Source organism: Rhinoderma darwinii, chromosome 2, assembly GCF_050947455.1.
Source record: "Rhinoderma darwinii isolate aRhiDar2 chromosome 2, aRhiDar2.hap1, whole genome shotgun sequence".
NCBI lineage: Eukaryota > Metazoa > Chordata > Amphibia > Anura > Rhinodermatidae > Rhinoderma > Rhinoderma darwinii.
The window spans coordinates 59,268,109-59,412,287 of record NC_134688.1 but is presented as its reverse complement, the minus strand read 5'-3'; the positions used below and the strand labels follow the sequence as shown (position 1 = coordinate 59,412,287).

Sequence of the window (144,179 nt, the reverse complement as noted above, 5' to 3'; positions counted from 1 at the left end):
GGCTGCCGTATTCCATGTCTGTGTGTGTCGTTAATCGACACACACAGAAATGGAACAAAAAATGGCAGCCCCCATAGGGAAGAAAAAGTGTAAAAATAAGAAACAGTAAAACACAAACACACAAATGAAAATAAACGTTTATATTAAGGCACTAACATCTTTAACATATAAAAAAATTATTTGTGATGACACTGTTCCTTTAAATGCCGAGGCCAATAGCGTCAGCGGCATTTAAATTGTTAGAAACAGGGGGCGCCCCCTCAAACACGCCATCGTGCTCCCCCTTCGACGCAATCAGCTGGTGAAAACGGTTGTCATGGCAGAATGGGGGCCTAATAAAGGCCCCCAGGTCTGCCATCTTTGTACTCCTTTGAAACCCTGACTCCGGCAGGGCTTCAAAGAAAACTGTCAGAATCACGATATACTGCAATACAGTAGTATTGCAGTATATCATGCAAGCGATCCATCGATCACTGGTTCAAGTCCCCTAGGGGGACGAATAAAAAAAGAGTAAAAAATAAACTATTAAATAAGGTGTTTTTTTATGTTCCAAAAAAAAGAAGTATTAAGTTAAAAAAAAAAACTTTTTCCATTTTTCCCCTAAAGCAATGTTAAAAAAAAATTAACATAACTAGTATCGCCGCATCCGTAAAAGTGCGAACTAGCACAATATAGCATTGTTTAACCTGGTCGGTGAACGCCATAAAAAAAATATTATATATATATATATATATATATATATATATATATATATATATATATAAAAATAACTGCAAATTGCCGTTTTTTTGGTCACCTTAGCTCTCCAAAAAAATTCAATAAAAAGTGATCAAAAAGTCACAAGTACCCCAAAATCGTATCTGTGAAAACTACAGCTCGTCCCGCAAAATTTAAGCCCTCACATCGCTAAATTGATGGAAAAAGAAAAAGTTATGGCTCTCAGAACATGGTGAAACAAAACATTTTTTTTTTTTAGCAAATATTTTTCTTTATTTTTTTTTAAAAAGTGGTAAAACATAAGACAAAACATATAAATTTGGTATCGCCGTAATTACATCAACCTGTAGAATAAGGTGAATATGTAGTTTTTACTGCCTGATGGACGCCATAAAAATGAAACCCCCCCAAAAATTGCATAATCGCTGTTTTTTGGCCATATCACCCCACAAATATATATTTTTCAGCTTCCCAGTACATTATGAAGTAAAATAAAGGATGCCATAAAAAAAACTGCAACTTCTCCTGCAAAAAACAAGCCCTCATATGGCTATGTCGACGAAGAAATAAAAAAGTTATGGCTTTTGGAACGCGGGAAGGAAAAAACAAAAATAAAAAAACTCAAATTGGCCATGTCCTTAAGGGGTAAAAGGAGACAAATTCTTCAATGCCTGGATGTAGTTCCCATCATTGTTATGAACTCCTGTTCCTATTCTTATTGTTCCTGAATCCTGACCATGTTCCTGGATTAGGCTCCTGTCTAACCCTTAGGATTTTTTGCCTGGTTCCTGTGGTATTTCTCCTGGTATCGAACCCTGGACTGACTCCTAACTATGGTTCTCTTTTATCCTTCGCTGGCTAGATCATGATCGCTAATCCATTGAAAACCCCAGCTTCATCCTGACTTTGCCATAAGTTCTTTGCTATAGTGCACCCACTGCCAATTGGGGATTATTCTGGGGACCGCGACTTGGGAATCCATCGGGAAAGTCTATAACTCGTTGTGGGGGGTCAAGGGTGATTCCTTAAACTCTGCAACCTAGTCAAGCCAGCGCCTCGGAATAGAGGATCCACTTCTCCAGTGAAAAACGTAACAAAACCCTGGTCTAGGTCTAAGCAAAATCTGATAAGAACTAGTAGACCTTAAAGGGGTTATCCGACTTCACAAAAAAAGAAATAAATACATGTATTGCATTAAGAAATACTCACAGGTTCCTCATCAGTAGTGTTCTGTAAAAATTTCTGCAAATCACTGTATTTTTCCTGGTGCCTTGTTGCACCATTGTTTTCATTCCCCGTTTCTTTGAATTGGGTGTTTCCTCCATACTCGGTTTCTTCTAAAATCTACATTTCCCATAATTGCTCATTTCTTTCCTTGTCCGTGTTTTCACCACCCCCTGCCTATTTGCAAACGTCCCTCCCCAGCTTCTGTGTGCTGGCTTTTCATCTGAGCACAAACTCGATTTTCTTGCATTCTAAAGGTCACTCTCTCTCTGTGTGACTCTTCATGGGAGATACAACATATGACCTATGACTTTACGATGCTTGCTGAAGGAGCCAGAGTAGTCACATGAGATGTGACATATCATTCTAGGTGTGGATAGGAGAAGAGGAAATGTCACGAGGTCAGTTTCATTTTCCCGGTGCTATGAATATCGGGAAAGTGTGACATGATGGGAATACAAAACGCCACTGATTTGGGCCCAAGAGAGCGGAAAAGTTGTCACGTGGCCGCATTACAGAGCAAGAAAACAGCACATCTTCCAGACAGGACATATATTAGTAAGTGGTCTATATTAGGGGGTTGAATGTATATACACAGTGGCGGATTAAGTGTACCATGGGCCCTGGGCTGTTGATACAACTTGGGCCCCCCTCACACAGAGTTCACAGCAGCACAGAATCTGCACGCTCCTCTCCTGAAATACTCTGTGCTGCTGTGAACTCTGCTCTTACCATTACGTGGTGACTTGCCAATCATTTGAAGGTGTTATTGAGGACAGGAGTGGAGGAGTGGTAACAGACTGAGCTACGTAATGGTAAGAGCAGAGTTTACAGCAGCACTGAATCTGCACGCTCATCTCCTGAAATACTCTGTGCTGCCTTAAACTCTGTGGACAGGTCAGGATCCTGTTTTTTTTAAATGCTGCACTGTAGCGCAGCCTTATATAATGGATCGAGCGGGTTCCCCAGCAGCATTTAAAAGAAACAGGATCCTGACCTGTCCACAGAGTTTAAGGCAGCACAGAGTATTTCAGGAGAGGAGCCTGTGATTGGCTGCAGAGGCCGCTGCAGCCTGTGATTGGTTGCAGAGGCCGCTGCAGCCTGTGATTGGCTGGAGGCCGGCCTTCTGACGTCATCCTGACGTGCGTGACCGCCACTACAGCCTGTGATTGGCTGCAGCGGCGACATGGATGACACGTCACCGCTGGAGGCCGGACAGGAGGAATGTAAGTATGAACGTATTTATTTATTTTTTTTATTACATTAAAATTGTATTTTCCGTGCGCCGAGCATGTACTGTCAAGGTTGTTGAAAGAGTTAGTGCAGCCCATTAACTCTATCAGCACCCTGGACAGTACCATGCTCGGCACACGGAAATTACAGGTTCGGTCCGAAACAAACTTTTTCGTGAAATTCAGCGAACTAGCCAAACCGAACTTTTCAGAAGTTCGCTCATCTCTAGTCATAATGATGGCGGCTGCGCGAAAATCTCGCAGCCGCGCATCATACACTGATGACACATGGAGCCGTTAAGTGCCTTTTCGCACGGAAAACGCCGCAGTTTTTGCGTGAGCAAAACGCACACGCTCGTGTAAATGAGGCCTAAAGGGTAAGTCAATTTTTAACAAACTTCTAACATGTCATAGTGACATGTCAGAACTTTTGATGGGTGGGGGTCCGGGTGCGGAGACTAAGCGGCAGAAGCGCTCATGTGAGCAAAGAGCCACTTCATTTCTGTTTGGCTTTTTCCGGAAAGCCAAAGCAGCGGTGAACGGGCTCATTGACTTTCTATGAGCCCGTACATAAGCTGCTCAGCTTTCCGGAAACAGAAACCAAGTGGCTCAGCGCTCACACGAGTGCTTCCGCCGCTTAGTTTTAGTGATCAGAGGGAGTCGGCGAGAGACACTGCTTCCGTAACCATCATTCAGTTTTATGGGACTTACGGATGGTGGATATGTCATACATTTTTCTTATGGGAAAACTGAGGGCTGTATGGGGGGATTATATTGCAAGGGGAGGTGAGTTTGTCTGACTTCTGGGGGCTCTATAGGGAGGTCTGAGTGTCTGATTCTGACATCTCTGTGGGGGGGGGTAGCCCCCCCCCATAGAGCCCGTCGCTCAGACCCCCCTATACAGCCCCCAGAAGTCAGACAATTTGACTTACCCTTGTAATATATTAGTAACTAGTGAGGGCTCTATGGGAAGGGGGGATTATACTGAATGGGGGAGGGGGGTTCTAACCATCTAAGTGACTCCAGAGGACTCCATGAAGGGGGAATAACCCCCCATCCCCCATAGAGCCCTCAGTATTTCAGTATTTATTATACAGCAGGGAGATTTGAGCGTGTAACTCACTGCTGAGTGTCTATGGAGGGAAATTATTGTCCCCCCATAGAGTCCTCTGCAGTGAGTTACACCGCTCAAACCCCCCCTGCTGTATAATAAATACTGAAATCCTGAGAGCTCTATGGGGGATGGGATGGGGGGTTATTCCCCCCTTCATGGAGTCCTCTGGAGTCACTTAAATGTAAATTAAGATGGAGACGAACATGAACACTAACCTCCTCGTTGCTCGACCACCGCCCTTCTCGTCTGTTCCTCACTGGCGGTACGTGAAGCGTCAGAGGGGCGTGTTCTACCACGGCTAGCAGACGCACGTCTGCTAGTCCTATCCAGCAATTGATATCCATCCCCCTCCTCCTCATCAGCACTGCGCTGCCCTCTGCTGCAGTCCGCCCGCCCCTCCCTCTCAACGGCCATTAGCGGCGCTTCTTGTGAACGGCCATTAGTGAGTCCGACCTTAAGCGATTTAAAATTATGTGCGTTTCGGGTTGCGATGGGCCCCCTAAAAGCTTGGGCCCTGGGCGGCCGCCCGAAACGCCTATATTATAATCCGCCACTGTATATACAGTGCAGTCGGAAAGTGTTCAGACTCTTACTTTTTTTTACAAGTTTATCAACCATTGTTCTGTACTCAATACCCCATAATGACAAAGTGAAAACAGAATTTTAGATTATTTTTTTTAATTTATTAAAAATTAAAAGCTCAAATTTCGCATGGACATACGTATTCAGACCCTTTGTTATGACATTTGAAATGTAGCTCTGGAGGCCTCCCATTTCTCTAGATCATCTTTGAAATGTTTATACACCTTGATTGGAGGCCACCTGTGGTAAATTCATTTGATTGGACATGTTTTGGAAAGACACACCCCGGTCTGTATAAGGTCTCACATCTGACAATGCATATCAGAGCAAAAACCAAGTCATGGGGAGGAAAGAACTACCTGTAGAGCTCAGAGACAGGATTGTGTGGAGGCACAGATCTGTACAAATACATTTATGATGCACTGAATGTTCCCAGGAGCACAGTGAACTCCATAATTCTTAAATGGAAGAAGTTTGTAACAACAAGGCCTCTTCCTAGGGCTGGCCATCCCACCAAACTAAGTAATCGGGGGAGAAGGGGCTTGGTAAGAGAGGTGACAAAGAACCTAATGGTCACTCTGGCTGATCTCCAAATATCCTGAGTGCAGATGGGAGATACTTCCAGAAGGTCAACCATAACTGCAACACTCCACCAATCTGGGCTTTGTGGCAGAGTGGCCAGTAAAAGACACATGAAAGCCCACCTGGAGTTTGCAAAACAAGAACTTAAAGGACTCTCAGACTGTGAGTAACAAGATTCTGTGGTCTGATGAAGCCAAGATTGAACTTTTTGGCCTCAATTCAAAAGTCATGTCAGGAGGAACCCAGGCACTGCTCATCACCTGCCCAGTACCATCCCTACAGTGAAGCGTGGTGGTGGCAGTATCATGCTGGTGGGGTATTTTTCAGTGGCTGGGACAGGGAGACTGGTCAGGGTTGAGGGAAAGATGAATGGAGCAAAGTACAGAGATATTCTTAATGAAAACCTGACCCAGAGTGCTCTGGACCTCAGACTTGGACGAAGGTTAACCTTCCAACAAGACAATGACCCTAAGCAAACAGCCAATACAGCACAGGAGTGGCTTAGGGACAACTCTGTGAATGTCCTTGAGTGGCCCAGCCAGAGCCCTGACTTGAACCCAATCGAACATCTCTGGAGACCTGAAAATGGCTGTCCACCGACGTCACGATCCAACCTGACAGAGCTTGAGAGGATCTGCACAGAGGATTGGCAGAAAATCCCCAAATCCAGGTGTGCAAACCTTGTGGTATCATACCCAAGAAGACTGGAGGCTGTTATCACTGCCAAAGGTGCTTCAACTAAGCCCTGAGTAAAGGGTCTGAATACTTTTGTCAATGCAATATTTTAGTTTTTCCTTTTCAATAAATTAGCAAAGATTACTAACATTCTGTTTTCACTTTGTCATTATGGGGTATTAAGTGCAGAATAATGGGGAAAACATAAAAAATGTGGAAAAAATTTAAAAGGTCTGAAGACTTTCTAAATGTGTTGTACACATACTTTTATAAAACTGGAGAACCCCTTTAAATCACTATATTCAAATGGTTTGATAAATTCCCTGAAATTATTTTAAACTGTGCTTAGAAAAATGATGGCATTTTGAGAGACACTTTGTAAAAGGTAGGTCCAACTTTGTAACATTTGTATTGCTCTAATGTATCTAAAATACAAAAGGAAACAGCTTTCAAAATAGTCTTGATTACAATATTCTACAGTTCTGTGCATAGCCTTTGTATGTAGTCTGTGTTTCCATGTGACAGACTACAAAAAAAACCCTGGGTTGTCTGATCCAGCAGTCATACTCCCTTATATGTGTGCCCTACGTCTCGCTAACCTACTAAAAATATATCATAGAACTTAACAATACACTGTTTTAGGTATTAAAAAAAGTAGAAGAGGATTGTAACCATTTTGCCAGCTTCCTGTCTGTTTCTTCACATAGTTTTCATTTTTCTGCCGGTTCACATAGTTTGACAGATGGTAATTGTTTAATACACCGTACATGTGGAGTTCATTGTTGCTGTTTAGCAAAAATGTGTTGCATGAAAAGAAAATAGCATGACTCCAATAAGTCGAGTCACTTCTCCCCTTATGTAATACTACCCTTCCCAAAGCAGACACTGAAACAGAGTTGGATTTTTATGGCTACAGCAGCCGTTAATTATTTAAATAACAATGACATTTTTTAAATACCATAACTTTTTAATCCCCAAAAAGGGATTCATCATAACATTAAATAACCCACTGTGACCCTATCAGGGTCACAACATTATTAACCAACCAGAATGACAGGGGCAAGTCCTTGAAGCCACCGATACTTAATTTTGGCCATCTGCCCACCAATACCTTACCCCCAGCCGTAACCCGGCCCGGGGGCACCAATTACCTTTTGCAGATGACCACCATATATATAACCCAGCTTTCAAAAAGGGGTAACACCCTAAGAAGCCGACAAATTGGGGGTGCATCCCGTGATGCATTCCCCCCCACCACTTTTTACGACCTACTTCAAGGACTCCCCCCCGCCAAAGCGAAACAGGCCTTGACCACCTCACGCCTGCGAGCTCCTCCACACTCCCACCGCTCGCTCAATTCCATCGGTCAAAGCCAGACTCCACATATCCATCCCCACCTCATTGAGGTGCACACCATCCTCTCTCCAATACCTGCCTGTCCCAGGCTCCAAATCCCAGTGGCGCACCGCAACCCCACCATTACGCGCCACGAAGCTCGATATGGCCCTGTTAGCCTTAATGCGAGCCTTGTTAATTTTTCCCACAGAACGGGCCATCCGCCAGCTCTTCCTAGGGACCATCTCGGACCACACCGTCACCAATTTAGGATAAGTTGCCCATAAGCAGAGCAAATCATGCTTGACGTCCCGTACCAACTCCCGGAAAGGGCGTATACCCAAATCGTTGCCCCCCACATGCAACACCAGCACCTCCGGCGCCCTGTCAAGCAGTACAAAATTGTGAAACTCGGGCAATACCCTGTTCCATGTCATTCCCCGTATACCCATCCACCTCACAACCGCCGCGTCCCGCGGAATCCTGAGCTGTCGACCGTCCGGCCGTACATCTGCGCGAAGGGCACCCCAGTACACAAAAGAATGTCCCATAATCCACACCATGCATGAGTCACGGCCTGCAAAACAAATGAAGAACATACACGCACCACCTCTTGCTGCCGCGCACCATTAATACTCAGGCGGAAACGCACGCACCCGGAACATGCTATACATCAACATATCACAACATGTTCAAGCGCACATAAGAACGGAAACGCGCCGACTCCCAACGCCCTATCCGCTGCACGCCTGCATCATCTAAACCCCATCTCACCGCCTCCATCGCTGCCCCTATACGGAAAGAATGAGACGAGTATTGCTCCGCCTGCACCCCGCTAGCCACAAGACACTTTTTGAAAACCGAAATAAACTGATACCGCGACAGAAACGAGCCATCCGCGTGCCGCAGCAACGGCCCGTCCGAGAGATCTAAACCCGCCAAGTACTCCTTGACACACAACACTGGACAAACCGGATTCTTTGGGACCGCCAACAAAACCACTCGACGTCCCGCCACTCCTTGATCCGTTTTCGACCGTCGCAACACTATCTCCACCCTGTCTTCATACAAATCGACATTATCCTGCAGCAAGCCCCCCGCTTTTACCGAACTGGGGGAAACCAATTCCCCTACCCGAAAAGCTCCAAAAAAGGCTAACGCAAAAGCCAACCGGAAAAGCTTGCTCTCATACTCTGAACGACACACCTGCCGCACCACCACCCCCAGGGAACACAACAATTGAAATGACACGGGACGCCTCTTATCCCTCACCACTACACCCCGTCTCAGCCCCTTCAATGCCTGGCCCACCAAGAAACGCTTAGTGATATCTACCAACCCCCGTAACTTACAACCGAAAGCAATGGCCGCCACGAAGCGATTAACCTTAGCGACCGTGCAACCCCGGGCAAACGCATCCCCCAACCAAAACAGCAAGGCCACCATCCTATCATCATCCGAGCACACATCACCCAAAGATCTCACCCACTCCTCCCATTGCCTCCATCCAGCAGCATACGACGACCACGTCGCACTGGCCAGTGAACGTTTAATCAATGCACCTGCCGCCCACAGATGACTGGGACAGTCCACCCCTGTTAACTCCGCGTCCGGGACCAGCTGCCGGAAACGATCCCACTGCGAGCGAGAAAGCGCGTCAGCAATACAATTCTCTACCCCGGGAACATGCACCGCCACCACCCACGCATTTAAACTCAAACAGGCAAGCACCAACTGACGCAACAAGCGAACTACTGGAGGGGACGACGCCGAAGTATTATTTATAGCCATCACCACCCCCAAATTGTCGCAATGAAAACGCACTTTTTTGTCCCGGAACCTGTCTCCCCAAATGGTGACCGCCACCACGATGGGAAACAGTTCGAGTAGGGCCAAGTTACGCGTCAGTCCCGCCTCCACCCATGCAACCGGCCATTTTCCCGCGCACCATTGACCTTTAAAGAACGCCCAGAACCCCACCGCCCCAGACGCGTCAGTGAACAATTCCAAATCGAAGCTATCCAACGCCCGGGACATCCAAAGAGAGCGCCCATTATACTGTGCCAGAAAATGAAGCCAGACCTGTAAATCTTCCCTGTGCTCTGCCGCCAGACGAATGAAATGATGGGGTTCCCGAACCCCCGCCGTCGCCGCTGCCAACCGCCGACAAAAAACCCTGCCCATCGGCATGATGCGGCAAGCAAAATTCAACTTCCCCAATAAGGACTGCAATTCACGTAGTGTAATTTTCCTAATCCGACACGCTCGCTCCACTACCGGCCGCAAATCCCCCAACTTATCCTCCGGCAATCTGCACTCCATTGCTACGGAGTCGATTGTAATTCCCAAAAAACAAATGGTCGTCACCGGACCCTCAGTTTTTTCCACAGCCAAGGGTACACCGAACTCCCTTGACACCCAATTGACCGTCTCCAACAAATTTGCGCAAACCCCCGAACACGACGGGCCAACGCACAAGAAATCGTCGAGATAGTGAATAACTGATTCCACCCCCGCGACCTCCCTGACTACCCATTCCAAAAAAGAACTAAACACCTCAAAGTACGCGCACGACAACGAACAACCCATGGGAAGGCATCGATCAATGTAATAATCCCCATCCCAATAACACCCCAACAACCTCTGGCTGTCCGGATGAATCGGCAACAAACGGAACGCCGCTTGAATATCAGTTTTAGCCATCAGAGCTCCTCTTCCGTAACCACGTACCAACGCTACAGCCGCATCAAACGATGTGTAGACCACAGAACAGAGATCCTGGTCAATGCCATCATTAACCGACGCCCCCTTCGGGAAGGACAAATGCTGAATGAGCCGGAATTTGTTACCTTCTCGTTTCGGAACCACCCCTAACGGTGACACCACCAAACCCGGAACTGGGATCGTGCTAAAAGGGCCCGCCATTCTGCCCAGATCAATCTCCTTCCGGATTTTTTCCGAGACTACCCCCGCATGCTGATATGCCGACTTAAGGTTGCGCTGCGTGAAAGGGACCTCATGCGAAGGGGGCGGAATAACTAAACCGGAACCAAAACCTAAACTAATCAACCGCGCCCCGTCCTTATTGGGGTACCTACTTAGAAAGGGGGCCATCTTTATGAGTTTCACCGGAGTCTCCCCCATAACCAGACGCACCGCTGGCTCCCCCTTGTCGTTTACCCTTTTTAAAACATTTAGACGCTCCATGTGACTGCCCGCTGCAATGTGAACACGCATGCTTGAATTTACACGCCGCTTCAAATTTGCACTGCCCCTCATTGAACTGCCAACAAGTCCCAAATTTGGAACCTGAGGCCTGACTACCTCCGCCGGAAGTTCCTGCTGCGTTCCCGCTCCCGGGAAAGGACTGCCCCTGCTTATAAAGTGCCGTCACTTTCAACCATAAGGCTATGTCCTTGTGGTCCCACCGTATATTCGGCCGCACCGCTTTCCGCTGCCGAAACTGCTCATCGTAACGAAGCCAGGCCTGGCCCCCATAAACCCGATGCGCCTCCCCCACCGCATCCAAATAACAAAACAAGCCGGAACAATTATCGGGCGCCTTTTCCCCAATAACACTCGCCAAAATTGCAAAAGCCTGCATCCAATTGACGAACGTTTTTGGAATCAACCTGTACCGTCTCTTTTCTTCCTCATCCTTTTTTGTTTCATCTCGCTTCACCTTATCTAAATTAAACTTCTCCAGCGGAAGCAAGGAAAAAATCTCCACATACTCGTCTTTCCAAATCCTTTCCTTTACCTCCTGCTTTAAATGCGCCCCTAACGGGCCCTCATAACAAACGTAAACCTCCCCGCGCGCACGATCATCAAGACGCACCCTATCAACCTCCTTTTGCGAGTCTGTTTTAACCGCCGCCGCCACTGCCACCGCTGCCCCCGCGGTTAACCCCCCACCGTTTTGAAGAACCGGAGCGCTTCCAACACTGCCCCCCCACACCGCGGCCGGCGCCACACCTGACGGTTCTTGGGAAGGGAAACCGCCTAGCCGCCCCACCAACACTTTTAAACATCCCACTAACTCCGCCAAACTATCCCCCGCACCCGCCTGTAACGCCGGGACCCCCGACTCCGCCGCGACACCCGCCGACGCCACACCCTCTACACCGATACCCGACATCAATAAAGCTGGAAATGGTAACGTAGGTGTCAACTCACCAGGCTGCCCAGGGGCTGTGAACCCGTCAGCCGGACCCCCATGTCCACGTGGAGAGGCCCGCCGCTCACCGTCCTCCAATGCTCCGGACTCCCTCTGGTGCTGTCCGCATTGGCAATGTGTGCACGGGGAATTCCGATTTCCGTCTGAGAAAAGGGGGGTTGACATCGCATCATCCAATTGGCCGAGCTCCAGTTCATGCCTCGTCCGTCCCGCTGAACCAGCTCCAAGCTGTTCCGTCCCTGGCACTCCAACCACCGACCTCATCCTGCGTCCTCTGCTCATTTCCACCTCCGCTGCCCGCTCGACGACACCATGAGCCGACCCTCTGGCTGGCACCTCGCCATGCAGGGTCGCCGTTGCCCTTCCGCCACGTACTGAAGAAGGAGGGGGTGTGACCGGAAGTGAAGGCCGCGTCCTCCTCGCCGCTGCCGCCGGGCGCTGCCGCGTTTTGGGATTCCTCCCAGGACCAGACGAAAGAGCAGCGGCAGGCCGCCCTGGGGTCTGGCCTGCAGGGTCCACTGAGGGGCTCCTCTTGCGCCGCCGCGCCCGCGGGATGTCTTCAGGACTCAGCCTTGCGGGCGGGCGCGAGCGCCTCGTGCTGCGCGTCACGCCGGGAGTGCCAGCCCTGGCCTGAGTCATGGGGGAAACGGGCTCTCCTCTTCTCCTGCCCGACCCCTTGGTACGCCGGTCCTGTACCTCGGCCTGCTCCAGCAGCCCAGAGACCACCGGCATGACAGTGCGCTCCCCGCTTGCTCCAGACAACTCTGCTCGCTCCTGGACCGGAGCGCCCGATTGTCCCTGCAGCAGCGTCGCCACTCGTGCTCCGAGCCATCCAGGACCCTGAGAGGCTGCCGCGGCCCGCAACAGCTCCATAGCCTCCTCGTCAGACGCAGCAGGGATAAAAGACATGCTCCTGCTTCTGTGTCCTGGCGAAGAGAGAGAAGAGCACAACAGGAAAACAGGTACCTCCCCTTCAATCCCCACCCCTACTTCCCTCAAGCCCTCCTACTATCCTTACCCGACTCTCATAGGCCAGCCAACTCTGATTCCCTCCCAACTATTCCAGTCATGGAGGCCTCCCCTTATTTTCTCTTTTGGTCTGCAGTACGGCCTCTTCTAGACAAGGGTGGAAAGATATAACTTTGTGTTCAATGATGCCATCTAGTGCAGTGAAAGGCCCTTTAACCACAAGTCCTTTGAAATTTAGCATGTAGTTTGCTAAAGGCATCAAATTAATTGGACTGAAGCTTGATAGAATTTTGTGAAATACAACTACTAACCATACTTTCTGGTCGTTAAAAAAAATACCCAGTGGGTATGCAAATGAGGATTGGACTGATCAATCTGGGTTTCTTAACCCACTAACAGTCAGATTAAAATTTGAAAACTCGCGCTAAAAGCATCCCTATTGTAAATGTTGAATTTTTTTAATGTAAATATAGTTGGCCCATAATTCGAATCCCTTTAGTGCACATTAACCCCTTCCCGACATCTGACGTGTATATATAAGGCGCACGCCTGGTGGGGGAATATGGAGCGGGCTCACGGGCTGAGACCGCTCCATAGAGCGAGTGTGTCGGCTGTGTGTTACAGCCGACACTTCCGGGTAACGAGCAGGATCCCGTTAAATGCCGCTTTCAATAGCGATCACGGCATTTAAATAACTAAAAACAGGGGGCGACCCCCTGTAACATCCCAACGGCACCCCCGCGGCAAGATCGGGGGGAGCCGTTGGTTGGCACGGCTGCCTGGAGGCTGACAAAGTCCCCCAGGTCCGCCATCTTTGTACTGCTATGAAGCTCTGCCTCCGGCGGGGCTTCATAGGAGACTGTCAGAAACGCGATGTACTGCAATACATTAGTATCGCAGTATATCGTACAAGCGATCTAACGATTGCTGGTTAAAGTCCCCTAGGGGGACAAGTAAAAAAAAAAGTAAGTAACAGTCAAAGTTTTTTTTAACAAATAAAAAAAAATAAGAAAAGATTAAAAGCTCAAAAAACCCCCCTTTTCCCATTTTCCCTCAAGCACAATGTAAAAAAATTAAAAAGCTAACATAACTGGTATCGATGCATCCATAAAAGTCAGAACTATTACAATATATCATTATTTAGTCCGCACGGTGAACGCCGTAAAAAAGAAAAAATTAAAAACATCAGAATTGCTGTTTTTTGGTGCCTTCTTCTCCCACAAAAAATGAAATAAAAAGTGATCAAAAAGTCTCACGTACCCCAAAATGGTACCAATATAAACTGCAGCTCGCCCCGCAAAACATAAGCCCTCACACGGCTAAATCGACAGAAAAATAAAAACTTTATGGCTCTCAGAATGTGGCGACAAAACTCACATTTTATTTTTAACAATCAGTTTTTTCCTTGTAAAAGAAGTAAAACATAAAGAAAACAATATAAATTTGGTATCGCTGTAAGGGTATGTTCACACACAGAGTCAAAAACGTCTCAAAGGAAAAACAGCCCCTGATTTTCATACGTTTTTTGAGCAACTCGCGTATTTCGCTGCGTTTTTCGCTGCGTTTTCTACGCCCGTTTTTGGAGCTGTTTTCAATAGAGTCTATAAGAAAACGGCTCCAAAAACGTCCCAAGAAGTGTCCTGCACTTCTTTTGACGAGCCGTCATTTTACGCGCCGTATTTTGACAGCGACGCATAAAATGACAGCTCGTCTGCACAGAACATCGTAAGACCCATTGCAAGCAATGGGCAGATGTTTGCCGACGTATTGGAGCCGTCTTTTCAGGTGTAAATCGAGGTGTAAAACGCCTCCATTACATCTGAAAAGAGGTCGTGTGCACATACCCTAATCGTATTGACCCGCAGAATAATGTTAAGATGCCGTTTTTACCGTACGGTATACGCCGTAAAAACAAAACCACCCAAAATGTTGAGGAATCGCTGCTTTTTTCCTATTCCACCCCACATTTTCTTTACTCGTTTCCCACTACATTATAGGGTACAAAAAATGGTGCTGTGAAAATCTACAACTCGTCCCACAAAAAAACAAGCCCTCATACGCCAATATTGATGAAAAATAAAAGAGTTATGCTTTTGGAAGGTGGGGAGGAAAAAACAAAAGTGAAAATCCGAAAAATGGCTGCGGCGGAAAAGGGTAAATAGCAGGGGAAGAGGAATCAAGCATAGACAGAAGACAAGGAGACATGGACCAGGGAGCTAAGGTGAAGGTAGGGACATTGCTCATGAAGAGTGAGCCGCGGCCCGTCGTTCTGACTTACCCTCTGGCGACCGCGGCCATGGACGTGTGAGTGCTCGGCGTCATCTCCCACCTGAGAGACTCAGAATAATTGCAGGAAGTCTGCTATCAGTCCAGAATGCTGCTGGACTATAAAAAGGGCTCTGCCCTCTTGATCTTCGCCTGAGAGTTGTTGTGTACCTAAAGTTTGTCTTGTATATGGTCTCCTAGTGTTTTCCAGTTCCCAGTGTTACACGTTCCTGCTGCCTGTACCCTGTATCCCGTGCTACCGTGCCATCTAGAGTTGAAGTTGAGTTGTGTCTTCTGCTGCCTCTACTGCGTCTTACCACATCGGGTGTCTGTCTACTGCCAGAGCCTTATCTTCAGCCTGAATCACCGCTACTGTCTACATTGCCTCAGGTACCCTTCCTAGACTATAGACTTTGTATTGTACCTGTTTGGCCAGCTGCTATTCCGCTACGCGGTATGGCCCAGGGGGTCCACACCCCGCACCGTGACAAAGAGATAGAGAGGAGAGGATAGGCTACATTGATGTAATGTTTTTACCACGGTTTTTACCGCTATTTTTGTCACCGTTTTTACTGCGATTTTTTTGCAAAAATTATCGAAAATTATTTGTCAAAAATATTTAACTGTACATTTACTGTATATGGAGAAGCTGCTGCTGATTACAAGAAGTTTTCCTGGTGCGGACACCACTGCCCGAGCTTAAGCAAAACTGCATTCTTCTTTATCCATTGATATTTATATGAAACGTTATAACATGAGCAAGACTATAGCCACAAGGAATTCAGTATTGTATATGTCAATCTCACGTCTTGTTATAGCCATCTTCAAGCAGGTGATATGTGCTGTGGTAGCAAACCAATGGGAAATTGTAACTTGCTTCAGTCACCTATGATATTGTAGATAGAATGAGAGAAAACAATAGCCAGGTTGCCCAGCTCATATTGCATGCTGCATATGCGACAGTAGTGTAGCGGCCAACATGTCTGCAGGTGACATGCTTCATCATGTGACTCTAACCTATAGGCTACTGGTCTAGTATGTGGAGTCCATGACTAGTATTGAGATATAATATAGGACTGAAATATTGTTCTGTACCTACTGCTGTAGACCTCACAGAAAGGAGCCCTTGGGTTCCAGGTTGTACATGTCTGGTCTAGACATAGATAGTTAACCTATAAAGTAATTTAATGTCACTATAATTCTTTCATTTTCTTCTTTCCACTTATTCTTCAAACGGGTCATAATTATTTTTCCAGCCAACCTTGAGATTCTTGGTTGAGGACTCATTTTGGTAAATGTCCTTATGACGTGTAAACACATGTTTAGTGTCTATGAATAGTAGTTGTCTGAGTAGTTGCATCGTCAGCAGAGGAAGCTTACAAGGCAAAATTCTTAATGAACTAATCAGTCAGCATGAAGAATAAGACGAGAATGTCTGGACATGAACTTAGACACTTTGATGATCCTCAAGACTGTCTCCCACTTCTCCTGTATAAATTGTCGGTAGTTTTTTTTACAGATGACAATAATTATTAGCATGTGGGGGAGAATTGTTGAAGTATTTTTATACAAATAAAATGCTTTCTTACTAAGTCATCTATCTCTTACTCTATTCTTTTTGTTCAGATTGCAACATTTTGCCATTGGCAAGAGAACTGTTATGAAATAGTTTTTGGAAAGAAATGAATAGTATGTAAATATTTACCGGTTTAATTAGAGACGTTGATGTAGAGATAAACAATTTTAAAAAGACATCCAAGATCTTTTGTCATCAGAAGCGGTCTTGGTGGCAGGCTCGAATTGGTGGCAGTAGCATGGTCAGAAATTGGGGGTAGTGGCGTGGTGAGAGCCGGGATTCGTCACCAAGAGAGCAGACAGGATGCGACAAGCCAAGAGATGAGGCAGGGGTATGGTCAAGAGACAGCCGGAGGTCAGGACCAAGAGAAGAATCACAAGGACCAGGCATAGTATCCAAAGAGGAACATAGTCAGGAACAAAGCCAAGGTCAGGCTCAATAGACAATAGCAACACAAATGCACAGGAACAGAGGCAGGACGGATGTACCTGAATTACCAGGCAAAGCTAGGCAGGATAGTTCCCATTAAATAGACCCCCAGGCCTGATGTCATCTTCACGCGACAGTTGCCCTTGCAACCCAGTGCCGCCACACAGCCAAGAGCAAGGAGCCATGCCGGAACAGAAGAGTCAGAGCAGGAAAAAAAAAAAAACATCCAGTTGCCAGTACGCAGTGCAGGAACTCAACACGCCCCACCGATCAGCTATTTGATGGGGCAGCGGCACTCCGCTAAACACTGCTTTCTTTTCATTGCTTACACAGCTTGTATTGCACATTGCCGTCACATTCGTAGCATCTGTATACAGTTTTACAGCTACCTCCCATTCACTTGTGCCGAGAGGCGGACCCCCCACCGATCAGATATTGATGGCCTATCCACTGGATAATCTATATAAGTTATGTCTCTGGTTTAATATTCATTCAAATGTGAGAAAATCTTTCTCACATCAGTAATGGCAGAGACAAAGAGGCTGCCAGAATAAATCAAGATATCTTATCCCTAAAGACATTTTTGGAAACATAGCACAAATGGCACATAAAGAGGAAGGCGCATAACATTGATGAAAGAATCTAAATTATGAGCTAAGGATAGCGATAAACTTCAATGATAATACTCAAACTTTTTTTATCCTTTCCTCCCTTCGATAACATGGAATTTTATCTCCATGTAGTATTTAAGCCATTAGTTGGGAACAACAGATTAAAGATTAAAAACCAGAGGGGCGTTCCCGGAAGCCGATGGAGTACGTCGCACAGCCAGGAGCTCCTCTGACCACCGGCCTTAACTAAGCGGTTTATAATCGTTGTAGCCTCCAATGACGTACCTATGATGGTGAGACGATCTGCCAAGAAGCCGGAGACTAAACTGGCAGCCTCTGGAAACCCGAGAGGTGGCACCCTGGATGCCTTCTTATCGGATTCGCTGACGGGACAGGCGCCATTACATGCGCCCTCACAAGATGAAGCATCACAGTCCTCCAGATGTCCGTCGGACATAGAAGAACAGGACCTGGCTAACTCGCTGCCGGTTGTAGGCGCACCCGACCCTGAGAGGGATCCTCGCGAGGGGAACGGAGATGGCTTGCCGCCATCTTCTATACCATCCTCGTCTCCACGTGTGGCTGAAGCGGAGTCAGAGTTACCACACTCTCTGGGAGCAACCTCCCCCCGCGACAGAATCTTCAGGTCAGTGACTCTAGGGAATTTCTTATATCCCCCAAACCTCTGATACCCCGCAGAAATGATATTTCTACATCTAAACGCCCTAGAGACCTGGGAAAATCGGGGAGAGACCCTGAGAGGGAGACGCTCTCCATCTTGGATCATTTGCCGCCATGTGCTCATGACGCAGACTCGCAACCATGGCTCTCACCGTCTGACTCTGAGGGTCCTACTCCCAAACGCCATGACTGGCAGTCTTTTTTAAGACAGCTTCCTACCCGAGATAATTTCAAATCGCTTATTGAGGAGGTGAAAGACACCTGTAACGCAGCTATTGCAACAGTCAGACAAGACATATAGAAAATCTCACACAGAGTGGAATCGTTAGAGGATGACCATGATTGTACTCGCCAGTATGTATCCCGGTTGCAAACCACAGTAGTAGCACAACATACTGCTCTTTCTGATTATCAAAAACATCTGGAAGATCTGGATAACAGAGGTAGAAGACATAATATTAGAGTTCGGGGCGTACCTGAAGCTACTCAAGATGAAAATCTGAAGGAAGTATTAGCGGCCATTTTTAATAATGTCCTGGACGCTCCAACTGACCATACTATCAAGTTAGATAGGGCTCACAGGGCTCTGAGACCTAAAGGAGCTTCGCCTCTACCTCGTGATATTATTTTCTGTGTGACTGATTATGAGCTGAAGGAAACCATTATGAATAAAGCTAGAGCTCACCGATCTATTCAATACAAGGGTTCCAATGTCCAATTGTTACCGGATCTGTCGTGGATCACGCTACACAGGCGTAGACAACTACGTCCTTTACTTTCTACACTTCGAGAAAATAATATTTTATACCGATGGGGATTCCCGTTTAGTCTCAAAGCCAGAAGAGATGGCCGTTCAGCGGTTCTCAGAACATCGTCGGATGTCCGGGCTTTTTGTGATATTCTGGACATTCCGGTCCCGAAACTGCCCGAATGGGAACTCTCTCTGCCTCCGCCCCCGCCATCACCTGTGTGGCAAAAGGTCTCCTCACAGAGGAAAGCTGCTAATTCACGAGGATCCATGTTTGATCGCGGACCCAAACCACCATTTCAACGATAACGTATTTGCTCAAGGAGGCTCATACTCTTTTCTGCATGTTTATGTGCTTAGACCGCACTGAAAGTTTACTTTATGTAAAAGAATGTTATTTTCTTTCTTAAAGGCCGTAGCGGAGTTTCATAAATGTAGATTGTACAGAATTTGTTCATCCCAGCTACTGGGATTGATGGCTGTGTTGCCGATAGATTTGGCTTCTAGGGGTTCTTCTCCCTTATGGAGATGCTATATCCTCCTAGTGCATTGGATGCACCTAGTGGTCACATTGTCACATACGTGTGAAAATTTCATTACTATGCTAGTCTTCATATGGAACCTAGATTCCATTCATTGTCATTTAACCGACTTCATCATGCAAGATTGTTATCTGTTATATTATCTGTTATATTTTTTGTCTGTGGTTGTATGTCTTTGTCTCCCCCATCCCTTCCCCTTTTTCCTTTACCTTTCTTTCTTAAATAGGAGATCTGGTTTGTGGACTGGGAATATAATAATGCTGTGGCGACTCCTCTTCCTGACACTCCACTCTACATACAGGTTGGTGGACCCTCTGCGTCCGTTGTTTATACTTACTTCACTACCTATGGAACTGTCATGCCGCTTATAGTATCCTTAAATGTTAAGGGCTTAAACTCTAATGTTAAGAGACGTCTCACGCTCCGAGAGTTGAAGCACTTGAGAGCAGATATCGCCTTCCTACAAGAAACGCATCATGACAGTTCTGGGTCTTTCAAATTTGCACTACCTCACTTTCCTATTGCATACACAGCTGTTCAAAATAAGAGAAAGGCCGGTGTCGCTATTTTAATATCAAAGGATTGTCCATTACAAGTTACAAGATCTATTGTTGACCCACAAGGGAGATATGTTATCCTCGCAGGGACCCTGAAAGGTGTTCCGATCACTTTATGCAATCTATACGCTCCAAACACGTTACACATCCCCTTCTTTGAGAGAGTCTTTGCTAAAATTTCTCGTTTACCACCTACCACTTTGTTTATAGGTGGTGACTTTAACCTTCCCTTCTCAGATATCATGGATAGACACTCGCTTAGTTCCCCATCCCCACCCTTGGAATTGCGTCAACGAACATCGGCATTTCGTCGTCTGATTCGTAAATATAACCTTTATGATTTATGGCGAATCTCAAATCCGTCGGCTAAACAATATACCTTTTACTCACACCCACATAGGACTCACACCCGGATTGATCTCTTTCTTGGCAATATACCAGGTCTTCGTTCAACCTCTTCGGCTGACGTCGGTTCTATTACTTGGTCGGACCACACTCCAATTATGTTGGATCTGCATCCTGACCTACGAACTACCCGGATATGTCACTGGAGGCTGAATGAACGTTTGATTAAAACCCCAGAACATAGGGAGACGCTTAAAACACACATTGATTCCTACTTTGCTCTTAACAAAGATTCGGTCCCCTCGTTAGCCACCATATGGGAGGCGCACAAGGCGGTTCTCAGAGGGCACTGTATTTCCCTCTCTTCTCACATTAAGTGAGATAAAACCCAACAGAGCTTGGATTTAACGACGATCCTCACAAAACTAGAGTGTAAAATGTCCCTTTCTCCTTCGACGTCCACTCTTCGACGAATCATTGCCACACGGGGAAAACTGAAAGATCTCTCTATCGCTAAAGTGGAAAAGATGCTCTTATATACTAAGCAACGATATTACGAGAGAGGAAATAAGGCACATTCTTTACTTGTGGCTCAATTAAGAGACAAAACAGCCCAATCGACCCCGTCTGCTTTGAGAGATGCACAGGGACGATTGATCTATGATCCTAACCAACAAGCAGAAATATTCCACCAATACTACTCAAAGTTATACTCTCTTAAATCCCAACTCCCTACAGACCCAAACACACGTGTCCAACGTTTAATGGAATATTTAAAGTCCTGCCCTCTTCCTACTATTGCCTCTGAAGATGCCCTTATGCTTAATGCCCCCATTACCAAAGAGGAATTACAGAACACCATACAAGACTTACCTAATGGGAAATCCCCAGGACCTGACGGTTTCTCATACCTTTACTATAAGGTCTTTCAAGATTCCTTAACTCCACACTTAGTAGACCTTTTCAACTCCTTCCTGTCGGGGGCTGGCATCCCTCCCTCCATGCTTCATTCCTTTATTACTGTTATTCCCAAACCGGGGAAGGACCAGTCTGATTGTTCCAACTATCGACCAATTTCTTTGTTGAATGCGGACCTCAAAATATTTACCAAGATTTTGGCCAATAGACTTGGCATGTTGCTCCCTGGCTTGATTCATAAGGACCAAGTGGGTTTTGTCATGCATAGACAAGCAGGTGACAACACTAGACGTACCATTGATGGATGTCCTTAATAAATCGGACTCTCCTGGCTTACTCCTCAGCTTGGACACTGAAAAAGCCTTTGACCGATTGGACTGGTCCTTCCTCTTTGCCACATTAAAAACAGTAGGCATCTCCGGTCCCTTTCTTACTGCCCTACACTCGCTATATACCTCTCCAAATGCAGTGGTTAAGTTACCACACGCGACTTCCCAACGATTTAATATTGCCAATGGAACACGTCAGGGTTGCCCTCTCTCCCCCCTTCTTTATGTCCTATGGATAGAACCTCTAGCCGCCCGTATCAGGAGTAATCCAGATATTCAGGGCTTTTTAGTGCGAGATCGGGAATTTAAGATTTCACTATTTGCTGATGATGTCCTCCTGACTCTGCGCAACCCACAAATTACTTTGCCGAACTTACACGCGGTCTTGGCTGACTATAGCCTCCACTCGGGTTACAAGCTTAATAACTCTAAGACGGAAGCACTACCACTTAATATTTCCCTGCAACTTACTTCGACCCTAAAAACGACATTTAAATACACATGGAAAGATGAGGCGATTAAATATTTAGGGGTCCAGATCACTCAATCATACGCCTCCTTGTATAAACGTAACTTCTCCCCCTTCTTCCAGGAAATGAATGCATTACTGTCTAGATGGTCTTCCCTCCCCCTGTCCTTAAAATGACTATCCTACCAAAATATCTGTATCTCTTGGAGACCCTCCCAGTGCCCATACCACGCAGCGACCTTCGTAGGTTTCAATCAGCTCTCTTGAAATATATTTGGGTGGGCAAACGCCACAGAATCCCAAAATCAGTCCTACTTTCTACCACTGCATTGGGCGGCCTAGCTGTTCCTGATGTATATCGATATTATTTGGCTGTACATCTCCGTAGAATTCCTGATTGGACTTCGATGCGTGCATATACTAAATGGGCTGAGATTGAGAAGCTGTGGATCGCTCCTACTCACCCGAATTCGCTGTTGTGGTCCGCAGCTGTGGACGCTTGGCCGAAGCCCCTACTGGGTCCCATGTTGTTCACTAAGAACATATGGAGAATGGCTAACAACTTATACCGCTTGTCGTCTCCCAAATCACCAATGACCTCATTCTTATTTAACCCGTCCTTACCTGACGGACTCACTGCGAGGATGACTAAACCATGGTCGCATGCTGGCTTATTTTATTTTGCAGACATCATAGACCCGTGCTCGAGAACGCTTTTACCATTCTCAGCATTGCAGTCTAAATATAACCTGCCACCCAACACATACTTCAGTTATTTACAGATAACCCACTACGCCAATTCCCTTCCTGGTCATAGTAGTTTCTCTAAACCTACACCCTTCGAGGTTCTCTGCAAAACTATTACCTCCACTAGAGGTCTAATCTCTGACATATATAGTATTCTCTCCTCTTCAGGAGGTAATAAGAATCCTAAACATAACTATATGATTAAGTGGGAGACCTATATGGATAGGGAGATCCCCTTGTCGCTGTGGCAAATTATATGGTTGCAAGCTGCGAAGTCCTCTCTTTGTGCTGCCTATAGAGAGAACCAATATAAAATTCTGATGTATTGGTACCACACTCCGGACTTTCCCCATCGCATCTACCCTCTCATTTCGGATATATGTTGGAGATGCCGCAGCGAGAGGGGGACACTTCCTCATATCTTCTGGGACTGCCAACTGCTCCGCCCCTTCTCGAGGGAGGTCACGGGTTTAATCCATAGGCTGTTGGGGGTCCATGTTCCCTTGACAGCTCTAACTTTTCTTCTTAATGTACCGCTGAAAGGCCTCCGAAAAGTATCCTCTAGACTACTATTACATGTGCTTACAGCCGCTAAGTGTCTCATAGCAGCTCAATGGAAGAGAACTAGTCCCCCTACAATGCAAGATTTGTACTCTAGAATAAGAGAGGTTAGAAGAATGGAATCCTTGACAGCCTCCTTGAACAATCACCTGGCACGCTTTCATGATGTTTGGTCACCATGGGATGTATATGATTCATCTAGACCGCCTTGAGCCACATATTACTAATTCTAACTTCTTATAGATGTACCCAGATCAAGCTAGGATATCTCTTTGCTTCCTTCCCTCCCCCCTTCTATTGTCTTGTCATATATGTTTTCTATGTTAATGTGGTTTTTTTTTTCTCTTTATTTTATTATTTATTTTCTTTTAACGCTTCTCTGAAAACAGAGTTTGCCTAGATGATGAGGAAATGTGAGATCCGCATATTACCATATTATTACATGGTCTCGGTTGGGAATCTTGTATAACATGGCTGATTTCTCCTATGATGCCCATTGTAGAAAGTTTGCTATTATTGGTACTCGTTATGTTATACCCTCATACCACCCCTGTAATGATTTATACTCTGTACTGTAAAGATACTGTATATGTTTTGTTCATTCTGAAAAATAAAAATATATAATTATAAAAAATAAAAAAAAAGATTAAAAACCACTTACTATATAATATTTAAGAATGCTATGTACAATATATGTTTGACCTTTTTCCATAATGACCATTCCATTTTATGTGGAGAAAAATAAATATGGTCTATATCCTATTACTAGAGATGAGAGAATTTCCCCGACTTCGTTTTGGGTCCGATTTTAGTTGAGCCAGCCATCAGAGTCGATCCGAATAAATTCATTGCGAATTGAAAGTGCCCCGATTGCCCTGAAGGACTGAGGACTTCTAGGACAGTATCCAATCCCTGTCAAGACAGCATTAGTAATGTCAAAGTGACAGCAACATATATGACAATAGGTAAATGGATAGGAGCTGGTGGTATCAAACCTGTTTAAAAATACACTGCACTGTCCGATTTTTATTTTTTTTTATGCTTTTAAAAATGGCTAAAAAATTGTCGCTTGGACACAGACTGATGTGTAACTGCTTGACGCAGAACAATATGCCGTTTTTTGGTGACACTATTAGATATATGCAAAACAATGAGTGATGTCTGTATCAGCAGGCAGTGGAACGATATTTACACCAGGGTTTAAATTTTAATTAAAATCTATTTATTTGAAATAAATTGTCACTTGGACACAAACTGAAGTGTAACGGAGCTGTATAAATGCTTGACGCAGAACAATACACCAGTTTTTTAGATGCAAAACAATGAGCGACGTCACGTTCAGGACATCTGTTTCAGGAGGCAGCGGGACGTCATCAGCAGCAGGACTAATATTATTGAAGAAGTTTTGTGAATGATGTGAAGATTGGTGATTCGCAAATTAATGTAAGAATTGTATAGCTGCAGCAGCACTCACAGCAATGGCGGCCTGTGCCTACCTAAATAACACACTTACACAGACATCTCTCTCTAAAATCTATGCTCTTCTCCTCACTATGAAACACACTCACTGACACTAATCCAATATCTATCTGTATTCTGTCTTTTATTATCTCTTACTCTCTGTCTGACATCCTCTCTCTCCTCTTTGTATCTCCACAAAGCAGCATCATTTCCTGGTTGGGCTGTTTATAGTGGTTATGACTCATATGACTGTCATCCACTGAGTCATCAGTCACTTATACCTATTGCTCTCGTGTTTGGCTGTGCAAGAAGGAGGCTATCTGCAGCGCATTGTGGGGAAGCCCATAGGGCCACCACTCCAGGTCATGTGATCCTTCCTTTTGGTCTTTTTAACATTTTCTGATCTGTAAAATGGCGGCCACAATTTTTAACATTTTGTGCAGGACAAATCCCAAAAGTTTTGGATTCGTAAAAAAATAAAACATTTTTAGTTTACAGGCTCCTGTAAAGCCCTGCCAAAGATAGGGCTTAACAGGAGCAGAAAGAAGGCAGACCTGAACTGCCATAACAACCATCGTCACCCTGCGATTGCGCGGCGGGGCCTGAATGACTGTCGGAGGGGGCCGTCCCCTCATTTTAATAGCTTAGACGCTTCGTTCGCTATTGACTGCGACTTGATCTAAGTGGTTAAATGTCCAGGATCAGAGTTCTCTCTGTTCTGGGGCGTTACCGCGAGGTGTTAGCTGTAATACACAGCTGATACCTGTACCATATGGAGCGGGCTCAGCGTGTGAGCCCGCTCCATACTTCAACCCCCACAACAGGACGTACGGGGATGTCCTGTGGAGTCAAGGGGTTAAGGTGCATGCTAATATTTAAGTTCATACCAAGCATGCATGCACATATTACAGCTGTGCATAAGCTTTATAATTAGAGCCAAGGATGGGATAGATTCAGTCCTATGATATCAGAAAAACCTTTCCCAAATGTTGCTTTCTTTTAAGTTCTAAGGTTTACCCCTTCCTTTGCTCTTCTCTTTCAGAGTTGTTGCTCCTCATCAGTATATTGTATCCAGCTAGTAGGAAGAGTTAAGCGCAATGCTCCCTTGGAAAAGTATGAAAAACAGCTCTCCAGCAGCCCTGTCTTTCTGAACCCTTGGGACACAGACAAGCCTGTCTGTGTCCTTATTGGTTGGGGGCTCCACATAACGGCATTGCGGGCTGCAAGTGACCAGCGGGCTGCAAGTGACCAGCGGGCTGCAGGTTGTGTGCCCTTGCTGTAAGTCAATATCTGACCTAATATAGAGACTTGAAACATCACTATTTTGCCTACTTTTACCAGGGAGAATTTCCCTTCAGAATCCCTCCCAGCTGGATCACTACAAGAAGAATCAGTACCTTCCAAGAACATATACATAACTATATATACTGGTCTATGCTGATGAAGACCAACAATGCATAACAGACCTGTTTACATATACGTGATTCTGGTTAGCAATTGTCCTATGTCTTGAAACTCCTTTAGAAGTGAGACATTGGCTTACAGAGTAGTCGCTCAAAAGTTTGCTGCAGAGAGAATTAATAAAAATAAACCTTGTTGTCCATAGCGGCTGTAAAGGATTTGCCAGACACAGGTTCTGTGTCGACGCCCGTGGGCAATCAGTCTGCACCTGCTCCTATGTCTGTGAGACTGACTCCATCTTCCACCACTCATGATGGCAGGCTTAGGAGTGGGAGAGCCTATCACAGCCTGGCCAGACGGAGGTAGTTCCCGCCTACTGTCTATTTATACCTGCCTTTCCTGTTCCTCCTTTGCCTGTGATTCTTCTATGCTTGTTTCCTGGCTTGCTGCTGCTGCTTGTACTACTGATCCTCTGCTTGTTATTGACCTTGGCTTTCTGACCACTCACCTCGCTCACTCCTGGTTTGACTCGGCTCGTTCACCACTCTTGTTGCTCACGGTGTCTCAGTGGGCAGCTGCCCTGTTTCCCTAGCTTCTGTGTACCCCTGTCTGTTTTGTCTGTCTTGCACTTACTGAGCGTAGGGACCGTTGCCCAGTTGTACCCCGTCGCTTAGGACGGGTCGTTGCAAGTAGGCAGGGACTGAGTGGCGGGTAGATTAGGGCTCACCTGTCTGTCTCCCTACCTTGTCATTACAGCGGCCAATCATAGTGCAGCTTTGATTTTTTTTTCCCAAAGCAGTTTAGGAAATGAAAGTGGAGTTTGATTAGTTGCTATGGGCAACAAGGACGGGTTTGATAAATGAGGCCGATTTCTTTCTTCTGAGAATTTTATTTGACCCCCTACAGCTACAGAGAGCATTTCTAATAACATTATGTTAAGGAATTGTCGATTATGATACAGACTGGAGTACACTTAAAGGAGTTGTCTCATTAAGATAAGCTCTTTCCATATTAGAGCACATTGATGTCATAGAGGGGGTTCCCACTCAGGACCCCATCTAATAACCAGTGTGGATGACCAACAAAGAGTGGCTCTTGCTCCGGAGGACCAGCCTATCCATGTTTATATGGACAGCCATTCATTTGTATGGTGGTCATGTAATATTACATTTTCCCTGTAATGGCCGCTGCAGAGGAAATGTATGGCCAGTCGCATCTTCCCCTGGCTGGGGTTTCTGAAGCAAGACCAGCAGTCATCAGCCAATTGTTTAGCCGGCATCACTCTTACAATCTAATAAGTATATATAAAGTTGTGAAAAACTGAACCTATAACTGAAGTCCATCCTTAGAAAAAAATTGATTATTGTTATTATTAAGTCACCAAAAACAATCCACCAAAAATGTTACTACTGGTAAAAAATGTAGTCAGTGTTTCTTAGTATGAGGTATAAACAATCAGCAGAATTTCCTGAACATTCCTGAAAAAATTAAAAAAATGTTATGAGTAGATCCAGGAATGAGGAAATTTGTGGGTAGGATTGAGGAAGTGCATTGTGATTGTGTGACTGTTTTATTATAGTGTATCCATCATGTCGAGGCAGCCGGGAACATCCTTTTATCTGAGAACAATGTGGCGAAGTTCTCTGCCTTTGGCTTCATTGCAGACAATTAAAACAAGCAGCACAGGGCAGGGAAATGGCAATTTATCACATTTCTTTGTGAATGTGTTTGTGAATTTTATAAACATAAAATGTGCGTTGGCTTTTATATTGTACATTTGTATTTTAAATATTTAGTAATATAAAAAAAGGTAAAAAGGTTATTAAAAGGATACCTGGCATTAACCAAAACGTTAGAAATTTTAATTGATGAGGATCCAGGTACTGAGAACCCTACTGATCGCTGGAATAAAGGAGCAAAAGTGCTCAGATGAGCGCTGTGCCCCTTCGGCTATACAGTTTGGGCTCGTGGAAATTCCATGGCCCATACAATGCTAACCCTAATTCCAGGAGAGCTTGTATTATCAGAATAACTCCATTTAGACATGGGAGTGTAACAATAAAACTTTGCAGGGAATTTTGAATGGCCCTAAAAACGAATTTGCAATCACAGGCAGAACAGCCTTCTGAAATTAGCAGCCTGTTATCTACTGAGAAGTTTGTATTGAAACTACATGGGAATTTGGGATTCCTCACAATGTTGCATGCTATCATGCATAAAGGTAGTGGTTGTATTACATCTGGCATTTGAATAATATTTATCCACTATGTTATTTTTGGAGCTGTTCAGAAAATAACAGTAAACTAAAAGTTTTTAGTAATTTGTCCCTAAAGCCGGTCATACACATTAGATAGCTGCCAGCTGAATGTGCATTTTTATTTCAATGGGCAGAGGGCAATAATCCACTGCTAAAAATCTCTGGTAGCGGTTTAAGGGCACACACAAAATTAAAAACGTCTGAAAATACGGAGCTGTTTTCAAGGGAAAACAGCTCCTGATTTTCAGACGGTTTTTAACCAACTTGCGTTTTTCACGGCCGTTTTTGGAGCTGTTTTTCCAAAGAGTCAATGAAAAAAGGCTCCAAAAACGGCTCGAGAAGTCACATGCACTTCTGTTTCACGGGCTTTTTCTATGTCGCCGTTTTGAAAAACGATCGAGTAAAAAATGCCCCATCGGAACAGAACGCTGTTTTTCCCATTGAAATCAATCAGATGTTTGTAGGCATTCGGCTTCCAATTTTTTAGCCGTTTTTCGGGCTGTTGAAAAATGTCTGAAAACACTACATGTGCACATACCCTTACTCCTAGGAGTACAAAGGATAGGGCATGTTTATGTCGGCAATCCCACCAAAAACAGTATTCCCCCATACAGTGTTGCCGCTGCAGCCATTTTTTGTTTTTCATTTTAATTTTTTCTCTCCGCATTCCAAAAGCCATAGCTTTTTTCTGTCGACATAACCGTATGAGGACTTGATTTTTGTGCGACAAGTTGTAGTTTTTAACAGCCCCATTTAATGTACCATATATAATGTACTAAAGAAACTTTTAAAAATAATTCCCCCATTGTTCTTTTGGATTTAGTTTTTATGGTGTTTATCCTGCGGTAAAAATAACTTTATTCTGTGGGTCAATACAGATACGTACTAAATGTGATAGTTTTTATTTTGCAAAAGTACTAAAACAAAAGAAAACAATTTATAAATGAAAGTTCTGTATCGCCATATTGTGAAACCCATTATTGTTACAATCAATGGAGCTGTGTAAGGGCTCGTTTTTTTGTGGGGCGAGCTGCAGTTTTTATTATTATTTTGGGGTACAAGCGACTTTTTGACCACGTTTTATTCCAATTTTTGGAAAGTAAGGAGACCAAAAAACAGGAATTCTTGTGGGGTTTTTTTTGTTTTTTTTTATGCCATTCACGCTGTGGGATACATATTTTTATATTGTAATAGTTCAGACTTTTACAGACGCAGAGATAAATTAATGTTTGTTTTTTACATTACTTTAGGGAGGAAATGGGAAAAGGTATTTTTTAACTTTTAATATATATTTTTTCTGCATTGCTAAAAACAAACATTATTTTACTTTTAGTCCCACTAGGGGAATTGAACATGTGATCGTTAGATCACTGGTACAATATGCTGCAATACTTATGTATTGCCATGTATTGTGCTGTTAGCCTCCTCCAGCAGGCTTAACAGGAGGACCAAGATGGCAGATCTGGGGGCCTTTATTAGACCCCTAGGCTGCCGTAACAACAATCGGCAACACACAATCGCGTTGCAAGGGGGCGATGGGTTGACAGAAGGTGCTGCCCCTCTTTGTCTTACGCCTTAGATGCTGTGGTCGCTATTGACCATGGTATCTAAGCAATTAAACGTCCAGGAACAGAGTTACCTCCGATCCCGGGCGTAAGGGCAGCTGTAATACCCCCCTACTGACTATATAGTACATTTACATCAAATGTTTGTAAGGGGTAAATTATGCCATAGAGTGTAAAAATTAAACCAGACAGCGTACAATTTACAGTTAATATCAAGAATACCAATCAGTTATAATGATTTCCACCTAAAATGTAAAAATGGCTACACAGTAATAAATCAGACCTTACAGCAATTTTCGATTTTGTTAGAGCGGCCGTAAAAATGACAACAGGAAGTGCGGTCATATTGGTTGCCACCTTTGAACTAGCTTCTCGGTAAATTGTGACTTTGTTATTCCTTCTTATGCTGACAAAATGATGGTTTCTCAGAGACTGATGACCAACTAATTCAAAAGTGACAACCGATCTGACTGCCCTTTCTGTTTTCAGTTTCGCAAAAAATATCCATTACAATAAAACCCAAACATTTTTTTGATTGATTTACTAATCTACTGTATGTCTATTTTTACATTTTGTGCAGTTATTGCCCCCATGCCCAAATAATGCCTCCATACTAATAATCTTTCATAATAACTTTCATTTATATAGTGCCAACATATTCCACAGCACTTTAAAATTCACAGAGAACATGTACAGACAATATCAAACATTACATAGTGACAAACTAACAATTCAAACAAGAGGATTGAGGACCCTGGTCACAAGAGTTTACAATCTATGGGGAAATAGGGGAAACACAAAGTGTAAAAAGTGCTTGTTCAGTACAATGGTCCAGCCATCATTTAAACACATGGGGTAGTACACATAAAGCTGCATGAGTCGGTCACCAGACAGTATCTGTATGACAGACATGAAGTGTATTAGGGTGCAAGGAGTGTGGGGGATACTGCTGAATGAGGGAGTCAGGTTCTGATGACTAATGTAATAGAGAGGCAAAGGAAACGAGTCGGATTACGGAATGTGATAAAAAGATGTGTTTTCAGGACACGCTTAAACCTGTGGATGTTGGGAATTAATCTGATTGTCTGGGGTAGTATATTCCAGAGGACGGGTGCCGCATGAGAGAAATCTTAGAGACGGGAGTGGGACTTTCGGATTATGGAGGATGTTAATCTAAGATCGTTGGCAGATCGTAGGGTGGTAGACAAAGATGAGGGAGGAGATGTAAGGAGGTGCAGCACTGTGGAGAGCTTTGTGGGAGAGAGTTATAGTATTCTAAAGTGAATGGGCAACCTGTGCAGTGACTGGCACAGGGTAGACAAGAACAAGAGACTGGCACAGGGTAGAGGTATTGGTGTAGTGGTTGGTCAGAAAGATGAGCCTGGCTGCTGCATTCAGGATACAATGGAGAGGGGAGAGTTTAGTGAGGGGAAGACCGATTAGTAATGAGTTACAGCAGTCAAGACATATTCACCAGTAGACACATACATACAGCATACACAAAAATATACATGCGCACAAAATTTACCCATACCTAGTGATACACAGACAAACTTAGACACACAAATATAGACACACACATATACCTTGAACGGACATCTCTGGCCTCCTCATGTCCTTTCTCACAGGGGTAAGATTTAAATTATTGACAACATGCTTCGTATCAAGCCGACAAAGGTATGCTTGTGCAGTAAATTATTCCCATTCCAACACTTTAAAGTGCAATTAAATGCATTACTTTAAATATACTTCAAATATACCACATATTAGGCTCTATTAACACGACAGGGTCTGAGTGTTGGCTGATAAAAACGGCCATTTTGGTCCATTTTTCTCTGCAGTTTTGGGCCATGTTTTCGTTTTTAAAGGCCGATTTTGGACCTGTAGATAATGCCACACACTGCCCTCTGTAGATAATGCCACACACTGCCCACTGTAGATAATGCCACAGTCCCCCTGCAGATAGTGGCACACAGCCCCCCTGCAGGTAGTGCCACACAGCCCTCCTGTAGGTAGTGCCACACAACCCCCTTGTACATAGCAACCCCGTAGATGGCACCCCCATCCTGTAGATAGCGCCACTGTAGGGGACCGCTCCAGGAGAAGTCCCTGACATCACTGTCCATATAGACGAGCGAGCAGCAGAAAGAACAGCCGTCACTCGGATCACATCCAAGTGGCAGCCGTGCTTTACACGGCCCCATAGACCTGTGGCCAGGAGAACGGCCCAAAAAAGGGCATGTTCCATTTTTTGACAGCCCGGTTTACCTACCCTAGTAACACCTCTTCTTTATATAGTGTTGCCATAGTGACCATTTGAAGTGCCATACATTGCACATATAGAAAAAAATGCTATAAATGTAGGTAAGTGAGATGGTGTCACAAAAACAGTCCCGGCCTGCATCAGAAGAGGGGCCTGTGTCGGGAATTAGAGCACTGTATAGGCTGTAGGCTGATACATGTTTTCAGCCTACAGCATGAAATGTAGGGCTTGGAGTCAGGGGCCCACTTGCACTTACCAGGTAAACGTTGGCAGGACTCCGATCCAGAACATCTCTAAAAATGTTACTAATTTATTGTCACATATGTCCTAAGCGGATATCATAATCTACTGTAATATTTTGAGTCCATTACTACTGCATTTCAGTCAGACGTCGAAGGACAAAATATACAGTGACAATACCAACCCGGCATTTACATAAATTATGGTTCTACTTAATTACTTAAATTCAATCTAAATAAGAAGATGAGTAACTTTGTAAATGCCTTTCATTACTTATCTTTTCCAGGTCCTGAATTCAGGCGAAAACAGCTTTGTAATTTCAGACGTATTTTGCTACTGCATGTGAACATACCCTAATAATTCAATCAGTAAGACACAGTGATAATCAGCTGCCTTGTCTTCATTAACACTTTCTCCTGAGCTAACGAGAAGATCATTGAAAAGATGTTAGCAGGTCATTTTGTGGCAGGGCTGAAATGCAGTGGAAATGGGGTTTTTGTGATTAACTTAATTTTGATTGCAGGGAATGACTTTGCAATTCATCTGCTCACTCTTCATAACGATCTAGAGTTAATGCAAATTGCCACTATAAAAACTGAAGCAACAAACTTTGTGAAAACCTAAAAATTGTGTCAGTCTCAAAACTTTTGGCCAAGACTATACTGTAAGGGTATGTTCACACGTTTAACAAAAAACGTCTGAAAAATATGGAGCTGATTTCATAGAAAACAGCCTATGATTTTCAGGCGTTTTTGAAGCTGAGAATGAAATTTGGAAATTCTTTTGAGGCTTCTTTTCAGACGTTTTTTGAGGCGTTATTTGAGGCGTTTTTCATAGTGTTCAATGGAAAATCAGCTCCAAAAAACACCTCAAGAAGTGACATGCTACTTCTTTTTACGGAGCGTCTTTTTACGCTCCGTTTTTTGACAGCGAAGCGTAAAACAAAGGCTCGTGGGAACAGAACATTCCCAATGGGTAATTCCCATTGAAAGCAATGGGCAGATGTTTGTAGGCGTATTAGGGGCGTTTTTTCAGGCGTAATTTGAGGTGTAAAACGCCTCCATTACGTCTGAAAAGAGGTCGTGTGCACATACCCTTAGACCCGTTTCACATTGCTTCTAGCATTGTGGTGCAGTTCACAGGCCTCTTACGGCCCGTGGCCTGAGCGATCTGCGGCCCGCCACAGGTGGGTGCGATGGCGTCATTGTGCCCCCCTGCATTGTAGACTTGCCCTTAAATAGTCTTGTAATTTGCAGTCACCACAAGGGGAGGCAAATAACTTTTCATCTGTAAACCTCAGAAGAATGCACTATAATTGGAGAATCTGTTTCCAGGGCAGAAGATTCGACCCAGTCAGAAAGTGGGTATGGAAAATATTTCCAAATATGACATGTTGACTTTATTCTGCGTATTAATTAGATTCCGGCGATACCAAACGTTTATAGCTTTTTTTATGATTTACAATTGTTTTAGGGTGCTAAGGTGACCAAAACAAAAGCAATTCTGGCTTTTTTTTTTAAATATTTTTTTACAGCATTCACCCTGTGGGACAAATAATGTTTTATTGTAATAGTTCTGACTTTTGCGGACGCGGCGATACCAATGTCTATTTTTTTTATTTTTTACATTAAAGAATAAAAAAAGTTGTTTTTTTTTTAATATCTTTTTTGTACATTACTAAACTTTAACAAGTTTTTTTCATAGGGATCTTGAACATGCCATCGTTAGATTGCTGGTACAATACACTGCAATACTTGTGGCTTGCAGTGTATTGGGATTTTTACCGGCTGCTATTACCTGCTCCTGGGCTTAATAGAGGCACCAAGATGGCAAACGTGGGGTCTTCATTAGGCCACCAGGCTGCCATGACATCCATTGGCACCCCGCGATCGTGTTGCGAGGGAGCCGTTGGAAAGGCAGGGTGCAGCATCTAAGTGGTTAAACGGCCGGGACCGGAGTTATATCTGATATCGACGGTGCGAGGTGTCAGCTGTAATATACAAATGACACCCAAGGCGTATGGAACGAGCTCGGCCAGTGAAGAAAAGGGGTGGTAGGATCCAGTGCTGAGTGGAGTAAAATGGAAGCAAATTCCAAGTTTAATGGTCAAAGTTCGGTAAAATCAAATGCTGTGAAGTCCTGGTGTGAAGAAAGCAAGAGGGGGATATCCTCAGAGCCAGTGAGCCTGCACCATAATCCCTCCCCCCCCCCCCCTACAGTCTATGAGCTACATTTACGTCAAATGCTGGTAAGGGGTTATACCCCTGACAGTCAAACGGGTGTAATAGAGGCACATGTTTGCATAGGGATCTATGATGCTGTAAGTTGTGGTCATTAGACCTTTTGTCGGGCCGGCATTTGAGGCCATATTACGCTTGTCTGAAACTGGCCCATTGGAGTTAAACAGTGCTGGATTCCTTATACATAAATCTGCCACATATAACAATATCTTCATATTGTTTTTTTATACAATTTAACAAGAAATGTTGAGCACAAGTCTATCACTTACACATCACATAATTACTTGTATTGTGGATCAGTAGAGAGCACAGACGATACAATGTTCTCCTCCTAGTGGTCAAATATAAGTCTTCATGGAAATTGTAAAGCGTGATCTGAATACCTCAAATACTACTGAGGAGAACATGCACATAAGCAAAAACTAATGAAACGATCCTGCGATTGATTTACATCTTAAGCCTTTGTAAATTTTTCATTAGGTGTAGAAAAAAACAATTACAAAGTATCAGCCATAATAACATGTCAGGCATCTTAGGCTCATTCCATCAGTATTGCCATATGTACTGTAGTAATATCTATCCATACAGTGTAATATAGAGCACAAAGTTAACCTGAAATAAATGTAATTCATTTTAATCTGTTATCTTATACTCATGGATACAGTGCTCATGTAACATAGTGTCCAAACGATAGTTCAATACACTGCTCACATCATGATTTAAAGTTTTGCTTGGTAATTCAAATGATGTAACCAAACTGTATCCGATTAATACCACTGTATATTGCATAAATAATAGAATGAATCATATCTGTGGTCATACAGCAGTACCAGCCACATACGTTACACCATTTATCTCCTCCAGAAGAGCCACACTGTCCATAAGGTGAGATGAGCATGTCGCCTCAGGCGGTAGCATGCTGCCTCTCAGAGGGGGTGGCGGCACCAATGAAACCTGCCACCACCACCCCCTCCTGCACTATAATTTTACCTGTGTTTATAGGACGCAGATACAATTACATGCCATTCTGTGCCTTTCACTTACGCAAGCGGCACGATGACGTCATCACAACACTTTTGTCGTTGAATGGCAAGGCACCCTGCCAATTAGTGCCTTTCAATGACGCAAGTGGCGTGATGACGTCATCGCCCTGCTTGCATCGTTGAAAGGCGCTGATTGGCAGGGCAGAATGCCTTGCCCTGCTATTCAAGGATTTAATGATGCAAGTGACACAATTACGTCATCGTGCTGCCTGTGTCGTTAAGCCCCAGCCGGCCTGCATTGCAAGAGGACGGTGCCGAAAAGGGATCATGTGAGTATGTAAAGTTGTTTTTTCTGTTAAAAGTGTGATTGGCTATGTGTGGGGCACCATCTACAGGGGGGCTATACGTGGGGCACTATCTACAGGGGTCTAGTTGTAGGGCACCATCTACAGGGGGGGCTATATCTGAGGCTTTAGCTACAGGGGGCTGTATGTGGGTCATGATCTACATGGGCTACTATCTACAGTGAGGATCTATGGGGGCCACTATCTACAGGGGGATCTATGTAGGGCACTATCTACATGGGGCCACTAACTACAGGGGGCTACTGTCTACAAGGGGCACTGTCTACAGGGGGCACTATCTACAGGGGGCAGTATCTACAGGAGGTTCTAAAGGGGACACTATGTATGTGAGCCACTGTCTACAGGGGGCTCTATGAGGGGCACTGTCTACAGGGGGCTCTATGGGGGCACTATCTACAGGGGGCTCAATTGAGTGGCACGATCTACAGGGGGCACTGTGTGTGTGGGACACAGTGTATGGTGCTATTATAATCAGGGGCACTATTATCATTTGAAGTGCAGTGTATGGTGCTATTATATTTAGGGCCTTAGTGTGTCGCACCATGAGAATTTTATCTTCGTTTATAGGTGCAGCAATGTTTGAAAAGTGAGAAGCTGAAGACATCTGAGCGGCAAACTGCAGAAATGGGCCATGGCCGGGAAAAGTCGTCATGAGGTCTGGACCAGATGGATAAGAAAAGAGAAAGAAACTAGAATCTGAGAAGACATCACCTGTGAGTCACTTAATGTAAATGTTTATTCTGCCTCTAATCAGTACTGTGGTCACTTTATGATCTGCAGCGAGATGATGGGTGGTATGTATTATTATTTTGTTGTTGTTGGTGCAACAGCAACTCAGAGCATATCCTTACCATTGTTCGGGTCATGCTGGGAGCTGTAGTTTTACGCCATACAAACCCATATGGCAGGGGTTGCACTAAATTGAGCTGTATTTGTGTTGGTGCTCTATTTATGTACTGAGCTTGGTTCTAGTACTATATGTATGTACTGTGCTTTGTTCTGGTGCTGTTTATATGTACTGAGGTTTCGTTCTGGTGTTGTATATATGTACTGAGCTCGGTTATGGTACTGTACATATTCAGAGCTTGGTTCTGAAGCTGTAATTATATAGGATATATTTATAATAACAAAATTGCAGGGCAATTGTTTTCAATTCATTGTATATTTAATGGGAACCCGTCAGGTAGTTTTAATCCCCCGATATGCCACCATGCAGTAATACATGACCTGACAATATTTCCAAACATTTCCCTGTATGTTTTTTGCACATGGAGCAAAATCTATAAAATCAACTTATAATATGGCGCACTTTATATGCTAATTAATTATTAAAGGCTCATGGGTCGGTGCCGCTATCCTGAAGAGTCACATAGTCCTGCCTCCAAACCCACCTTTCCTTTCTTGATTGACATCTCCCTGGCTGTTATACATCACTACCAGTCTCCTCCAACTTTCTCGGATGCGCCATTGCCTTGGGCACGCACCGTGCAGCGAGGTGTACTCTGCCTGTCTTCATCGCTGCACCACGCATGCCAGGGGAGTACAAGGCAACGGCGCATCCGCAAGAGTTGGAGGAGGCTGCTAGTGAAGTAAAACAGCCAGGGGGATGTCAATCAAGATCTGGGGGGTGCCATTTCAATTTTCATCTCAGGCAGCAGAAAAGCTAGAATCGACCCTGCCTCCACACTCCCATGCTCTACTTGTTGTGAGATTTCCATTTCCACTTTAATGGGCAAAAACAACAGCTGAAAAATTCACGATCAAGCCAAAACTGTATGGACTTACACCGTGTTCCAAATTATTATGCACATTGGATTTAAGTGTCATAAACATTTAATTATTAGTTTTTCAATTAAACTCATGGATGGTATTGTGTCTTAGGGCTCTTTGGATCATTGTAATCAATCTCAGACACCTGTGATAATTAGTTTTCCAGGTGTGCCCAATCAAAGGAAAACTACTTAAGAAGGACGTCCCACATTATTAAGCAGGCCATAGGTTTCAAGCAATATCGGAAAGAAAAAGGATCTCTCTGCTGCCGAAAAACGTGAAATAGTGCAATACCTTGGACAAGGTATGAAAACATTGGATATTTCAAGAAAACTTAGGCGTGATCATCGTACTGTGCAAAGATTTGTGGCTGATTCAGAGCACAGATGGGTTCGTTCAGATAAAGACATAATGAGGAAGGTTTCTGCCAGATAAATTAATAGGATTAGGAGAGCAGCTGCTAAAATGCCATTGCAAAGCAGCAAACAGGTATTTGAAGCCGCTGGTGCCTCTGGAGTCCCGCAAACCTCAAGGTGTAGGATCCTCCAGAGATTTGCAAGTGTGCATAAAGCTATTATTCGGCCACCCCTAAACAATGCTCACAAGCAGAAACGGTTGCAGTGGGCTCAGAAATACATGAAGACTCATTTTCAAACCGTGTTGTTTACTGATGAGTGCCGTGCAAACCTGGATGGTCCAGATGGATGGAGTAGTGGATGGTTGATGAATGGCCACCATGTCCCAACAAGGCTGCAACGTCAGCAAGGAGGTGGCGCAGTCATGTTTTGGGCTGCAATCATGGGGAGAGAGCTGGTAGGCCTCTTTAGGGTCCCTGACGGTGTGAAAATGACCTTTGCAAAGTACGTAGAGTTTATGACTGACCACTTTCTTCCGTGGTACAAAAAGAAGAACCGTGCCTTCCGAAGAAAAATTATCTTCATGCATGACAATGCACCATCTCATGCTGCAAAGAATACCTCTGTGTCATTGGCTGCTATGGGCATAAAAGGAGAGAAACTCATGGTGTGGCCCCCATGTTCCCCTGACCTCAACCCTATTGAGAACCTTTGGAGCATCCTCAAGCAAAATATCTATGAGGGTGGGAGGCAGTTCACATCAAAACAGAAGCTCTGGGAGGCTATTCTGACATCCTGCAAAGATATTCAAGCAGAAACTGTCCAAATACTCACAAATTCGATGGATGCAAGAATTGTGAAGGTGATATCAAAGATGGGGTCCTATGTTAACATGTAACTTGGCCTGGTAAGTTTTTTTTTATTGAAAGAACTTTTGATTTCTGTAAATATGACCTCCTGATGCTGCAAATTCAACAAATTACCATTTTAGTTCTCTTTACAACCTTTAAAATGTTTTGATCTGTGTTGTGCATAATAATTTGAAACCGTGGATTTTGAGTTTTTTACTTCTAAAAAAAAATCTGTTATCATTACGAGATTTGTTCAATAAAATTTGCATTATACTCCAATGGTTGATGGCTTTAAGATTATACTGACTCTCATTTGCATCGACTATTTAGGAAAATCAGCGAAAAATAACATTTGCATAATAATTTGGAACGCGGTGTATATGCTGTATTTCAAAATGTCTCTGCCAGTCTGCAGTTGTGATGGCGCTATAAGGTAGGGCCTGGAAAGTGTACTACGGCCTGTGCAGGATTGTCACAGGAAAGATTTTATGAAGACAAGAGATTTTTGTGTCTACTGAACTTTAATAAGCGAGTGTTAATGGTACACTCGGTCGCAGCAGAACACAAATCGCTACTCAATATGAGAGGCACAGTCTCAAATTATGGCTGGCTGGCTCACACTTGTCACGGAGAGAGCCAAGGGTACTCCTGTCTGATACAAGGGTGGTCTGGCACTTTCAGGTCTACTACTGTAGGCTGCACTGTACTTCAGGACTTGCTGACACATGTGTAAGGCTTCTGCACATAACCCACTAATGGTCACACAAGGAGGATCCTGCCCGTCACTCACAACACACTCTAGGACTCATGGTGGTGCCCAGTGGCGGATTATCATTAGGGCGGTTCGGGCGGCCGCCCGGGGCCCAAGGCTCCCAGGGGGCCCATAGCCACACGAACCCCCTCATGCCCAGTGGCGTCGCTAGCACCGGAGGGAGCCTCGGTGCCAGGACCTCACCTGTCATGAGACGAGGGGAGCTTCACTCCTACTTAGCAGCCGTGGTCTGTGCTGCTTTAGAAGCTCCCCTCCAGCCCCCCTTCCCTGATCTAAACATCTCTCCTCCTGCTGCTAGCTGTTGGGACATGGGGGAGGGGAGACTGTCGGCGGGCTCTGTGTCGGACTGTGAGCAGGAGAAGAGCTGCAGTGAAGACTCACAAATATCCTACATAAAAGGTAAGTGCATGTGTGTTTACAATGTGTACTTTATATGTGTATAATGTGCATATTCATGTGTGTTTACAATGTGTACTTTATATGTGTATAATGTGCATACTCGTGTACTTTATATGTGTATAATGTGCATACTCATGTGTACTTTAGATGTATATAATGTGCATACTCATGTGTACTTTATGTGTATAATCTGCATACTCATGTGTACTTTATATGTGTATAATGTGCATTCTCATGTGTACTTTATATGTGTATAATGTGCCTTCTCATGTGTACTTTATATGTGTATAATGTGCATACTCATGTGTACTTTATATGTGTTTAATGTGCATACTCATGTGTGTGTGATGTGTATAATGTGCATACTCGCGCGTGTGTGTGTGTGTGTGTGTGTGTGTGTGTGTGTGTGTGTGTATGTGTGTGTGTGTGTGTGTGTTTCTCTGCAGCAATTCCGCAGAAACTAGCAGAAATTTTGCTGTAGAAAAAAAGCACCATTTCCTGAATTTTTGCTGCAGAAAATGGTGCGTATTTTGCTGCGTTTTTCTCAATGTTGTGGGATGGTGACGTCTCCTCTGAAAAAACGCATTAATTCTGTCCACTTTCCGCAGCAGGAATTGACATGCTGCAGTACGAGAAATACGCACCGCAGGACAAAATGTCTGGTCGGAAATTTTACGCAGCGTCTGGATGAGATTTGGTAAATCTCACTCACTTTGCTGCTACCGTATTCCGGGCGGAAAATACGCAGCAATTTCGTTAAGTGTGGACAAGCCCTAATACAGTAGCAGCAGAGTAGATTAGATGTGAACAATTCTCATCACACGCTGCGTAAATGATAAGTGGGGAAAAAAAAAGCTCAGAAATTGACCTGCGGTGCGGTTTTTTATTCCGCAGCATGTCAATTGTATTTGCATAAACGCTGCTCATTTGTTTTCGGGTTTTCCCCATTTAATTCAATGCGGAGGTAAAACCTGCAACAGATAGCAGATGTTATGTAAAAACACAATTTAGAAAAAATAAAAATCTTATACTTCCCAGAATTCTGTTTCTTCGTCCGGGCCGGCTTCCTGGGATGACGTTTCGCCCCATGTGGCCGCTGCAGCCAATCACAGACTGCAGCAGTCATATAGGATAAAATGTCATCCCAGGGCTGCAGTGTAGCGACGCAGTATAGCACTATACACAAGGGGGGGGCGGGGAGCGCTGTGTGGCACTATATATAAGGGGGAGTGCTGTGTGATGCTATCTATAGGAGGCAGTGTGACGCTCTCTACAGGGGGTTTTGTGTGCGTGTGGCGCTATCTACAGGGGGTGTGTGTGGCTCTATCTACAGTGGTGTGTGTGTGTGTGTGTGTGTGTGTGTGTGTGTGTGTGTGTGTGTGTGTGGCTCTATCTACAGGGGGGTGTGTGTGTGGCTCTAGCTACAGGGGGTGCGTGTGTGGCGCTGTCTACATGGGGTGTTGCCGCTGTGGCCCTGTACAGTGTGATACTGTCAGTATATAGGGACACAGCCCTGTGAAAGGGGAATTGTAACACCCATTTGTTAATGCTTGTACAAAAAGGTAGTGTTAGCAATAGCTACGGCGCGGCAGGGTGGCGGTGGAGAAGGGGGGCCCAAGTTTGGGTAACATCCCAGGGCCCATGGTCTTCTTAATCCGCCATTGGTGGTGCCGCTATCCAGGTGTCACATAGTCCTAACTCCAAACCCGCCTTTTCAGGCATGTGAGACAGAACTCCAGGATAGCGGCACTGCCCCCATGACTTTTATTCGGTAATTAACCCCTTAGTGACCAGCCTATTTTAGGCCCTAATGACCAAGCTATTTTATTCATTTTTCTATAGTCGCATTCAAAGAGCTATAACTTTTTTTATTTTTCGGTCAACATAGCTGTATGGGGGCTTGTTTTTTGCAGGATTAGTTGTACTTTTTAATGGCACCATTTCAGGGTACATATAATTTTCTGATTAACTTTTATTAACTTTTTTATGGGGGGATTAGAAAAAAACCTGAAATTCCACCATTGTTCTATGCGTTTTAAATTGACGCCATTCACTGTGTGGCGTAAATAACACAGTACCTTTATTCTATGGGTCGGTACGATTACGACGATACCACATATATAGAGCTTTTTTATGTTTTACGACTTTTGCGCAATAAAAAACACTTTTGAACTAAAACTATTTGTTTTTGCATCGTCTCTTTCCAAGAAATGTAATTTTTGTATTTTTCCGTCAATGTAGTGATTTTTTGGGCTTGTTTTTTGCGGGACAAGACGTAGTTTTGATTGGTATTGTTTTGGGGTACATGGGACTTATTGATTAATTTTTATTATGACTTTTTTGGGGGGCAATGGAAAAAAAATAGCATTTTTACCATTGTTTTTTGCGTTTTTTTTTCTAACAGTGTTCACCTTGCGGTTTAAATTACATATTAACTTTATTAATGGAGTCATTACGGTCGCGGCCATATGTCCTAATAGGCATATGCCTAGGGCAGATCTGGGGGCTTTTATCAGGCCCTGGGCTGCCATGACACCCCATTGGAGACCCGCGTTTGCATTTGCGGGCCGCTGATGGGTGACAGAGGGAGCTCACTCCCTCTGTAAACAAGTTAAATGCCACGGTCGCTATTGACGGTGGCATTTAACAGGTTAAACGGCCGCGATCTAAAGTTGGAGCAGGAGCCCAGGTGTCATCAGACAGCTGAGGCCCGACTCCGGCCTGCACGGGACACCCGTGCAGGGCTTAGACTGGGCCACCGTGAAAAGGCGGCGGCCTAGCCTATGACCGCCGTGAAAAGGCGTATTGGTGGTCACTAAGGGGTTAACATGCTGTGTGCACTATTTTAAGGCTACATTCACACGTTGCAGAATTTGGTGCGAAAAAGCCAAATCAAAATCGCAGGTAAATGCAGGTAATTCCACAGGTAAAATCCACACCTAATGGTGGGGTTTTTACATTTTGATGCGGAAATAGTGTCAGGGATCATTACCATGTATATTGTTTGCAAAAATATTATCCTTACATATATATATATATATATATATATATATAGAAAAAAAGAGAAAAAGCAGCACCGTTCCTTCCGTGGGGGGTGTAAAAATTCTCGTTAGAACACTCGATCCGTGTCCCAATAACCAATATGCTCCAAAATATGAGACAGCACTCAGATAAGTCGAAGATTAATAAAATCAAGCTTCTCTGCTTGAGAAAGGCCCCATGGAGTAGGGCTGAAACGTCGCATTAAAGTGATCCTATTTTTTCACAAACATCGGAGTGCTGTCTCGTATTTTGGAGCATATATATATATATATATATATGTATATCAGTATATTACACAAGGAACTGGAATGTAACAAAATGGACCATGTATCAGGAACACGCCTATGGAGACACCGCCCCTGGAATGTAAGAGGAGTGTACAGAAGAACTTAGAGCTGAGGAGCCAATGGGGCTTAAGCACGTCCCACATCTCTAGGGAGGGAACTTGTGATTCTTTCTTTGTTCAATAAAAAAGTTCAGTACGGACATCCTATTTGACTGAGAGAGGATATGTACCAACTTGTCTGCCTGGTATATTTTCTCCATGCATGCTCTCAGATTCCAACTTACAGAGGTGGTTATTCGGTGTGATATAACAGGGAGAAGGAAGCTACCCTGACAATTGGCGCCCAATGTGGGGCCATACTTGAGGGGATCTCGGAATCCGGACAACCGACAATCACAGGGTGAAACAGACGACCTAGGACTGCCCACTGAAGGAGCCGGATCACCTCCACAATAACACGGTAAGACAGTTGATTTTATTAATCTTCGACTTATCTGTGTTAGTGGACGGTCTTGTGGGAATATGTATAACCCTTGTCGGTTGCCTGGATTAGCTCTCAGGCGACAGGGGCGACATCCCCGCTGTGTGGTCACGAACCCGTAAGAAATTAGTCGCGCCCGACTAACCATCCTCTGGGTAATTAGGGACCAGATAGAAAATATAACTTGTCTTATACAGGGATACGCGGGCACAATGTGCGATAAGTCGTGGATAGTATTATAACCTGTCTTATACACAGGCATGCGGGCACAATACATGTGCGATAAGTCGTGTGATAAGTCGTGGGACAGGTGCACGCGGGGTGTGTATGAAACACTGATAAGTCGTGGGTAATATGTTGGCCAGACCTCGGTGAAACCGGTCACCAGAGAGTTGCAGACCAACAGGTGTTATATAAATTACGTGTATAATATAGACGGTTAGAATGGATGGTTTACGGTCCATATTCAAATCATCAGGATCACCCGTACCCGGACGATGCTATTCGTATGATTTGGTGAAGCGAAGGGAAGTTGGAAATAAGAAAGGCATTGTATGTTATATGTATTAGAAACCACAGGACCAGCCGCCGCCCTGTAATGGCGGCCGTCCCTCATGTTGAGTGTGTCCTCATTGTGGGCAGCAAAACCCCCCTCACAGCTGAGCAATGTGCTTCCTGTGGGAGAGGCTGCCCCCCACCCCTGATGAGGTCACGCCCGGCCCAATCAAATCAGTATGAAATGATAGCCTTGTTAATTTTGTAATTTCCCTCAGTAACGAGTTGCCGATAACACATGCTGCAGAGGTTTCTTCTATTCTAGATTCCGTCCCAGGAGTGCAGGACGCTGTGCACTGGTGAAAAGACACGTCATCATAATATAGAGATGGTGGCCGACAGATTGGACACAGTTACAGATTATGTGTTTGATGTTTTGAACGTAGATAATTCCTATACAATAGTGTGATGAATGATTGCAGATACATACGTTGTTTTGCTGCCATTGAAATTGTTAAGATTGTGAGAATAGAAGCTGTGAGGAGTGAGTGTGTGACCCCCTCCTGTAGAATGCGATTGTGTGGGGGAAGTGGGCTGTGTGCAGTCTGAAAAAGCAGACTGATATACAGGGCATGGACTGAGACAAGTGATTACAATATTGCACTGATTTTAGATCTACAGTGAAGGAAATAAGTTTTTGATCCCTTGCTGATTTTGTAAGTTTGCCCACTGTCAAAGACATGAACAGTCTAGAATTTTTAGGCTAGGTTAATTTTACCAGTGAGAGATAGATTATATTAAAAAAAAAATAAGAAAATCACATTGTCAAAATTATATATATTTATTTGCATTGTGCACAGAGAAATAAGTATTTGATCCCCTACCAACCATTAAGAGTTCAGCCTCCTCCAGACCAGTTACACACTCCAAATCAACTTGGTGCCTGCATTAAAGACAGCTGTCTTAAATGGTCACCTGTATAAAAGACTCCTGTCCACAGACTCAATTAATCAGTCTGACTCTAACCTCTACAACATGGGCAAGACCAAAGAGCTTTCTAAGGATGTCAGGGACAAGATCATAGACCTGCACAAGGCTGGAATGGGCTGCAAAACCATAAGTAAGATGCTGGGTGAGAAGGAGACAACTGTTGGTGCAATAGTAAGAGAATGGAAGACATACAAAATGACTGTCAATCGACATCGATCTGGGGCTCCATGCAAAATCTCACCTCGTGGGGTATCCTTGATCCTGAGGAAGGTGAGAGCTCAGCCGAAAACTACACGGGGGGAACTTGTTAATGATCTCAAGGCACCTGGGACCACAGTCACCAAGAAAACCATTGGTAACACATTACGCCATAATGGATTAAAATCCTGCAGTGCCCGCAAGGTCCCCCTGCTCAAGAAGGCACATGTACAGGCCCGTCTGAAGTTTGCAAATGAACATCTGGATGATTCTGAGAGTGATTGGGAGAAGGTGCTGTGGTCAGATGAGACTAAAATTGAGCTCTTTGGCATTAACTGAACTCGCCGTGTTTGGAGGAAGAGAAATGCTGCCTATGACCAAAAGAACACCGTCCCCACTGTCAACCATGGAGGTGGAAACATTATGTTTTGGGGGTGTTTCTCTGCTAAGGGCACAGGACTACTTCACCGCATCAATGGGAGAATGGATGGAGCCATGTACCGTCAAATCCTGAGTGACAACCTCCTTCCCTCCACCAAGACATTAAAAATGGCTCGTGGCTGGGACTTCCAGCACGACAATGACCCGAAACATACAGCCAAGACAACAAAGGAGTGGCTCAAAAATAAGCACATTAAGGTCATGGAGTGGCCTAGCCAGTCTCCAGACCTTAATCCCATCGAAAATTTATGGAGGGAGCTGAAGATCCGAGTTGCCAAGCGACAGCCTCAAAATCTTAATGATTTACAGATGATCTGCAAAGAGGAGTGGGCCAAAATTCCATCTAACATGTGTTCAAACCTCATCATCAACTACAAAAAACGTCTGACTGTTGTGCTTGCCAACAAGGGTTTTGCCACCAAGTATTAAGTCTTGTTTGCCAAAGGGATCAAATACTTATTTCTCTGTGCACAATGCAAATAAATATATATAATTTTGACAATGTGATTTTCTTTTTTTTTTTTATATATAATCTATCTCTCACTGGTAAAATTAACCTAGCCTAAAAATTCTAGACTGTTTATGTCTTTGACAGTGGGCAAACTTACAAAATCAGCAAGGGATCAAATACTTATTTCCTTCACTGTATATTGTATGCTCTTATTTTTAACAGCAGTAATGTCTACAAAAAATTCTTAGTGTTTTGGGTATGGGGTTAAAATCAGTTTTTTTCTGTGTAAAGGAAAGTTTCTTATCTTTGCGCATGCGCTGTTGTTGATAAAAGTTACGCTGCATATTTATGTGCTATAATGTGATAATATTCAATGTGTTTTGATGTTAATTCAAATGTATTAAACTACAGATATTGTGAGACACGGGGTCTTGATAATGTATGTGCCGCCCACTGTTCCCTATTTTTATATACAGTTTATTGGTTTGCAGTAATTAATATTACCAGATATAATATTTTCTATGTTATTGAATAACTAATTACAATTGTTTTGTTTTTGTTTTTACACATGAGGCACGTGCTATAGTTCTGTCTAAATGTTATTTTCGAAAATTTGAGATATTTTACAGGTAAATGGTTGCAAGTTATTTTAAAGATAAAATTTATTTTTGTCAGGAGAAAGTCATTTTTGTTTCAGGCTGTTGTGTATTTCAGAGGCTTAAACTAGTGCCCACCAGATAGAGTGCCCGACTTTATTATGTTGAGATGTAGTTTTGAACCCTGCTACATTACTTTCGCAGAGTCCACAAAGGGGGGAATGGTGAAGGGACTGATCAGGTACAATTTTGGTTTGTTTTGAATTAATGAATTTGGTTCCAGGAGATCTACAAAATGTGTATGAGACCCCAATGAGTAATCCACATTAAATGTGTATGACAGTTACCTAAATGTTGAGGTTTTTCTGTCTAGATCCTTCCAGAACAGTAAATATGGCACTGGGTATGCTGTGCTGTAGTCTCCACCCAATATGAGGTAATGTGTAAGAGACCATCCCCCTCCAGCCAAGAGGCCGAGGTCACTCACAGATGAGTCTTTACAGATTTACTTGGGAAGGAGGTGAAAATTATCTGAATATTGTTAATTTTATGTAAAGATTTTAGTCATTTTTATTTGTTTTTGTATTAATCAAGTATTTACAGAACCTGATAAAAGTGAGATTCTGAAAGTGTTCTGGATTATCAGATGAGTGTGGAGAAGTGTATAACATTTGGTTTTATTTTAGAGGATGAAGACGCCACCCCTATGAAATGTTCTATCTATATGTGACATGGGTTTTTAATGTCAATTTGTAATGTAGAAATACTTCATTATATACAGTATGTACAAGACAGGATACGAGGCACCAGGTACATCATCCAGAAACCACTCTCACCTTCTCATTCATCTCAAGGAGCGGAGCTGGAGGTGCTCGCTGAGGCTTGTAACCTGGCAGAAGGTAAGACGGCCAACATTTACACTGACTCTAGGTACGCTTTTGGCATCGCCCACAATTATGGGCCCATTGGTAGTAGGAACTTTATTGGATCATCGGGTGAGCCAATTGAGAGAGCAAGAGAAGACATACCTGACAACAAGGGTATGTGCAGCCAGGTGTCAGTAAATTGGCTTGTCCCTGGATTCAATAATGTCACTGCTTGGTTTGTAGCAGCCTGCATGATGTGCGCACGGCATGACATAGGTAAAACAGGAAAGGTACCTGTGAAAAGTGCAGCCCGGCCAGATTACCCGTCCCAGCGACTGCAGAACATACAACTACCCGAGGTAGAAGTGTATGACAATGTGCTCGTGTGTGTAGACCTGTTCTCAGGGGGGCCTGAAGCCCGGCCGGTATCTTCCCCACTGCAGGCGTTGTGTGTAGTGACAGGGGAACAATGTTATCCCAAGTATTGACCTGGTGTTTGTACAATAAGATGTCAGCAGTTCTCCAGATGTTGTTCCAAAGTTAGTTTAATAACGATATTCAAGAAGTGTGGTGGGAATATTTAATACTGAGGTTAAGTTTTATGTAACGTTCTCTGCTCCCAGCACTCATTAAGATTCCTCACTTTCTTTCCCTTGCTCTTCTTTTGTCCGTCTTCTCTTCCCTTTCTTTTTGTCTTCTTTTGGTTTGTCTTAATCTTTCCTCTTCTCAATTTTCATAATATGTGTCAAGTCAGGGAATATGTGCCTTGCAAATATAGAAAGGCATTCTCTACCTCATGTGCCATGTGCCCGACTGTATATTTTTCTAAATGCAGGTGACAACTGCCCCGGAGTAACAAGGATATTGATGTACATAAGCGTTTGCTTCTATCTATATGATAGGATTTGTTTTGATTTGATATGTTCGGTTCTGATCGATTACGAAAGTATTCACGCACTTTATTCTTGTTCTCGTGTGTTTGTAAACTTTACAATAAAAATCTAAATTATGGAAAAAAAAAAGTTTTATGTAACGTTCTGGATAAGCGTGCCTTAGCATTGGACTATTGGAGGCGTGCCTCAGTATTATGTTTGTGTAAATGAGAACTTCTCAGTGCAAGTAGATTCCCATTTGAAAATATTTTTGTTGTGAAAGGAAAATTTTAGAGCAGAGAATTCTGTGCAGTGTATATGTGTATGTATAGATATATATAAAGAGAAGAAGTTTGTAGGTATCAGTTTTAGTTACTGCCCAGTGTGAACGTTTAACATAAATCTGTCATTGTTAATGTTTTTCTTCAAATTAATTATCTGATTAAGATCAATTACTGATTATGCGATGAAAAGCTTGTTCTCCACAGGAAGAGTCCAACTGGGAGCGGAAGGCGTGAGAACCAGATTCTGACAGAATGTGGACGGATAAAGGAAGGTAAACCGGTAGCACCCAAGGCACTCTTGATGGCACTTGTATTGATGGTGTATGACCTCACATATGCCCCAAGACTGCAAGGATCGATGTGGTAAGATCTAATTGGTATGTCCCAGGCTTTACAGCTGTTGCTGGTAAATTCTGTTAGAGCTGTTTGATTTGCCTACAGAACAGTCCTGGCAGACCGGTGCCAACCTTATCATACCCGCCTCCCACGAAGAGAAGAGACCTTGAGAGTCCTTCCCAGGTAGAACGAACCAGGGTAGGGGGGGGGGGCAGGGGGGGCAATTGGTTTGAGACACTTGTCAGATAAACATGTGGAATCTGTGTATATTTCTGTGAGTAGGAGCTGTTCCAGGTAATCACAGGAGATCAAGGTATAAATGCTGCTGGAAAGTGTGACACCAAGTTCAAATACAATGTACCCAGTAATTACATGTCTTCTAGGTGCCCTGTCCAGTGGAACAGAGAAGTTTTTCTTACATAAAGGTGTTTGTTTGATGTCGTTTAACCCCTATCCGCACCAGGACGTAACTGTCCATCGTTGCGGGAGGTTACTTCCCGCACGAGGACGTACAGTTACTGAGTTTTTCCCGGTGCACACTGTCGGCGACAGTGTGCACTGGGAACCGGGAGGTCAGCTGTCGCCGACAGCTGACACTCCACCCTTGCCGTCCAGCGGTCCTTTGCCGCTGGTTTCGGCGAATTAACCCCTTAAATTCGGCGATCGGGTGCAATCGCCGAATTTTGGGGGTTTCTAACATATCGGCAGACCCCGGTCCGAAATCGCGGGGTTTGCCGATAGTTACTATCAGGCTGGTCCTGATAGGCTTCCTGTCAGAGTGACAGGAAGTCACTGTGTCGTTCCCAATGGCACACTGTCGGCGACAGTGTGCATCGGGAACTTGGAGATCAGCTGTCCCCGACAGCTGACACTCCAGTGTTGCCGATCAGCGGCTCATCGCCGCTGATTTCGGCAATTAACCCGTTACATGCGGGGCTCGATTGCGATCTCCGCATGTAGCGGGTTTGTAGCGCATCAGCAGCCCCCATGCAATCGTGGGGGCTTCTGATGCTTGTGATGGCACCCGGATGCCAGACAATGGCCCCCAAGTCTGCCATGTATGTCAGCCTATGAGGATCAGCCTCTGCTGTCAGAGTGACTGTGATGTCACGCTGACAGTTGGATTACGTTACACTACCTAGGTAGTGTAATGTATTCTAGCAGCAATCAGAGCTGCAGGTCAAAAAAATAAAGTGTAAAAAGTAAAAGAAAAGTTAATAAACAAAAAAAATAAAGTGTCAAAAGTAAAAAAAGTTAATAAAATTGTTTTATAAAAGTGTAAAAATAAGTTTTTGTTCTCCTATAATAAGTCATTTATTATAGGGAAAAAATGAAAACGTCAAAAAAAAAAGTACACATATTTGGTATCACCGTGTTCGTAACGACCCAAACTATGAAACTATAATGTTAATTCTTCCGTACGGTGAACGCCGCAAACAAAATAAACGGAAAACTATGTCAGCATTGCTATTTCTTGGTCACCACCCCTCCCAAGATATAGAATAAAAAGTGATCAAAAAGTTGCATTTACCCCAAAATAGTACCAATAAAAACTACAACCCGTCCCGCAAAAAACAAGACCTCCCACAGCTTTTTTGACGAAAAAACAAAAAAGTTACGGCTCAGAATAGCGTGTCTCAGAAAATAAATTATTTTATAGAAACGTAATTTTATTGTGCAAACGCTGCAAAACTTTAAAAAAAACTATACACATATGGTATCGGCATAATCGTACCGACCGGCAGAATAAATTAAAATGTAATTTATTGCGCACGGTGAACGCTGTAATAAATAAAGAATTTAAAGCGCCAAAATCACTGTTTTTTGGTCACCTTAGCTCTAAAAAAGATCCTGAGGGGCCAAAATGCACACTATACCCCTAGAAAAATTCCTTGAGGGGTGTAGATTCCACATATGGGGTATTGGCGTAATCGGGAGAAATTGCTTTACAAATGTTGGGGTGCTTTTTATCCTTTTATTCCTTGTAAAAATGAAAAAATTCTATGTTTCCACAGAAAAATAGGTGATTTTCATCTTCACAGACTAATTCCACTAAATTCTGCAAAAAAACTGTGCAGTCAAAATGCTAACTATACCCCTAGAAAAATTCCTTGAGGGGTGTAGATTCCAAAATAGGGTCACTTTTGGGGGGTTTCCACTGTTTTGGTCCCTTCGTGGCGTTGCAAACCCAACATGGCACTGAAAACCAATCCAGCAAAATCTGCGCTCCAAAATCCAAAAGGCACTCCTTCCCTCCTGAGCCCTGCTGTGGGTCCAAACATCAGTTTACGACCACATATGGGGTATTGTCGTAATCGGGAGAAATTGCTTTACAAATGTTGCGGTGCTTTTTATCCTTTTATTCCTTGTAAAAATGAAAAAATTGTATGTTTCCACAGAAAAATAGGTGATTTTCATCTTCACAGACTAATGCCACTAAATTCTGCAAAAAAACTGTGGAGTCAAAATGCTAACTATACCGCTAGAAAAATGCCTTGAGGGGTGTAGTTTCCAAAATGGGGTCACTTTTTGGGGGTTTCGACTGTTTAGGTACCACAAGACCTCCTCAAACCTGACATGGTGCCTAAAATATATTCCTAAAAAAAGGAGGCCCCAAAATCCACTAGGTGCTCCTTTGCTTCTGCGACCTGTGTTTCATTCCATTAGGACACTAGAGCCACATGTTGGATATTTCTAAAATCTGCAGAATCTGGGCAATAAATATTGAGTTGCGTTTCTCTGGTAAAACCTACTGTGTTACAGATTTTTTTTTATTACAAATGAATTTCGGCAAAAAAAATGAAATTTGTAAATTTCACCTCTACTTTGCCTTAATTCCTGTGAAACGCCTAAAGGGTTAAAATACTTTCTGAATGTGGTTTTGAATACCTTGAAGGGTGCAGTTTTCAAAATGGGGTGATTTATGGGGACTTTCTAATATATAAGGCCCTCAAAGCCACTTCAGAACTGAACTGGTCCGTGAAAAAATGGCCTATTGAAATTTTATTGAAAATATGAGAAATTGCTGCTAAAGTTCTAAGCCTCGTAACGTCCTAGAAAAATAAAAGTGCGTGAAAAAAAATGATGCAAACATAAAGTAGACATATGGGGGATGTTAACTAGTAACTATTTTGTGTTGTATTAGTATCTGTTTTACAAGCAAATACATTTAAATTTAGAAAAATGCTAATTTTTGCAAATTTTTGCTAAAATTTGAAGTTTTTCACAAATAAATATTGAATTTATCGACCAAATTTTTTCACTAACATAAAATACAATATGTCACGAGAAAACAATCTCAGAATCGCTTGGATAGGTAAAAGCATTCCGGAGTTATTACCACATAAAGTGACACATATCAGATTTGAAAAAATCATCTGTGTCCACAAGGCCAAAACAGGCTGTGTCCTAAAGGGGTTAAGGGCCTGTCATTATTATTGTATGTACTTAGAACAACGTTTATAGTGTATGCGGATGATGTTATCACCAGATTAGTATTTATTTTAACAATTGACAAGGGTTGGGGGTCCCCGGCAAGTGCCTGTAAACATGAACTAGAAGACTTTTAATATGATGAACTCCATCACTGAGATGCGGCAGGCGCAGCCTGAGCCAGTACAATGCGTTTATCATGAACTGACGGCAGTGTCACAATTCTAAGCAGCCGTGCAGACAAGTAACTTGCCAGAGGAAGAGGACAGATGCGGAGGGTTTGTGGTAGTCGCAATAAAACTACACTACTCCGTCTACATGGGATCTCACCCCAGGCTCACAGCATGAGGTGCTATGTACAGCCCGGTGACGTATACTAAAAGAGACGGTGTCTGAAAGATGAGAAGGACCAAACCAAGTCCTGATGACATCAGCAAAGTTCAAAGTAAAGACCAAAGACCTGAGTGAATCCGTCAGCAGTATCAAGTGTTTTAATAAGTAAGTGACCAGGTGGAGGATAGTAATAAATCCCCCACAGGACACCACTGTGCAGTCTGACTCCACAGAAGAGCAGAAGACAGAAGAAGAGGACGATGATGTACAGGACTGGCAATGAACTGATGGGACCCAAAACCTGAGGGTGATAGCATGAGATTGGTGATAGCATTATATTATTAATTGAGGCCCTATTGTTTATATTGTCTGAGGTTTATAATTATAATGTGTGTAAATATGCCGCGGCACTGCAAATTACTGAGGAGTTTTATGTGGAGGTGTGAGGTGAAGGTCACTGGTTGTTGTCACTCATATGTAAGAAGTACATGGCAGCAATGAGAGCCCGGAGGTTATGTTACCCGGGTGTATCTAGGTTTGGGGAAGATGCTGCCCATGACCTGTTATATCTGCAGGGGTAAAAGTCCCATTAGGACAGTAAGTGACAGTGCGACAATTATTACCATTAATAAAATGTAGACTGGATTAATTATACATATTACAACCAGCAGCGGTTTGTAGATCATACCAAAACAACCATCCTGTATCCTGAGGAGAATAGGGAAAGTTAGGACCACTCCAAAACCTTGGAAGTCCAGGTACAAAGGGGGGTTACTCATAAGGAGTAGCTCGTCTCAAGCTGGTGAAGAAATCAAAAATCCCTACCCGCCTGGTTCGAGTGGTCAGTGGTAGGTTGATAGGCAAGACTCAGGGATAGATTAATAATATGTTTAGGGGGGACTGTCAGGGATCATTACCATGTATATTGTTTGCAAAAATATTATCCTTACACATATATATATATATATATATATATATATATATATATATCTCAGTATATTACAGAAAGAACTGGAATGTAACAAAATGGACCATGTATCAGGAACACGCCTATGGAGACACCGCCCCTGGAATGCAAGAGGAGTGTACAGAAGAACTTACAGCTGAGGAGCCGATGGGGCTAAGCACGTCCCACATCTCTAGGGAGGGAACTTGTGATTCTTTCTTTGTTCAATAAAAAAAGTTCAGTACGGACTTCCTATTTGACTGAGAGAGGATCTGTACCAACTTGTCTGCCTGGTATATTTTCTCCATGCATGCTCTCAGATTCCAACTTACAGAGGTGGTTATTTGGTGTGAGATAACAGGGAGAAGGAAGCTACCCTGACAATAGGTGTGGTTTAATGCTGCAGATTTTGGTGCATTTTTTTTTTCAACACTAGTCAGATACAATTCGCAAGCAGAAACGCAAGATAAATTGACAAGCTCCAGATTTTAAAATACGAACCGCAGGTTAATCGACGTGCAGAAAAAAATCTGCAACTTGCAGATGAGATTTTTTAAAACCTCATTTACTTTACTGGTACTGTATTACCCTGCCGATTTGCACACTAAACTATGTGCGAATACTATGTGCGAATACGCACGTAATACGCATCGTGTGCATTTGGCCTATAACTTGATTTTATAGACCAGTCAGAGTGCCCATGCTGACCCCTGTCCTCTGCCAAAAGCAACTACAATGGAGACGTGACCATCAGAGCTGGACCATGGAAGGAAATAGTGTGAGGAGCTCTGTAGAGCTTTCATCATGGACAAACATATTGCATTGAAATAAAGTTGTTTTTTTTAGTTCTGCGTTCAAGTCTCCTTCTAGGACTAATTTGTGTGTGAATTTATATTCCCATTGCAGCATCTCTCTCTGTGACCTGAAGTTTTCCATGAGTACAGGGACCCGGAGATCATTTATGTATTATGGCTCATTCAGACGAGCGTAAAATTCATCCGTGTGCTGTGCATGGAAATCACGCACAGCACACGGACCCATTGATTTCAATGGGGCCGTTCACACATGTAGGAGTGAAATACTATATTGGTGCGTTTTCACGCACGTATGCGCCCATTGAATTCAATGGGTGCGTGATTTTCGCATCAATTCCATTACATAAAAAAAGCGCTTTGCCAGTGCGTGAAAAACACATGCCACTAACAAAGCACCGATGCAATAACGCAACACACACAGACCAGATTTACGCACGTTTTTTTTTACGCTCGTGTGAATGTAGCCTTACACACTCCTGTTTGGACCTTTGTATTTTTACCCTCTTGGTGGGTGCAGGGTGTGCACAGATTTCACACCTTTTCTGCATATCGGGCGACATTATATTTTGTCTACATTTGCTCAGAGAGCTTTTTACAATTAGTTGCTTATGGCTAAGCGGTTGCTGGTACAAGATCTGATAGGAGTGGTTGGAGTTCTTATGCAATCCTTACCGGGACTTCCATATACTAAAAACAAAAAGGAAAAATAAAATAGTTTCCCCCTGGCAGTTTCATTGAGCCCAAGTCTGGAAACCTCCAAAATCTTGTGAAAGAACTCTGAGCACTAACCTAGGGATGAAGCTTTGCTGGGCATATCTAAAACAGAGATAATTTGGGAATAGCAGTCCACTGAAATCATTGACAAGAATGCTGCTTCTAATGAGTGTTCCTGGCCTAAACCGTATGACTTCATCGTACAAGACTCAATTCTAAATGCTGATAAAGGAAATGTAAAGACGCTACATATTGTAGTTATATATAGTCCATTCCTGCCTTAAGATCTCCCAGGGTTGCTGCATTTTGTGGATCATCGCGTGGGATCGGAAGTTTTATAAAGTCATGAGAAATCTTTGCAATGTAGAATTCATGCTGAGACGGGAAGGTTTATTCACAGTTGGATGAATGTGATGCTCTACACTTTTCACACATGAGATGGGACCGATACCAGATAGGACTGCAACTGGCAGGACACAAGACAGAGCTACATGAACGTATTAGAATCATTGCACATTTTAATCCATGCATTCTATAGACTAACAGGCGCTGCCAATGCTACAGTCATTTCTCACTCTTGTGGTACAACAGTCAGCAATGATTTGGCATTCAAAAGTCATTACAAAACGCTTATCTGTCCTCTTCCTTCTTGTTTCTGGTTTCTTTGCTGGTTCTACTGCTGTGTGTGGTTTGGCTCTCAAATCAGGACCTGCTATGATCTTTGTCTGTACTCCACTGTGGAGGTGGTTTGCCTACACTCCTCGTGCTTCCTTCATATCGGTTTACTCTGACTCCATACGTGAGCCATATATTTAGTACCAAAAACAGGATCAAATCCTGTCAAGGGAATGTAGGGAAACGTTTCCCAAGAAATATAGCTTCCAGACAGGTTTTCCTGAATTTCCTAAAGGGGTACACTACTTTGAACAATCCCTGCTTGTTAGAATAGCCCCTCGAAAATAATATGATTAAATCACAAAGTTTCCACTTGCTGGGACCTCCAGCGATCAGCTGTAATCTGTCCGGGAATCTGGCATAAGCATTACATTTCCCTACAGCGACACCACAGGGAAAATTAAGCATTACACAGTCTTTTTGTGTACTACAGGACAGTTCCTGCAGAGCGAGAGACACTTCGTAACCGCTCTCCACTCTGGCCATGGGATTAGAATCCCGAACATGGACCCGCTCTATTAACTCAGAATTCCCTCAAAATGTTTTTTCTAAACTACACAACCCCTTTACCAATATTTGATGTACATGTATGTCATAGTCTGGGGGGGGGGGGGTATGTCACACCTAAGCTATCAGACATTGGGGGGAGAGCAGAGCCCCCTCTAAGACTGCAGGGTGCCGATTGGTTGTCATGGCAGCCTGGTCTGCTATGTTGGTCTTCCTATTAAGCCCGGAGGCAGGGCTTAATAGGAGAATTCTAACAATCACATGATCATGTCCCCTAGTCAGACTAAAAAATAAAAATGTAAAAAAGCACCTTAAGAAAGTCTTCAAGAATATAGAAAAAAAAATAGCGAAAACCGTTTTTACTTCCTTCTCTAAAATAATGTAAATAAAAACATAACTCGTAACACCACATTTGTAACGTTCCAAACTATTATGATACAATGTTATTTATGCAAAATTGGTGTTTTATAGTCACCTTGCCTACCCCTAAAAATAAATGGCGTAAAAGTTGATCAAAAAGCCCTATGTACCCCAAAATGGTACCAATATAACTAAAGCTCACCTCGCATAAATCAAGCCTCACACAGCATGTTAACGTTATTCTGGAGGTCAATACGATTATGACGATACTTGTTTTTTATGATATTCTACTTTTACAAACAAAATATATATTTTTTTCCCCCATGTAACAATATTGTGTGCCTAAATTTATTTTTCACCCTCAATGTATCTGTGTGAGGGCTTGTTTTTTTTTTTGCAGATGAGATGGTCTTTTTTGGAACAGACGACATTGCCATCACTTTTTATTCCCAAAAACAATGTGATTTTTTTTTTCCTACGGAATTTACATAGCAGGTTAAATAAGGTTATCGTTTATAGTTAACTTTTTTTGTTATTGCTTATTGTTATTTTGTTTATATATATTTCTAAATATTTATTTACCCCTTCTTTTGGCCTTCAGGACGAAGCCGATTTTTCAAATCTGACATGTGTCACTTTATGTGGTAATAACTTCAGAATCCTTTTACCTATCCAAGTGATTCTGAGACTATTTTCTCGTGACATATTGTACTTTATGTTAGGGAAAAAATTTGGTCGATAAATTCAATATTTATTTGAAAAAACACCAAGATTTAGAGAAAATTAGCAAAAATGTGCATTTTTATAAATTTAAATGTATCTACTTATAAAACAGATAGTAATACCACACAAAATACTTACTAGTTTATATTTTCCATATGTCTACTTTGTTTGCATCATTTTTTGAACATCCTTTTATTTTTCTAGGACGTTACAAGGCTTAGAACTTTAGCAGCAATTTCTCATATTTTCAAGAAAATTTCAAAAGCCTATTTTTTCAGGGATCAGTTCAGTTCTGAAGTGGCTTTGAGGCCCTTATAAATTTGAGGGGTGCAGTTTTCAAAATGGGGTGATTTATGGGGACTTTCTAAGTATTCAAAACAGCATTCAGAAAGTGTTTTAACCCATTAGGCGTTTCACAGGAATTAAAGCAATGTATAGGTGTAAAATTCAGTTGTAATCCATTTTTTTCTGTACCACAGAAGGTTTTACCCGAGAAATGCAACTCTATATTTATTGCCCAGATTCTGTAGTTTTTAGAAATATTTCACGTGGCCCTAGTGTGGTAATGGACTGAAACACAGGCCTCAGAAGCAAAAGGAGCACCGAGAGGATTTTGGGGTCTCCTTTTTTTTAGAATATATTTTAGGCACCATGTCGGGTTTGAATAGGTCTTGTGGTGCCAAAACAATAAAGACCACCCAAAAGTGACCCCATTTTGGAAACTACAGCCCTCAAGGAATTTACCTAGGGGTATAGTTAGCATTTTGAACCCACAGTTATTTTGCTAAATTTATTTGAATTAGTATGTGAAGATGAAAATCTACTTTTTCTCTGAAAAAACATAGACATTTTTAAATTTTACAAGGAATAAAGTAGAAAAGACACCCCAACATATGTAAAGCAATTTCTTCCGATTATAGCAATACCCCATATTTGGTAATAAACGGCTGTTTGGACCCACAGCAGTGCTCAGAAGGGAAGGAGCACCATTTTGATTTTGGATTTCTGATTTTGCTGGAAGTTTTCAGTGCCGTGTCGCGTTTGCAATGCACTAGAGGGATGAAAACAGTGGAAACCCGCCCAAAAGTGACCCCATTTTGGAGACTACACCCCTCAAGGAATTTTTCTAGGGGTAAAGTTAGCATTTTGACTCCACAGTTGTTTTGCTGAATTCATTGGAATTAGTCTATAAAAGGTAAAAATTGACTTTTTCTGAAAAACGTAGACATTTTTAATTTTTACAAGGAATAAAGGAGAAAAAGCACCCCAACATTTGTAAAACAATTTCTCCCGATTACGTAAATACGCCATATGTGGTAATAAACTGCTGTTTGGACCCACAGCAGGGCTTAGAAGGGAAGGAGCGCTATTTGGCTTTTGGAGCTCAAATTTAGCTGAAATGGTTTTCGGGTGTCATGTCGAATTTGCAAAGCCCCCGAGGGACCAAAACAGTGGAAGCCCCCAAAAGTAACCCCATTTGGGAAACTACACCACTTAAGGAATCTATCTAGGGGTATAGTGAGCATTTAGACCCCACACGTCTTTTTCAGAATTTATTAGAATTAGGCCGTGAAAATTAATATCAACATTATTTCCACTAAAATGTTGCATTTTTTCAATTTCACAAAAGGATAAAGGAGGAAAAAGCCGCCCAACATTTGTAAAGCAATTTCTCCCGAGTACGGCAATACCCCACACGTGGTCATGAATGTTTTTTCATTAGAAAGTAATTAACCCTGTCCGAACTGATCCATGTTTTGCTTTTTCTTTTTTCCCTCCCCGCTTTCTGAGCGCCACAACTTTTTTATTTTTCCTTCAATAGAGCGCTGTGGGGGCTTATTTTTTGCGAGACTAGCTGTAGTTTTTATTGGCACCATTTTTTTGTAAATACAACTTTTTGAGTACTTTTTATTCCATTTTTTGGTAGCGCCAATGTGACCAAAAAAGAGCGATTTTGCAGTTTTAAACTCTTTATTTTTCACGGTATATTGCAAAGGTTTGGACTTTTACAGTCACAGCGATACCAATTTTGTGTATTTTTTTTACATGCCCTTAGAGAAAAAATGTGAAAAGGTTTTTTTTTTGGACTTTAAATATTTATTTAATTTTTTACACTAATAATAATAACTATATACTTTTGTTTTTAAACATTTTATTAGTCCTCATAGGAGACTTGAACCAGCAAATCAGTAGATAGCTGGTACAATACACTGCAATACTAATGTATTGCAGTATATTGTCATTTTAAAGGCTCCTGTAACAGCGCGATCGCTGTTCCTGTCCGTTGGTCCCGGGTGTTAGCTCTAATACACAGCTGACACCCGCAGCGTATGGCGCAGGCTGAGCGCGTGAGCCCGCTCCATACATTCCCACACCACGACATGCTATTAAGTCGTGGTGCGCGAACAGCTTAATGCGCAGCGGATGGTGCAGGGTGAAAATTTAAATTTTCCACTGATATGCCATTTTAGTGCACTATATGTTGTGCCCAGTTTGTGCCACAAATACCTCATAAAATATTAACCGGGTTCTCCCGGGTATGGCGATGCCATATCGGTGGACGTAAACTGCTGTTTGGGCACGCTGTAGGGCTCAGAAGGGAGGGAGCGGCATTTGGCTGTGGGGAGCGCAGATTTTGCTTGGTAGTAGCTCTGGCGTTTTGCTGGTATTTCAGTTTATAATGTGGGGGCATATGTAATCTGTGCGGAGAACATCAGGGTATATGTAGGCTGGGCAGGGTACATCAGGGGCATAATAAGAGGGTATAATAATGGGGTAAATAAATAATAATCTGCAGATATGTGGCCAGTGTCGCACTTATAAATGGCGCCAAATCTTATCCGCTTTTGGAACACTGCACATTTTGCATCGCTATATTCTGGGAGCCAGAACGTTTTTATTTTTTTCACCACCGGAGCTGTTCTTTGCGGGACAATCTGTAGTTTTTATTGGTACCATTTTGGGGTACATGCGATTTTTGTAATCACTTTTTATTCCATTTTTTGGCAAGCCAGGTGACCAGCAAAAACCAGCAATTTTGACAATGTTTTTTATTTTTTACGGCTATAAATGAACATTTTACTTTATTCTGCGGGTTGGTACGATTGCGTCGATACCATATGTATATCATTTTTTTTACATTTTGCAGCGTTTGCGCAATAAAATAACTTATTTATAAAATAAATTATTTTTGTGTCACCATATTCGGAGAGCCATAACTTTTTTATTTTTCCAGTCAAAAAAAGCTGTGTAAGGGCTTGTTTTTTTGCGGAACAGGTTGTAGTTTGTATTGGTACTATCTTGGCGTACAAATGCAACTTTTTGATCACTTTTTATTGTATATTTTGGGAGGGGTGGTGACCAAAAAAAATAGTGATTCTCGCAAAGGTTTTTCATTTATTTTATTTGCGGTGTTCACCGAGTGGGAAAAATAATATTATAGTTTTATAATTGGGGTCGTTACGAACGCGGTGATACTAAATATGTGTATTTTTTTTTTTACGTGTTCATTTTTTTCCTATAATAAAAGACTTATATGAAAAAAAGCATTTTTTGTTTATGTCACTTATAACTTTTATTTTTACACTTTTTTAAAAACATTTTTATTCTGTTTTTTAACTTTTTTTTTTTACTTGTCCCACTAGGGGACACTTAGACTTGCTGCTCTGATCGCTGCTAGAATACATTACACTACCTACGTAGTGTAATGTATTCTAACGGTCATTGTGACGTGACAGCCACTCTGACAGGAAGCCTACGAGGACCGGCCTCCGGCTGGTCCTCATAGGCTTCTGTACATGGCAGCCTGGAATCCATTGTCTGGCGTCCATTTGCTTTGGGTACCATCACCAGCCCCCGTGATTTCACGTGGGGGCGGCTGATCTGCGCTAAACACCTTAAATGTGGCCATTGCAATCGAACGCCACATTTAAGGGGTTAACTGCCTAAATCAGCTGCGATGGGCCGCTCATCGGCAACAGGGACTGCAGGGCAAAGACCCTGCACAGTTAACCGCCGCTGCGGTGTAGCGCCGCGCGGCGGTTAACTGTCAAAGCACAGATGTAACTGCATGTCAATGTGCGCGAAGTTACTGCCCACATTGACGTGCATTAACGGCAAGGTGCGGGAAGGGGTTAAACATTTTTTTTCCTTTATAGTCCCACTAAGGCCGGGTTCCCACGTAGCGTAAATGCAACGGAATTCTGTGCGGAAATTCTGCAGCATTTATAGTAGCAGCAAAGTGGATGAGATTTAGAAAATCTCTTTCCCATGCAGTGGGAAACAAACCGCAGCGTAAACGCTAATTGATCTGCGGTACGGAATTTAATTAACTTAATAAACATGCTGCATTTTTGTTCATTTTCTGTTGCGGCATAACCGAAGCAATTCCGCCGCAAAAGTCACAACTCTGCAAATAAAAATAAAAAAATCACACTTACCAAGAATGCTCCCCTCCTTCCTGCAGTGCGGCCACCTGGTATGACGTTGCATCCCAGGTGGCCGGACCGCGCACAGAGAAGACGGGAGGGGGGTAAGCATAAGTACTTTTTTTCAAGAGCGGAAATACCAGTCGAAAAAACGTGATTTTTCGGATGGAATGTACTGCGGGTTCCAGGTCAGATACGCTGCGTTTTAGGCAGCGTATCCGACCCGTGGGAACCCAGCCTAAAGGATTTAACCACGCACAACCACCGGATCAATACACTGCAATACTTATGACTGAGGAGAACGCGAGCAAGAGAGCAAGGATGTGAAGAGTTATGAGAGTTATAGGATGTAAGAGTTATGAACTTAGATGTGATCGTTATTAGCTGTATCCTGTGTCAGACATGCAGGACCACCTTTCAGCCGAGCCATCAGTTAAGCTGACCTGACAGAATCGGCTTTGATGGAACGATACTACTTCTGTGTCTTCTGTATACATAGAAGCTGTATCTTAAAAAGTAAAAAAAAAATTACAATTCTTAATAAAGTAAATTTAAAAGCTTGTTTTAAAATTACTTAAAACATCGCTAAAAAAAAGAAGTTTGGTCCAAAAGGTGGATATAGCCATTAAGCCTTTATTTATAACTGTATTGACCCAAGGGCTGGCAGAAATCTTTTGCCATTTGTCGCAGTACAGATAAAAGGCGTCCCGCTACTGGAAACCTGCCGTCATTGTGGGGAGATCTTTATTGAGGAGTCAAGCTTGGAGTTGAAAATAAAACCTGTTTCTTCTAAGGCCCGACCAGTTATTACTGGGTTTCTCATGATCCGCTGTCCTGTCCCTAGCACAAAAGAACTTTAGGATTGGGGGGGGGGGGGGTGCAGAGTACCTTTTTCTTTTTTCTTATCTGCTGCCTTTTCGAATATGTCATCTAAGGCTGGGCCAAACAAATACTCTCTCTGGCATGGAATTTAAAGACATATCAAAAGTTTGGTTTGGTGTGTGTACGAGTGCGGAGACCCCCACCATTGCAGAAACAAAAAGGTGCTCACCTGATCGCCCTGCACCTTTGGCTGTGATTGGCACTCCCTTTAAGGCTGAAGATGACTCACATAGAGACTTCATTTCAGCAATGGTGGGGGTCCCAGCACCCAGACCCCATATACAGTTATGTCCAGAATTATTTGGACAGTGACACAATCTTCATGATTTGGGCTCTGCTGCCACGACATTGGATTTGAAATGAAACACCTGAGATGCAATTGAAGTGTAGACTTTCAGGTTTAATTCAAGGGGTTGAACAAAAATATCCTGTGAAACGTTTAGGAATTGCCACCATTTTTATACGCAGCCGCCTCATTTCAGGGACTCAAAAGTAATTGGACAAATTAACATTACCATAAATAAAATGTGTTTGTTTTTTTTTGAATACTTTCTAGAGAATCCTTTGCAGGCAATGACTGCCTGAAGTCTGGAACCCATGGACATCACCAAATGCTGGGTTTCCTCCTTTGTGATGCTTTGTCCGTTCTTTACTGCAGCGTCTTCAGTTGTTGCTTGTTTGTGGGTCTTTCTGCCTTAAGTTTTGTCTTAAGCTAGTGAAATGCAGCTCGATCGGGTTGAGATCTGGTGATTAACCCCTTAAGGACGCATCCTAGTTTGGGCCTTAAAGAGGCTCTGTCACCAGATTTTGCAACCCCTATCTGTTATTGCAGCAGATCGGCGCTGCAATGTAGATTACAGTAACGTTTTTATTTTTAAAAAACGAGCATTTTTGGCCAAGTTATGACCATTTTCGTATTTATGCAAATGAGGCTTGCAAAAGTACAACTGGGCGTGTTGAAAAGTAAAAGTACAACTGGGCGTGTATTATGTGCGTACATCGGGGCGTGTTTACTACTTTTACTAGCTGGGCGTTGTGCATAGAAGTATCATCCACTTCTCTTCACAACGCCCAGCTTCTGGCAGTGCAGACACAGCCGTGTTCTCCAGAGATCACGCTGTGTCGTCACTCACAGGTCCTGCATCGTGTCAGACGAGCGAGGACACATCGACACCAGAGGCTACAGATGATTCTGCAGCAGCATCGACGTTTGCAGGTAAGTCGATGTAGCTACTTACCTGCAAATGCTGATGCTGCTGCAGAATCAACTGTAGCCTCTGGTGCCGACAAGATGCAGGACCTGTGAGTGACGTCACAGATCTGCACTGCCAGAAGCTGGGCGTTGTGAAGAGAAGTGGATGATACTTCTCATCAGAAAGCCCAGCTAGTAAAAGTAGTAAACACGCCCCGATGTACGCACATAATACACGCCCACTTGGACTTTTACTTTTAAACACGCCCAGTTGTACTTTTGCAAGCCTCATTTGCATAAATACGAAAATGGTCATAACTTAGCCAAAAATGCTCGTTTTTTAAAAATAAAAACGTTACTGTAATCTACATTGCAGCGCCGATCTGCTGCAATAGCAGATAGGGGTTGCAAAATCTGGTGACAGAGCCTCTTTAAGGCTCAGAGCCCATTTTTCAAATCTGACATATTTCACTTTATGTGGTAATAATGTCGGAATGCTTAAACCTATCCAAGCGATTCTGAGATTGTTTTCTCGTGACACATTGGGCTTCATGTTCATGGTAAAATTTGGTCGATTTATTCAGTGTTTATTGGTGAAAAATTGCAAAACTTAGAGAAAATTTTGAAAAAATAGCATTTTTCAGAATTTAAATGCATCTGCTTGTAAAACAGACGGTTATACCACCCAAAATAGTTACTAGTTCACATTTCCCATATGTCTACTTTAGATTGGCATCGTTTTTTGAACATTATTTTATTTTTCTTGGACGTTACAAGGCCTAGAACATAAACAGCAATTTCTCCTATTTTTAAGAAAATTTCAAAAGCCTTTTTTTTAAGGTACCTCTTGAGTTCTGAAGTGGCTTTGAGGGGTCTATGTATTAGAAACCCTGATAAAACACCCCATTTTAGAAACTAGACCCCTCAAAGTATTCAAAACAGCATTTAGAACGTTTTTTAACCCTTCAGGAATTTCACAGGAATTAAAGCAAAGTGGAGGTGAAATTTGCAAATTTCATTTTTCTTGCTGAATTTCAATTTTATTCAATTTTTTTTTCTGTAACACAGAAGGTTTTACCAGAGAAACACTACTAAATATGTATTGTCCAGATTCTGCAGTTTTTAGAAATGCCCCACATGTGGCTCTACTGCGCTCGTGGAATAAAACACAAGCCCTAGAAGCAAAGAAGCACCTAGTGCATTTTGAGGCCTCTTTTTTATTAGAATATATTTTAGGCAGCATGCCAGGTTTGAAAAGGTGTTGAGGTGCCAAAACAGTAGGAATCCCCCAATAGTGACCCCATTTTGGAAACTACACTCCTCAAGGAATTAATTTATGGTTGTTGTTACCATTTTGACCACATCGTTTTTTCACAGCACCTATTTGAATTGGGCTGTGAAATTAAAAAAAATTCATTTTTTCCAATAAGATGTCATTTGTGATCAAAATTTCTTATTTTCACAGGGAACAAAATACCCCATTTTGTTGCACAATTTTTCCTTAGTGCGGCAATACCCCATTTGTGGTGATAAACTTCCGTTTGGGCCCATGGGAGGGCTCAGAAGGAAAGGAGCGCTATGTGTTTGTTGGAGTCCAGATTAGCTGGATTGGTTTTCGGGTGCCACGTCGCATTTGCAGAGCCCCAGAGGTATCAAAGCAATGGAAACCCACCATAAGTGACCCCCATTTTGGAAACTACACCCCTCAAGGAATTCAAATATGGTTGTAGTTACAATTTTGACCGCACAGTTTTTTCACAGCACCTATTTGAATTTGGCTGTGAAATGAAAAAAATGTCATTTTTTCCAATAAGATGTCATTTTTTATCAAAATTTCTTATTTTCACAGGGAACAAAATACCCCATTTTGTTGCCCAATTTCTTCTGAGTGCAGCAATACCCCATTTGTGGCGATAAACTGCCGTTTGGGCCCATGGGAGGCCTCAGAAGGGAAGGAGCTCTGTGTGTTCTTTGGAGTGCAGATATTGCTGGTTTGGTTTTCGGGTGCCATGTCGCATTTGCAGAGCCCCAGAGGTATCAAAGCAATGGAAACCCACCAGAAGTGACCCCATTTTGGAAACTACACCCCTCAAGGAATTCATTTGTGTGTGTTGTGACCATTTTGACCCCATAGTTTTTTCACAGAACTTATTTGAATTGGGATGGGAATTAAAACAAAATTAATTTTTTCCAATAATATGTAGTTTTGGCTGAAAATTTCTTATTTTCACAAGAAACAAAATATCCCATTCTGTTGCGCAATTTGTTCTGAGTGCCGCAATACCCTATTTGTGGTGATAATCTGCGGTTTGGGCCCATGGGAGGGCTCAGAATGAAAGGACCACCATTTGGCCTACTGGGGATTTTCTGGTGCAAAGTCATGTATGCAGAAGCCCCTGAGGTACCAGTACAGTTGAAACCCACCAGAAGTGACCCCATTTTGGAAACTACACCCCTCAAGGAATTCATTTATGTGTGTTGTGACCATTTTGACCCCATAGTTTTTTCACAGAACTTATTTGAATTGGGATGGGAATTAAAACAAAATAAAATTTTTCCAATAATACGTAGTTTTGGCTGAAAATTTCTTATTTTCACAAGAAACAAAATATCCCATTCTGTTGCGCAATTTGTTCTGAGTGCCGCAATACCCTATTTGTGGTGATAATCTGCGGTTTGGGCCCATGGGAGGGCTCAGAAGGAAAGGACCACCATTTGGCCTACTGGGGATTTTCTGGTGCGAAGTCATGTATGCAGAAGCCCCTGAGGTACCAGTACAGTTGAAACCCGCAAGAAGTGACCCCGTTTTAAAAACTACACCCTTAAAAAGGCATTCATCTAGAGGTGTAGTGAGCATTTTGACCGGAGACATACACCACATAAACTGTAATGTGGGTTCTCCTGGGTACGGCAATACCCTACACGTGGCTGTTATCAGCTGCTTGGGCACACAGCAGGGCCCAGAAGGGAAAGACGAGGGGGGATAAGCTGTGCGGAGTACATCAGGGTAAGTAAAATTGGGGTCAATTATAAACCAAGGGATGTATGATAAATTTTAAAACGCTCTTTCATACAGAGCTCTGGTTTTTCGGGACACGTGTCCCATTGATATATTGTGTCCTCCCTTATCCCCCTCTTATAGCAGACTTTGCGCCTCTTTTGACTTTTTCCCTTCTTGCCAGTTTGGGGAACTTCTCCTGGAAAGCGTTGCCCTAGTACGATGCGTGTGGCCCCGCTTCCAGAAGTACTGGGTGCCTCCCCTTCTTGGTCCCTAAAGATTAGGTTCTTGATAATCACCTCTTGAAATTCCAGGAAAGTTCCCCTCTGGCCTGCACATCGACGTAGCACGTATGCATTGTACAAGGACATCTGTATGATGTGCACGGCCAGCTTCTTATACCACACCGCATGGCGCTGTAGGGCTTCAGGACTTGATCTGACAAGTCCACCCCTCCCATGTGCCTATTGTAGTCCAGGATGCAGTCTGGTTTGGGGGTCTCTGTACTGGTACCTCGTACAGGTACATGGGTACTGGTGTGACATCTCTCGTCTTGTACTTGACACAATATGTTGCTGCTAGATTGTGCCCTGCTCTCACCCCTTCTTGTTTGCCCAAGCAGTCTTAGGGAGGCCTCTCAGATTATTTTTCTAGCAATGCCGCATGCCGCAGGACTTCTGGAAGCGAAGCACTTGAAGAGTGGGACGCTGGTATAAAAATTATCCAGGTATAGGTGGTGACCCTGGTCCAGCAGTGGGTGCACCAAATCCCACACAATTTTTGCATTAACTCCCAGTAAGGGGGGGCATTCTGGGGGCTGAATACGGCTGTCCTTCCCTTCATATATCCTAAACCTGTAGGTATACCCTGATGCACTCTTGCACAGCTTATACATCTTCACGCCATACCTTGCCCTCTTACCCGGCAGGTACTCGCGGAATTGAAGCCTCCCTTTAAAATGTACCAGGGACTCATCAATAGAAATACACTTCTCGGGGGTGAATGCTTGGGAAAACCGGGCACTGAAACGGTCTAATAGGGGTCTCCGTTTATACAAACGGTCAAAACTGGGGTCATCTCGGGGGGGGGGGGCACGGCTCATTATCAGTATAATGTAAGAAGCGAAGTATTGCCTAATTTATTCATTTTTTTAATATTACAGTTCAGTTCTGAAGTTGCTTTGAGGGGCCTATATATTAAAAAACACCCCATTTTAGAAACTAGACCCCTCAAAGTATTCACAACAGCATTTAGAAAGTTTATGAACCCTTTAGGTGTTTCATAGAAATTTAGAGCAAAGTAGAGGTGAAATGTAAATTTTTTTTTTGTCAGAAAATCCTCTTTATACCATTTTTTTTTATAACACAAAAAGTTTTATCAGAGAAACGCAACTTAATACGTATTGCCCAGATTCTGCAGTTTTGAGAAATATCCCACATGTGGCCCTAGTGCGGTAATGGACTGAAGCACCGGCCTCCGAAGCAAAGGCGCACCCAGTGGATTTTGAGGCCTCTTTTTTATTAGGCGCCATGTCCGGTTTGAAGAGGTCTTGTGGTGCCAAAACAGTGGAAACCCCCCAAAAGTGACCCCATTTTGGAAACTAGACCCCTTGAGGAATCCATTGTAGTTTTCTTGGGGTGCATGCGGCTTTTTGATCAGTTTTTGTTTTATTTTTAGGTGGCGTGGTGACTAAAAAACAGCAATTCTACTATTGTTTTTTTTATTCGATTTTTTTTACAGCGTTCACCGTGCGCTATAAATGACATATTCACTTTATTCTGCGGGCTGATACGATTACGGCGATACCAGATGTTTATAGGTGTTTTTTATGTCTTATGGCGTTTGCACAATAAAATACGTTTTGTAAAAAATCATTCACTTTTTGTGTTACCTTAGTCTAAGAGCCAGAACTTTTTATTTTTCCATCAATAAAGCCGTGCGAGGACTTATTTTTTACGTAACGAACTGTAGTTTCAATCATTACCATTTTTAGGTACATGCGACTTTTGATCTCTTTTTATTCCATTTTTTGGGAGGTGAAGTGACCAAACAATTGTGATTGTGGTTCGGTTTATTATTATTTTCTTTTACGGCGTTCACCGCGCGGGATAAATAACGAAATAATTTTGTAGTTCAGGCCGTTACGGACACGGCGATACCAATTACGTATAGTTTGTTTGTTTATATATTTTTATTAATAATAAAGGACTGATAAGGGAAAAGGGGGGATTTTTACTTTTAAATATTTTATTTTCTTATTTTTACACATCTTTTTTTAACTTTATTACTTTGTCCCATTAGGGGACTTGAGGGCAGGAGGCCCTGATCGCTATTCTAATACACTGCACTACATGCGTAGTGCAATGTATCAGAGCTGTCAGCTACTCACTGACAGCAAGCATAGTGGGTCCTGACTTCGTCAGGACCCACTAGGCTTCCGTCGATGACATAGCCGGACGCCATTGTTTGGTGTCCGGTTGCCATAGTCACCATCGCCAGCCGCTATTGTATAGCAGGCTGGCGATTGTAGCTTAACCCCTAAAAAGCCGTGATCGCTATTGAACACGGCTTTTCAGGGATTAATCAGCGGGGACACAGCGATCGGTCCCTGCTGTAGGAGCGGAGACAGCAGCTGTCACAGCTCCTGTATGTGTCGGGAGGACGGCCGAAATGGCCGTTACTCCCGAGACGTACTATTAGGTCATGGAGCGCGAACGCTATGGTTACCATGACCTAATAGTACGTCCAGGAGCGGGAAGGGGTTAACTTGGCCATTGCAGAATATTCCACGTCTTTGCCTTAAAAAACTGATTTTTGGGTCATTGTCCATCTGTCCTGTGAAGCGACATGCAATCAACCTTGCTGCATTTGGTTGTATCTGAGCAGAAAGTAAATCCCTGAACACTTCAGAATTAATCCGGCTGCTTCTGTCTTCAGTCACATCATCAATAAACGCTAGTTACCCATTGCCTTTGGCAGCCATGCATGCCCATGCCATCACACTGCCTCCACCGTGTTTTACAGAGGATGTGGTGTGCTTTGGATCATGAGCCGTTCCAAGCCTTCTCCATACTTTCTTCCTCCCATCATTCTGGTACCGGTTGATCTTAGTTTCATGCTGTTCCAGAACTGGGCGGCTTCTTTACATGTTGTTTGACAAAGTCTAATCTGGCCTTTCTATTTTTGATCTGTTTCACTTGCATTGAGAGCTCATTTGACCTCACAGCAACAGCTTCCAAATGCAATTGCAACACCTGGAATCAACTCCAGACCTTTTACCTGCTTAATTGATGAAGGATTAATGGGGGAATTGCCCATGCAGCCCATTAAATAGCTCTTGAGATAATTGTCCAATTACCTCTGGTCCCTTGAGAAAGAGGCAGCTACATATTAAAGAGCTGTAATTCCTAAACCCTTCCTCAAATTAGGATGTGACTACCCGCAAATTAAAGCGGAGTCTGCACTTTAACCCCTTAATGACCAGCCCATTTTAAATCAATTTTTTGGGTTTTTCCATCGTCGCATTCCAAGAGCTATAACTTTTTTATTTCTTCATCGACATAGCTGTATAAGGTCTTGTTTTTTTGCGGGACAAGTTGTATGTTTTAATACATTTTGGGGTACATAGAATTTATTGAATAACTTTTTTTAACTTTTTGTGGGGGTAATAAAAAAAAAAAAAAAAACTCAGCAATCTCGCCACTCTTTTCGCGTCTTTAATTTACGCCATTTACCGTGTGGTATAAATAACTTCATTCAATGGGTCGTTACGATTGCGACTATACAAGTTTATTTAGGCTTTACTATTTTTATACAGTAAAAACACAAATTATTTGTTTTTGTGTCTCCACATTTGAAGAGCCATAACTTTATTTTGCCGACGATGCAGCCATATAAGGGCTTTTGTTTTGCGGGACGACTTGTAGTTTTTGGAGTACATGCGACTTTTTGATCAGATTTTTAAGGGCAGGATGCACAGACAATAGGAATTCTGGCATTGATGTGGATTATTTTTTACAGCGTTCGCCGTGCGGGTTAAATAACAGAATAGCTTTATTGTTAGGCGTCGTTACGGACGTGGTGATACCAAACGTGTAACTTTTTGTTTCATAATAAAGCATTTTGTAAACTGAAAAAGTGGGTTTTTAATAAATTTTTTTTCCCTTTGGTGTTTTTATTTATCTATCTTTATTAAACTTTTTTTTTTATTCGTCCCACTATGGGGACTTTACTATGCGATCGTTTGATCGCTTTTATAATACACTGCAATACTTCTGTATTGCAGTGTATCATGCCTGTCAGTGTAAAACTGACAGGCATCCGCTGTCATGCCTCTGGCATGGCCTAGCAGACATCTACTATAGGCTGGGGCACCGAAAAAGGCCATACTTACAAATGGACACAGCCAGGTCAGAAACGCTGATGAAGGAGTGAGCAGGTGCTTTAAATAATAATAGCCACTCCCACTAGTCTTGAGGGGAGTGGTGCATGTGTGGTGCATGGGAAAAATAGGCTTCTACCTGGCTATACACGTTGTGCCTCATGACGTACACACTATGCCTCCATGTTTCACTCACTTGCACCCCATTATCCATTTATTTCTATTGAGGCACTTCTCATTACTGCCCCCTATATTTCACTTATAGTATTACACTTGCACACACACCATTTATTATTTCTTACTACACATCCCATGCACCACACACACCACTCCCCTCAAGACTAGTGGGAGTGGCTATTATTATTTAAAGCACCTGCTCACTCCTTCATCAACGTTTCTGACCTGGCTGTGTCGATTTGTAAGTATGGCCTTTTTCGGTGTCTTTGTATATGTCCCCTTGTTTTTATCGGTTCTATCTACTACAGGATGACCTGGGGGCCTTTGTTAGGCCCCCAGCTGCCATAGAAAACACCAACACCCTGCGATCGCATGCAAGGTGCCAGTGGGGTGAGAGGAGTCAGTCCCCCTCCTTCCAAAACCACTTTGATGCGGCGCTCAGCAGCGTTGCTCCAAGCCCTCAGCTAACTGAGGTAGTTGAGAGCAGGGAGTTTTTCCTCCTCATGGCGCCGATAATTTATTCTGATGCAGCACCGTGAAAAGGCGTATGGCATCAAAATAAATCTCGTTAGTGGCCACCATGAAAAGGCGTATTGGCGGTCACTAACGAGTTAAAGAGGCTCTGTCACCACAAGTGCCCTATCTCCTACATAAGGAGATCGGCGCTATAGTGTAGGTGACAGAAGTGCTTTTTATTTTTAAAAAAACTATCTATTTTTACCACTTTCTTAGCGATTTTGGTTTATGCTAATGAGTTTCTTAATGCCCAAGTGGGCGTACTTTTACTTTGGTCAGTGTCATACACTCCTCTGTACAACGCCCACTTGGTCTGAAGTAAAAATCCGCTCACTTGGGCATTAAGCAACTCATTAGCATAAACCAAAATCGCTAATAAAGTGGTAAAAATAGATAGTTTTTTTAAAAATAAAAAGCACTTCTGTCACCAACACTATAGCGCCGATCTCCTTATATAGGGCACTTATAATGTGGTGACAGAGCCTCTTTAACCCCTTCCCTCTTTAGCCACTTTTGACCTTCTTGACAGAGCCTCATTTTTCAAATCTGACATGTGTCACTTTATGTGGTAATAACTCCGGAATGCTTTCACCTATCCAAGTGATTCTGAGATTGTTTTCTCGTGACACATTGGACTTTATGTTACTGGCAAAATTTGCTCGATATGTTCAGTATTTAATTGTGAAAAACACCAAAAATTAGCAAAAAATTGCAAAAATTAGCATTTTTCTCAATTTAAATGTATCTGCTTGTAAGACAGGCAATTATACCACACAAAATTGTTTCTAATTAACATCACCCATATGTCTACTTTAGATTGGCATCGTTTTTTGAACATCCTTTTATTTTTCTATGACATCACAAGGCTTAGAACTTTAGCAGCAATTTCTCACATTTTCAAGAAAATTTCAAAAGGCCATTTTTACAGGGGCCAGTTCAGTTGTGAAGTGGCTTTGAGGGCCTTATATATTAGAAACCCCCAAAAAGTCACCCCATTTTAAAAACTTCACCCCTCAAAGTATTCAAAACAGCATTTAGAAAATGTCTTAACCCTTTACACATTTCACAGGAATTAAAGCAAAGTACAGGTGAAATTTACAAATTTCATATTTTTTTGCAGAAATAAATTTTTAATACAATTTTTTTTATAACACAGAAGGTTTTACCAGAGAAATGCAACCCAATATTTGTTGCCCAGTTTCTGCAGTTTTAGGAAATATCCCACATGTGGTTGTAGCGTGCTACTGGAATGAAGCACCGGCCTCAGAAGCAAAGGAACACCTAGTGGATTTTGGGGCCTTATTTTTGTTAGAATATATTTTAGGCACCATGTCAGGTTTGAAGGGCTCTTGCAGTGACAAAACAGTAAAAATCCCCCAAAAGTGACCCCATCTGGGAAACTAGACACCTCAAGGAAATTATCTAGGGGTGTAGTGAGCATTTTGACCGCACAGGTTTTTTACAGAAATTATTGGAAGTAGGCCGTGAAAATTAAAATCAACATTTCTTCAAAGAAAATGTAGGTTTAGCGATTTTTTTTCTCATTTCCACAAGGACTAAAGGAGAAAAAGCACCGCAAAATTTGTAAAGCAATTTCTCCCGAGTAAAACAATACCCCACATGTGGTAATAAACGGATATTTGGACACACGGCAGGGCTTAGAAGGGATGGAGTGCCATTTGGCTTTTGGAGTCCACATTTAGCAGGAATGGTTTGCGGAGGCCATGTCACATTTACGAAGCCCCTGAGGGGACAAAACAGTGGAAACCCCCAAGTGACCCCATTTTGGAGACTACACCCATTGAGGAAATTATCTAGGGGTATAGTGAGCGATTTGACCCCACAGTTTTTTTGCAGAAATTATTGGAAGTAGGCCCTGAAAATAATGATCTACATTTTTTCAAAAAAAATCTAGGTTTAGCTAATTTTTTCTCATTTCCACAAGGACTGAAGGAGAAAAAGCACCACAAAATTTGTAAAACAATACCCCACATGTGGTAATAAACGACTGTTTGGACACACGGCAGGGCTTAGAAGGGAAAGAGCACTATTTGGCTTTTTGAGATCACATTTAGCAGGAATGGATTGCGGAGGCCAGGTCACATTTGTAAAGCCCCTGAGGGGACAAAACAATGACATCGCCCAAAAAGGGACTCCATTTAGGAAACTACACCTCTTGAGGAATTCATCTAGGGGTGCAGTAAGCATTTTGACCCCACAGATGTTTCATAGAATTTCTTAGAATTAGGCAGTGAAAATAAAAACAGTCCTTTTTCTTCAATAAGACGTAGCTTTAGCGCAAATTTTTTCCTTTTCTCAACAAATAAAGGAAAAAAAGAACCCAACATTTGTAAAGCAATTTCTCCCGATGAACGGCAATACCCCATATGTGGTCATAAACTGCTGTTTGGGCAAACGGAAGGGCTCAGAAGGGAAGGACCGCCATTTGGAGTGCAGATGTTGCTGGATTGGTTTCTGGGCGCCTGTGGGCCCAAAACAGTGGAAACACCCCAGAAGTGACCCCATTTTGGAAACTACACCCCTCCATGCATTTACCAAGGGGTGTAGTAAGCATTTTAACCCTGCAGGTGTTTTGTAGAAATTAGTGTTCACTCGATGTTGCAGAGTGAAAATGGGATTTTTTTCCATAGATATGCCAATATGTGGTGCCCGGCTTGTGCCACCATAACAAGACAGCCCTCTAATTATTATGCGGTGTTTCCCGGTTTTAGAAACACCCTACATGTGACCCTAATCTTTTGCCTGGACATATGACAGGGCTCAGGAGTGAAGAGTACCAAGCAGAGTGGAGGCCTAATTTGGCGATTTACAAAGTATTGGTTCACAACTGCAGAGGCTCAGATGTGAAATAATAAAAAGAAACCCCTGAGAAGTGACCCCATTATGGAAACTGCACCCCTCAAGGCATTTATTAAGGGGTGTAGAGAGCATTTTCACCCCACAGGTCTTTTCCATAAATGAATGCACTGCGGATGGTGCAAATTAAAAATTTATATTTTCCCTAGATATGCCATTCATACCAAGCTTATGACGCTCGAGACACACACCCCAAAAATTGTTGCAGGACCTGGGGCAGGAAGTGAGTGACGTCACAGCGTGATCTCTCGAGAACACGCTGTGTGTCCGCACTGCCAGAAGCTGGGCGTTCTGAAGAGAAGTGGATGATACTTCTATACACAAAGCCCAGCTAGTAAAAGAAGTAAAAACGCCCAGATGTAACGAACACAATACACGCCCAGTTGTACTTTAGAAAGCCTCATTTACATAAATATAAAAATGGTCATAACTTGGCCAAAAATGCTCGTTTTAAAAAAAAAAAAAAAAAGTTACTCTTATCTACATTGCAGCGCCGATCTGCTGCAATAGGAGATGGGGGTTGCAAAATCTGGTGACAGAGCCTCTTTAAGTTACACCTCAAAACTCATTCATAGGATCCCTTAAAATTCTATATCCACACAGGTCAAGGAGGCCCTATGAGATTTTTGTCACCAGTGCTCTATCCCAATTAGCAGATTCCGCTTATTCAAATGAATTACTTTCTTTAAGCAGATCTTGGATTAAAGAATTTCCCATCAAGCTTCTCCCATTCTCTAGCATTTAATGTTCTAATGTTTTTATGCATAGCGAAGATCGCTCTACTATTGAGCTGCAAGCCTTCAAACATTTTGTCCTGGAGAGATCGAGTCTCTTTAGAGTCCTCAATGTCCACAGTGGACCTAACCACTTTAACCAAAACGTCCACATTTTCCAAAGGAAAGCGGCTTCCTGAAAGCTGCTCCTCCAAAGAATCATACTTTGAATCCAATGCTCCCTCCTACTATGGACTGGGCATCATCTTCACTAGCAGTAGAGAACACTATAGATCTCCCCCCTGTACTAGGGCACTCTTTATGTAGATACTGCATAGAGTTCTTCACTTTGGATCCAACCCAGGGTTGCCAACCTTCCGTTAATTCACGGACAGTCCGTGAAATTAGAGGACTTTTGGCAACTGTCTGTTGTGTCCGGAATAAAAAGAATGTGTCCGTGATTTCTATATTTTTTGTTGTCCAAGGAGCTGCGCATGTGCAAGTTGTATGTGCCGAGTCACACGCAGGCTGCGTGATGACCTCTCATGTAGTAGATTGTTAGCAGCCTTCCCAGCCTCCGCGCACCGTGTCTGGTGTGTAGTACTAGCAGGGGTCTCCTGCCGGCCAGAGAGAAGCAGAAGGAGGACAACGGAGAGCAGTAAATCTGACAGCAGCAGAGAGAGCAGCTTGGCTGGGACCCGACAGGTGGCATAGGAGAATATACAGCCCAGTACTCCCTTAATAGCCCCTTCAGATCCTAATCTCCTCTGTACAACCCTCCCCCAAGCACTGGGACACCACCCAATGCTGAAGTAGTGAGGAGACAAAAGTTGCGAAGGAGCAGATTACAGGAAGGAGATAAGTGTCTAAAGCCAAAGAGGTGACTGTAGTGTGCCTCAATGTGTGTGTGGTCTATATGTAGTATGTAATAGATGTGTGTGTGTGTGTGTGTGTGTGTGTGTGTGTGTGTGTGTGTGTATGTATGTATATATATATATATATATATATAATGTGCATTCTGTTAATATATTTAATACGTGTGTGGGTGTGGTGTGTATGTGTGCAGTATGTAGGTGTGTGCAGTACGTATGTGTGCAGTATTTTTTATATATGTATATGTGGAGCATGTATTTGTGCAGTATATGTGTGCAGTGTGTGTAAATGTAGCCTGTGGGCAGTATACATGTATGCAGTGTTGGCAGTATGTATGTGTGAAGTGTGTAGATGTAGTGTGTGCGGTATGTATGTGTGCAATGTGTGTATAAGTAGAGTGTGTGTGTGTGTTTTTAGTGTGTATATGTAGTATGTAGCTATATCTCCGGTGATCCATGTCGCACTCTCTTTATAAATTGCACTGATCTTCCTAGAGCGGTGTACATATTGCCGCAGCCTTGAACTGAATCAGAACATTACAAAAAGTAAAAATGCAGAGTTGACCAGAACATATTATTATAATTTTTAATTAGCACTTTCTAATTCACAATTAAAACATTAATATAACCAGGTTAGCTATGTTAAGTTCAAGAAACCGGTTATTCTCAATTTTCAAAAACGGTCCGTAAAAATTTCTGTTAGTCTGTGATTTTGGGCGAACTTGTCCAGAAAAAAAATAAAATTGGTGGTTGGCAACCCTAACCAGGTCCTTAGAGGCTCTGTCACCAGATTATAAGTGCCAGGGTAACCCATAAGTCTCACAATCTAAACAAGGTCTCTGCAGTGCTACCGCACGGATCCGATCAACGACCTTGACTCTTCTAAAGGACAGGAAACAGAACTAGGGATGATTGGTGTGTTCCCTCCTTTAAATGAATCCGAGTTCTGGCCTAAGGAGGAGGCTGTCTATCCAGAGGTGTTGTCATAGGACAATAGACAATACCGCACTGTGTAAAAGATTTACAGTAGAAAAGGTTTTTTTTCACCTTTTTTTCTAAAAAATGCAAAGTTTCTGTGAAATTAGAAGGGAGGTTTGGGAACATTCCCCCATATACAGATCTAGCTGGTGGTACCACTATGACAGTATTCTAAGTTGTTGATGCGGCCCGAGTTAGAGTACAACTTAGGTTTGGTGGGCCGGTTTGCATAAGTCTTCCATTAAATACACACAACTGGTACAGGCTTGGCCTACATCTGGCTGATTATTTTCCATGGGCACGTTAAGACAGGTCAGGAGAATTTTCTGGCATGTTGGATGTTTGCTGCATCAGACTTCAGCATGATGTAAGCTTTAGCCCTTATTCACACGACAGGGTTTCCCGACCGGGTGACGGCCATTCATAAATCGGCCGTCACACGTCTGCATTAGGAACAATAGACCCCTAATGGGGCTATTCACACGACCGATTTTTTGACGGCCCGGGAAACCTGGCCGTCAAAAAATGGGACATGCCCTATTTTCGGCCGTTTACCCGGCCCCCATAGAAGTCTATGGGGCCGGGTAATACACGGCCATCACCGGAATGTGTCCCAAGTGATGGCCATGTATTCCGTCGCTCGTGCTCTCTCTCCTCCTCCTAGTGTAGAGTGCATGTGAGGAGGGTTTTTTTTTGTTTGCTCCCTGTAGGAGTCGGAATCCACAATCCCCGGCCGGGGATTGGGGATTCCGCTACAGGAGAAGTGAGTGACGTCGCTGTGTCCATATATGTAGTGTGTAGTCACTCACTTCTGAAGCGGAATCCCCGACCCTATGGCCGGGGATTCCGCTACAGGAGAAGTGAGTGACTAAGCTCACTTCTGAAGTGGAATTCCCGACCTGTGGCAGGGAATTCCTCTCCAGAAGTCAGTGACTACACTGTCCATATATAGACATTGAAGTCAGTGACTTCTCCTGGAATGTGGGGGGGGGGATGGGTGCAACCTACAGTGGGCTGTGTGGCATTACATACCACGAGCTGGGTGGAATTACCTGCCGGGGGCTGGGTGGCATTACCTGCCGGGGGCTGGGTGGCATTACCTGCCGGGGGCTGGGTGGCATTACCTGCCGGGGGCTGGGTGGCATTACCTGCCGGGGGCTGGGTGGCATTACCTGCCGGGGGCTGGGTGGCATTACCTGCCGGGGGCTGGGTGGCATTACCTGCCGGGGGCTGGGTGGCATTACCTGCCGGGGGCTGGGTGGCATTACCTGCCGGGGGCTGGGTGGCATTACCTGCCGGGTGGCATTACCTGCCGGGGGCTGGGTGGCATTACATATAGGGGGCTGGGTTGCCTTACCTACCAGGGGGGCTGAGTGGCATTATCTACAGAGGGCTGTGTGTGGCAACAAATTGAAATGAAATTCATCAGATTTTAAAATGGACAGGGAAAAAAACACTGATGCAAAACGGGTCAAAATCGGCCGTTAAAAACGGCAACACGGCCCGGAAACTGATGCAAACCGGCCGGGAAAAGCGGCCCAAAACGGCCGTTTTTAATTCGGCCAACACTCGGACCCTGTCGTGTGAATGAGGCCTTACGCAGTCTTGGTAATGTTGCTTAAAAGTCACTATGCATTGTGATCTTACTGAATAGAATAGGCACATGCGGTGGCAGCAGTGAAGGTTAAATTTAAATAGAACCGGATATTTCAGGAGACCATTTAGAATGAGCCATCATGGTGTACATAAAGAATAACACCATTTATCCCCAGTTGGCACAGGGGTGAGAGGCACAGAGACGAAGTATTCTCTCTCTGTAGCCGCTCCTCCTCCTCCAGACATCTACTCCACTCATTCATTTTCTCACACTCTAGGCCCTCTGGCAATCACATGTCATACGTCCTATTTCAACGCTCACCCATACACATTCAGCACACATTTTTCTCACTTTATTTTTTTTATTGGCATAGGTTTACTTACATATTATTGGGTATTTCAGCACTTTAACTATTTTCACCATCAATGAGCTAATTGCCTTAGCACCATTGACCACACATCTTTCACATTGCAGTGTTCACTACTTGATCTCTCATCAATTTCACATTCTACACTATTGTAACACATTGTACTGTCACACTGAATAATCTGGTATTTGTTTGTAAGCAGTAGTACATCATATGTTGAATGCTTTAGCGAATTTTAGAATCCATTTATTTTCTATGTATATAATCATTTGGATACGTGTTATGCTTGTAAAACTGTTATAGCAACCCGATTCAATTGTATATTATTACATTGTTCTAGAAATGCACAATCTTCTCACCTTACATAGGGTTAATATACTTTGGCTGTATTCTACACCCCCTCACCGCTGTCGCGTCTTGATTGGCTGCAATGGTCAAGCCTCCGGTTAGTCACCAATGACGCACTGGGTTGCCGACACATGACTGCGTCACATGATGCACTGACTAGTTTCCACCTGATGCCTAGTGGCTGCCGTTTCCAGAGGCAAGCCAAATTTTCAACCACATGCTGCAACGGCTAGATTAAGAGAGTAGATTATTTTATTAGTGGGCATCACCTTCTCCTGGACATTTACCAGTATATTTGTCAGCGGCTTTTAAATACTGAAAGTATGCATACCGTTCCACCCCAGACGGTGGCAGCTCGCGTCGAAACGTGGGTTGGGGTGGACACTCCCGTGTTATTGCTCTTATTTATTATGGGTCTGTAATGCCTCTCTATTTGCACAATATTTTTATTTGCTGCAACATTTATGCACTGTATATTCTTTTACTCATGTCATTTGGCACTTCTAGGTTATTAACTATAGCCAAGGTTAGTCATGCTTGGGGTTCAACATCATTAGTGCCAATTTAGTGAGCTACACAGCGAGTTGTCCTATTTCTTCCTGTAGGCTTGTGGATTATTTTTAAGTTGTATTGTAACTCTGTTTTTAAATCAGATACTTCAATAAAGATTTATTTTTTCATTTTCTATATTAGTTTGTCAGCAACAATCCCTTTTTCGGTTTGGTCTATGGGCAGCAGCTGTAACCTGATCTCTCAGTGAAGCTGAAAATCCATTTGATCTCAACCTCTATAAAGTAGGATTTTTACCAGCCCGATATGTGGCGTAAGAGGCATTTTTCTATAATCTATCTTCGCTTGGAAAGTCTATTGAAACGACGGTTAATATTTATCTTATACATAATGATTACAATGTTCACACCACCTAGGTTTCATTTTAGCGCAGTTGCCAAATAGCTAGATCTAGACAAATACAATGGGGTGGTGAAACCTACAAATATTTTCAAAAGAGACCAAAAACATTTTATTTCTTGTATCCTTTATTAAAAAATACTGCTGTACATGTGAAAACCAAAATGGGGAGAAAACAAAAACAGAAGAAGTTGTGAATAATTTGGGGGGGGGGAATCTGATCATGACACTGGAACATAACATACAGGTTTTATGAGAAGTCTTTGACACAGGATTTACTTCAGGAAAAATAAAATATGTACCATTAAGTCAGATTTACAAAGTCAGAACAAAGATGTTACGTGTGTACAAAAAAAACTAAATAAAAAACCTGTAGAAGAAAACTTACGTGATTAGTTTTCTCTGTGCTTTTATTTCCGCAGAAAGAGAATGATGATCTTGTATCCCATTGTAAAGTGTGTGTGGGTGATGCATGCCACGGATTTTTATTTAGTTTTGGATTTTAATTAAGAAAAAACAAATAAAATATACAAAACTTCAGTCCATAGAATACCTGTACAAGACCATAGAATAGCGCTTGAAAACGCCTTTGCAACTTAAATATAAGGGTACGTATTACTGGACTACCATTTTTTCATCTTTTTCGCTTTTTTTTTTTTAACCAAATCCTGAGATTAAATGGCCGATTGGAAGGAAAACAAAAAGAAAAAAGAAAAAAAAAAAAAAAAAAAAAAGAACACCGCACAATAGGACTTAAACAGGTTGTGCTCGCCCTCCCTCCCAATATTGCAAGTGGTTTGCTGGTCTATTAAAGTTGACAGCCCTGATCTCCCTAGAAATAAAAAAACCCTCCCACACATTGGTCCCCAGAATGAGTATCTAGCTGCATATACATGATCCTCTCCCCCTATGCAACGCTAGAAGTACCTATGATTCTAAATGTCCACACCTTCCAGTCTTGATAGGAAAATTACTTTGGGGAGGGAGGGGCAGGACACGGTTTGTACACTCCTGGCGATAAAAAAAAAATATATATATATATTTAAGTCCGCTTATAAATTAAGCATATCTTTCTAGAATACAAGTACTTTTGTTTTGTACAAAAAAATTGCAATAGGATTTGTCAAAAACATTAGAAAAAAAAAAGCTGCTCTCTCATATACATATGATAAGACAGTTATTAAATTCCCCTTAACAATGGCAACAGATTACTTAAGCTTACAAAAACAGAACAGTGACAAGTTGTTTCAGTTTTTAGGGTGGCAATTTAGTTTAAAAAAAAAAAAAAAAAAAAAAAAAAAAATGTGTGTGTGTGTATGTATGTATGTATGTATGTATGTATGTATGTATCTCATGTATCTATGTATGTATGTTTTTTTTTTTTACAAGATTGAGTGAGTAAAACTAGTGTGCGCATACATGAATTAGGCAGATTCAGACTAACCTATAGGACGGCCGTTAAAACAGCAGTCACAAGTACACATGTATTTCAATGGGGCCGTTCACAGGGCTGCTGTTTCAACGGACCGTGTGAAGTGTCCGTTGAAAAATAGAACAGGTCCTATTTTGTTCCGTTTACACGGATCGCTCCGCAGACTCAAGTCTATGAGGATCTGTGAAAACTGAACCCGCACGGTAATTTTTCACGTCAAAGTTTCCCCCCGTTCATATGAATTTGGCCTAAGAGTAAGTGTGTGCATGGATCGGAGCATGTGTGCGTGTACGAAATATAGATTTGTAGGTTTACTGAAAACAATTGACAAATGCAAGATCCTGCAAGAGGTTTTTGAAGCTTAAAAAAAAAAAATAAAAAAAAAAATAATGGACAGCTGAGAAGCAATAAATACTTCCCTAAATAATACACATAATGAGAATCATTACAACTGAAGTCACCATTGATGCCGAAGCTTCACAAAAGTCTCAGATTGTTTTGGAACAACTTGTCCTCCACGTTGTATTTCATGGCATGGCATATCGGGTCATTTAAATATATCCATATTCAGTGCCAGAAGGTGGAACAAGTTTATTGTCCTATATATTTGGCAGTCTTTAGGTTTAAGTTTATTTTTTTTCTTTACACTAGTAATTAACTGAATAATTGGTGCCAGAGTTTTTAGGAAAGAAAACAAGGCGAAGAAAAAAAAAAAAAAAAAAAAAAGGCATTTAAAACAAAAATACTTTCAACTAAAGTTTCTCAATAAGCTCCAAAGAAGATCCTGGCCCTGGTTATTCATTCAGTTATTAACAGTGTCTCCATATCCAGTGTAACTTACCCAGTGAAGATGCGGTTTTTCGACAGGATGACTAATGAAAGGTTTGGAAAGTATTCCTGAAAACCGTGGCCATTTACAGGAAAAATAAAAATATAGGAAACGGTTTTGCATAAGCAGAAAATTGTCTCTACAACAGGCGGCGGCGGCTGGTTGTGTTTTTTTCAGGTTACAAAAATAAACTGTTGTTAAAGTGTTGAAATGGTGCCCTGTGACAGAGACAAACACCTCCTGATTGGTACGTGGACGATTCTTTAAAAATGTTCCTATCCACCTTCACAAACCGGTACGACAAAAAGCTTGCATACAGCACAATTCTTTGAAGGGTTGAAACAAAAAAAAAAATATGCAGGTTCTATGGGACAACTGATTCACTACCAGGACACTAGCTATTCACAAGTTGTGTTATATGTGAAGACGACACTGTTGCCCTGAACGTAGAACTTTTTTTTTTTGCAAAAAATACAATTCCCTTAAATGTCAAAAACTCTTCAAAGTAAAAAGTAGTGCATACAAGTGCAAAAAAATAAATAAATAGAAGGTGATCATAGGCTTGATGGTGTCCCTAGAGCTAAAAAAAAAAAAAAAAAAGCAAAAAGACAAAAAAGAAATTCTTCACAGATATAGCCTGCGAGCTCACGGTAACTGAAACGACATTTTGTTTTCCCTTCAAGTAACAGTGTACCTGACTGAAGTGCAAGCAGCTTCGCTCATCTCCGGTTTTGATTCCCAATAGTGAAATGAGATGACAATGACAACTCTCAGCTGTAGTGCAATTTGCTATTGGTTCAGTTCCTCAGCAATGTCCTGCATGCTTTCAGCAAATACTACAACTGCCCATTGGCCGCCGCTACCAGTTCTTGAAAAGTGTTCTCAAAGCAGCGTTTTAGATCACTGTAAGTTACCACTAGTACACTCTTCTCATCCCTGGATATGAGGCTAATCTTCTCAGGCACTCCAGCATCCAACTGGAGAGAAACGAGGAAAGACAAGAATGTAACGGTGATAACAGACAGAAAGTCACATGTTTACATTAACCACTCCCTGCCCAGACGTAACGGTAAGTCCCGGTAATTAGGTCATTCTAGCAAACCGCTGCACTATTAGGTCGCGGTGATGCGCAATAGGATATTTAAAGGGGGTTGTACAGGATTAGAAAAACATGGCTGCTTTCTTCCAAAAAAAAAAAAATGCACTACGCCCGCCCGCCCATGGGTTGTGTCTGGTATTGCAGCTGGGCTTCACTGACGTGAGTAGGGCAAAGCTGCAATCACACACAAAGCGCCATTCAAATAATAAAAAAAAAAGTGCCAGGTTATATATACCCAAAGTTGGTTCACTAGAAAAATAAAACCTGTGTCCTTAATGGCAAATTTAGTACGGCAGAAGTTAGAAATGTTTTTTATTTTTTTTAGAAGGATCTCTATAAAATAAGCTGATCGGAAGTTTTCCCAGTGACCAGCTGTAACCAGCAGGGGAACCTGGCAACAAGTATTCAATACCCCAGCATCATCATCACAGTGGAAAGTATTACATGGTGCCCATTGAAATCAAAGGGTTGTCAGTGTAAGGCCCCAGGCACACATCCTTGTCCTTTTAGACAGCCGTAAAAAAAAAAACAATCTGCAAAACACAGGCCGCACACTGATGGCTTCCGTGTGCATTTATTTTTTATATGGACTGTTGAATAGAATGGGCGAGACAGATTTGCAAAAACGGACAGGAATAGGACCGGCTATGAGTTTTGTGGTTCAGGCACACTAATCCAAAGAAAAAACCACCAAAACAAAAAACAACGAGCACACTGAAGAAAAGAACTGGTGTGCACATGAGCTTTAAGGCATGGATGTGTCTTGTCCTTCAGAGAAAGAGAAGCACTTTGTAGCCGCTCTCTGAACGAGGCAGTGCCCCTCGAACTCAAAATGCCCTAATGGATATATGAAAATTAGTTTTATGAACCGGACAACTCCTTTAAAATGAAAATACAGAAGCACTCCAGCCCGGAGGCAGAAAGAACGGCCCCATACATTACCTTGTTAAGACAAGACACTATATGACTGAGGTCAATCCAGGGAGTGCCCGCTTCGGTCACCTGATGGAAAAGATGATCCCGAAAGAGTTTCAGCAAATACCTGTCCCCTGTTTCTGACCAGGCTGGGTCTTTTTGAAATCTGACAAGAAAAGATTAATTTTTATTTTTTTATATTTTCCTTTTGTTTCTTATTTAGGAGCGGAAACAAAATTACAAAATAAAAAAAATGTAATAAAAAAAAAAAAAAAAAAGGAAAGTTATGCAGATTTAATTGGCCATATACAAGAATCCTCCTAACTAAACAAGGAATCTGGATCCCATCAACATTCTGTATAACCAGATGTCAGAAAAGTACATTAAATATTAAAAAGGGGTTCACCAGGACTTCAATTGATGGGCCTATCCTATCGGTGGTGGGTCCGACTCCTGACACTGCACCCATCAGCTGCCTGAAGGGGCCTCAGTGTTCGCCACCACGGTCTCCTTACACTTTACCAGGGACAGCGCTGTACACATCTGTAGTGGCTATGCCTGGCATTGGGGATCAATTCATTAGAATGGGACCAGAACCGTAGTCCGCACAGCCGCTATACTGTGAAGATGCTGACTAAAGCTGCAACCCCTTCAGCCAGCTGATCGGTGGGGCTGCCTGGAGTCTGACCCCCACAGATCGGATATGGATGACCTATCCTTGCACTACAAAGAAAACATTTATATTAAAAGGACACTCACTCCTAACAGTGTGTGATTAGAAGGCCCAGAGATCCTGTGGTCTATAAAGGCAGGTGAACTCTACGTACCTTCCAGGACTGACAGCCCCTGACCTACAGCATTAACCGTTTATTATAAAGGCGTTCTGACTATGTAAAGTTGGTATAGTAACAGATAAGGGCATAATTCAGACACTATACTAGGAAGTTACTGAATTTTGGCTTCTCATGCAGCAGAATACACCAGTTGTGGGTGTCATTCATATGACATAAGTCTCAAGACATCACATGACACCTCAAGCTTTCACAGCGATGTTCCTACATAATCCAATCATGGACAAAGCGGTCACGTTTCTGCAAGAGACCAAATGACCCGTGGCTGTATAATTTACAGAAGGCGACAATATTCTGCCGAATGACATCAGGAACAACTGAGAAAATCCCTATTGGCAAGAAAATTTCCATAGGACATCAACATTAGTGTTGAAAACGCACACAGGAAAAAAAAAACAACGTGAAAAAAGGCTTGTGAGGTGGAGTTTCACCTTCTAAGATTATCACGAATCAGGATTCCTTGTCCCCAGTTCGCTATAGGTGATCTGGCAGGAAGAAAACCAGGAAGCTGCACAAGTGTCGTTTCCATAACTCCCATAGAGAAGGTGATAGATTTAAGGCCATGTACACCTTTGAAAAAGTGTTTTTTTTTTTTTTGTTTTTTTAAATAAAACGGTCAGTTTCATTGTTGCAACTTTGTAATTACATTTGATAAAAAAAAAAAAAAAAGCCTAGCTTTTATACCCGGCGATGCTCGGGAGGTTGACTTACGGTATAGATAGAGTAAAAACTCACTATTTAAATACCCAATTATGTGTTGTAAGGCCCCATGCAAACGACCGTAGAATTCGTCCGTAATTACGGACCCATTCACTTCTCTTGCCCATGGACATCTTCCTGTATATTTACAGGAAGGTGTCCGTGCCGTAGAAAGGCTCCCCAAAAGATAGGACATGTCTATAGGACTTTATATGGGAGCACGACCCGCATAATTATTAGAGCGAATTAAAAGTTAACTTACCTGCTTCTTCCTCCAGTCCGGCCTCCCGGGATGACGTTTCATCCTATGTGACCTCTGCAGCCAATACCAGGCCAATCACAGGCTGCAGTGGTCACATGGACTGCCGCGTCATCCAGGGAGGTCGGACTGGATGTAAAAAGAGGGACGCTTCACCAAGACAACGGTACGTACAAACTTTTTACTTACTCATTGCTTGTCCATGCATTTTAGTCCCTCAATTATACGAGACAGGACAACTGTCCTGCCTCTGTGTAAACCCGCTGTGGCCAATATCGCAGTGCTGCCGTTTTAGGCAATTCAGCGAGGAATGATGTACGTTGCAGTCAATCAGCGGGACTGACTGGCTCCGTGTCAGCAGGTCCTGCATATCAGAGGTGATCGATAACAGCTCAATCCTGCATGTGAAAGTTCATAACTTACAGGAGAACGATAATCCGTGGATCCTGTGCGGACCCACTTTCACTGAACCAGTCAGTGCCCTTGTTGGATTCAGGTGTCAGCGCAAGATACAGCTGCTCTGTATCCTGTATACAGAGCAGCTGTATCTCAAAATAAAAGTAATTTTTAATAAAACCTAATTACAAAGTTACACCAATCACACTGCTTTATTTAAAAAAAATAACAAAAAATCCCAGATGTTTAAACTTCTACTAGTAAAGTCTATATATTAGTCAATTATTTTTGAAATAGGAGGTTCACTTAGAGCTCGATTACATCACTTGTCTGTATAGTATAGATTGGAAAGACAATTAGAGTGTCAATCCTGAAACATTAGATGGAGAAATCATTAGCATGAATAGCCGGGCATTAGAGGAATCCTCATCCCATCACACAACTTACTCTGGTCTCTCGTTTATTGTTCCCAATTTGGCCAGGAGTCGGAACAATCGTCCGTTCTGTACTTCCTGCAGAGAAATAATGACAAAATGCCTTTCCATGTTATGCAAATTTCTTCTGCAAACTGAAATTTACATGATGAATTTTTCAAATATTTGACATATACAGTCATTTAATAGGTCACTAAAAAATAAAACCGCGTGTTAAAAAGGTGCTCGTGCCTGTTCACATCAGGGCTAGCTTCCGTTTGGCTTTCTGTTCCATCAGAGGAACGGAAAGACAAAAAGTATAGTTTCCGTTTGCATTACCATTTAATGAATGAGTATTTTGTTTGCCTCCGTTCCACTAGCATTCCGTTTTTTTTTCACGGCAACAATAGCGCAGCACACCACACGGTCGTTTGTGAAAAAAACAAAAAAACGAAACCTAGCAAACCGAAATAACAAAAAGAAGAGCACCATTTAAAATCAATAGTTACGTAAAACGACACTTTCCATTTGTCTGTTCCTCTGACAGGACAGATGAACAGAAACCCAAACAGAAGCCCGACGTGGAGGCGACCAGACAGTTTTGTAACCAGATGATACCAGAGATTTTTGGAAAGTAATAATAGCAACTAAATATAAATCCCATTGGGGAGACGGGCTCACCTTTGCAAGGTCCTCCTCTATGACGTCATTCCGCATCTGTGCTGCATCCAATTGAGTATAAAATCTAGCACCAATCATTGGCATGATGTCGTTTACACTACGCAACCGGTTTTGGTCTGTCAGCAAATATCTGTAGGCATACACCGAGAAATAATGCACATGCTAATCAAGGTAGAATTCTACACAAAAAGTAATAAAATTATATACAAAAAGTTGTTTACAAAGACCTGCCGCAGTTTTCAGCTTCTATTCAACATTAGTGGCACAGCAATGTTATGTTGCTGCCACACTGCATAGGCAAGGAAGCCATGTAAAACTATGGGGAATTTTTATATCTAGTCTTAAGAATCCACACGTTCGTATATTTTTCGATTAAAAAAAAACAACAAAAAAAACAAAAAGTAATAAAAATTTAGTGGCGCCAGACCCTCTTGACTGCTTATTTAATGCTAGAGAACTTTGGATAGTCCAACGATGTAGGATTGGTAGGGGGTTCTCCACCGTTCAGCAGCAGTAACAGGCACATTCACACCACTCATGTACATCACGGTCTGGATAAACAATGAGCGCCACAGACCACTTTGTTCTGCTGATAGGGGGAAGTCGCAGGGGGTCAGGAAAATCCACTTTAATCTTAGTTGCAGCCCTCCAGCAAAGCAGGCAGCCAATGATCTGCCTGACTCTGGGAGGATCTGGATGGGCGACTAAGCAGAGGACTGGGGGGCCAGGACATAGGGTGCCTGCAGTGTTCGAGGGCTGCTACAAAGAAAAAGGTAGAATATTAGCAGCGTTATCTTAACTCTGCCATATTACAGCCTGTATACACAGCTCTGCCTGTTACTGACATAAGGCATAGAATCATGGTATGATAAAACAGAACTAAAATAACCAGTGAGCACTAAGAATTTCTTAAAACTGGGATCAAAGCTTAACAAAACAAGGAGTAACGTAGCCAGTTAAGCTACTGAAAGAAACAAATGTTATCGAGTGTACACGGTCACCTTGCCTCCTACCCTTTGAACCCAGAGGGTGTCTATGCAATTTGAAATGGAGAACTTAGAGTTGAAAACATAAGTTCTACTTCCCCTCTAATGTTTCCATGCAGAGATGACATTTACACTTATGTAATATTTTGTGGTTGCAAATTAGATCAAAATCTCATTTGTAGTGCATCATAGGAAAAAAAAAAACACTATACAAAAACACCATCTGGATGTTCTATGAACACGATACTGCAATGCTGAAACCACCACCAGTCTTCTGTTGCAGTGAAGTATATCCACTCACATGCGCGCTACCATTCATCTCTATGGGACCGACGGAGTTAGTGGAGCGCTGTACTCTGCTATCTCAGGCACGTGCACTCCGGCTCCATTCAATGCTGTTGGATTTGCTAGAGTACAGCACTCCACTACCTACATCAGTCCCAAAGAGTTGCATGGAGCGGCAGTGTGCATGCCGGACTGAAGCTCTACTCAAACTGGGGACACAAGACCCCTGCTCGTGATTGGTGGGGATCCCGGTGGTCAGACCACTACCAAGGTCACATTTATCCCCAGAAACCCCTTTAAGGAACTATTCAGTAATGACTGCATTATTTTGCAGGCAAACAGCAGTTTTACCAACAAAACCGCACCACTATTCACAATCAAAACTAAAAGCCTTCTGAACAGCATGCCGGAGCGGTTTTCGGCTGCTCTGAGTGGCCTTCGCTTACAAATGCAAACATTATACAAGAGGTCAGCCTTACAAGATTAGATTTTTTAGGTCCGAGGAGTAGTTTATGTTCACAAGTTCCATTGCTTTTTGCAGATTTTCCCGCTGGATTCCAGCCAAAGAATTGCAAGACAATGCCAACACAACTTTTCCTAATGAGATCAGGTCTGCTTGCTGAAAGAAAAAAAAAAAAAAGAAGAAAAAAAAGGATTTCATTATATACCCTAATAAATGTATACTAGTCAACATAGTCTTGTCACAAATTTATCGTATACAAGCATAATAATAATATTACATGGCGCTCATTCATATAAATAGCAGATCATGTAAAGCTTTCAGAGTGGGAGCCACGCTTTCCATTGGCACTCCACTCTGCTTAATAAAGTGTATAGAATAGTGTAGCGTGCTACACACATCCGTTTCCTTATCTCCCATACATTTATAGAGTGGACATGAGACCGGGGGATAAATGCTGGACAAAAGAAAATGCCCAATTTGGGCAAAAATTTCCTTGTGCCAAGGGCCAAACAGATATTAAAAATTAGGCATGTTATTTGCTGCATGTCCTCCATGGTCTTAAACAAAACTGCAGTTTAACAACTGAAGATCAGTGGACAATTTAAAAAAAAAAAAAAAAAAAAAAAAAGGAAGGAACAGGTATAGTGTTTAGACAGACTATTAGGGTATGTTCACACGTAAACTCAAAAACATCTGAAAATTCGGAGCTGTTTTCAAGAGAAAACAGCTCATGATTCAGACGTTTAAGCCACTCGCGATTTTCACTGCGTTTTTTACGGCCGTTTCTTTTTTCTTCTTTACAGTCAATGAAAAACTGCTCCAAAAACGTCCCAAGAAGTGACCTGCGCCTTTTTCGCTGCCGTGTTTTTTTACGTGGCCGCGTAAAAGAACAGCCCGTCGGAACAGAACGCAAATCAATGGGCAGATGTTTGGTTGCTGTGTTAACATACCCTTAGACATTGTTTGTGTAGACTGGACTCACCTGGTATTGAGGCATTAGGGTTACAGGATTACTCTGACTGCCGTCGTATGTTAAGACATCAAAAATTCCAGCACAGTTGACATGCAGCCTAAACAAAGAAATAAAAAATAAATATGTCTACTTGCCGCTAGTACAGAGAGCGTGCAGTGCCATTTCCGTCGGCACCGTAGACATTGAATAGAGTGCATGAAGTCTTGCAGTGAGAAAGCACTGTGGTCTAGGGACGCCTGTTTCTTTTGATTGGTGTCTTAGGAGTGGGGCCCCAGCGACCAGATATTTATCCCTTATCCTGTGGATAGGTGATAAATGTCCACTCTGGCACAGGCCTTTCAAAAAAAGTGAATATCCAACTTTGAACACAATTATGTAAAAAATTTAATGTTTTTGATTTAATCGAAGTTTTAGGTGCGGATTAATATAGGTTTCTCCAAATAATGGTTGGAACTCCATGTTTATGACAAAGCTCCAAATCTCCTACCAAGACAGATTTAAATAGGGAGCTTACTGCACACGGGTTATACATGGTTACCATAACATTCAATGCATGAAAAGTATGTCGTACCTAAGCGCCCCCTAGCGCATGCTCTAAGGCCCTATTTACACAAGGGCAGGTAAAAAAAAACTAGAAACAAAACTCGTACAAAAACGCCTGCCTCCCATTGAAATCCGGCCGTTAATTAGCGCCGATTCAGATGAAATTTCAGCGTGAAAAAAACGGTGTGAATTGACCCCAAGCAATCCCAGCTTAACACGGACCAATAATTTGCGCATGTAACGTCAGGTTCATCATGCAGTAAGAAAGCAGATCACACATGGACTACGCTTTACTTATCTGAACTATTGTGTTGAGGACTTGATACCTTGTTTTCCCTGTGATCAGGATCTTCGTTGGATCCATAACGCGACACGCTAGTCCTCCTGTGTGGATGGTTCGCAGTGCTGAGCTTAGTTGGACAATGTAAGCCCAAATGAGGGACTCTGGTAACAATCCGGCATGTTGACGTGGAAGAGGACCATCATGCTGGCCTGCGACAAGTAAACAAGGTTTAACCCCTTGAGGACCAAGCTCATTTTGGCCTTCAGGACTAACCCCATTTTTTCAAATCTGACGTGTCACTTTATGTGGTAATAACTTTGCACTGCTTTTACCTATCCAAGCGATTCGAAGATTGTTTTCTCATGACATATTGTACTTTGTTAGTGGGAAAAATGGTCGATAAATTCATTGCTTACTTGTTAAAAAGAAAAAACACCAAAATTGAGAATTTTGAAGAAATTATGATTTTTCTAATTTTAAATGCATCTGCTTGGAAAACGGATAGTAAAAGTAGACATATGGGAAATGTTAATTAGTACCTATTTTGTGTGGTATTAGGTTTGCATCGTTTTTTGAACGTCCTTTTATTTTTCTAGGACGATACAAGACTTAAAAATGTGAGAAATTGCTGCTAAAGTTCTAAGAAAATTTCAAAAGGCTATTTTCAGGGATAAATTCAGTTCTGAACTGGCTTTGAGGGGCCTATATATTAGAAACCCCCATAAAACACCCCATTTTATATATAAAAATATATATGTTGGTGTAATGAAAATAAATGACCAGTTGTAAGTCTTACCCCATTTTCTTTTAGTAAAGTAAGCATCCGCGCTGGGATCATTGAAATGCCTGCTCATCATGGTCTCTGCTCCGGCGTGGAAGTCATAAGCAAAAACCAAGGCTTTAAGAAAAAAGCAGAAACAAGTAATACTACATGCGATTAAAAGGCCATGGATTGGGGAAACAAAAAACGTACCACCACACAACTCCAACATGTGGTTAGAAATAAAAGCGGAGTATTTACCAAGTTTGCTTAACAGAACATTTTCTTCTCCATTCAGGTTTTAATCTAAATTCCGAATTCTTTTAGTTCCTGGTTAGCAGGGCATTATGGGATGCTAGTAACCGCTCAAACTCAGCCGTTGTGTCACGTCAGACAGCAGAATGGAGCTAAACTTGTCCGGTGCCAAATGTTTAATGCTGTAGTTTAACCCCTTAGTGACCGGGCCTGAAAAGGTCTTAATGACCAGCTACATTTTTCCGGTTTTTTACCTCTGCATTTCAGCGGCCATAACGTTTTTATTTTTTCATAGACGTGGCCATATGAGGCCTTGTTTTATGCGGGAGAAATGTTTTGGTTTTTTTTTTACGGCATGAATATAAGAAACCATTTTCTACCTCCAAACTATAAGAAAAAGCAATTCTCTGCATAGTTTGTCTTCTTTAATTTTTTTAATCCCGTTCACGTTTCACGCTAAATAACCCTTTCAGGTTATTACGATTAATTCTACAAGTTATTACGTCCATTAAGATACCAAATAGGTGTAGGTTTTTTGTTTTTGTTCAGTGTAGGGGCAATAAAATATATTTTATGCAAAATAATGACTTTTTTTGTTACTTTTTTTTAATCACATTAAGGGATAACTATTTATAACTTTATTTTTTACTTATAATGTATTAGCATACTCTTGTATGCTAATACATCATACCGGGTCACTATGACACAGGCTGCTGTTGGGGCAGCACATAGTGTGCCCGAACAGCAGGCTTAATGAACAGACAGTCCTGGGGTCCTATGTAGGTCCCCAGGGCTGACTGCAGAGGGATTCCCCGATGTTTGATCACATCAACTGGTTTCAGATGATGAGATCAAAGCGGGGAGTTCCCTTTGATTTGCCACGGTCCGCGGTGATCAAATGGTTAAACAGCTGGGGTCCGAATGTTTTCCCACCCCAGCTATGTTCAGCAGGCTGCTCTAAGATGCTCCTGCTAAGAGGATGAACACTCATCAGCCTCTACAGCGACGCCAAAAGACATCGCTGTAGACCAAGCACATGCACCGCCTGCCGTCAAAAGACGGTGGGCAGTCGTTAAGAGGTTAACGAAAAAATTTATTTTGTAGGCTCAAAACTTTGATTAAGTTGGTATACAAGTAAATCATTCACTTGAAACGCATAAAGATTGATGGCAGATCAGCTAACTATACAGTATGCCCGAACATGAATGCAGGTGCCGCAGTCCTTTATTTTAGGCTTCGATTAAGATCCCAGTGTTCTGTCTGCACCATTGATTAGACTGTGGGTCTTACTACATTAGAATGGATTAGGAGATCTACTACTTTGGTCTTCACATCACATTTAAGTCTTCTGCCAGACGTATACATCTGACGAAAGGCTCTGCTGTTTGTGTGTAGCGTATCCCTACAACAGTGACCGTCTCGCATGTAAAGCGCGGAATACATTTTAAAGGTGGGATGTGACTGTATGGAATAGCACAGCAATTTGCTTTATTTCATACAGAGGGAGAGGGGAGGGGGGGGGGGAGTAACGAATGTATACCAGTCAGAGGAGGGGGGACGGGGGACGAACCTATAGATAAGTTTGACGTATGCACCAGGAGCTTTCCAAGCGGACACTGCAAAGTGTGAATTCACTCGAACAATCTACATAGGATAAAACAAGAAAGTGCTGTATACACTCAACATTTAAATTGCAACACCATGAAGGGAAAAAGTTTTAGAATTGTGGAAATCACAGGATCGAGACATGTTAATGATATGCAAATCACAAAAAAATTGAAACTAAATATTCCAACCATCTTGATTTATTCAGTATAGAGTATGAGCACCACGCGCAGAAATAAACGCACCTTGGCATGCTATCAATGAGGTTATTAATGATGGTCTGAGGAATGTTATGCCACGCTGAATGTATTCGGCCACGCAAATAAAGATTGGCTACTGGCCGCTCCCTCTGCAATTGACAACCAGTGACGTCCCAGACGTGCTCGATGGGAGGCAAGTCCGGGGACGCTGCAAACCATGGTAACACGTTTAGGCCAAACAGGCTGCTCACAGTAGCACGAGCAACAAGCGGCCTGGCATTGTCCTGTTAAAAAAAAAAACTGCTTCTGGGACACAGATTTGGTCGTGGAACCAGTGGTACGGCCATTTCTTCAATGTAACGTCAAGCTGTTCGTGTACCTGAAATAAAGACTAGAGGGGATAGGCTACTGTATATTATGCCACCCCACAATCCCGGGAGTAGGACTGGCATGACGTTCCCTTGTGAAGGTCTCCAGACGAATCACCGTCTATCATGGTGTCTGAGACAAAAGCGGGACTCATCGCTTAAGAGGCTAGACCTCCATTCCAGCCACCATAGACGACTTGCTGTGCACCATGATAGCCTTTAAGTGGTGGCATGTGGTCAATGGAACACTTGTAGCTGGACGTCCGGCTCATAGCCCAATGTCGAGCAAATGCCTTCGGATGGTGTCTACACTGGTTGCCGCCTTAGGCTTGGGATGTGATGTCCAATTTCACTAAGAGCAGTATAAGATTAGACCCCAGTTGTAGCAGCACATGTTTTACGTGCGAAATGAGACGCTGCCTAGGTCTCAAAACAATGTAGCATTATATAAAGATAAGCACGAAACAAAATCGCATCTTTTCTTTTTGCAAGGTGAATTTTCAGGTTTAAAAATTCAGTGTCAAGAAACAGGTATAAATATCACCCAATGTGCCACAGTCCATACATGTGTCCGGATGGTTTCTTCCCAGTTTCTTTGTGGACTGTTTGCACAGACTCCACCTGGAAGATAAATTAGCGTCTGCCTATGCCTGGTGCGACATCTCCGGGGTCCGCCCCCTATCCCAAGCATGCGTGGTAAAATCCATCGCCAGTTTAAATAGTCGTGTGTTATACAAATTACTTCTAAAAATACAAAGTACAAAAAATTTGAGAAGTGCTACGAACCTAAAATTAAAAAAACGAGCATGGAGATAATGGTTAATCAGACAAGTCAAATAAAGAATGGCTTTAGACAGAGCGCTTCACAAAGATTCCTTATAATAGAATGGGATACTTCATATCCAAAAGCATTAATAAAATGTCCGTAAATTCTATTATTTTATTATTACGATTTTATTCTAACTTCTTAGGAATACTACATCAGTGTATTTAGATGTGCCTTGTACGGAGATTCATGAATAGAAATTGAATTGGAAGACTAAACATTTGGTTTTTGAATGTGTCATTTGTATTACACAAGATTATTTAAACTGGCGATGGGTTTTCGTATGCATGCTTGAGAGCAGGAGGCAGACCCCCGAAATGTCGAACCAGGCATAGAGAGACGCCAATCTATCCTCCATGTGGAGTCTCTGCAAACCGTCCAAAGAAACCGGGAAAAAAAAAAAATCCAGATTCATATATGGGCTTTGGCACAACGGGTGAGATTTTTACCTAATCTTTGTAGGTAAGTCTTGACACTGAATTTTTTTTAACAAATGAAAATACACCTTGCTAAAAAAAAAAAATATACAATTGTTTTGTGCTCGTGTTTATAGAATGCTACGTCCAATTTCATTTGCAGTACAGAATGGATCACTACGTGCCATTCTGCCAATCAGACGACCTGTCCGCGCAGAGGTTCGCCTCCAGGCACCTCTTGGTCATTCCCGTTCGCTGTTCTCCCAACCTCCATTGAAGAGTGCTGACATCTTGGCCTAGGCGCGTAGCGATCTGCCGGAGTGATAAACCAAGGTCTCAGTTGAAAGACTCAGCCGCTTGCATATTGCGAAACGTGGCGATAACTGACACATCGACAAACAGGAGACATCGCACAGTCATCCCACATCACTTGATCAGATTTTTGAGGTTTCATGTGGCTAAAATTCTTCGCTTTCAATCTGGCTCTTGCGCACCTCCCACAGATTGGAGCGAGGCACTTTAAAATGTGATCATTCACAGATCTTAGCGACACCTGCTACTTCCTCGATTTGCATAACCTTACGGCTCGTCCTTCTTGGTGTTGCAATTTCAATGTTGTGTAATTAGCACTAGAACCCCTCCATCCTTATTCAGAACGACTAGTATTCCCTATGACAAACACGATGACCTTGAGAACGCTCCAGGTTTCCAACTACCACAAGGTGCCACGTGAAATATACCCATATAACTTACAATGTTCGCCAAATGCTTTGGTTGTAAACATTTCTCGTAAGGTAACAATGTTCGAGTGCTGGATTTTTTTCCATGTGTCAACCAAAGACATGCATTTTGTGTTCACCAAACGAAAACCTGCAATAAGAAAAAAAAAAAAAAAGAAAAAAAGTGAATTCAACCATCTTAAGAAAATTGTATTAAGAGATAGTAACTTGCTAATGAACTCAGATTTTCACATAACGGTTTTCCCCCGAAACAATGATCACCGACCTTCAGGCAAATTACCACTTTTGCATTTTTCATTTTAAGTGGGGGAAAAAAAAATAAAGGGATTTTTTTTACTATGCAGAATACCTGTAACTGCATCCTTATAAACCATAGTGTCACATCCAGAAATATGAACAAGTGACAGCACAGGCGGATTTACTTCAGGACTTATTTCCAAGTTCTGATTCCCCAAGGGTTAGGGTATTTACACACGCTTAACCAAAAAAAAAAAAGTCTGGAATTACGGAGCGGTTTACAAGGGAAAACAGCTCCCGATTTTCAGCCGTTTTTTTTTTTAGCAACTCAAGTTTTTCACTGTTTTTGGAGCCGTTTTTCTATAGAGTCAATGAAAAACGTCTTCAAAAACATCTTAAGTGTCATGCACTTTTACACGGCCGTTTTTAAAAACAGCGGCGTAAAAATACGCACCGTCAAAACAGAACACCGTATTTCCCATTGAAATCAATGGGCAGATGTTTGGAGGCGTTCTGCTCCTGATTTTCGGCCCGAAAATAAGCCGTGTGAACATAGCCTTAGACATTGTCCTGCTATCAATCCAAAACACGCTCACCATGAACTCTTCTCAGACAATAGGTCAGGTCATCCTTGCTATTTACAGCTTTGTAGCATGAAGTAATATATCCAAAGTTACTGGACTTGTGTATTCTGTTGGGAGTGGGAAGCGGTTCCAGAGGGAAGAGGCTGTGGTAACTATCAACCTCCGCAGGTACGGCTAAAAGAGGGGGGGGGGAAGAAAGATAAAATATTACTAAGTATAAGTTATCCAGAGGACGTTCACACATACAGACTCCAGCAGCTGCCAAACATGACACTTTACCTGGGTTTTACCCTGTTTTGGCATAGAAAGTTTAACCTTTTAATAACCAAGCCCATTTTCGTTTCTTCCGCCTTGCCTGCCAAGACTTCATATTTTTGTCGACACAACTGTATGAAGGTTTTTTTTTTGCAGGACTAGTTGCATTTGCTAAGGGCACCATTTAATACAATGTACAGAGATTTTTTATTTTTTTTTAAATTGTGTTGTGGAATGGGGGGGGGAAAAAAACAAACAAAAAAACACAGCAATTTCCTCTGTTTTTAGAGCGTTCACCATGTGTGGAAAAAACCCCCCAAAAAATTACATAATAGGATTATGGTGATTCCAAATTGAGAGATTACATTTTTTACTCCTTTTATAAAATAAAAACAATGTGTTAAAAAAAGAATTTTGTCTCGCCATGTTCTGAGAGCTATACCTCTTTTTTCACTCATCGATTGAGCGGTGCAAATACTTGCTTTTTGCGTTGCGAGCTGCAGCTTATATTGGCATGATCCATTTTTATTCAATTTTTTGGGGAGGACATTTTTTTTATTTTTCATGATATAAAATGTACTTTTTTTTTTGCAATACTTCTAACATCAACACTACTTTAGTAACTCTAATTAGGTCTCCCAGGCTGTCATGAGAACTATCCGCACCCTGCAATAGAATCACGGGCAAGGATGATGAATTGACACCCTTTCCCTAACTGCTTAAATGCTATTGACCGCAGTATCCAAGTGCTCCGGGTCATCTCTGATCCCGGCTGCTCGACAAGTTTGCGTCAGCTGTTAGTTCCATAGTCTGCGGGTTTCTGCTGTTTCTAACTCCGCTACCTGAGCCCGCTCCATACTACTCCTCACCAATCATGATGTACAGTTATGTCATGATGGGTTAAGGGGTTGTACCGGAATTTACAGTTCCCACCTACCAACAAAATGGGTAATGGTCTAATCATTGGGGGCCCCCATTGCTTCATGCAATGTCTATGGGACTGACTAACTGCTGACTCAGCTGTACCCAACAATCCCATAGAATTTTAATGAAACGGCAGTGCGCATACAAGCTCCTCAGTGAGGAGAAAAGTGAGAGTGGTTCAGGAACTCCCATTCTCGTGTTTCAGCGGTGGAGTCCTACCCTAAGTGGCAGGAATAATTTGGAAAATAGAGGAGAGAACTGGCATCTGTAGTGTGTTCATTTCCTAATACCTGAATCACTCCTACCGCCCCTCCATCTCCGTCCACCACCCTACCCGTGCTCTGGGTTCTGCCAACAATCAGATTACCATCCTCCATAATCCAAAACACTCCCGTCTCCAAGACTTTTCTCGTGCTGCACCAGTTCTCTGGAACGCGCTGCCCCAGACAGATTCATTCCCAACATTCAGTTTTAAGCGTGCCCTGAAAACACATCTTTTTAGACAGGCCTATCACATTCCCTAATCAGACTCCTTTCCCTTATCTCTCTATTACATTAGTCATCAGAACCTGACCCCCTCATTCAGCAGTATCCCCCACACTCCTTGTACCTGTATGCCCTTCTTGTCCATCATACACACATACTGCCAGGTGAGCGGCTCATGCAGCTTTATGTGTACTACCTGACGTGTATAAAAGATGTCTGGACCATTGTACTGAATAAGCACTTTTTACTTTGTGTCTCCCCTGTTTCCTCATAGAGTGTAAGCTCTTGTGAGCAGGATCCTCACTCCTCATGTGATTTGTTAGTTGTGTCGCTGTGTAAGGTCTGTGCCTGTTCCATCCGAATTGTAAAGTGCTACGGAATTTATTATGAATTTGCTGTGAAGATGAAGCTTGCCTTTAACAATATACTTTATTGAACGTAAAAGGTGTTTCACAAATAGTCTGTCAAATGGCTATGGAAGGCCATTAGGCATTCCTAACAGGCAGACGCCATCTTTTTTTCCTGATGCCAATTGAGGATTCCGATTCACCTATGAGAACGCAGCCATGTATAAAGTGTGATGCCCTAGAGCAGCTTAAAATTACTGGTGGGAGGGTAGGACATTCTTTGTAAGTAAATAAGAATTGTAATTTTCTTCCATTTTAGGCAATTACCTACTATACTAAGCAGAAAATCTATTATGGAGCTTGACATGTATGGAGAACAGTTTTCTGCGCTTCTTCCTATGATTTCTAAGTACAAACACTTTATGGGCTTCGTGCTGAAACCAAAAGAAAACTAAAAGTAAAACCCAGGTAGTGTTTTCTCGGTATTATACAATATATGCACAAAGCTGGGGCAGACATGTGCGCGCAACCAACAGGTAAAAAGGGACCCAATGCTATAGTGGCATTAGAACTGCAAACCTGTCATCTAAGCTGCTATGATCTCACAAGTATGTTAAAGTGAGGCGAACCGCTACGATCTCACAAAAGGGTTTCAGACAGGTAACATGTGGTGACATCACAAATGGAACTCACTCGTTAGCTGCAGTGACATCACAACTACTTGTAGTCAGGCAAGCTATTGTGATATCATAAGTGTTTGTCAGGTTACTGCTGTGACATAAGAACTAGTTTTAGTCAGGTCAGCTCAGGGCTGTACATACATGTTCCATCAAATTAGCAGTTGGAAAATCAAGGAACCTATATGCGTTATTTTTTGCACAGGGGTTCTCAGTTGTTGGTGTCCGCCTCTGCAACATATAAATGCTGGAGGGTTGTTGCATAGCAAAGATAATTCCCAGCAAGGTGACCACAAGCTCTGTATTTGGGTTTCAGCATAATGTGGCGGACACATAAGGCACAGATAGTACTACCTCCCTGTAAGCGGTGTGCGCAGACAGTACAGCCTCTCCAGCTATCCTTGTGTGGCCAGTCATGCAGCAGACTCCTTTATTAACACAGCATGTATCTATAGGAAAAGCATGGGGGGCGGGGGGATAAAAAGGGTCTTTTGGGATCAAAAATAAGGACTATTTCAAAAGACAAATGGACTTCACCAGGGGCTAGAACAGAACATGGATTATGAGCATGTCGTCTATAAGCCGACTATAGAGAATTGAATATCTCAATTTGCACTTAACCTAAAAAAAAGTAAAGAGTGACATAAGAGGAAAAGATTGAGAACGCTCTAGTGCATTTCTTTGTGTTGGGGCCCCATTCTTCATTGCATTATAAAACACAAGGTTCTCTGGTAATATTTACCATTAGAATGTATCATAAAAAAAACCTCGAAATACACAATGTTACTTACAAGGAATATCTGCTTGGTCAATCTGCGCCATGGTTATTAAATGACGGTTGATCAGTTCCTAGAATTTACAATAAAAACAAGCAAATGCTGTAAACCTGGTCAATAGAAATAAAATTTTAAAAAAAAGATTCTCAAAACGCACAAACAACTCAGTGTAGTAATATTGTTCAGTAGAGTAGAGAGCAAATGTACTTTGAATACACAAGAGTGGACGATGGAGTATATAAGAGACCTAGGCCGCCATTTTATAAGTGCAGGTTGTGTCAACCGTGCATTGCAAAGAGTAAAACCTGCAGTAAGGCTATGTTCACACGGAGTATTTTGGGGGAGGAATATCTGCCTCAAAATTCCGTTTGGAACTTTGAGGCAGATATTCCTCTCCCTGCACGCAGTTTTTCGCCCGCGGCCATTGAGCGCCGCGGGCATAAAACAGCGAGAAATACGCTTTCTCTGCCTCCCATTGAAGTCAATGGGAGGTCAGAGGCGGAAGCGCCCGAAGATAGGGCATGTCGCTTCTTTTTCCCGCGGGGCAGTTTTACTGCTCGCAGGAAAAAGACGCCGACGCCTCCCATTGAAATCAATGGGAGGCGTTCTCGGGCCGTTTTTGCCGAGCTTTGCGACGCGGTTTCCGCGTCAAAAAACTCGGCAAAATACTGTGTGAACATAGCCTAAAAATCGGTGGCAAATAAAATCTCGCAGCATGGCCTCAAGCCTGAACGAAAAATACAAAAATACAAATGCTACATGTAAATAAGGTTTTTAAAAGCCCAGTCACAAATATTGTACTGTACTTGCAGAGTTTGCACTGAAAATCTGCCACATCTGAACGTGGCCTAAGACTCCTTGGCTGTGACCATTATGATGGACCCATTTACCACTGGAACCCAACTAGTCCTCCAGACAGATCCCATTGACTTATATTGGAGTCGGTCAGGGTTTTTTTTAGATGCAGAATACGCCGTTGCAGTCATCAAAAACAATCATGTAAACAGAGCCTGAGGCAATTTAACCCCTTAAGGACACAGCCAATTTTGGCCTTGAGGACAGAGCAATTTTTTTTAACATTTCCCTCTTTGCATCCCGACGCTCATAACTCTTTTATTTTTTGTACGACGTAGTTGTATGAGACTTTGTTTTTTGCGGGACGAGTTGTACTTTATGTAGGTACCATTTTTTGGTACAAATACATTATAGTTTAATTTCTATACATTTTTATTTTGGCGAAAATGCAGAAAAAAAAAAAAAGCAGTTCCGCTGCAGTTTTAATATTTATTTTTTTACACCATACACCGATCATAAATAATGTTATAGGTTTGTTGTACAGGTTGTTACGGTCGTGGTGATACCAAATATGTCTATATTATTTCATGTTTTGGGACTTATATTTTAAAAAGTTTGTTATAAAAAAATGTGTGTTTGGGTATTTTTTTTAATTTTTATTTATTTATCATTATTTTTTTTTTACATCCAATTAACTTTTTTTTTTAATCCCATAAAGGGATTTATCATTTTGATTTTGTAACTAATGTACTGGCATAGATCTATATGCCAGTACATTAGCCTGTTACTGATTGTACACAGGCAGTTGTTAGGACATACCTCAGTATGCCATAACAGGAAATATGTTCAGACAGCCCTGGGGTCTTTCAATAGACCCTGGGCTGTCAGCCCATACTAGTTGTGGGCTTTGATCGCGTCAGTTATTTTCTGTGATGCGATCAATGTGCAGTCCCCACTCTGAACGCCGCGATCAGCTTTCATCGCGGCGTTCAAAGGGTTAACGGTGGAGAGAAGATGTTTCTCTCCTCTCCGCTGTCAGAGCGGGGCCGTGGCTGTGTATTACAGCTGTTGCCCCGCTCTCAATCGCATGCAGAGATGGCTGTCACACAGGACGAGAATGCTCGTCCTAATGCGCCAAGTACTCGCCGCTCAGGACGAGCATACTCGTCCTGTGTCGGCAACCAGTTAAGGTAGAGTTGAGGAACGAGCCCTACAGTATGGTAGAAAGAAGGGTCACACTTGATAGCACTTTAACTTCAGAGGGATGTTTAGTGGGTGCAATTTCGGTGACATCCCCTCTGAAACGTCAGTACCTGTCTGAGTTCATCCGCCATGAAGAAAGAAGGTGCATTTGCTTTGGGATGCATGTAAGCAACATGAGGAGCAGTTGGTGGGTAGATATGATAATTTGGAAAAACCTTTTGGAATAAAAGAAGAAAACATAGTAGGAAGGAGAGAAAAATACATAAATTCATAAGCGCTAGTCTCAATTACAACATTTTCAGATTTGTTAGGGTCAGTTATTGCATTTACCATTCCGGTAGGTGGCGCAGGAGTGGTATCTGTGTAGAAATAGGTTGTTCCACCTACAGTCTCTTTCTGGATAACCTGTCCTGCAGATGGGGGCTGGGAAACAGAGTTTGTCACTGGTGTTGAGGCACTAGTGGGCACCATGTAAGTGGCTGGGTTGGGCGTGTGGCTTCGTCGTCTTGGAGACGGTGATGTGTGGGGTGTAATTTTAGGAGAATGAAGCGGGGAAGACCCAGCAGACAGCGACATACCTTTATAAAAAATTAAATAAAAAAAATAAAAAAACACAACATCAACACTATTATAAAACCAATGCAATAATTTGTTAATGATGTACATAGCATATTGAGTTACTGTCCAAATACTGAGCACTTCACACTAGCATCAAGGCTTACAACAGGGGTCCGCAACCTTTGGCACTGCAGCTGTGTAACACTAACTCCCAGCATGCCCTGACAGCCAAAGTGTCAGGGCATGCTGGGAATTGTAGTTTCACCATAGCTGGAGTGCTGAAAGTTTGATCCAGCGAGGTCCCGGAAAGCTTGGCGGAAAAGCCAAAATGCAAGTGTAAATAGGGTGTTTGGCATACAGCCCTATTGCTGCCATTTCCTATTGTCCTCTACTAGGCTGTAGCCTCTGCCAGCCATGACAAATGAGTAGCATTGGCATGATGGCATTCAGGAAAGTAAAATAATTTGGGAAATGTTGAAGTACCTGGCTATGGCCTAAAGCTTAACTTTGTTACCATTTACCCACTTAATAAATATTGGTTGGAAAAGGTCATAAAAATAAATAGAAAATTAAAACACACTTCATGAACCCACAATGCCCAGGGAACATGTGGATCCACACAGGTTGCATGACTAGATGGATAACCATGTCCCTATAACTGCACGGCAGCAGATACAAGACGAGTCCATGCAAAACCAAAACCACTAGCCTAACCTAAAGAGTGGAAACTTTCTATGAAATATTTACCTCTGCCCATCAAAGAACAGAAAGTGCAGTTTTAGTAGAAGCGATGTACAAAGCAGATGTCTGGCAGTGATAAAAGTCCCAGGTGAACCCAGCACAGATGTGGCGGTGGAGGCACCACAGGCAACAAATCGCTCAGTAAGATTTAATTGCCATAAAGGTCTGATAGAGGCTGTTTCTGTAACTCCCATTGAAGCGAATGGAGAGGGATGTGCACATTCTCCCCCTGATGCGGTGGTCGCCTCACCAGTCAGGACAGGGGGTCGGGTGACCCACGCTGTAGAGATAGATACGTATCCCAGCTCTGGGACCTGCACCTCCAGCGGAAATGCCATGAATGTCTAAGTTGGGCATACCCCTTTAAAGAGGCTCTGTCACCACATTATAAGTGCCCTATCTCCTACTTTTTATTTTTTTTAAAACGATCTATTTTTACCACTTTATTAGCGATTTTAGATTTATGCTAATGAGCTGCTTAAAGCCCAAGTGGGCGTGTTTTTACTTTAGACCAAGTGGGCGTTGTACAGAGGAGTGTATGACGCTGACCAATCAGTGACCAATCAGCATCATGCACTTCTCTCCATTCATTTAGTCAGCGCATAGGGATCCTTTTAGATCAGTATGTGCTGTCTTATACTAACACATTAACAATACTGAAGTGTTTAGACAGTGAATAGACATTCCACAGGATGTCTATTCACAATCTCTGCACTTCGTTACTCTGTCTGTGGTAGTTACAGCAGAGGAAGCGTAATCTCGCGAGATTATGCCGTAGATCACAGGTTACAACGAGATTACGCTTCCTCTGCTGTAACTACCATAGAAACAGTAACGAAGTGCAGAGATTGTGAATAGACATCCCGTGGAATGTCTATTTACTGTCTAAACACTTCAGTATTGTTAATGTGTTAGTATAAGACAGCACATAGAGATCTAAAAGGATCCCTATGCGCTGACTAAATGAATGGAGAGGAGTGCATGATGCTGATTGGTCACTGATTGGTCAGCGTCATACATTCCTCTGTACAACGCCCACTTGGTCTAAAGTAAAAACACGCCCACTTGGGCATTAAGCAACTCATTAGCATAAATCTAAAATCCCTAATAAAGTGGTGAAAACAGATAATTTTTTTTAATATAAAAAGCCCTGCTGCCACCTACATTATAGCGCCGATCTCCTTATGTAGGAGATCGGGCACTTATAATGTGGTGACAGAGCCTCTAGAAAAGCATTAATTTGCATGTGTAATAGGTACTATGTTCCATTGCTACAAGCTGTGATAGAACTCTGCTGCCCTCTACAGGATATAAGCTGGCAATGCACAGAAATAAAGCTCATCGCTACTTTTACACAAGTAAAAAGAAGCAACCAAATCGTGACCATTATTGCCAAGTCTAAATATACAAAACAATGATAAAAAAAAATTATAGTTTATCAAAATGGATTTAGTTCACAGGGTTTCAGTAAATGATACTAGTTTGTTATAGTTATAGTTAAGTCTCTTGAAAGGCATCGGTAGAAGTGCCTTTTTTTTTTTAAATTTATTTTTAAAAGTCCTGCTACTATAAAAAAAAACAAAAAAAAAAATAAACAATCATTAACAAGTTGCTTGACTACAGCAATTTTACAAGCAACTCAATATAGTGTTAGGGCTAACAATTAGAAGTCTCGGTTTACCCCAAAAAAAGACCCACAAAAAAACAAACAAAAACAAACTAACATCATGATGACCTTCTGTGCCACTGAAGAGGATGTTGGGAACGTGCTGGAGCAGTTGCCAGAACACCTCATTTGCCTAAGGCCTTATTCACACGGCCATGTTCAGTCCGTAAGATAGGGACCGTATGTCGGCCGCATTTCCCGAACCTCACAGTTCTGGGAGCCGGACTCCTAGCATCATAGTTATGTATGATGCTAGGAGTCCCTTTGCCGTTTTCAATATGGGACAGTATTCCCACGAGGAGCTAGGTACCCATGATGCTAGGAGTATGGCTCCCTGAACTGTATTCGGTTGCAAAATCAGCTCATACCAGATGTAGAGTTTCAAAATATCCACCACGTCTGGTCTCCGTCTTCCTGCACCCATTGTAATGAATCCGTCATGTTCGCACGCTCGTACAGCGCACATATGCGACTGTTTCTGCTTAACGCATTGCAAAAGCAGGACTATTCATAGTAAAGACCCGTGGTACTACATGTACAGGCACCCCAAAACTGCCGCTAATAAGCCAGAGAGAACGTTGTGTGTTCTCTTAACCCTCTGAGCACCAATGCTTTACAACAAATATGCTTCTGCATAGTGACACTGTCCGTTGTAAAGCAGAGGGGTTACCATAATCCGGAGCCAAAAAAGGAACAGCTGGAAAACACTAATGTCAGAATAGTTTCTCATTGAACACAGTGGTGCTCAAGGGTTAATAGTACACAGAGCATGGAGAGAATGGAGCGGTGTGATTGGTCAGTCACACAATAAGGACTGAGGACACACCCCTCTGGAAACTTTTGGATGTAATAGTGCTAGAGACACAGATCTCATGAAGCAAGTAACAGAGCGGCTGTACACCTGGTTGGAAGCACAATCACAGCGGCTATATACAGGATAGGATTCATTTTCACAAGTTTGTGCCCAAAGCTTCTCTAAAAACCGGCTGTAAAGTTAATTTATTTAATCCATTTAAAAAACAAAACAAACACCTTTCACCCCTTTAGGGCCTGTTCACATCTGCATTGGAGGCTCAGTTAGGGTCCACCGTGACCGATACGGCCAAAAACAATAGTGCAGCATGCTGCGCTAGTTTCCCGTAAAACCACAGACACCATGACTGAAACACGACGGAACCCGTTTAAGTCAATGGGTTTCGTGGGTAGCAGATTGTGTTCATAATGCAACGGAACTAGCGCTTCTGGTATTTTTGTTCCTCTAACGGAGCAGAGCAAAGAACACCGATACAGGTATGAACAGGCCCTTACTATGTTAACACCATCTACTGTATAACATGCAAAAAAAAAAAAAAATGGTTTGAAAACCTTAAAGTTTATATAATAAAAACGAAAGTATTTGTAAGCAGAATAGTAAAAATCAACCAGACCGCAAAAATTGAAGAATAAAAAAAGGTGGTAATTCAGACCCAGACAAGACCCATAAACCCATTCAGACCCCAGACCAGGACCTGCTTAACACAACGTCCTGATGCTAGCCAGAGTCAGGACCTTGTGTGCCAGGCGGCGGTAGTTGCACCACGGACATTGGCAGACATGCTGTAATAGATGTATTGGAGAGACCCTGCCCTCCAATACATCTGGTCTGCAGAGTCCGGATCACAGTGGTACCCCTGTCGTAGTCCCACGAAAACCTGTCTGGGTAGGACTGCCTTGGGGTAATCACCAGTGGATGATACTAAGTAACAACCTCAGGTAACTGAATAATGTTCCTAATTTACTCACTCAGGGGGGATACTACGCTGAGGATTCTATACAACACGTGTATTATGTCACAGCTAAAACACCCAAATACAACGAGGCACAAGAAAACTCCCCCAAGACTACCAGACATCAGCCGAGGTGGGGGGGGGGGGGCACTGAGAGTCCAACTCTCACTTCTGAAATCACTTTCATATTCCTATTATCATGATGAGGCTCAAAAAGGAGAAGTGAAGAGATTAAACACCACAAAAACAAGATGTTCTAAAGTAGAGAAAGTTATTTTGAGATATGAAGATACCGCTAGAAGATGGGATGGAATTTTCCAAGGTTACAGCTGATTTACAAACCAGCAGTTCAGAACCAACGCTTACACCCAGTGCGTGTTCAATAGAGCGAGACCAGAGGTGACCGTGTGGAACATGAGTAGTACTACGGATATTTCAAGGGGTAGAATAATAGTATTAATTATTACTATCAGATCCCCTCCAGAAACAGCGCCTCTCTTGTCCCTGGGTTGTGTCAGGTATTGCTGCTTCGGTCTATTCAAGTGAATGGAGTTTAACTGCAATACCATCCAGAGCCCCTGCCAACTGTCCCCAAGTCCCAATTTGAACACATTTGGAAGTTTTACGAGTAGGTGATTGAAGCTTCTTAGAGCAGTTTGAGAAAATATTGTCCAATTCATCTATAAACTACAACAAACCAACCCTGTGTAGTCTGATCCTGCAGGCATACTCCCATCTGTCCCATTTCTTGCCACCTTACATTTGGTAGGTTAAGAGTATGACTGCAGGATCAGACTACACAGGGTTTGTTTGTAGTCTGTAGCTATGGAGACACAGAGCTGCATAGGAGCTGTAGACACGAAATAGTGGGATATCAAGACCATTTGTAATGTTGCTTCAATATTTTTTATTTTAGATGAATAGGTTGCAAAGATGGACATAGAATTTTTCTATAAAGGCTTAGAAAGTTATTATAGGAATCTAGCCGTGATGTGTTCTTGTGCTCCCAGAGGTTGCCCCACAAATTTGTCTGCAGATTCAATGGTCTCCTCAGGCTACCGTAAATGCTTTGTGCCTGCTCTTAAACGGGAATCTGTCACATTGAGTATGCTGTCCAACCTGCATGTAGCATGTTTCAGAAGCACTAGGAGAGGAGACCAATATAACTTCATGGATTTAAATCCCTACTCATTCTGGGTTTAGGAGTCCAGTGGGTGGTCCTACTCAGTGAATGACAGCCTTCCCTGTGTGAGTGTACATACAGAAAAAAAATAAACCTCACCGAATAGGACCACCCACTGGACTCCTAAACCTAGAATGTATTTTATTGTAAACCCCTGCTCATTCTGGGTTTAGGAGTCCAGTGGGTGGTCCTACTGGAGGTTTTTTTCCCCTGTATGTATACTCACACAGGGAAGGCTGTCAATCACAGAGTTGGATCACCCACTGGACTCCTAAACCCAGAATGAGCAGGGGTTTACATAAAATACAAGCTATACGGAATCTTATCCAACATAACTATTTCAATCTGCTTCTTCTGGTCTAACATGCTACCTGCAGATTTAATAGCATGTTCCACATGGCAGGTTCCCTTTAATTCCAGACATCATGTATTGGATTTTGTTAAAAATAAAGGCACTTTTACACAGACCAATTATCAGGCAAATAAGTGGTCCCATATATAAACACGAGAAGAACAGAGTCTATAGCCAATATATATTAGAAAAGTATCAATACAAAGCTTTATTTAAATATACATAATAGACAAACATTTAAAAGACATATAACAGTAGGAGGACTCAATCAAAAAATGACATAGAGACACATCAGGAGAGCCAAAGTGTGTATAATAAACCTTGAACGTATAGGTTTGGGGCAAGACTAACACTAATGTGGCATGAGACTAGTTTAGATCTATAGACAGTCTTAGATGCTGTTTAAAGGGCATAAATGGTCCCGAAAACGAGCATCAGAAATGAGGGTAATGGGTCTGAAACAGACCCTATGTGAAAGAATTGCTAGGATAGTCTTACCCATAAAAAGTCCTTAGGCTAAGTCCTGATGGTCACTGTGTGCGCACACAGTGACCATCAGGACTTAGCCTAAGGACTTTTTATGGGTAAGACTATCCTAGCAATTCTTTCACATAGGGTCTGTTTCAGACCCATTACCCTCATTTCTGATGCTCGTTTTCGGGACCATTTATGCCCTTTAAACAGCATCTAAGACTGTCTATAGATCTAAACTAGTCTCATGCCACATTAGTGTTAGTCTTGCCCCAAACCTATACGTTCAAGGTTTATTATACACACTTTGGCTCTCCTGATGTGTCTCTATGTCATTTTTTGATTGAGTCCTCCTACTGTTATATGTCTTTTAAATGTTTGTCTATTATGTATATTTAAATAAAGCTTTGTATTGATACTTTTCTAATATATATTGGCTATAGACTCTGTTCTTCTCGTGTTTATATATGTATCATAGAGTTGCCTTATTAACACATATGGGAGGTTGTTCTTAGGAACATTACCTAGCCCAAAAATACCACTAGTTATAAATAAGTGGTCCCAGAACGCTCGTTCCCGATCATTGCCCTGTGTAAACAGAGAAACGATCAGCCGATGAAAGTGCAAATGCTTGTTCTTCAGCTGATTGTCTCATGTACACAGGGATATGTGTTGCAAAACAACGAGAATATTTTCTGTTGCTTAGACAGGGAAATGTGCTCCGGAAATGAATGGAGACGAGCGATCGTAGTAACTAGTGCTCGACCCCATACATAGCTCCTTGTGGAAGGCGCAAACGAGCGCCATGTTGATCGGCGCTTGTTTACACGGCAGGCTGTGTAAGAGGGCCCTAACTGCACTTTTAGCAACCTATTCATATGTCAGAGACATATCAAAAGTTTACATCGGGGTCCAGCTTCGGAAGACCCTCCACTGATGCTGAAGCGAAAGCGAGGAACTCAGACGGATCACATAGAACGTCTATAAGGACTGTCTTCAGCCTGACAGTGAGCGTCGTTCACACCAGAAAATGCAGGGAGCTCAACTGAGCACTTCTGCACCTTCGATTTAATAACAGTAAGGCTGGATTCGCACGAGGTCATTACGTCCGTAATTGATGGACGTATTTCGGCCGCAAGTACCGGACCGAACACAGTGCAGGGAGCCGGGCTCCTAGCATCATAGTTATGTACGACAGTAGGAGTCCCTGCCTCGCTGCAGGACAACTGTCCCGTACTGTAATCATGTTTTCAGTATGGGACAGTAGTTCCACGGAGAGGCAGGGACTCCTAGCATCGTACATAACTATGATGCTAGGAGCCCGGCTCCCTGCACGGTGTTCGGTCCGGGACTTGCGGACGAAATACGTCCGTCAATTACGGACGTAATGACCACGTGTGAGCCCAGCCTTAGGGTCTCGCTGCCGGGCACCCACCGATCCAGATTTTTGATATGTCTCTAACGGCACATTCAGCAACCTTTTAATAGGTCACTCTTTAAAATTAATTCCAAATTAACAGTCATTTAGCCTAGCAATATATAATAAACTTATACCAGAGTCCATACAACTGAACTTCTGATTGAAAGGGAAAACAGTCACCAGCTTAAGATTGCCCGGATTGCAGCATAAAGTAGCGCCAGACACCCAGATTCCATTGCTGTATGATTAATGTTTTTAATAACTATTGATCGCTGAAAAGTCAATCTCCTGAAGCGTATTCATGAGCTGCGGCTAGCTCCGCCCTCCCACAGATGATTGGAAGCTCTCAATTAGCAGCTAGTGGGTGGGGCTAGAAACAGGTCATGCATATCGAGGACTACATACTGTGTGCGCTATTCCCTTTAGCTAGAACAATTTTTTTAATTTTTTTTTTTTTTAGCTCTTCTCCATTCGGGCAGAACTATGATCAGTAACTGCAGCTTAGGTTTGTTTTCTTGCAAATCTGAGGTAGTCTGAAATCCAGCTCCTGTCTCCTTAGAGGCTCGGATGCTGCAGCTCTATCCCTACATCATGCTTTACACTGCAGCACTGCTTACCCGAATCATTTCAGAATTGACCAACTGCAATTTCTCATATTTTTAAGAAAATTTCAAAAGCCTTTTTTTTAAGGTACCTCTTCAGTTCTGAAGTGGATTTGAGGGGCCTATGTATTAGAAACCCCCATAAAACACCCCATTTTAAAAACTAGACTCCTCAAAGTATTCAAAATAGCATTTAGAAAGTTTTTTAACCCTTCAGGCATTTCACAGGAATTAAAGCAAAGGGGAGGTGAAATTTGCACATTTCATTTTTCTTGCTGAATTTCAATTTTATTCTATTTTTTTTCTGTAACACAGAAGGTTTTACCAGAGAAATACTACTAAATATGTATTGTCCAGATTCTGCAGTTTTTAGAAATGTCCCACATGTGTTTCTACTGCGCTCGTGGACTAAGAAACAAGCCCTAGAAGCAAAGAAGCACCTAGTGCATTTTGGTGCTTCTTTTTTATTAGCATATATTTTAGGCAGCATGCCAGGTTTGAAGAGGTGTTGAGGTGCCAAAACAGTAGAAATCCCCCAATAGTGACCCCATTTTGGAAACTGCACCCCTCAAGGAATTCATTTATGGTTGTTGTTACTATTTTGACCCCGTAGTTTTTTCACAGCGCGTATTTGAATTTGGCTGTGAAATTAAAAGAATGACAATTTTTCCAATAAGATGTCATTTTTGATCAGAATGTCTTATTTTCACAGGGAACAAAATGCCCCATTTTGTTGCCCAATTTGTCCTGAGTGCAGCAATACCCCATTTGTGGTGATAAACTGCCGTTTGGGCCTATGGAAGGCCTCAGAAGGAAAGGAGCGCTATGTGTTCTTTGGAGCCCAGATTTTGCTGGATTGGTTTTCGGGTGCCATGTTGCATTTGCAGAGCCCCAGAGGTATCAAAGCAATGGAAACCCACCAAAAGTCACCCCATTTTGGAAACTACACCCCTCAAGGAATTTATTTATGGGTGTTGTGACCATTTAGACCCCACAGATTTTTTTCACAGAATTTATTTGAATTGGGATGTGAATTAAAAAAAATGCATTTTTTTCCAATAAGAGGTCGTTTTGGCTCAAAATTTCTTATTTTCACAAGGAATAAAATACCCCATTTTGTTGCCCAATTTGTCCTGAGTGCGGCAATACCCTATTTGTGGTGATAAACTGCCGTTTGGGCCCATGGGAGGGCTCAGAAGGAAAGGACCACCATGTGGCCTACTGGGAATTTTCTGGTGCTAAGTCAGGTGTGCAGAAGCCCCTGAGGTATCAGTACAGTTGAAACCCCCGAGAAGTGACCCCGTTTTAAAAACGACACCCCTTAAGGAATTCATCTAGAGGTGTAGTGAGCATTTTGACCCCACAGGTATTGTGTAAAACATAATGCGCAACAGATGGTGCAGTGTGAGATTTGCCATTTTCTATATATATATATATATGTCAGTGTCAGATATATTGTGCCCAGCATGTGCCACCAGAGATATACACACCATAAGATGTAATGTGGGCTCTCCCGGGTACGGCAATACCCTACATGTGGCTGTTATTAGCTGCCTGGGCACACGGCAGGGCTCAGAAGGAAAGGACCACCATTTGGCCTACTGGAGCTTTTCTGGTGCTAAGTCTTGTACGCAGAAGCCCCTGAGGTACCGGTACAGGGCTCAGAAGGAAAGGACCACCATGTGGCCTACTGGGAATTTTCTGGTGCTAAGTCAGGTGTGCAGAAGCCCCTGAGGTATCAGTACAGTTGAAACCCCCGAGAAGTGACCCTGTTTTAAAATCTACACCCCTTAAGGCATTCATCTAGAGGTGTAGTGAGCATTTTGACCCCACAGGTATTGTGTAAAAGATAATGTGCAGCAGTTGGTGCAAAGTGAGATTTGCAATTTTCTATACATATATGCCAATTCAGTGTCCGATATATTGTGCCCAGCATGCGCCACCGGAGATATACACCTGAAACTAATGTGGGTTCTCCCGGGTATGGCAATACCCTACATGTGGCTGTTATCAGCTGCCTGGGCACACAGCAGGGCTCAGAGGGGAAAGATGAGGAGGGGTAAGCTGTGCGAAGTGGATCAGAGTGAGTAAAACTGGGGTAAACTAAAAATAAAGGGATGGATTATAAATTTTAAAACACTCTTTCATACAGAGCTCTGGTTTTTCGGGAAACGCGTCACATTGATATATTGTGTCCTTCCTTATCCCCCTCTTATAGCAGACTCTGCACCTCTTTTGACTTTTTCCCTTCTTGCCAGTTTGGGGAACTTCTCCTAAAAAGTGTTGCCCTGGTACGATGCGTTTGGCCCCGCTTCCAGAAGTACTGTAAGGCTTCAGGACTTCATCTGACAAGTCCACCCCTCCCATGTACCTATTGTAGTCCAGGATGCAGTCTGGTTTGGGGGTCTCTGTACTGGTACATGGGTACTGGTGGGGCATCTCTCTTGTCCTTGTACGTGACACACAATATGTTGCTGCTAGATTGTGCCCAGCTCTCACCCCTTCTTGTTTGCCCAAGCAGAGTCTTAGGGAGGCCTCTCAGATTTCTTCTAGCAGTGCCTAATGCCGCAGGACTTCTGGAAGCGAGGCACTTGAAGAGTGGGACGCTGGTATAAAAAAAAATTATCCAGGTAGAGGTGGTAACCCTGGTCCAGCAGTGGGTGCACCAAATCCCCCTAAAATTTTTGTATTAATTCCTAATAAGGGGGGACATTCTGGGGGCTGAATACTGCTGTCCTTCCCTTCATATATCCTAAACCTGTAGGTACACCCTGATGCACTCTCGCACAGCTCATACATCTTCACACCATACCTTGCCCTCCTACCCGGCAGGTACAGGTGGAATTGAAGCCTCCCTTTAAAATGTACCAGGGACTCATCAATAGAAATACACTTCTCGGGGGTGTATGCTTGGGAAAACCGGGCACTGAAATGGTCTAATAGGGGTCTCCGTTTATACAAACGGTCAAAACTGGGGTCATCTCGGGGTGGGCACGGCTCATTATCAGTATAATGTAAGAAGCGAAGTATTGCCTAATTTTTATTTTATTTTTTTCGTTTCCAGTTCAGTTCTGAAGTTGCTTTGAGGGACCCATATATTAGACACCCCTATCAAATACCCCATTTTAGAAACTAGACCCCTCAAAGTATTCACAACAGCATTTAGAAAGTTTATTAACCCTTTAGGTGTTTCACAGGAATTTAGAGCAAAGTAGAGGTGACATTTAATTAATTAAATGTAATTTATTAGGCACCATGTCCGGTTTGAAGAGGTCTTGTGGTGCTAAAACAGTGGAAACCCCCCAAAAGGGACCCCTTTTTGGAAACTAGACCACTTGAGGAATTCATTGTAGTTTTCATTGTAGTCTTGGGGTGCATGCGGCTTTTTGATCAGTTTTTATTCTATTTTTAAGAGGCGTGGTGACTAAAAAACAGCAATTCTACTATTGTTTTTTATTATATTTTTTTTACAGCGTTCACCGTGCGCTATAAATGACATATTCACTTTATTCTGCGTGGCGATACGATTACGGCGATACCAGATGTTTATAGGTGTTTTTTATGTCTTATGGCGTTTGCACAATAAAATACGTTTTGTAAAGTATAATTTACTTTTTGTGTTACCTTATTCTAAGAGCCAGAACTGTTTTATTTTTCCATCAATAAAGCCGTGCGAGGACTTATTTTTTGCGTAACGAACTGTAGTTTCGATCATTACCATTTTTAGGTACATACGACTTTTTGATCTCTTTTTATTCCATTTTTTGGGAGGTGAAGTGACCAAACAATTGTGATTCTGGTTCGGTTTATTATTATTTTCTTTTACGGCGTTCACCGCGTGGGATAAATAACGACATAGTTTTGTAGTTCAGGCCGTTACGGACGCGGCGATACCAATTATGTATAGTTTATTTATATATTTTTATTAATAATAAAAGGACTGATAAGGGAAAAAGGGGGATTTTTACTTTTAAAACTTTTATTTTCTTATTTTGACACAACTTTTTTTTACTTTGTCCCACTAGGGGACATGAGGGCAGGAGGCTTTGATCGCTATTCTAATACACTGCACTACATACGTAGTGCAGTGTATCAGAGCTGTCAGCTGTTCGCTGACAGCAAGCATAGTGGGTCCTGACTTTGTCGGGACCCACTAGGCTTCCGTCGATGGCGTAGCCAGAGTCCATTGTTAGGATTCTGGTTGCCATAGTAGCCATCGCAGCCCGCTATCGTGTAGCAGGCCGGCGATGGCAGCTTAACCCCTAAGAAGCCGCGATCGCTATTGAACGCGGCTTCTAAGGGGTTAATCGGCGGGGACCACCGCGATCGGTCCCTGCACACTAAGCTGTGATACCTGCTGTTTCCAACAGCAGGCTATCACAGCTCAAACACGCGCCGGGGAAAGATGGCGCCGTGTTAACTCAGGTCAGTACTATTACTGAGCTGAGCGCGAACGGTGCGCTCAGCACGACGTAATAGTACTGACCTGAGCGCGAAGGGGTTAAGGTCATTGACGACAGGTCTGGTTACAGTATAATTTACACTTAAATCAGCATTAGGGTTTATTCAGACGAACGGGATATATGGGATATACGTCCGTGCAATATTAGTCTATGGGGCTGTGCAGACATGTGCGTGATTTTTACTCAGCGTGTTTCCGCGGCGTAAAAGTCACGACACGTCCGTTATTTTTCGCGCATCACGCACCCATTGAAGTCAATGGGTGCGTGAAAACCACGTATGCAACACGGAAGCACTTCCGTGCGAACAGCGAGATTCGCGCAACAGCTGTGAAAAGGATGGATGAAAACAGAAAAGCACCACATGCTTTTCTGTTTACAAACATCCAAACGGAGTGTCATAAGAATGGCGGCTGCGCGAAAATCACGCAGCCGCGCATCATATGATGCTGCCACACGGAGCTGTTAAGTGCCTTTTGCGCAGGCAAAACGCCACTTTTTTTGTGTGCGCAAAAAGCACACGCTCGTGTGAATCCAGCCTTAAAGTAAGATTGGGGAAGCTCGTCAGACACAGTATAATGTTACTTTATCAAGTGTATGAAGATATTCTTCTACTGCACAAAGATTCCTTTATGCACATATTCATGCATCATGGCGACTGCAGAAGTCACCTCATTGCCAACACTGGCAACAGGGGACAGACAACGGCCAGTATAAAAGGGGTTACTGGTAAGAGGGTAAAAGCGAACACTCTATAACCAGGAAAGAATAGCTGCATACATAATATCATTCAGCATTTGAATCCTCAAGGCCGGGTTCCCGCGTAGCGGAAATGCTGCCGAATTTCTGCAACAGAATTCCGCAGCATGCCGATTTAGGCTGCGTTTTCATTGATTTTCTGCTGCAGGTCTCCCCATTGTATTCAACGGGGATGCAAAACCCGCAACAGAAAGCCAAGTGTTGCGACTTTTGCAGCGTATTCGCCGCAAAAAACGAAAACGCCAGAAACAAAACAAACCTACTTACCCAGAACTCTCTCCTTCATGCAGTCCAGCCTCCTGGGGATGACATTGTATCCCGTATGACCGCTACAGCCAATCACAGGCTGCAGCGTCACATGGCCTGAAACATCATCCAGGGAGGCCGGAGTGGACGTTAGAAGAAGGAGGGGGTAAGTACATGTGCTTAATTACACAGCAGAATTTCCTTCAGAGAGAAAAAAAAAAAAAAAAGTCTCATGCAGTGTATCCATCCCAAGTCTTCCCGACAACAGAAGTCTCCGTGAAGAGTAATGTAGAAAGCCCATGCGAGTCCTGTGAAAGTCCCAATAAATAGATTGGTCCCTTAATGCAAATCACATAATGGTCATTGTTACCTGGAGCTAGACCAGCTGCCGCAGGACCCGCCATAGAAGGGTGGGAGAATAATGCTTGGGAGAAGACAGACATATTGGACTGGGACATATTACTCAATCGGGAAGTGGATCCTCCTTTGGGGATAAACTCGCTGGCAGTGGGGTTAGGCGTCTGAAAACAGAATACTTGTATTAGAAATCTTGGCCCAGCACAATGCACACTGTAAGGGTATGTTCACAGAGTTTTCTGCAGGCAGAAAATTCTGCCTCAAAATTCGGTTTGGAATTTTGAGGCAGATTTTGATCGCCTGCACGCCATTTTCTGCGGCGTTTTTCGCCCGTGGCCATTGAGAGCCGATGGGCAAAAACGTAGCGAAATACGCTTTCTCTGCCTCCCATTGAGGTCAATGGGAGGTCAGAGACGTAAAACGCCCAAAGATGGGACATGTCGCTTTTTCCCGCGAGACTGTTTTTCCACTCATGGGAAAAACAGCCTCCGCCTCCCATTGAGATCAATGGGAGGCATTTTCGGCCATTTTTTGGTGCGTTTTCGGACGCGGTTTCCACGTCAAAAAAACTCAGTGTGAACGGACCCTAAATCTTTAAAAAAAAAAAAACACAACAACACAAAAACAATTGCACTTTCTACAAAAGCCTGGCAATACCCCATGCCATCTTATTTCACTTTACCAGTCTCCTCTGGAATGTCAGATCCACCGAATTACACAGGAACACTTCCCTGTTACACTACTAGGTGGTTTACCATTCAGGAGAACAGGAAAGCTGGGTAACAACAAAGGAGCGAATGGCAGCCATATCTGTTCTCACCCATTAAGGTGCAAACATTTAAAGTAGGGTTTTTAAAATCAAAGGGATTTTAGGGTGATGGCCTCTCCTCGTGGAGTGGGAGTCTGACCCCAGGATCCCTACCAATCCACTGCAGCCCCTTGATGGCAGTACCTGTCACAGCAATGTGTATTTGCGTGGCTTTGCCTGGTACAGTAGATTTAGCCATTTCAAAAGAGCAGGGCTGAGCGGTCGTACAGGACGATGCAGTTCTGCTGATCATTGGGTCATACATAGATGGTCTATGCTAAAGGATATACGATCAATGTAAAATCACCTTAATAGTTCGAAGTTGCATCAGAACGAGCACCCTTGGTATAACAAAGTACTCCAATAATGGAGTTTGGTGGTCAATGGCTCCATTACCATATTTGTGGGCTCCTTAGAGCAGATCACTTAGGTGTAATACCATGCAAATCTCCATGCTCACTTTCCATAACCCCTACCTTTCGTCTTTGGGAAATGCTGAGGCCAGCAAAGTCATTAAAGAGAGTGGAAGCTGGAGAGCCCAAAGGATCTACAAGAAAAATAAATAAAAACAATAGATTGGTCCCGCAATGACGTCACAATATATTTATAATGTCTGTCAATATTTTATATATTAGAGTCAATATAAACTGATAACATTCTCTTAGGGCTTGTTCAGACAAACTTATACCTAGACCGTGTGATAGATTTTTATATATTTTTTTTTTAATCGGCATCACAAGGCTGCATGTATTTCTATGGGGCTGTTCACACGGCCGTTGCTTTAACAGACTGTATGAAGGGCCCGTGAAAAAAATAGGACATGTCCTACTTTTGTCCGTTTTAGAGGATCCCTCAATAGAGTCAAGTCTATGAGGGATCTGTGAAAACGGGTGCGACTTGGATGTGAAAGAGCCCTTAGGAGTGTTCAGTAAACGACGGCTCTTTCACGTTCCAGTTATTTTTCAGGAAATTCTTCTTAGGTGTGAACAGGTCTATCCCTCAATGGCGCGTGGAGACTTTAAGAGAGGATTTTGACCAATTGATCAGCAGCAGACTTGGTCACAGACCAGTCAGCAGGAACAGGAAGAAGATAACGACATATTCTATGTGGACACACATTAAGAAAATTATCCTCATGCAAGTCAAACATTATATGTTCACGTAGTCCTGGCCGACCCGGTTCACGTGCCAGTGTAAATTTTATAGGCAGTGATTCACTAGCGGATGACGCCGGGTTGAGGGCTTCCTACCATTTGTGTCTGGCGCTTTATGCAGTCACCATCAGATTTTATGCTCTTATATCCTCTGGAAAAGCAAACTTTATAGAATAGAACAATTAAAGGGAAGGTCTCGTGTATTTTATTTTAATCAACAGCTGTAAGTCGGTAAAAGATTTTACATTTTAAAATCGTTGTGATAATTTTCAATAAGTTCCCTGGCAGGCATATCGGAGATACACACTTCCTTTGTCTGGTCTGTAGAGACAGTGTGGCAGGGTGTGCGCTTTATGACAGCTGCAATGAATGGAAGTCATTGGACAGAGAACTCTCAGATTCTTACAGTGAAGAAATGGAGTGCAACCCCTCCCCTAGGGCCCAGAGTGTGACAGGGAAGTCTTATCTGTGTATAGTGTCATTGGCATCAATATAAGATTGGTAGGGGTTTCGACTGTCGGCACCCCTGCTGAACAGCTATTAGAAGGGGCTGCGGCGCTCACACGAGTGTTGCAGCCTCACATGGATCTCTCCGTTCGTACTTGCACACCCGGTTATATTTGTAGCGGCCGTGCAAGGTATCGCATCACTGTCCTATTCACTTTCAGCCCATAGAGAAGTAACTTCTGTCGCACCCTGTGACACTCCTAGACGTTTTAAACAATGATTTTCACGGCATAACCCCTTTAAATCTGATAATGATATGTCCTAGTCTGCACAGCGTGAGCTACAGAAAAGGGTCAGCCTATTGCGACGGCTGTAGTAGCCAGTGCGAGAACGGATACTTTACAATTTGTGTACTTGAATAAAAATATATAAAAACACTGTAAAACGCAATTTTCTTTTGAAAAAGTCGCAAATGCGCATTGGATTATTGACATTTTCAACTGAAAAAATAAGAGAGGGATAGGGAAGGTGTGAAAAAGGGAAGGAAACCTGCGTGACAAGTCATCCAGAGTACAGAACCAGCAGCTAAAGGGATGGAAATAGAGCAGTACAATAATAGAAGACCATTAGTAATTAGATACAGAGAATCACCACAATCCAGTACAAAATACTAATATAGAGGCAGGCAGGTTTCCTGCTACCGTTTGTTTCCGGTATCAAGAGGTATTTTGGAAACGTGTTCACATATTTTGTTGTTTTATTGGTGAAAATGGTGTCAATGAAAGGACACCGGAGAAAACAAACGCAACATGCCATTTTCTGATGAGTACTCGGGACCAATTTACTAATGCTGCGGAAGATTGAAACACTTGGACGAAGCCGATAGAAGATGTGCCAAATTTATTTTAAAAAAACAGCGCACAAGGTGGGGAGGGGAGATTTGTCAGCTTTTCTACGCCAGAAAAAAAAAAAAAAGAGGTCACAAAAAAGGGTCAGTGTCAGTTTCTAGTGCAGATTGAGACTTTTAGCCTTTTTTACCCTTCAGCACTTGTTGAAAATGGTCTGACACCTTTATTATAATTATACTCTGGAGTAGGGTTGTCACGATACCAGAATTTGAACTTCGATACCGATACTTCACGTAGTATTGCGATACTCTATACCAGAACGATACTTTTGCTAATAAAATAAAAATAAATAAAAAAGTTCTTCCATTTTCTGATGCGAGGCACGTGGTTTGAACCTCCATGTGCCTCACATTAATAGTAATTAACCCCATAATGTTCCTCAGTCATAATGGACAACATTGGGTTAATGTGTGAGGTACATGATGGTGTTAATTACTATTAATGTGAGGCACATGGAGGTTCAAAATTCATAATACCTCGTGCCTCATATTAATAAGTGAAAGAAAGAAGTTTCTATTTTAGAACAGCGTAAACACAAATGACGCTATAAAATTTATTACGGTCGCGATGATACCGAATGTGTATATATATTTTTTTATTTAACATGACTTTTTTTACATTTTATTTTTAAAGAGGCTCTGTCACCAGATTATAAGTGCCCTATATCGTACATGATGTGATCGGCGCTGTAATGTAGATAACAGCAGTGTTTTATTTAGAAAAACGATAATTTTTGACGGAGTTATGACCTATATTATAGCTTTATGCTAATGAGTTTTTCAATGGACCACTGGCCATTTTACTTTAGACCAAGTGGGCGTTGTGGAGAGGAGTGTATGACGCTGACCAATCAGTGCCATACACTTCTCCCCATACATTTACACAGCACATGGTGATCTTATTACATCATTATGTGCAGCTACATACACAAACACTAACATTACTGCAGTGTCCTGACAATGAATGTACATTATCTCCAGCCAGGACGTGATGTCTATTTAGAATCCGGACACTTCTGTAGCGTCAGGATTCTGAATAGACATCACGTCCCGGCTGGAGATAATGTATATTCACGGTCAGGACACTTGAGTAACGTTATAGTGTGTATGTGGCTTCACATAATGATGTAATAAGATCACCATGTGCTGTGTAAATGTATGGGGAGAAGTGTATGACGCTGATTGGTCAGCGTCATACACTCCTCTGTACAACGCCCACTTGGTCAAAAAGTAACACGCCCAGTTGTCCATTAAGAAATGCATTAGCATAAAGCTAAAATAGGTCATAACTCCGTCAAAAATGATCGTTTTTCTAAATAAAAAACACTGATGTAATCTACATTACAGCGCCGATCACATTATGTACAATATGGGCCACTTATGTGGTGGCAGAGCCTCTTTAAACTTTAATGTGCTGCCATATATCTATATAATGATCGTACACAGGCAGTTGTTAGGGCATACTTAGGTATCTCCTAACAGGAAATCTGGTCAGACAGCCCTGGGGGTCCTTCAATGGACCCTGGGCTGTCTGCACATATAGGGTATGGACCTCGATCCGTCACAGGGATTGCCTGTGACGCAATCCAAAGGGCATCCCCCCCCTTCTCATTGACCCCTTGAATGCTGCGGACAGCTATGATTGCAGCATTCAAGGGAATAATGGCAGAGATGAGGTTTCTCTGATCTCTGCCGTTTCAGCGGGACTGCGGCTGTGTAATAGTCATTGCCCTGCTCCTGACAATAAGAGTGCGCGCACGGTCAGCGAGGTGACGTGGCCAGTGCTGCACTAATGAGTGGCAGCGCAGGCGCTGAAGACAGAACATGGGGGTGTTCTGCAGTGCGTCTGCCATGTTCGGTCTTCATTGCCGGCTCTGAGTGCACCGCTGGTCGCCTCAAAACATGCTGACCGCGGGGACTTGTCAGGACTCAGGAGTGGGGCTGTATCTTACAGCCGCAGCCCCGCTCCCATACATTCAAGTGTTACGATGCGAAGTTGTGTGGCCACACAGATTAGTATCAAACCGTTTGAGGGTGCATGTCATCGAAACAGTATCGAAGTTACGATGAATCCGTGCATCCCTACTCTGGAGGGAGTAACAAAGTAGAGGCCCGTGCTAGGCCCCGTGGCCAATCAGTAAGCCATGTCCACTTTTACGAACGGATGTGCATGGCGCAAATGATTAATAAACATGTGGCACATTCGAGTAAAACGCACCCAAAAAAAAGCTGCAGACAAATTAATATGGGTCAATGCGGTGCACGCCACGTGCTCCAGAATTTTGGCCCAATTCAGCTGTAGTGACCACGCCGCTGATTGTCGGGGGTTTCAGCTGTTGCACTGTCAATCATTTCATAATTTAGAAGAGAACTTGTTAAGATCGGACCAACCCTTCAAAAGTAAATTCAGCAACTTAACAAGCGGTTTTGCTACAAACACTTTATGAGACAGGGAGACTGTGTGCGGAGGGAAACTTATATAAATAAGTCACTATATAGAAATTATTGCTCTTACCATGGCCTGTATATGGCTTGGCACTGTCATTCAGAAGGCTCGGTGAACTGCTGCTGTTAGTCATTCGCTACACAAAAAAAAAAAAAAAAAAACACATTAGGAGATCAAATAAAAGTAAAGAGAAATATATATAGGATATTTCACCATACATGCATATAAGAAAAAGGTTTGACAAAACACTGTAGAAAGCAACAAGGGGGGAATTTATTAAGACCGGCGTATGATATGCCATTTAAAAAAGTAAATAAATAAAAAGTTGGCGTAAGAAGCGACACCTTCATTGAGATTAATGTTTCTTAATAAACGTGTCACCTCTTTGTGCACCATCCATTCCCCCCTTTCCATTGGACATACAGTAAAATAAGGCAGTATACTCACCTCTCCTCTGGGTCCCCTTAGGCCTTATTCAGATGAGCGTATTTCACGTGCGCGTTAAAAACGCACGTCACACGGACCTATGCAATTCAATGGGGCCATTCAGACATGGTCTTTTTCACGCAGTGTGTGTCCGCTGCGTGAAACTCAGTGCATGTCCTATACTTGTGCATCACGCACCCATTGAAGTCAATGGGTGCGTGAAAATCACGGACAGCACAAGGACGCACATCCGTGTGCTGTCAGTGATTCACGCAATAGTTGCTAAAGAAATGAGGAAAAGAAAAACACCTTTTATTTTGCGGACATAAAAAACGCGTGACATACGCTCGTAAAAAACGCAGACATGCGCGGTACACGGAACTGCAATGCAGGAAAACCGCTGCGTTTTTTACGCACGCAAAACCGACACGTTCGTGTGAATAAGGCCTTAGTATGCTGCAGCTCATATAATGTCCTGATGCAGAGCACGGTCAGAGCCTTATATAAGCCGCAGCATGCCCAGAGCCTGAGGGGACCCAGAGGGGAGAAGATGAGCAGTGAGGTGAAAATTTCCACTATAGTTTCCTGGCATAAATACATTTTTTGAACCGATTTTTCCTTGCCCACTTTGGGAAGCCATCACACATATGGGGCAGTGTCAAAGAGTCAGTCACTTTTGTGACTTTTCCATGGCAGAAAACGAGAATAGAAAAGGAAATTATAAAATGTCTTAAGCCAGTCTGGAACAAGCAGTGATATAAAAAACAAAAACAAAAAAAAAAACAGCCCGGAAAAAGCCGCAAGGCCAAGTTTGAAAGTAGAACAATCAGCAGACCTTTAATCACTTCACAAAAGGCTTGGGATCTGTTCACACTAGCATCACAAACACAAGCAGACAGCGATGAACTACATGGACTTCAATGGGTTCTGGTATTTTTGATAGCAACACAACTGCAAACAATGGTAAAGAGAATAACCGATGGACTCGTTGCACATGTGTGAACAGAGCCTTATGTTTCATAAGGAAGACAGCCAGGAGTTTTATAGATACGGTAGCGGCATTATAAGCTCTGGATCTACTAGAATAGACTCTGAAGACAAAAAGAGGCGCATTTATAAATACTTTCAGTCAGTCAAAAGGTTATGCCTGCTGATGGCAGGATCGAAGTCTGTTAAAATATGTGGCAAACGTTATTCACGAAACATAGGAAGCAGTCTGCCATGTACGGGCCCCACCCGTTAGCCAGATCTCTGGAGGACCCAACGTAGCCATGCACTACATGGACAGCCCACATACACTCCTCAACATTGAAATTGCAACACCAAGAAGGGCGAGCCGTAAGGTTATGCAAATCGAGGAAGTAGCAGGTGTCGCTAAGATCTGAAAATGATCACATTTTTAAGCGCCTAGCTCCAATCTGTGGCATGTGGGATCATAAAAAGCCAGATTGAGAGCAAAGTTTTTTTAGCCACTTGAAATGTGAAAAATCGGATCAAGTGGTGTGGGCCAATTTTGGGATGCCGCCTGTTCGTCGACGTGCCAGTTATTGCCACTTGAACGGAGAGACCATGTTTTAGCACTCCGGCAGAACGCTACGCGCCTAGGCCGAGATGTCAGCACTATTCAACATTGCGTGTTGCAGAGGTCGGGAGACCAACAAACTGGAATGACAGCAAGAGGTGCCCGGAGGCGAACCTCTGCACGAGCAGATCTGATTGGGAGAATAGTGATCCATTCTGTACTGCAAGTTAAATTGGACATCACATCCCAAGCCAAGGGCGGCAACTAGGGCGTTTGCACGACATTGGGCTACAAGCCAGACGTCCAGCTACAGGTGTTCCATTGACTACACACCACCGATCTCAAAAGCCATCATGGAGCACAGCAAGACTGCAATGGAGGTCTAACCCCTTTTGTCGATGAGTCCCACTTTCGGGAAACAACGATAGCCGGAGATTGGTCTGGACACCACGTGGGCTACGCCATGAAGAGACCTTCACAAGGGAATCACGCCGGTCCTACTCCTGGGATTATGGTTTGGGGTGTCAATGTACAGTAGCCAGATCCCTATAGTCTTCATTTCAGGTACACTAAATGCTTGGCATTACATTGAATTGGTCGTGGAATAAGTACTACGGCCATTTCTCCAAAGTGTCCCAGCAGCAGTTTTTTTTAACAGGACAACGCCAGGCCGTATGTTGCTTGTGCTACGGTGAGCAGCCTGTGTGGCCGAAACGTGCTACCATGGCCTGCAGTGTCTCCCAACAAGCGCTTCTGCGAAATCATTGATCGGCACTTGCAAAGGGAGCTGCCAGCAGCCAATCTTGATGATTTGCGTGCTCAAGTGCATTCACCCTGGTACATCATTCCTCCGACAACCATTCATACGAGCGCTGCGGCCCCTTCAAAAGAACTGATCAGCAGGGGTCAAGAAAGTCGGACCCCGGCCCATCATCTATTGATGGCCTATCCAGGGGCTAGACCATCAATTTTTAGTGGCTGGAAAACCCCTTTAAAGAACAACCCTTTTCAACATACACAGCAAGCTTCATGAGGGCATGTTCACACGGCCTATTTGCAGCCGTTTTTCAGGCTGTAAACGTCCCGGAAAAAAAAACTGAAGCAGAACACCTACAGACGTCTGCCCTTTGATTTCAAGACACCCCGTAAAAAGTGCATGTAACTTATTGAACCGTTTTTCATTGACTCGATAGATAAACAGCTCCAAAAACGGCCATAAAAAAAAACGAGTTTGAATAAAAAACGGCTGAAAATCAGGAGCGGTTTTCCCTTGAAACAGCTCCATATTTCAGCTGTTTTTTCGTTAATCGTGTGAACATACCCTTACACTACCAGCCCTCACAGAGAATTTTAGCCAAACAATCTGCATTAACGGGACAAGAAGCCGAGATTCTTTACAAAAATTGAAACATTTGTTTTACCTGAATCCTTGGGTAGCTTCCTTCTGCCGGGCTTCCAAAGCCATTCATTCCGATAAAGCTGGTACTGAAGTAAGAATCTGTAAGACTGGAGTCCGGTAAAGCACCTCCATCTATTCCAGGAACTGGAGAAGAGAGATAAAACATTCAATGACCGGAGCGGGGCAATTACTTTTATCTTTACACATCAATATTCACACAGAATTATTACACTGAACAGCAACTTTCACAGTAATCTCTCCCCCACAAGCTGTAGAAACAAGTGTCACATCTACATAATCCACACATATTAATGCAAACATTTTCTTTTGCTTCCTGCTAGTAGTGACAAAAAAAATAAAAATATTGGTGGCGGTCTAACCTTTTTCCCCACCGAGAAAGATCACTTAATGGGGATTCCAACTTAAACATCTACGACATATCCATCTGGGTCTGGAACAGGCACCTATCGGAGTAAGGGGCACCCAACACCCCGCCGCCCGCCCCGTCCAACCTGGTAAAGCGGCCACGGCAGATACTGGGAATTTATAACTCCTGGAGATGCCATAAGCGTTTAAGTTGGGAATACCCTTTAATATGCTGCTGTATGGCAGGATCATATAACTGAACACATATGACATAGTAGAATTGCGGGCATCAGCGTGCTGGTGAAGAGCCTCTGAGCGTGGCTCTGCCATGTGCATCAGCCCTTAATCTAGTCAATAAAGCAAGTAAATGGTCTTCCCGTGTGTTCCACACTATGCAGAGCACTGGCAAGTTCAACTCGGTCCAAAAATAGCCAAAATGGAACGGCTTTATCAAGTCTGATGTTCTGTGAAGTGAAGACTATTCCACGTGTCAGACTGAAGTTCCCATATAAAATAGAACTGCATTATTAAAATAAAAAAAAAAAAGGAAAACTCCTTGACATTTTTTTTTTTCCATATGTCGATCCACATCAAGTGGATTGTAGGAAGCCCCTCCCCCTTTATTAGCCAAACTGGGAAGCCGCTGTAAAAAACAGCAGCCCTCCCTCTGCCAGAACTGGCTCACATCCATGTGTTACATGGACAGCATGTAATAGTACATTTCCTAGTTCCCTTGTGGAGAACAGATTATTTTTTTTTACTAAAACATTTATCAGTGTGTTTTGGGCAACTTTCGAATTACTTTTTATTAAAAAACAAAAAAAACAAAGCTTTACTCTGGAGATACAGCTGCTTTGCATCTTGTATACAGAGCAGCTGTATCTAGTGCTGAAACCTGTATCCAACAAGTCAACGGCACGGATGGGTCCAGTGACAGCGGGTTACACGGGATCCACCTGTTACCAATCACATCTAAGTTATAACTTAGGGTATGTGCACACACAAAATCAAAAACGTCTGAAAATACAGGAGCTGTTTTCAAGGGAAGACAGCTCCTGATTTTCAGAATTATTTTTTTTTTTAGCAACTCGCAATTGTCGCTGCGTTTTTTACGCCCGTTTTTGGAGCAGTTTTTCTATAGAGTCAATGAAAAACTATGCGGCCGTTTTTCAAAAATGGTCCGTCAGAACAGAGCGCCGTTTTCCCATTGAAATCAATGGGCAGATGTTTGGAGGCATTCCGCTTCTGATTTTTCGGTCCGAAAAACGGCTGAAAATAAGCCGTGTGAACATACCCTTAGATGTGATCGATAAAAGCTCAATCCTGTGTGTCAGAGACATGCAGGACCCACTGATACTGAACCCGTAAGTCACGTGGACCTGACAGATACAGCCTCTCTTTATACAGGGTACAAAGCAGAACTTTCTCAAAAAGTAAAAATTATTCATACAAATTAGAAAGTAGCAGAAAACACACCAATGGTTTTTATTCTGGATAAAAGGTCAAACTAAAATATATATTATTTTCAAAAGGTGTACATAAGCCTTTAGGCCGGATTTACACGAGCGTGTGCATTGTGCACGCGCAAAAGGTACTTACAGCTCCGCGTGTCAGCTGCATATGATGCATCATTATGACACTGTTTGTAGACAGAAAAGCACGTGGTGCTTTTGTTTTCATTCATAATCTTTACAGCTGTTGCGCAAATCACGAGCGTCACACGGAAGTGCTTCCGTGTGCTGCGCGTCATTTTCACGCACCCATTGACTTCAATGGGTGCGTGATGCGCGAACAACGCACAAATATCGGACATGTCGCGAGTTTTACGCTGAGTGAAACTCACGGACAGTCTGCACGGCCCCATTGACTAACATAGGTCCGTGAGAGGCGCGTGAAAATCACGCGTGTTGCACGGACGTATTACATGTTCGTCTAAATAAGCCCTTAAGGACAGAAGAGTAAGGCCTCATGCACACGACCGTAGCCATGTGCACAGCCGTGATTTTCGGGTCGGCCGGTCACGGAGTGACACCCGCGAGCCGCCGACCAATCGCGGACCTTGCACATGTCCATTATTTCCTATGAGCCTGGACCACAGAACACGGTCGTAATAGGACATGTCCGTTCTTTCTGCAGTCCAGGCTCCTGGGCCATGCACAGATCTTGGAAACCACGGTCGTGTGCATGGGCCCATAGGAATGAATGGGGCCGCAATTCTCCCGTGGATTTTCGGGGGAATTGCAGCCGCAAAAGCACGTTTGTGTGCTTGGGGCCTTAGTTCGAGATGTTAGGTCAAAGATATGGAAGACATAGAACACATGAAAGGATCCCGGTAGAGAGCTTGAGGCTGTAAAGCACGGCAGTGTTTTGTGCTTTACAGAGTGCAAGAAATAATGAAGCAGAAAGGATATGAGTCTAGTAGTGTCCATGTCATTTACTACGCATATTTCTACAGAAAGCCACGTAGCTGCGAAAGTCATTGCAGATTTACCGCTCAAGTCTTAACTACGGATTTAGTGTGAAGCATTGATTGTAGAAAACGATTTGCAGCGGCAGATTTACTACAGCGCAATAAGAAAACCGCAAAAGAAAATGCAGCTAGCGATTTTTACAACAGATTTTTTATTCTCCATACAAGTCTATTGAGGGGGGGGGGACCCCAAAAAATGCATCACCGCTCAGAATCAAATGGATATGCTCTGGATTATGAAGCTGCACCGCAGCTGAATTTCCACATGAATTTTAATTTGCTGAAACCTCACTTTGCTACTACTGTAAACATGCACACATTTTTAAAACCCTGTGGCGGAATTCACATGGGCCGTTTATGCCACGCACACGAGTTACGTAGTACTACAAAAAGTCTAGACGTAGCCCTGGCCTGAATGCGACCGATAGTGCTAAAGGGGTTCAGAGCGTTTTGTAACCAAAATCTAGAGAACCCTATAGCGGAGTAATGGAATTATGAAAAGTGAAGAATTAGGCTGGATTCACACGAGCATGTTCGGTTCGTAAAGGACGGAACGTATTTCGGCCGCTTGTCCCGGACCGAACACACTGCAGGGAGCCGGGCTCCTAGAATCATAGTTATGTACGACGCTAGAAGTCCCTGTCTGGAATACTGTCCCGTACTGTAATCATGTTTTCAGTACGGGATAGTTGTCCTGCAGCGAGGCAGGGACTCCTAGCGTCGTACATAACTATGATGTTAGGAGCCCGGCTCCCTGCACTTTGTTCGGTCCGGGACACGCGGCCGAAATACGTTCCGTCCTTTACGAATCGAACATGTTAGTGTGAATCCAGCCTAATAGTGACAGATGCTGGGTCAGAAGACACTGGGCGTAAGAACTGTGGATTTTCCGCAACGGATTCCATTGCGGAAAACCCGCAGCGAAATACAGTAGCAGCAGTGTGGATGAGCTTTGAAAAAAAACACCTTCATAAATTCACCTGTGGTGCGGTCTTTTGAGTTGCAGCATGTCAATATATGCTGTGGAATCGCTAATCCGGTGTTGCAAGTTTTCCCATTGAATTCAATGGAGGGGTAGAACCCACAACAAAGCTATGTTTTGAGACTTTTGGGTGGAAACGCTGCAATTGTGCCTAACAAAATTGCAAATGGGGGGGGGGGGGGGGGATATAACATTTTTTTATTCCTGCAGTATTTCCACAGCAGACAAGACGCCCGAAAAACTGCCCCATAATTTGGCACTTTTTTTTGGGTCGGAACTCCCTGCGGAAGCCATGATGGATACACTGTACTTTTATGCAGAATATTCATCCTGTGTGTTCGTACCCTATGGGAGAGGATTCACACATCACGTACTTGTTGTAGAATTTCAGTTGCAGAAACTGCAGAAATTCCACAAAGTAAAGTGGGTTTTAACACCATTAATTCGGAGTGTAAAAAATTTAACGGAAGCAATGTAATGAGTGAAATCCTCTAAGATTCTTCTCCAAAATCAACAGGATATATATGCACATAATTTCAATTTAGGCCGGTTCCAAAGCGCAGCCTGAGGCCACTTTCACACTTGCGTATTCTGGTCAGTATTCGAGTCAAAACTCGGAGTGTGTCTAAAACACAGAAGAGGTGCAAATCTTTCCATTATACTTTCTCTGTGCAGGTTCCACTTCTGGTTTTGGCTTCCAAATAGCAATTCACAGAATAGGGTGAAGAAAAAAAAAGTTCCTATGTGGGGCGCTCCCGTTGCGGATATATGCACATATATCACGATAGTAGGAGGAGGAGTTTATTTTTCTTATTTATTCTGAACGAACATAAAGTTTGACAAACACTAATAAAACAATGGAGTGCTACGCGTTTCAACCTAGGACCTAGGTCTTCATCAGGCTTATGAAGGTTGAAACGCGTCCTCTACTATCATGATTGCGCACATATCAGCAACGAGAGCTTTTTTTCCTTCACCCTTCATCAGGTGAGCCTTTATGTTTCACCACTCACCAATTGCACCCACTTTTGAAACGTTAATACCCAAGGGCAGAACCGTATTTGTCCCGTTTTTAGTCTCTACTAAGAACAAAAACCAATTCACAAAAGTGACCAAAATCCTGCCGTGTGAAAGTGGCATAAGGCCTAATGACATTCACGACTAGTACATGTGATCAGAACATCCATTGTGCCTATGGATTTACTGCTACTATAAGGTCCCATGCGCTGCGCTGGTGAGAAGTACAATCAGAACAATCTGCATTGTAACAAAACCCGAATGCACATGTACGATCCAGCAAAAAGCATTCCAGACGCTTCCGATTTGGACTAAACCTTTGGGGCACATTTATAAGACCAGTTACAGTATTCTTATATAGCCGATAACTGTGCAGGCACTTGTGTCACATGCCTCATACCTACCCCACGTCCCACCGTTCTAGGTTCTTTCGTCCCAATTGTGTTATGTAAAATTTATAAAAACACCTGAGCATTTTTATTCAAAAAAATTAAATTTGAGCAGTCGTGTATAGTATATCAAAGAAGTATTCGGCACACAAGTTAGAAGTTTTTAAAATTGTTGACATTTATCTATCAGTAGTTGATGCCAGAGGTTTAGTGCGTGCAACGTTTCGGTCGTAACAAGACCTTCATCAGGTACTTTGCCTTTCTGGTTACTGGTATATCCAGTCCCTCCATAGACTAATATATGGGGGATGCGTGACATAGCGTCCTGCAGCGCAGAGCACGGATGCACCTCGGACGAGAAAAATGCCACGTAAATCCGGCCTTAAAGGGGTTCTCCCATCAGAGACATTTATGAACTATCCACAGGATGTCAAGTGTCAGATAGATGCGGGTCCCACACATATCTAGAACGGGGTCCCGTAAAGGCCGTTCTAGCTTTTTGTACTCACGCTGCCTCCCGTCCACTTACGGATTACATGGTTGGGAGCTGCGGAAACAGCGCAACTCGCTGAGCTACACTGTTTCTGTAAGTACCATAGAACTGAACAGTAGTTAAGGAAACAGCGTAGCTCGCATGCTACATTGCTGCTGTAACCGCCATTCACTAATATGGGAGTTACAGAAACAAGCGTAGCTCAGCGAGTTACGCTGTTTCCGCAACTCCCAACCATGTAATCAGGAAGTACCCGGGAGTCAGCGTGAGAACAAAAAGCTAGAACAGGGATTAGGGGACATAGGTGTGGGTCCCAGAAGCGGGACCTGCATATATCAGACATATCCTGTGGATAGGTCATAAATGTCCCTCATGCGAAAACCCCTTTAACAAGTTTTTTGGCCTCCATGACTAATGCCGCATGCACATGACCGCAATTTTGGTCCACAATTACGGACCGTAATTGCGGTTCAAAATACGGTTCCAACCATTTCTATGGCCCACGGACAGCTTCCTGTATATTTACAGAAAGGTGTTCGGGCTGTAGAACGCTTCCGTAAAAATTAGGACATGTCCTATTTTTTTTACGGACCGTGCTCCTATCCTTCTCAATGGGAGCACAGACCGCAAATGCAGGTGACTGTCCGCGGCCGGCTGTGCCCATAATCACAGACCACGATTACGGCTGTGTGCAGGGGGCCTTAAGGACGGCAGTCTGAAAAGAGTCAGTGGTTTATGGGTTGCTGTTCATATTTTAAAAAAGCTCTCAATAAACTAGGAGGATCTGAACAGGAATGTAGTAAAAACCATTCTACAAATATTTTTTTCTAAAGTCAAAACAAAGAGTGAATCTTAGGGTATGTTCACATGGCCATTTTTCGGGCCGTAAACGCCCCAAAAAAAAAAATCGGAAGCAGAACGCCTCCAAACATCTGCCCTACGGAGCGTTTTTTTGCGCGTAAAAAAAACGGCTGAAAAAAAGAACTGCAGGACACTTCTTGGGAAGTTTTTGGAGCAGTTTTCCATAGACTATTGAAAAAAAAAACTCCAAAAACGGCCGGAAAAAAACGCAGCAAAAATCGCGAGTGGCACAAAAAAAACGTCTGAAAATCTGAGCGGTTTTCTCTTGAAACCAGCTCCGTATTTTGAGACGTTTTTGACTCTGCGTATGAACATACCCTTAGGCCCTATTCACACGACAGGGATTGCCTTTCTTTGAATGGCTGTCACACGCCCGCAGTAGGAACAATAGTCCCCAAATCTAAAAATGGAGCATGCCCTATTTTGGGCCGTTCTCCCGACTGCACGGCTCCCATAGAAGAAGTCTATGGGGCTGTGTAGAGCACGGCTGCCACTTGGATGCGATCGGAGTGACGGCTGTACATTCTGCCGCTCACTCTCTTCCCCATCTCACAGTGTGAAGTGCATGTGAGGAGGAGGAGGAGGAGGAGAGTATTTTGTTGCTCCCTGTAGGAGCTGAATCCCTAGTCTGCGGCTACAGCTTCGGTCGAAGTTGTGGCCAGGGATTGCGCTCTAGGAGAAGTCCCCAACCTCACTGTCCATATATGGACATTGAAGTCAGGCTCGTCTCCTGGAGCGGTCCTCTACAGGAAGGTGGGGGGCGTGCTATATATGGGGGGTGGCTATGTACAAGGGTGCTGTGTAGCACTACCTACAAGAGGGGGCCTGCGTGGCACTACCTACGGAGGGCAGGGTGTGGGGGAAAATTTACAAATTAAATTCATTAGTTTTTTAAAATGGACAGGGAAAAAAATACGGGTCAAAAATCAGCCGTTAAAAAACGGAAACACGGCCCGTAATGAAAACGGATGCAAAATGGCCAAGAAAAACTGAAGTTTTAAAATGACAAATCGGACTAGTCGTGTGAATAGAGCCTTAGGCCTTATGCACACGTCCGTGCTGTATTTACGGTCCGTAAGTACTCTACGAAAAGGCCGTGTGACTGTCACACGCATTTGCGGGCCGTGCCCACATTATAAAGTATAGAAGCGTGGTCCGTAAATGAAGATAGGACACGTCCTATTTTTTTGCGCAACATTTCTATGGCCCGGACACTTGTCTCTGGGCCATAGAACTGAATGGATCAGTATTTTTATTCGCAATTACAGATCCGTAATTGCAGATAAAAATGATGGTAGTGTGCATGCAGTAGTTAAAAAAAAACAAAACAAACCACAAGCTTTAGAAACGGTCCGTGGGAAAAACGTTGTCAAATTCTATTCCGCTTTTCCGGATTTGGCCATAGACATAAGGCTGCGTTCACATCTGAGTCAGGGCTCCGTTCCGCCGGAGCTTTCCGTCAGAACGTAGCCCTGACTGACCAGTTTCTGTTTCCATCACCATCAATTTCAATGGTGACGGATCCGGTGCAAATGGCGTCGGTTTGTCTCCGTTGTGCAAGGATTTCATAGTTTTGACTACGGTATTGGATTCTGTCAAAACGACAGAACCCTTGCACAACTGAGACAAACGGAAAACCATTGGCATCGGATCCGTCACCATTGAAATCAAAAGGTGATGGAAATGGTTTCCGTTTGTTTCATTCAGGGCTCCGTTCTGACGTAAAGCTCAGACGGAACGTCAGAATAGAGCCCTAACGGATATGTGAACGAAGCCTAAGGCCCCATACACACGACCGTAAAACCGCCCGTAATTACGGACCCATTAATTTCTATGGCCAGCGGACACCTTCCCGTATGCTTACGGGAAGGTGTCTGTGCCATAGGACCTTTAAAAAATAAAAATAAAAAATAGGACATGTCTTATTTTTTTATTTTATGGACCGTGCTCCCATACTTTATAACGGAAGCACGGCCCATAAATGCGGACAGCTGTGTCATAATTACGGCACTGTCATGTGCATGGCTCCCAAGACTGTTGTTGGCAAGATCCAGCAGATTGTTTTTTCTCAACAGGGGAATCAGATGGGTTGAAATCCAACCTGTCCAATCTGATCACCCATAAAGGCCAGCCTGCTGTTTAGCTCTCTATGGCCTTAGAAATAACATGAGGAGACAATGGTCAGCAGGGCAGTCGCTATATGTGGATAATAAGGCTGGGTTCATACCGTGCACTTTTTTTTGCTTTTGCAGATAAACTCCCCATTACTTTGAAGGCAGTTCGGCAACCAAAACAAAAAAAGCAACTGTAAATAGCAGAGTGTTAACCCAGTCTGTGACCAGGTCTATCCCTATAGCCTATGTCCCCAAGAGCAGCTCAGTCAAGGGAATGAGGCTTGGGAAGTATTACTTGTATTATTTTATGGGGCACTATTATGGTGTAGTGCACAAAGGGGGTAGTATTTGTTTGCCCCTATTATTGGGGGGGCACTTTTTGCAGCAGTAGGAGGAAACTGGTGAAAGGGGCAGCGGAATTGGAAATTTGTGTAGAGGGTGAGGATGTGCTGGAAGAGGGTTTAGCTAAACACATCTGGGCAGCAAACTGTAGACGAGTGGTGGTCGAGAGAAGTCTTCATGGCGGTCTGGGTCGGATGTAGAATTATGGGAATGTGAACGACACTGATCAGAGAAGAGGTCACCTGTGAGTCACCGGATATAATTATACTGTATTCAGTGATAATACTCTGCAGTGTAGAACTGGTATGTGACCACTGTATGGTGATATTTGTTGTAGTGGTCTTTGTGGTAGATATATGTGGTCATGGTGTAGAGGTAATATTTGGCCCTTGTATAGGTGGGTTTATTTGGTATGTGCACGACTATTATTGAGAGGTAAACTGTCATATACACGTTAATGCTCATGACGAGGAAATTATTTGGGGGGAGGGGCATTCTGGGATACGGGTTGCAAGACCCACAATGCTGATTTTTATTATAAAGTAACATCCAGTGAATCGAAGACTACCATGTGTTCTAAAAGATGACGTAGAGCTATACGGTCAATATTTTTTATTTTATTTTTTAGGGGGAGCGTGGCCCCCATCTACAGAGGGCACTGAGCGTGGCCCCCATCTACAGAGGGCACTGAGCGTGGCCCCCATCTACAGAGGGCACTGAGCGTGGCCCCCATCTACAGAGGGCACTGAGCGTGGCCCCCATCTACAGAGGGCACTGAGCGTGGCCCCCATCTACAGAGGGCACTGAGCGTGGCCCCCATCTACAGAGGGCACTGAGCGTGGCCCCCATCTACGCTGGTTTTTGCGCTACGAGTAGTGGTCAGCACACATCCACTAGACTAGCCATTTATATTGGAGCTTGTAATGTAAAGGGATGGACCGGTGGACACGTGAAGGCCAATACACGTAAAGCAAAAACCAGAGGGTAGTGGGATCATGGCGAAAATAACTATTTAGAAAGTACGCGTTTGGAAACCCCCTGTAAAATTCCCACGGTTGCCTGGAGGGGGGGGGGGGGGGGGGTTTATAAGTTTGTTTGGGGCCCAACATCTTCTACTTACATCTCTGCCCAGTAGGTGAAGTTCAGGAAATATTTGACATTGTATTTTGGGGGATTAACACTTATAACTACAGAAGACACACGGGATAATGGAGCAGTCAGTGCTGCCGGACTGGAGGAACACTTCAGTCACCCAGATGTCCGGATTATAAAACCTCCAGACAGCGAGGAACTACAACTCCCAGCATCCCTCCTATAATCCGTCATAGTGTCAGTATGGCTTCACAGCCGCGTTCAGAGTAACTGGCTGAGACAAGAGCAGAGCCCGGGCCTCCCCGTACTCACTGGTCAGCCGCTGTCCGTCCGGTCCGCCCAGCTCCACTTTCTTGCCCGCTGGAGTGACAGGCCCGGGCAGCACCGGCTGCGGATACCCCGCCAGGCAGTTGCCATGGATGCCCAGCGGCTCTTCGTGCAGGAACTGGCATTCGTCCCCGTAGAAGCACGTCTTATCCTTCGCGTAGTATCGGCAGAACTTCAGCTTCACCCCGGGTCCCCCCATAGGAGCCAGCTGGGGTGCCACGGACACCGCTACCACCGCGGAGGGGGTCGGGGGTAGTCCACTGTTCATGACCGCGGTACAGCTGTTCCTCTCTCGGCGTCGGGCGCCACCATGGAGGGAAATAACGGGGGGAGGTTCCCGTAGCACAAAAACAGCCGAGAATACCCGGGTCGGTAGTCACCGGAGTACTAGGCGTTTATAGGGGATAACGAGGCCTCCCCGCCCCCTCTTCTCTTGTTTTTCTCTCTGCTGTTTTCCTATTTTCCTCTTCCTGAGCTGCGACTGTTCTACGCATGCGCGGCGCAGAGCATGCTGGGAGCTGCGGCCTCCTGAATTCTAGAGGCGCCTGTCAGTGTACGTCTGTACGGCGGCGCCTTATTTATCCGCTTTCCGCTACTTGTGTGGGGGGAGCAGGTGCCCCCCCCCCCCCCCCGCGCCTCACACGTTCTCTTTGGTGGAAGTTCTGTGAAGTTTCCACTTTACAATAAACTGCCAGGAACGAGCAGCCGCCGTTATCCTCTTAAAGGGGAACTCCACTTCGGGACACCTTTTTATCGTTTCAATCAGATAAAGCTATTCATGTAATGAAATCTTATGTAGCTTTTTTTAATATACAATTTTGGGTTTCAATTCTTAACCATTTGGAAGGTCTGCTTGCTGTAAATGAATAGAAACCTTGTCCTGAAAAGAGTGCTCATGCCGTTGCATAGCTTTTTAAAGACGTCAACACGCCAGCCCAGGACAACTCCATTTTGTAAGCGAGGACCGGCTGGCAATCAGCTATTCGCTGGGCAAGCTGCAGAAAAACTTTAGTTTTTTTGCTAAAAATCTTTATTGGAGTGTTTTGTGCAACTTTCTAATATGTTTTTATTAAAAACAATTTGTACTTTTTGAGATACGGCTCCTATGTGTTCTGTATATATACAAGCTGGATGTTGCGCTGAAACCTGACGACGTCCATGACTGCGGGGATCCACCTGTTATCGATCACATCTGAGTTATGATCTTAGATGTGATCGATAGGTGAATTCTTTGTGTCTTTGACATGCAGGACCCGCTGTCACCGAAGCTGTCAGGTTTCGGCCCAAGATACAGCTTCTATACATTGGATATAAAAAGTCTACACACCTCTGTTAAAATGTCAGGTTTTTGTCATGTCAAAAAATCAGTACAAGATGAATCATTTCAGAACTTTTTCCACCTTTTAGGCCTGGTTTACACGAGCGTGTGCATTTTGCGCACGCAAAAAACGCGGTGTTTTGCGCGCGCAAAAGGCACATAACAGCTCCGCGTGTCATCAGTGTATGATGCGCGGCTGCGTGATTTTCGTGCAGCCGCCATCATTATGACACTCCGTTTGGATGTTTGTAAACAGAAAAGCACGTGGTGCTTTTCTGTTTACATTCAGAGTTTGACAGCTGTTGCGCGAATCACGCTGTTCGCACGGAAGTGCTTCCGTGTGCTGCGCGTGATGCCCGTACAACGCACAAAGAAAGGACATGTCGTGAGTTTTTTTCAGCGGACTCACGCTGCGCAAAACTCACGGACTCTCTGCACTGCCCCCATAGACTTACATAGGTCCGTACGACACGCGTGAAAAGCACGCGTGTCGCATGGACTTATATCACGCTCGTGTAAACGAGGCCTTAATGTGACCCATAATCTGCAAAATTCCATTGAAACACAAACTGAAATCATTTAGAGGGGAAAAATAACAAAACGACAATAATGTGGTTGCATAAGTCTGAACCCCTCCTATTGGGAATGTGGTTGTGTTCAGAATTAGCCAATCGCATTGAAACTCATGTTAAATAGTAGTCAGCACACAGCTGCCATTATTTAACCGCTTAGTGACCAGGCCATTTTAGGCCCTAATGACCAAGCTATTTTATTCGTTTTTCTATAGTCGCATTCAAAGAGCTATAACGTTTTTTCTTCGTCTACATAGCTGTATGAGGACTTGTTTTTTGCGGGATTAGTTGTACTTTTTAATAGCACCATTTTTGGGTACATATAATTTTTTTAGTAACTTTTATTAACTTTTTTGGGGGGGATTATAAAAAAAACCCTGAAATTCCACCATTGTTCTATGCGTTTTTAAATTGACGCCGTTCACTGTGCGGCGTAAATAACACATTACCTTTATTCTATGAGTCGGTACGATTACGTCGATACCACATGATTTTTTGTGCTTGTTTTCTGCGGGACGAGAAGTAGTTTTGATTGGTACTGTTTTGGGGTGCATGGGACTTATTGATTCATTTTTATTATGACTTTTTTGGGGGGCAATGGAAAAAAATGGCAATTTCGTTATTGTTTTTTGCGGGTTTTTTTTACGGTGTTCACCTTGCGGTTTAAATTACATATTAACTTTATTAATGGAGTCATTACGGTCGCGGTGATACCACATATGTGTACTTTTATTTATTTTTTACACTTTTACTAAATAAAACCACTTTTTATGGAAAAAAATGGTTTTATTTATTTTTTTACTATAATTTTTATTAATAATCTTTATTTCACATTTATTATTTATTTCATTAGTCCCACTAGGGGACTTTACTGTGCGATGTTCCGATCGCTGCTATAATGCTCTGGTGTATTTCGTATACCAGAGCATTATTGCCTGTCAGTGTAAATCTGACAGGCAATCTGTTAGGACGTGCCTCCGGCGCGTCCTAATAGGCAAATGTCCAGGGCAGACCTGGGGGCTTTTATCAAGCCCCCGGCTGCCATGACAACCCATCGGAGACTCGCGATTGCATTTGCGGGCAGCCGATGGGTGACAGAGGGAGCTCACTCCCTCTGTAAACAAGTTAAATGCCGCGGTCGCTATTGACGGCGGCATTTAACGGGTTAAACGGCCACGATCGAAGTAAACTTCGATCGCGGGTGTTGGAGCAGGAGCCCAGCTGTCAACACATCAAAGCGATCTGATTGTTGAAAGGCATCAGACAGACGAAGGGTACCAAAGAATTTCCAAGGCATTAGATATACCATGGAACACAGTGAAGACAGTCACCAAGAACTGGACATCCCCCAAAATTTGATGAAAAGACTAAGGAAAATTGGTCCGGGAGGCTACCAAGAGGCTTACAGCAATATTAAAGAAGCTGCAGGACTGTCTGGCAGGTACTGGTTGTGTAGTGCACGTGACAACAATCTCCTGTATTCTTCATATATCTGGGCTGTAGTGTAGGGTGGCAAGACGGAAGCCTCTTCTAATAGAAAAACATCCAAGCCCGGCTAGGTTTTGCAAAGACCTACATAAAGTCCGCCAAAAGCATGTGGGAAAACGTGTTCTGGTCTGATGAGACCAAGGTTGAACTTTTTGGCCATAATTCCAAAAGGTATGTTTGGCGCAAAGCGAACACTGCACATCACCAAAAGAACACCATACCCACAGTGAAGCATGGTGGAGGCCGCATTATGGAGCACGGTGGAGGCAGTATTAGGGAGCACGGTGGAGGCAGCATTACGGAGCACGGTGGAGGCAGCATTACGGAGCACGGTGGGGGCAGCATTACGGAGCACGGTGGAGGCAGCATTATGGAGCACGGTGGAGGCAGCATTATGGAGCACGGTGGAGGCAGCATTATGGAGCACGGTGGAGGCAGCATTATGGAGAACGGTGGAGGCAGCATTATGGATCACTGTGGAGGCAGCATTATGGAGCACGGTGGAGGCAGCATTATGGAGCACGGTGGAGGCAGCATTATGGAGAACGGTGGAGGCAGCATTATGGATCACTGTGGAGGCAGCATTATGGAGCACGGTGGAGGCAGCATTATGAAGCACGGTGGAGGCAGCATTATGGAGAACGGTGGAGGCAGCATTATGGATCACTGTGGAGACAGCATTATGGAGCACGGTGGAGGCAGCATTATAGAGCACGGTGGAGGCAGCATTATGGAGCACGGTGGAGGGAGCATTATGGAGCACGGTGGAGGCAGCATTATGGAGCACGGTGGAGGCAGCATTATGGAGCACGGCGGAGGCAGCATTATAGAGCACGGTGGAGGCAGCATTATGGAGCACGGTGGAGGCAGCATTATGGAGCACGGCGGAGGCAGCATTATAGAGCACGGTGGAGGCAGCATTATGGAGCACGGTGGAGGCAGCATTATGGAGCACGGTGGAGGGAGCATTATGGAGCACGGTGGAGGCAGCATTATGGAGCACGGTGGAGGCAGCATTATGGAGCACGGCGGAGGCAGCATTATATTTTGGGGCTGTTTTTCTGCAGCTGGTACTGGGGCTTTAGTCAAGTTGGAGGGAATTATGAACAGTCCCAAATATCAATCAATATTGGTATAAAACCTGCAGGCCTCTGCTAAAAAGCTGAAGATGAAGAGGAATTTCACCTTTCAGGACGACAACGACCCAAAGCAGAACCTCCAAATCAATACAAGAATGGCTTCACCAGAAGAAGATCAAAGTTTTGGGATGGCCCAGCCAGAGCCCAGAACTTAATCCCATTGAAAATCTGTGGGGTGACCTGAAGAGGGCTGTACACAGGAGATGCCCTCGCAATCTGACAGATTTGGAGCTTTTTTAAGGAAGAGTGGGCAACAATTGCCAAGTCAAGATGTGCCATGCTGAAAGACTTCTACCCAAAAAGACTGAACGCTGTCATAAAGTCAAAGGGTAATTCAACAAAGTATTTAAGGGTGTGCATATTTATGCAACCACGTTATTTTTATTCTTTTATTTTTCCACCCTAAAAGATTTCAGTTTGTTTTTCAGATTATTGGTGACATTAACCCTTTCAGGACCAAGGGTCATCGATGCCTCAATGTCCAGGCCTAAATTGAGCGTTTTGGCATACATTCTTTTAAACTGTCATAACTGTTAAACTACTTTGGATAACGTAACAATTTTTTTAAATTTATTTTTTTTAGAACAAATCACACTTTCAAAAAATATATCGTTTTACTACATACTCAAAGGGGTTGTACTGTGGACCTTCCAGCACGGACATATCGTGAGACTCCCACCTTTTAATGGGTAAGACAGCATCACTATAACTGATCACCATACAAGTACTGAGTTTCCCTATGTCACTATATTTTGGCCAGGCATTGATCCACTGTTGCCACATAAATATTAGGACATCGAGAACTAGCAGTATATGACCCTCTTGGTTGAGATATTCTATATACTTTATTGTATGGGTAGTGAATTTGGGTCTGCCCTAATATACTACTCCTTTGTTGTATTTTGTCCTGTGCTGTATTGTATACCACGGTATTAGTACTAGAGTCTTCTTATGATGTGTTTTTGAATGTATGTTATTTTCTATCAATAAAATTTATATATTCTTGTATACTTAGACGCTATAGCTCTCTTCCTTTGGTATGGTTCTATAATTATGGAGCAGTCTACTTGATATAATATGGGGGGAAGTTGGTTCTCCAAACTTTACCTAGCCTGTAACCAACATATGCTTAGAGTTTATCTATTTATACTCAAAACACATATTTTATATAACAAACAAACAATTGATCAAAAAAGTAAAAAAAAAAAAAAAATTTTTATTTTTGGCTATATTTTTTGGCTTTTTAAATTTGTAGAAAATTTTAATCAAGGCCTAAAACATAGTAGGCTACTTCTCTTAAGTTTCAGGATACCACAAAAATTCACGCAACCCTTTCTTTCGCCATGTTATAGCATCCAGAATCACAGATGCCCCTATTTACTTTTAGTTTGCATTTTTTGCATGAACCATTTTATCACACCACACTGCCTTTGTGCTAAACCTGTGGTACCAAAACATCAATTGGCCAGCAAAGTACACCATTTAGTAAAGTAGACCACTTATGGTATTCAAAAAGGGGTGTATTAGAAAATTGGCACTTTTAATTTTTTTTTCTAATTTTGTTAGAGGATGA

At 43.0% G+C, this 144,179-nt stretch overlaps 1 protein-coding gene across 2 annotated transcripts; it reads right to left on the bottom strand.

The window, feature by feature from the left end:
• Nucleotides 1-82,661: 82,661 nt before the first annotated feature.
• PAN3 (poly(A) specific ribonuclease subunit PAN3) lies at nucleotides 82,662-138,730 on the bottom strand. Of its 2 annotated transcripts, XM_075851672.1 has the most exons (18): nucleotides 138,075-138,730; nucleotides 127,659-127,780; nucleotides 124,359-124,425; nucleotides 119,812-119,882; nucleotides 118,541-118,691; nucleotides 104,277-104,524; nucleotides 104,057-104,161; nucleotides 101,964-102,021; nucleotides 98,496-98,657; nucleotides 97,676-97,792; nucleotides 93,289-93,390; nucleotides 92,536-92,701; nucleotides 91,676-91,763; nucleotides 90,710-90,849; nucleotides 88,960-89,089; nucleotides 88,313-88,377; nucleotides 85,688-85,826; nucleotides 82,662-84,623 (listed from the first exon to the last, which is right to left on the bottom strand). In XM_075851672.1, exons 1-18 carry the CDS (start codon nucleotides 138,355-138,357, stop codon nucleotides 84,483-84,485), a joined length of 2,355 nt encoding a protein of 784 aa, XP_075707787.1. In that variant the 5' UTR covers nucleotides 138,358-138,730; the 3' UTR covers nucleotides 82,662-84,482. The 2 variants fall into 2 exon arrangements, with proteins under 2 accessions (XP_075707787.1, XP_075707788.1); XM_075851673.1 differs by lacking the exons at nucleotides 118,541-118,691; nucleotides 119,812-119,882.
• Nucleotides 138,731-144,179: the final 5,449 nt, after the last annotated feature.

What these genes read in the sequence shown, in the direction of transcription:
- PAN3 (XM_075851672.1), bottom strand. Translation starts at nt 138,357, where the DNA reads ATGAACAGTGGACTACCCCCGACCCCCTCCGCGGTGGTAGCGGTGTCC. An exon ending in CTGATCACAGGGAAAACAAG is followed by an intron (nt 91,764 to 92,535) that starts GTATCAAGTCCT and finishes TTCTTTGTTTAG; the next exon opens with GCTGCATGTCAACTGTGCTG. An exon ending in GACCTAAAAAATCTAATCTT is followed by an intron (nt 89,090 to 90,709) that starts GTAAGGCTGACC and finishes GTATGCCTACAG; the next exon opens with ATATTTGCTGACAGACCAAA.